Below are 119,071 nucleotides of genomic sequence, written 5' to 3' on the forward strand. Positions count from 1 at the left end.
AGATTATATATCTCTCCTGGCCAGGGACCGCCTCGGGATCCCCCAGGAGGAGCTAGAATGCGTTGCTGGGGAGAGGGACGCCTGGAATACCCGGCTTTGCCTACTGCCCCCGCGACCCGACTCCGGATAAGCGGGTGATGATGGATGGATGGTTATATGGCTATCAAGCTAAATTATTGTAGGTACACTGTGGTTGTTGCCACACATTGGGGTGACATTAGCTCACAAGGTAAGAGTGGTCATCTGGAGGAGCCACGGTGGCGCAACTGGCTAAGATGCAGCGGACTTGCGGCTACAGTTTGCTGCAGTTGCACACCGGGGACCAAGTTTGGCCAGCTCACGTGAAGCGGAATAATTGGCTCGCTGCTCCAGAGGGAGGGACTTGGCAGGGTTAGTCGATCGTCGCACAATAAAGCACCTCGGGCGCCTCGGAATCACGGTCACAAGCATGAGACGAGACGGCTTGAAGAAGGCATGTCAGGGAACGGGGTGTGGGCGGTGTATCTAACACTAACTCTAATTGGATTACATGGGGTACAATTGGCTACCAAATTGTGAGCAAAATGGAAAAATCAGAAAATAAAAAAAAGAGTGGTCATCTGGCAGTTGGAGGGTTGCCTGTTCAATCCCGGCCTGGGTGTGTCGAAGTGTCCCTGAGCAAGACATCTGATGAGCTGGTTGGTGCCTTGCCAGCCGTGCCATGGCAGCCAAATGCCATTGGTGTGTGTGAATGGCTGAATGAGAAGCATCAATTGTACAGCGTTTAGAATAAAGACGCTTTATGAATGCAGACCATTTACCATTTTATAAAAATCTGTGCTGTTTTGACAAAGAAACTTTAATAAAAATGTGCTAATATCACAGTGTCCCTTCAGTTATTCTACTGTTTTCCCCTCCTTTTAAACAATAGGCCAATAAGCAAAATAAGATTAAATTATTTAACACTTTAAAGTTTCCTGCTTTAATTCTCCTCTTAGACCCCAAATTCTGTTTCACAATGGTCGGATACCAAAGAGAAGAGGCTAACATGTATATGCATGGATTATGCAACAGGGCAGGGCCAAGACAGGTTCCACAATTCAAATAGGAAAACAGGTGGACTGGACCCAGTCGTGGAAACTGTTTTACATTCCCAACATACCAATAACTGAATAAAAAGAGACACAAACAAAAAAATAATAAATAAATAAATAATAAAACACCCTTGTAACACCACATTCAAACTTTCCATCACTTTGCAATACGTTCACTCCACCATTACTCTGTCCCTGAATATTGAATATTGAACATTTTGGTTATTCCTTTCACCAATCATCTTTTTTTTTTCGAGTTGCATGAACTGACATTTTTGCTTGCCCGAAAATGAAATGAATGAGCTGGAACTTTGCTGAAACTAAATGTGGCAAAAACTTTTCCCACATCTTTTACACACCTTTCAACCCCAAATGAGTCCCCAAATTTCTGTTTTGCTTTTATTACAGTTCTAAAAAGCACCTTCTCTTGAGCCCCCTCCAGGGCCGCTGTATCCAACTTCTGTTAATCTATGAAAGGACCTGAAAGTAATGGCCCTGGGAGAAACCAGTAGCCCAGGGAATGGATCACTTATGACCACTTGGGGCGGCCTGTAGCGTAGTGGTTTAGGTAAATGACTGGGACACGCAAGGTCGGTGGTTCTAATCCTGGTGTAGCCACCATAACAACTGCAAAGCTGTTGGGCCCTTGAGCAAGGCCCTTAACCCTGCATTGCTCCAGGGGAGGATTGTCTCCTGCTTAGTCTAATCAACTGTACATCGCTCTGGATAAGAGCGCCTGCCAAATGCCAATAATGTAATGTAATGTTATGACGTCAAAGCTAGAGTCTTTTAGAAGATGTTTTTCCTTCTCAGACAATGGAAGAGAGAATGACCTATAAGATTAGGCGGTGGGTGTCAGAACTGTTCACCGAGGCAAGCATGTGGCAAAGGGCAGAGTTTTCCATTCCTCAAGTTAAAAGCAAAAATAAATAGTCAAGAAATTATTAGTCAAAATTTGTGGGTTTTTTTTTTTTTTACATTTATCACTTGTGTCTGTTCATTCTTCTTTTTGGAAGTTCATTATTCAAGAGGTTAGACCTGTCTACTGTCTACACCACTAATCTGTCTGCACATTTGGTGCTCATAAACACATTGGTTAATGACTATAACATCCACTTCTGCAGTCCATGTCCAAACATGTTCCATCCCAGATAGCAAGCAATTCTGGCCCAAAGTCAGCCAGATCCTGCACAGATCCGGCCCAGAGTCATTTGCTATCTGGGATAGTAATATTTGATATTGTGTACAGGATTGATTCTCCTGATCAGGGACTGTTTTGCTTTAAAATCCAGCCAGGTAATCTGATGCAAACTGAGTCTTTTGAGAACGAGAACCTCAATAATCCTCCTATTTGTCACAGTGGATTTCCACATATGCTTAGGTGTGTTGCCATCTTGTGGTTGCACACAACAGTCAGTCTCACTCCACATTGAAATCCTATGTGCAAGCATAATGAGAACCATGTCTCCCTGCTGTGTAGCCAGTATAATACACTGTCCACAAATACTACACTTGCAAGGTAACCCCAACAACTTGTGGAGACCTGTCATGGCCTTTTTATTCCACCTCGGTTTTTTGGTATTGAAGCTTTTTTACCCATTTCAGAATGGGTTAATAATTCCAGTAATTAAGTCATAAAAAGTTAGAAATATGCACAGAGATCTGCCAAAAAACTGTACCACATGGTTCTCTAGGCCCGAAGACCGACACAATGTGTGCTTTCCGTTCTTGCAATGAATGAGACTCAAACCTGAAACTGGAGAAAGCTCATTGTCACAAGTATGACCTACTCACAGACTGTTCTGGTGGCTTCACTTCCTATAACAAGCATTGCTTCACCATTTCCAAGTGAGAAACTCCCTTGAATGACTCATATCACATGATAACCCACATGCAGTGCTGTTGACACCATTCACAGGCCTAGTGTCATATTCACTTCTTAGTTCATTCTATGCTTCCCTTCAACAACTGAAAATGAGCTACAGATGAACTGAATATACTGTATGTGAACCTTAGACTTAAGTAAAGGAATGAAAATATGTACATGTACATCTTATTGATGAATAAATATAAAAAGGTGAATTAACCCCATAAGTCTCACCAGCCCTGGGCTGGGCAAATGTTGTTTTTTTTGCATGAATTCCTTTTTTCAGTGTGCAATTTTCAATCACTATGGTAACAGGATATGCCGTTTGAAAGTGTTAAAACTCAAGGTTCTAGCTATATAACCTATATTAAGATGCCATTGCTTTAGCAACAACAGTTCCTTATTTTGTAACATGTGGGAGGCAAAATAAGTATGGGGGGACCTCGCCTTCTCTGCATTTTGGAAATCCATATACTACACGAAGTAAGGTAATGTCAGTGTCCTTTTCATGGCAAGGGTCCAGCAAACCAAATGCATAATAATGCTATTCTACAAACATGCTAACTCAGAGAAACATTGATAGAACGACCATTTTTTACCATTATTTCTCCAGAGAAATTATAATCATTGTCCGTTTCGCCATTGTATACTTCTACAAAAGTACTTGTACATAGGAATGCTTGTATCCAGTGTTTTGTGGAACCCATCATGTTTCTAAGCACACCAGGCAACGCCACAATCCACTCAAAATATTTTCAGTGAGAAGGGTTACCTTTCAGAAGACACCAGGGTTAGGCCTATAGTCAAAAGTAACCATTTTATTTTGGGTATGTCATTTCCAAGCTTGTGTTAAGAAAAGGGGGACACTTAAGGGGTTAAAAAATTGTAATTCTGGACTCATATTTTCAAAATAGGCGGCACGGATGGTGCAGTGGGTAGCACTGCCGCCTCACAGCAAGGAGGTCCTGGGTTCGAATCCCCGTTGGCCGGGGCCTCTCTGTGCGGAGTTTGCATGTTCTCTCCGTGTCTGCGTGGGTTTCCTCCGGGTACTCCGGTTTCCTCCCACAGTCCAAAGACATGCACGTTAGGCTGATTGGAGAGTCTAAATTGCCCATAGGTATGAGTGTGTGAGTGAATGGTGTGTGTGCCCTGCGATGGACTGGCGACCTGTCCAGGGTGTATTCCTGCCTTTCGCCCAATGAATGCTGGGATAGGCTCCAGCCCCCCTGTGACCCTGTTCAGGATAAGCGGGTTCAGATAATGGATGGATGGATGGATATTTTCAAAATATTTATTTTATTACCACCCAATAACTAGTAAATATTCTGGATGAGATCTCAAAAAGTATGTAGTGCCAAGAAATAAAACATGTATTACTATTTATATTGTGCTTGCTGAATAGAGTGCGGGTCAATGTGTCCAAGTCTCTTACACAAAAATGCTGAGAAGTGATCCAATCAGGAAAATGTCCGAAAATGCTTTCTAGTACATAACACTACAACTCAATCAATTTAAATTATACATTTTAACTACAAAGAATTTGTGTTATCCAGCCTGACTGAAATTGTTACCCAGCACGACAGTCTGTATTAATAATGAGATGCTGATTTGTGTCACAACAATAGACCTCTATTGTATGATAAAATAGAGTATGATAAAAGAAGGTTTTCTTCTTTTCTTTAGCTGATGTTACATAATTCTTGCGGGCCCTGAACCTGGATATTCTCTCTTTGCAAGACTGGGCATCTAGAACAGAATTTCCCATAAAATGTGAAAACGGTACTCATAAAACATGTATTAATTGCTAATGGTAATAATATAATAACTATATTTACAAAAATCTATGAATGTGTTGGATACAATTTGATTTAAAAACATTTCAAAAACATATAATATGTTAATTACATTGTAATGCACAATGACAGTGAACATTATATACCTAAAAGCAATAAAATCATTAATATGTAATTCCGGATATCAAATGACACTAATGATCGTTATCCCATATGACATCATTGTTATCTGTAATGACAAAAAAAGAAACCTATAGAAATCTATGCCCTTGACCTGATCTTCACCAATTATAAAATAAACACATGTGTATGAAAATAACATTATAAATGCTTTTTATGCATTAATCAGTGTAGTAGTGTACCAGTGAGTAAAAACGGTAAATAAAAAACATTTTAACAGACTTAGTAAACTTTTACTACAGCTTAGGGGTCCTTCAGAAGCTTCTGTATGATGGCATTTCCTGTTTAATGACTTATAATTATAAAATGTTTTATAAATGTGCTCCAGGTGGTCTGTTATACAGGATGACATTGGTTGAAATTCCAGTGCTAGGACAAAGGGCTCTGAAGCCTAAAAATCTATTGAACTTGATAATCTTTGTAATGTACAAATTGATATGTTGATAGAAGACCCATATAATTACGCCCAAGGGAAAGTTTTTATTTTTAGATTTGCACTATTTTGTAGAATTTTTGCATTCAGAATGTTCTCCCATATGACATTTTTCCAAATCCACGTGCAATCATTTAAAAAAAAATGCTTTTTTTTGGCATTTGGCAGACACTCTTATCCAGAGCGACAGTTCAGTTCATTAGATGAAGCTGGAGACAACCCTCACCTGGAGCAATGCAGGTTAAGGGCCTTAATCAAGGGCCCAGCGGCTGTGTGGATCTTATTGTGGCTACACGAGGGATCGAACCACCAACCATGCAAGTCATGTACCTTAACCACTACTACATATGTTGTAGCCTACATGGTTTGCAGAATAATTTCCCATACCTCTCAAAGATGCCGAGATATAGCTTTTCTATCGTTCTATTTCTATCCCCAGCTTTTCTATCGTTCAGTTATCTATTTGGGTATTGTCTGCGCCAGTATCACAACTATGGCGTGGGTCATTTTGTGATGTTGGTGGTTCATCATTTGACTTTTTTATTCTACAGTCAATTTTGTTGGTCTTGCCATTGCAACTCAACAGCCTAGTTGCGCAACTATATACCATGAGCCATGGTCACATTTGGTATAACGCATTTCATAAAAAGGTGTTATGTCTGAAGGTGTGATGTATGATGTACGACATTTGCTTATGTATGGTTTGTGAAGCCGCGTGACAAATATAGTATTTGAGGAAGTCTACACTAGTCGTTCTATATCTATTTTCAACACGGCCACACAGATGTGTAGTGTGAACGGCTGTGATCCATGAACAACAGCAAGTTGCACTTTCTGAGAAACAGCTAAATCATTTGTTTACTTCCCCATCCCTTGGTACAGTGCCTCATTTATGTTTCAACTGGTTTTCAGGTGAACATTGGCTGTTAACACATCAGAAAATGATGAGAGCATCAGTAAGTTTGATATTTTGTCACAGCAATACTAAGCTGATTCTGGTATAGTTTACAGTCCCCTTTATACTGTGCTGTATCAGAAGATACCCGGTACCCATTAAAAATATTATCAAATGTAGCAGACATTACCCAGTCATACTGTATGGAATCTGAAATGGGAAGTGATGCTTCACACATTGCAACTTCTGTGCATCACTACAGGCCGAAGCCTGTGGTTAAAGTGGTGATGGTTCAGGTTCTGCTTCCCCTATAGATTTTTTTTACAAAGGAAGCAGCAGTGGTGCAATTAAGCACTGAAACTTTGTTTCACAATCAAGATAACCAGACTACAGTATTTCAAGTTGGACTTTAATGTCTAAACAATGTCACAACACTATCCTCCCAGAATATTCCTTATTAAATTATGAAATTACAACTCCAAAGGTCATTGTTGTATCTGTTGGTCAAACAATGAACAAAAAAACAGTAACAAGTGTACTTAGGGCAGAAACATAGCCCCACAACATGTACCATGACAGTTTCAAAACAACAGGTACAACAGGTCAAGTACTTCCACAGTACATAAAGCATGAAATGACTATACCAGCTAAACATTACTGCCAATATTAAAAGGTGAATGATATAGCACATTGCTTCAAGCATATTTACATAGAAGCACATTTGACACCAAGTCATAAGACATTTTCCCTCCATCCTATCTCCAAATGAAGCCATGTGACTACATTTATCTACTGTAAAAACAAAACAAAAAATCACTGATGGAAAGGTTTTCTATTGCCTCTAAAAAATCAGCAGGGTTTTCCCCATAAGCTCTTCTCCACCTACTCTCCCTCCCCCTGTCCCCTCTCTGCAGATGACTTCCTGGCTCACTATGAAGGGAGGGCGGCTGGTACCTGGAACTCCTTCACTCATCCGGTGATGCCACTTACTCTCCAAAGCCCACCCACTGCTGCACTGACCTGGGAGTGGCCTTTCGCATCACTGTTATGCTGATGATACTAAACCTTTCCTCTCTTTCTCTCCCTCTGCCACATAGGTCAATGAGAAAATATCTGCCTGCCTTGATAATATAACACTACAGTCCTTCAGGTTCCTTCTATACAACATCAGGAGGATTCAATCACAGTTGACCACATACTCCACACAGCTTCTCGTCCAGGCTATGGTAATCTCCCAACTAGATTACTGCAACTCACTGCTTGCAAGTCTGCCAGCCTACGCCATCCAGCTGCTACAGCTCATCCAGAACGCTGCGGCCCAACTCACCTTCCAAAATTCTCACACGTCATACCCCTGCTATAGTCACTCCATTGGCTCCCACATGCTGTAGGATCAGATTTAAAGTTCTGACTCTGGCCTATACTACAGTCAACAAGACAGCCCCTCCCTACCTACAGGACATAATTCAGCCATACACACCAGCTCGACCACTCTGCTCTGCTGCCTCAGGTTGGCTTGCTCATCCTGCCAGCCGTGTGAATGGCTCTCTCTTGTCCTGACTGCGGAGCTTCTCCACTCTAGCTCCTCAGTGGTGTAATGACCTCCCCATCCCCTAAGAACTGCTCACTCGCTGCCGATTTTCCACCACTGTTTGAAGACTCCTCTCTTCACACTGTACCTTGACTCCTCTGCAGGAGTCCCCTGACCTATTGTGACTTGTTTTTCCACCTGAATAACTTTACCCCGATATCGCTTGTATTTTTAACCTTAACCTAGGACTTCTGAATTTGTATTTCTAGGTCCTATAATTTCTGTGTTCATAGTCTAACAACCAGTCTTATATGAATTGTACTTTATCTGGTGTGTTTGGTTGTTTGTTGTATGGCCTTGATAAGCACAGTTTTATACGTTGCTTTGGATAAAAGCATCTGCTAAATAAAGTATGTCCTGCAACAGGTGGCCAAAACAATGAACCTTTTGAAATCATTATATATAACATTTTAGATGCACAGTAAAGGAGCATGACTAAAAATGAAAAGTATGTCTGATAATGCTTTTTGCTACTTGCAGCAGGGGAAACAGCAGCAGAACATCTTTTTACAGGGATTATTCTTCTTGTATTTTACAGCCTGCTTAATCTGCGATGTGGCCTCCATCACATAGTCTTGGGTGGAGCAGACGTTGGCCTCGATGTTCTCCAGCATGGAGCCCTGCTCCTCCACCAGTAGGGCCAGCTGCAGGAACAGGTCGTGGATGTCCCTGATTCGGCTCTCCAGCTCCAGGATCTCTTTGTGGCGGTTCTCGATCTCGGTAAGTGCGGAGCGTGCCGTCCTCCCATCAGTGAGCAGGTTCTCTGAGAAGACGTTCCACTTGCCCGTCTCAATCATTTCTTCAATTTGCTCACCTGTTACCTCTCGGCCCATGATGCCCACTTGTCTCTGGATGCGGTTCTTGCAGTTCTCACGCTGGACCTCCTCGGCCCGGTTGTAGTCACTCATCGTGTCGTGGAAGGCACAGGTAAGTGACACGAACTGGGAACGGACCATGCGTACCAGGGCTGTGCTGGGGCCGTTGTCTTCTTCCAATTCCTTCCTCAGGGCCCCCAACTTCTGTAGCCTCTTGTGGATGCCCTCCCCCCTGGTCTTGATGTCGCGGGCAATGGAATTGAAGTTACGCTTTATGCTGCTGATGCGGCGTACAGAGGTGATGAAGCGTGTGTTCTGCTTGCCCAGCCGTTTAATATCTATCTTTAGTAGGGCGATCTCTTTCCGTATAGCTTGCGCCTCCCGGAACACGTCGTCCATGATTCCCTCGCCCTGGAAAACCACGGCCTCCTGCTCAAGTTTGCCATCTTCCTCCCCATGGCCTGCAGAGTCTGCATTCTCTCCAGTGGAGGCCTGGGCCACGGCCCGCAGATCACTCAGCCTGTCTCGCATTCTGTCTGCAATGCAGGGGAAAAACAGCTGCAACTTTATCTGCAACCCTGAGGGAATGAAGGAAAGTAGTACTAACCACAGTGTATTTTTACATCCTCTTTGCCTTCTTCCAGGAATCCTGCATTTTTAAAACCAGTTCTAATAATTAAGCATAAACACTAAATAATAACTGAGTTAAACAACTAATACTAGCATTACCAGCATCTTCAAATATTTTTGATTACATTTGCTTCATTCAGATTTCATGACACATTCTATGACATCTGAATCTGACACGTGGTTAAAATTCATCAATGAGCTATGTGCTGGCTATAATACATAAACACACTGAGACGGGTGCGTGGGGGTTGGACCCAAAATGCACGACTCAGAAACAATAGTTATATAAAGACCCCTCAGGGCTTTATTCGAGACGAATCCCAGGAGCGTAGTCAAAACAAGCAAAGTCCATACACGTAGATCCAGCCAAACAAATAGTAAACAAACAAGAAGCACGGTGCCGAGGGAAGAGGCAAGCTCGTAGTCGGTAGACGTGCAGGGAGGTCTGGTAGCAGGAGAGCTGTCAGCGGGGCAGATGAACAGGCGGACGGCAGGCAGAGGCGTAGTCGTGGGCGAAGCGGGAGTCGAAACCATGAAACAATCAGCGAAGCAGAAGTACAAAAACGGTAGGCGAGGACGTGGTCAAAAACAAACGATGGTCACAAAACAGAAATCAATAATCAATGGTCGGTAACAGGCTTGGATCGTAACGTGTAATCAAACAGTAAATAATGCTCAAGAGTTGCGTAGTAAACTAGAAGCAGACAATTTCGCAGTGAACAGTAGCGCGACTGGGCTATAAATGCGGGTGTAGACAGGTGTAGACAGTAAATGTGTAGTAGTAAATTAGTAAATGACATGCACGAGAAACATAAGGTAACATGAACACATGATTAGTTTGTTAGTTTCTACCCAATCCTGATCTAGCGTTAGTAGTTTTAGTAAATAGACAAATGGAAACAATTAGGGAGTGAATGACAGAAAGAGAGAGAGAGAAAAGGCGGAACGCAAGGTTTGCGGAAAGACACGTAAAACTGTATGCATAGACAACGACCAGTTAACGTAACAATACACATAAATCAAAACATAACACAAAGCGAAACTAAGACGATAACCACTAAACATAACAAGGTAATATAATCGTAACAAAACATAACTAGACATGACGAGAAAATAAATCGTAACCAGAAATAAACTAAACAACATGACGAACCTAGACTAACATAATACATGATAAGACACTACGTGACTAAGACAACATGAATAAACATAAAACATGGCAAGACAGACCTGAAACGTGACACACACAACTGTACCAAGTCCACATTTGCCACAAAAACAGAACAGTGCCATCATCCTTTCATTTCTTTCACCAGGAATTGTGGACCATGGTACTTGCGACAGGTTCCTTCTATACAACATCAGGAGGATTCAATCACAGTTGACCACATACTCCACACAGCTTCTCGTCCAGGCTATGGTAATCTCCCGACTAGATTACTGCAACTCACTGCTTGCAAGTCTGCCAGCCTACGCCATCCAGCTACTACAGCTCATCCAGAACGCTGCGGCCCAACTCACCTTCCAAAATTCTCACACGTCATACCCCTGCTATAGTCACTCCATTGGCTCCCACATGCTATAGGATCAGATTTAAAGTTCTGACTCTGGCCTATACTACAGTCAACAAGACAGCCCCTCCCTACCTACAGGACATAATTCAGCCATACACACCAGCTCGACCACTCTGCTCTGCTGCCTCAGGTTGGCTTGCTCATCCTGCCAGCCGTGTGAATGGCTCTCTCTTGTCCTGACTGCGGAGCTTCTCCACTCTAGCTCCTCAGTGGTGTAATGACCTCCCCATCCCCTAAGAACTGCTCACTCGCTGCCGATTTTCCACCACTGTTTGAAGACTCCTCTCTTCACACTGTACCTTGACTCCTCTGCAGGAGTCCCCTGACCTATTGTGACTTGTTTTTCCACCTGAATAACTTTACCCCGATATTGCTTGTATTTTTAACCTTAACCTAGGACTTCTGAATTTGTATTTCTAGGTCCTATAATGTCTGTGCTCATAGTCTAACAACCAGTCTTATATGAATTGTACTTTATCTGGTGTGTTTGGTTGTTTGTTGTATGGCCTTGATAAGCACAGTTTTGTACGTTGCTTTGGATAAAAGCATCTGCTAAATAAAATATGTCCTGCAACAGGTGGCCAAAACAGTGAACCTTTTGAAATCATTATATATAACATTTTAGATGCACAGTAAAGGAGCATGACTAAAAATGAAAGTATGTCTGATAATGCTTTTTGCTACTTGCAGCAGGGGAAACAGCAGCAGAACATCTTTTTACAGGGATTATTCTTCTTGTACTTTACAGGAAGTGCCATCATCCTTTCATTTCTTTACCCAGGAATTGTGGACCTTGGTACTTGGGAATAACATTCACTAACAGGCCAAATGAGCCAACACCCATTTATCTAAATAAATATAGAAACCGCTATCAAATGTAGAAAAAATTTAGAAAACCTACCACCACCTCCAAGTCCATAGCTTTTTCCAAACATTATCATGTCCAATGCCAAAGCTGTCCATTTATATCTGTACCAGCGTTCCTTTATGTAAAGCAGGTTGTGATCTTATAAAGATACCACACTTGAAACTGTTGCACTGTGCAAACAGAGCAATGGTTTTTGCATAATTTTACCATGCAGTCTTCCTATTTTAAGCTGTTACCATGTGAGTGGAATGAATAGCATTAGTTTGACATGATGTTTCTTCACTCACTGTAACGCAATTCATTATGTTACACTCTGTATAGAGTCAGTGACATGGCTGGCTATTTAAGGCTGGAAAGATTAAATAAAGTTGGAAGTAGAAACACCTCTTCATCAGATGGGTGTTTATATAGCAGAGGATTTATGTCAAAATATGAGAGAACAATCCATATTTTTGGGGTTAAAAACAATATACAACTAAGTATCCTGGTCACTTTCATTACATACGTCAGCCACAACATTAAAACCACCTGTTTAATGATTAAAAATGCTTTAAACTGTCTACACTTGGTCTATAGGCACTTAATATTTAATTATATGATATGTGTACTTATATAAGCAGACAAAGTGAATTGCATTCAAAAGTTTAATTTTTAAATGAAAATTCAAATCTTGTAAGCTCATTGGGCTTTGTTATTGTTAAATAACAAAACAAATAACATTGTTTTGTTATTAAAATACAGTACCTTGTTATGTACTGGTGTTGATCACATCTATCTTAACAGGTGCTCCAGGACCTGTAGCATTCTTCATATTCAAGGCCACCCGCCATATTTTGAAAATGCATGGGATCTATTCCTACATAAGTTTCACCACATGGATTACCATGTCATTACAGGGAAGAAGGGTGAAACTGATATATAAGAAAGCTCTCAGCCCCCAGTCTTTCCTCTTGTCTTTCGATCACTTTTAGAAACTATTATTGATGTTTCTCAACACAAGGACCAATGTTGTGCCAATGACAGTCAAAGGATCCATCATTAAACTGTTAGAGACATTGGCCAAACCTTAGGTTTACCAAAACCAACTGTTTGGAACATAATTAAGAAGAAAAAGAGCACTGCTGCGCTTACTAATCACGAGGGACTGGCAAGCCAAGGCTTTTGACAGGAGAATTTTCTACATAATAAAGAAAAATCCCCAAACAGCTGTCCAACAGATCAGGAACACTGTTCAGGAAACACTGTGACGGTGTCATTATCTTCAGTGAATATTACCAAGATATATTGTGAAACCGGTAACCATCCCATTCCTACTGGGGACTGTATTTCATCATATTTTCACAGATATACAGTTATCAGGTATCATACAGTTGGTATGGTTGTGAAACTTTGTATTGTGTAGGTATAATTCCTGTAGCTACTATGCTGCCTTTAATATAAAAACTATGATGCAATTTAACACCATCGACTACAAGACTCTCAATGAAATCATGTCACATCTTAAACCATCTACTTGCGCCCTTGATGTTCTACCTACAAGTTTTTTTCAAAAGGTTTTTAGCTGCTTGGCGAGTGAATGAATGCAAATAATCAACAATTCTCTTGTATCAGGAAATTTCCTTTGAAAACTGCAGTTATTAAGCTAACGAACGTAAGGTCGACAAGAAATATGCAGTATTTCTTCATTATAATATGGCCCTTGTGTACTACTAGCTAAATCAGCTAAATCTATAAAGGCAAATTGCTAACTTATCTAGTTAGTTAGCTAACGTAATGTTGAAACAGATGGTTTGAAAGAATGTGCATTTACATAATAATATTGTACCCACTGTGTAGGTGCTGGACATACATATTCGTATTAGTATTTAGTTAGACACATTGATTGATGCAAGACAATTAATTAATTCATACAGTTTCCAAAAGCTCTTTAAAATGTTACATGTAAACATTCTTCTCATGTCACATTGTGACATCCCTGTGTCTGACTCGTCTATTGTTAAAGTCTATTAAAAGATTTAATTTAAATAAAGATAATTTGTCTTATGTCGTTATTTTGAGTGTATTTCGTTATGTCGAGTTTGTGTTCTCTGTATTAATTCAGAAGAAGACTAACATGAAATGACTGGATAAGTAACATGCATCTGAGCTGGTGAGAATGCAATTAATTTAATTAATCATTTGAATCATATTAAGCGAATTTGTTAGACATCCATGACCGCAAATTCTTGAATAGGCTTAGTTATAGGTCAGAGTCTTGTTTATTGTAATAAATCTCAGGTACATCGTGATGATAATACACATTCTTTGTCCAAAATCACATTCTCACCAGCTCTGATGCACATGTTACTTAACCAGTCACTTCATGTTATTCTTCTTCTCAGATTGAAACAAGCCTGTAAATATTGGTATTATGTGCCATGGCAGGGATTGCTCCATACCTTGTAGTTTGTTCTGCAGAACACAGTCCATGACTGTGCCCTTAAATATGGCCAAACAATTTGTGTTTCTTCTTGGTCCATAAACATCTAATTGTTTTATGATGACAATATATGATGTATATATCATATATACAGTACTGTGCAGAAGTCTTAGGCACCCTACACTTTATTATATATATGTTAATTTTTTTGTGTGTGTTAGTATAAAATAACACATTTGAGATTTCCAAATATTCATTTTCCAAAAGACATTTTTGTATTTAACTAAAAAAAGTAACATATTACTGTAAGTAACTGACTACTTTTTACATAAAACTTGATCAAGGATGTCTGGGATCAGAAGCAAGGAGTCAATCAAAGTCTGCAGAAGAACTGTGGCAGAAAGTTTTTTGATCCTATTAATTTGCAATCTTTGGATAAAACGATGGACTGGCGACCTGTCCAGGGTGTATTCCTGCCTTTCGCCCAATGTATGCTGGGATAGGCTCCAGCCACCCTGCGACCCTGTTCAGGATAAGCGGGTTCAGATAATGGATGGATGGGATGGATGGATAAAACAATCATTTGTCATTGGATAAATCAATTTTTAAAGATTTTTATTTTGTCCCGCATGTCCCTACATCACCTTTGGATCTATTGTGTATCCACCCTTCTAGTGGGATCAAGTATCAGAAGTATCCTCATCCTCCAGGGATTTGAAACTCACATTCTCAAAGGTGGAGATTCGTTTATTTAAAAATGCATGACGGGCCTATTCTGCATCTTTGTTTTTGTTTTATTTACAATTTAGACAACTGAAACTGTATTGAGGTGTAAAGCTGTATCAGTGTTATGAAGAAACGATAGTAGGCTGCACCGCCAAACATGTTCGTCAGGAACTGACGGGAACTCATTAAAAATCACATCTGTCAATGTTTCATTTGTTTCATTCTCTGTGTTGGCGTCATGCTCACTTTTCTCGTTTATAAAGGTTTACAAATATCTATCCAATATAATTTCCCCAAAATATGTATAGGATAACATACAAAGCAGTAGCACTGTTAACGGGCTCGGATACTGCAACTGTAGCCTACTAATTGGTCGGAAGTACATTTCAAACGTTTCTTTAAAAATAGTTAGTGCAATTTTGTATGCCAGAACATAGAGGTACATATATTAAACACTTTTACAAAAATGCTGGATTATTGTAAACGTTAAAAGTTCATATCCACAATTCTTTGAGGAACAAGCTTCTGGACAATTGTCTAAGATCCAAACACGCAGGGTTATTTTCATATTAAAATACAATAATAATAACAATAATTATGTGAATCAACTGTATTCAGTATTGGACAGTGATATCTTAAGGCATGAACGTAAAATAACATGTTTCCATTGCGTGGAGCCACTATCCACAACTGAAATAAGTAGATAGCCCACGAATAATTTGAAAGCTACTCAAATGGCTACGCGACGAGACGATGATTAACCTTGATGAAACTGACACACTTACAAATATGTAGCCTACAATAAATAATCTAGGACTGTTTGCGCACACTTTCATTTAGATTACATTTTGACTACAGAAAGTTACTATACCTTAATTAATGCACCGTAGCCACTTCAACGACGCAAATGTAGGGTAATACCACGGAGATAAACAATCATAATCAAACTTAAAATGCGCTTTCGCTCCCCAATGTCATGTTTCTACTGAGTCATGGGTGGAGTTCCCCAATGGTGCAGATAAAGTTCTTCCTGCCTGCCCGTAACACTACATGTGCGTCCACACATAATGCGGAAGAGGACATGTCAACTTTTTATTCAGAGACACAGGTGGCACAGAACAATGTTGCCGAAAAACACCTGCTTTGTGCATGCTATTCGCGTACATGTTGGCGTTAGGAAACAATTTTCTTGTAATCGTTAGCTTGTCAAGACAACGTTACGGTCTGTGCTATTACTGGCAAACCAGGAAAACTCTCTTCGACAAACGCTGGCCTGGCAACCATGAACAGGTCGAAGCCAGTGGATCAATGTTCTTCAAAATATTTGTTTAGATGCATATGACGGTGACAATTACTGATATCATGGTCATTTCTGTAAGTAAATGGTACAATTTCTGTCACTTCGATCACATTTCTTCACCATTCCGATTCGTTTGAAAAACAGCTGAACCTCTTGCCCAGGTCTGCATGATTTTATGCATTTAGTTGCTGCCACATGATTGGCTGATTAAATATTTGCATTAAACAACTTAATGCATAAGACCACGCAGTTATGGTCTATAGGTTCAGCTGTTTTTCAGACCAAATGTCAGAATGGGGGAGAAATATGATCTAAGTGACTTTGACCGTGGAATGAATGTTGTAAATGGTAAATGGTTGGCATTTATATAGCGCCTTTATCCAAAGCGCTGTACAATTGATGCTTCTCATTCACCCATTCATACACACACTCACACACCACCGGCGATTGACTGCCATGTGCCAGCTCGTCAGGAGCACTTGGGGGTTAGGTGTCTTGCTCAGGGACACTGTGACACAGCCAGGGCAGGGGGATCGAACCGGCAACCCTCCGACTGCCAGACGACTGCTCTTACTGCCTGAGCCATGTCGCCGAGACAGGGAGGTTTGAGTATCTAAGAACCTGCTGATCTCCTGGGATTTTCACACACAAGTCTTTATAGTTTGCAGAGAATGGTGTGAAAAAACCCCCATCCAGAAACAGAAACGCATTGTTAATGAGAGGTCAGAGGAGATAATAAATAAATAATAAATAAGTCTAATTAATACCTATTAATGTGCTCACTGAGTGTATATAGAATTCAAACCAGAATTTAATCTAGCACTAGGCTTAATCGGTGTCTGCAAAACTGCCCCTATATCTTATTACTTCTTTGGCTGTTAGAGAATTTTAAAAAAGGAAAGGATTTCCTGCCAGCCAGTTTTAAAGATTTGTAGACGCACTGTGTAGTTAGCTCATTTGGTTACATGTGTACCCACACTCGTTCTCACAATGAGTGTTTTCACAATGAGTGTGGACAGCACATTCTCTTTTTGCACTAATTTGTGAAGCAAACAGATAGCATTTGTGTTTCTGTAGGCTTGTTCTTGAATTTCTTGATGGTGTCCAGCTTGACTCCTGATCTGGGGATATCGTACTGAGAACCTGATTCAGTTTGGATTGTTCCAAGAGTTTTCTGAGGTCCCAGATGCACACCTCTGTGCCAGCTTTCAGTCCAGATAAGCATGAAAAGAGCGTCAAAGGCCCCTTTCAAAACATTTTTGAACATCCAGTCGGTCTCAGTTTTCTTATCTCTCTATCCACAACCTCAATCTTCTCCAGGAACAAAATCTTGCCGTCCACCTCATAGGCCATTTCATTGTAGTTGGTATTGTATCGTAGCAGTTCATAGTCACATCTAAGCTGGGCCTCATGCTTCATCCATCAAATAAAAGTCAGGTTTCTGAGCCTCTAAACACCACACCCTAGTAATGGTTGTTCAGAGGCCACCTCCTCCAATGACAGGTTCTCTGGTGGCGTGGGCTGCAGTGCTGGGGACAGTAGACAGTAGACTCCACCCACTTCCTCCTGCAGGATGCAGTCAGGCCTTTTTCGTCTGAAACAGAAAGATTGCAGATGGCTACAGTAAAAAAGGTGTGCATGGTAATAATAACATATGACTACACATGCATTTTTTTATTACACTTTCCCTGCATACCTTTAGACGTTAGACACAACACGACATCTTCAGTACATGGGAACAACTAATATTTCTGTTTGGCTGATTTATCTTTTTCAATGAAGAATCTCTCTTTTAAAGTGTAATATTAGCATATCATTTTATGCCCTGAAGTCACTTTCAGCCACAAAATGATGATATATCCACATGTTACATCCTACAGGCAGGCATAAATTAATTTGTAAATGGTTAATGATATTTTATGCATAATTATACGTTATACAGTAATCTGTAGGAATATTAATTTATCACTGGTAATGTATCCATTACAATTATTTCTAATCACTGCATGAAAGGTGGAAAGGCTTTAAAACCAAAACTATAAAAAAAGGACTTTGGCATTAAAACGTCCCCAATGTAAAACTTCTGAAGAAATCTGAGGAAACATCTAATATCTACAGTACATTCAAACCGGAAAGATAAATCTAATTGGTATTCTTTTAAATTACAGGCTTTTCATTGCATACCTCCTTAAGGTTTTTGTGCCTGCCATACCTGTTTACAAGGAAATAAAGCACTGCAAGCTTTTCTATGTGATCTGGCTGAAGGCTGAGAAATCAGGAACAGGGTAAGCCTGTTCTGGTTCAGTGAAACAGTAAGTGATGAAACTCACCAAACCAGTTTTTTTTTTAAACTGTGGTTAGCCCTCATGAGAAAACTAAAGGTTATATATGTCAATATAATGTGTAGCAGAATGTGATTTACAAGGATTGCAAGTATACATCACATTTTACTCTAAAACAACTTGTGTTGTTTCTCATGCACTTCTCTGTGTATATATATCTAAGGTGTCATGTACTATTACAAATGTTTTCAAAAGCACACATGAAAGAGGAAATGACTAATGCAGTTTTACATAGTACATTTTTGTGCCAATATTAAAACATAAAGCACATTTATTTAGTATTAAACTGCAATATTACATAAGATGATTATGTTATTGATAGTATCTATATTCCTTTACTCCATGCATTATAAAATGTAGAAAATTACATTAAAATCCACTTACTCACTTACATTCTTTGTCATGTTAAAATAACCATGCTGTGATATTTATTCATCTGTCTTCTAAATTATTTAAAACTTTTATTTTTGTATTCTTATGTCCACGTTGGGAACTTACCATAGCATTGCATTCCAAAATCTTGGGGCACCAAAAAAAAAAAAAAGAAAACTGGAAAAAAATATATTACTTATGGTATATTCTATGAACAGAAACTTTTACCAGCAGTAGTCAGATACCAGGAACAAATCAATAATTCACACCTGATTACACTTCATATGAGATGTGCTCCATTCTCACTGCCTCAGCTCCCTGATACAGGAGAAGCATCTCTCTGTCTATGCAGATAGCATGAAAGTTACTTCCTATTGTCCTTTGTGGGTGTGGAAGACCAGATTGGACCATTCAGAGGAGGAAACAGTCCTTGGTTTTCTTGTTTGGTTAGTAAAGAAATGTAAAACATTTCACTGTCACCCTGGGCATAGAACTCTGGAATGCACGTTGATTTGCATTCTGCCACAAGGGAACATCTGATACAGTATAAACTTTAAAATGTCCCTAATATGTGTGTATATTTTTTAGTAACTCATTAGCAAACTGAATGACAGATGATGGGAAATCAAAGAGAGAGCTGCATGTTTTAGGACTGCAGACCAACTAAAAATCCCAAAGAATATTTTGGCATTTGCAGTTCATTCTCCAGTTCACGTTCAAGTTTTACAATAAATTTGGCTTTTGCTCAGAGAACTTATCAAATCTTCAAATATATTTGTAGGTATATTTGTGTGTGGATCTATAAAACACATTTGTGATATGTCTCTTATTTGTAGATCATGTTACATACATTTTTTTATAATATTGAGACTAATCTCTCTCCCACCCATACAATTAGATTTTTAACAGTAGGCTACTCGGTCAGTAAAATGATAAAAAGGAAAGCATTCGATTATGGTCAATGGTAAAAATCCTTCAATTCTCGCTTTTGGAATTCTTCCCAATTCTTCCTGGCAGAACACTCAGAAATCAGAAAGCTCAGAAATATTCTTTGGCCTGCATGTATGGCATGTTTGAAATCTCTCCATAGACTTTCAATAAGAGGTATGCTTTGGATCATTGTCTTGCTAAAATATTCAACCTCTCTTCAACTTCAATGTCTGGACTGATTTTTGAATATTAGCCTCAAGAATGAGATATTTGGTGGAATCCATTCTTCCTTCCACTCGCACAATATTTCCTGTGCCCCCAGCTACCACACAACTCCAAAGCATAATGGAGATCCATGCTTAACAGTTGGCAAGGTGTTCTTCTCTACAAAGGCTTCACCCTTTTTTCCAAACATACCTTGGTGGTGGCCAAAAAGTTTTTGGTTTCGTCAGTCTAAAGCACATTGTTCCAAAAGGCTTCAGGCCTCTCTATGTTTTCTTTTGCATACTTAAGATGCTTAATTTTGTGTTGAGGTTTTTCTTTCTGGAAACTCTGCCATGTAGGTCTTTGTTGTTTAATGTACTTTGTATTGTTATCCTGTGAAAAGCGAGGCCTGTGTCTGCTAATCTTTTTTGCAGCTCTTTTGCAGTGATGTGTCGATTCTTCTAAGCATTTCTCACCAGATCTCTGGCCATTCTGTCTGAAATCATTCTTGGTCTTCCAGACCTTGCCTTGACTTCCGACAGTTCCATTTATCTTCCATTTTCTGACAGTGGAAATAGATAGTTTGAAACATTAAGAGAGTTTTTGTTGCCTTTATCTTTATACTGAAATCCTTGGATAACGGTTTAGAGGAACCTATGGTTGTTAACACGAGACAGAAGATCCAATGCAGTTGGATACTTTAGAAGGCATGGAGTTACTTCAGAATAAAAAGTTCAGCCCTTGAATTATCCTCACCTGACTCATTGAAGCCCTAACGATTAAATCACCTGGGTCTGGGCCTTAATAATCATCTTTTTAAAAAGCAACAAAGAACAATCCAAAGGGGTTCCCAAACTTTATCACAGGGCCTTTTCCCTTTTGTAGATTTATAAACTGTAAAAAATAAAAATAAAAAGCAATCTTACTTTAAAATGTGCAGAAAAGTCTCATGTTTAACTCTGTTCCATTTAGTTGATGTTTGTTTTCGATCACGTACAGACTAATTGTATTTGCATTTGTATTAAACAGAATTTCAAAACAAAACTTTCATTTCATAGTATTCATAAAATATTCAGTTAATATAGTTCCCAATGATTTGGACCAATATTCATCCTGATAATTTCACACATCAGGAATTTGTCATTATTAACTCCCCCTGTCCAGATAAGCTGTGAATCTCGATCATGTTTCACACATCAGGAATTGGTCATCATTCACTTTCCGGGTCCAGATAAACTGTTTATCTCATATCCCATTTATTTATGAGATAGTACCAATATATGGCCACTAGATGGTACTGTTACTGCTATTTCATGAAAAAAGAGTGACATAAAAAAGGCCTCAGTATCATGTGGTCCAAATGAGATGTAGGGAACTAAATTTACAGATATACTATATTTAAATCATAAGAAAGTGTTAAATTTGGGAGCTACTAATTAGCCTAATTTCTTAGAGAATAAAATTTTTTTGGACAAAATTATGTAGGAGGAGTGCTTATAATACAGGCTTCTATAAGTATAGAACTGATTTCTGAATAATTGGAGACGGGAGTGGGTGTCAAAATCCATTTTTCTGTGTTTATTTCACCTGGAATGACTCTAGAGTGACTAAGGTGTGAACAGTTGCACTAGGCTAATAATAATAATAATAATAATAGTAATAATAATAATAATAATAATAATTAGGCCATGAATTTAATCTTTTAAAAATTATTTAACCTAAGACATACACAAAATGCTGGCGCACTCTCAGAAATACAGTGATAATATACATTTTTTTCTTCAAAGATCACACTTCCCAAATGTACCCTGAAAGTACAGTAATGTTCTCTTTGGGTACACATGAGTACGTTTTCCAAGCTAAAACCTTAAAATGTATTATACACTCAGTGAACACTTTATTAGGTATGTATTAGACTTTTTGACTTATTGGTCTTCTGCTGCAGTAGCCTATCCACTTAGAGGTTTGATGCATTCTATGTTCAGAGATGTTCTTCTGCATATCTTTTGTAAAGTGTGTTTATTTCCATTACTGTCACCTTCCTGTCAGTTTTGACCAGTCTAGCCCTCTCTTCTGACCTGTCATTAACAACACGTTTTTGCCTGCAGAACTGCTGCTCACTGGATTCAGGAGATCAGCCATTTCTGAGATACTCAAAACACCCTGTCTGACACCAACAATCATTCCAGGGTCAAAGTCACTTAGACCACATTTTTTCCCCATTCTGACATTTGGTCTGAAAAACAGCTGAACTTCTTGCTGCCACATGATTGGTTGATATTTGCACGAACAAGCTTGTGTGCAGGTCTACCTAATAAAGTCCACACTGAGTACATATTGCAGGCTAGGGATACAATGCCATGTATTATTTCTGTTGGTGTAGGGTTTCTGAAGTTTGTTTGGTCTGATGTCCTCTGACAATTGCCAGGATATCATCAAATTGATGTTGACTCAAATGAAAGTATGAATAAAATTTGTCTCTTTTAACGGGTATGAGTCTGAAGTATTTTGTGTACCCATATCCTTCTCTGTGCAGCATTACAGTAGCAGTAACAGGTGATCGATATTCATTCTGCTCGACCAGCTGTCGACAAAGCTGGAGTAGAGGAGGGGAGTCGAATCCAAAAGAGTCAAAGTCTGCAATTATTCCATTTAAACAAAAAATTTGTTCAAAACATGAACTAGCCCGAATTAAGCAAGGGTTTAGGATTGTCTGTAAAGGCTCGGGATTGTACTGACAAATTGAATGTCAAAACCCAATGTGTAACCATACAAGTTCATCCAGACAGTGGAGCTGGCATTGTCACGTGCCACCTCAGTCCCCTGTGTTCCTTTCACCATGGCTTGCATCGCCACGGTGTGTTCCATTCCACTGAGCCCTATTTATTGATACGACTGCCCTATTTAATTTAAGTAGGCTAGCCTGATGCGTAAGTCACTGAGCATAAATGTAAGACTTTTCTAAAATCCTATTGTAATATCTGAGTATTCAGGGTCACACATAAACTACACTTGCATTCCGGAAATGGGATAGTTGAGTGGAAAGCAGCATAGACCATTTCTGAAAACGGGGGTATTTCACAAGGATTGAGTTTACTCAGAGCAGTTATCCCAACTCTGCTTTGTGAAACAGGGCCCAGAAGCTTCAGGCCTCAGCCACAAGAGGGCCCTATATAATTTTATAATTACGTAGACCACCATACTGGCAATATACGACTGCAAAGGGATCAAATTAATACGTTTACATTATCGGTGTGTAATTATATATTATAGGACCCAGCTTCCCTCAGTGAAATCAAAGTCAGGACAATGCTCTGTTGCGATGTAGCTGGATAGCCAGCTGTGGTTTGCTTTCACTACATTGCATTACATTACATGTCATTTGGCAGATGCTTTTATCCAAAGCGACATACAGTTGATTAGACTAAATAGGAGACAATCCTCCCCTGGAGCAATGCAGGGTTAAAGGCCTTGCTCAAGGGCCCAACGGCTGTGCGGATCTTATTGTGGCTATACCACAACCACCGACTTTGTGGGAATTTGCTTGCATTGTTTCACCCAGTACTGGCTGATGTGTTGACTCAATTCCAAAGTCTAGAGTCTTCCGTATGTTGATGATTTTCTTATCTCATCTCCTCACGAGGAAACCCACATGCGGGACCGTGAGATATTTTTGCAGCGCTTGGCAGACACTGAGGAAGTGTGACACTGACAAAACACAAATTGCTCAAAAATAGGTTACATACTAGGGATATGTAATTTTAAAAAGAAGGGGGTAAAACCCCTAGAGAAATGAAAGAAGGGAGTTTTGTATTTGTGGTGTTGTAATGCTAACATGGCAGAGCGCAAAACAGGCTCTTCATTTCCTGAGATAATGAGACCCAAAATAAATTCATTTCAATTTGTGCTTTGTCACCCCAGTGGCGGCCAATAAAAATACTCAACATATGGTCTGAAGGTGGTTTAATACCTTCACTTCTCAGGGTCATAATATAACTTGGTTGACAAAAATGAGAGAAATACTCATCTGACAAACTTTATGGGATGCGCTTTTCTCATAAACCATTCGGAAGTTACCACTTTTGATGAGTCTTGGCCATTTCTGGTGCGCAAAGTGGAGTCAATTATTCAAGCCAATGGGCTGACACTATCTTATAGTACTGTCTACAGTGGGCTCCCTTAATAACAATGGATCCTGCATATAATAAACAACATGGATAATGATCAATATGTTATGTTCAAACAATACATAGTATAACTACGTACATATTTATATTTCAATACATTTATTCTCATGTTTCAATATTTTTTATTTAGTAATCAATTTCTTTCTGAAAACCAGAAGTGCCAAAATCATTGGCACCCCTAACAATTATTTTAAATAAAATCAAAGTTAAATTGGAAATACTACAATCTACAATCTGAAGGAACTATATTTTGTCATTCCATCACTTCCTGTTTCACTAGAGTATAAAAAGAATTTTAAGAATTGAAAAGATTGGTTGCATCTTGGTGTCACCCAGTCTGAAAATGAACCATTTATGGAAGGGTGGCAATTTTGCTTTCATATCTGTTTTGCAAGCCTGTGAATCCCAACAAATGTGTAAATTTATCACAAATTATAGGAAAAGACTCATGGCTGTCAAAAAAAAACAAACAAATAAACATTGTTAATTCCATTGAATAATTTATAAAGCGCACTAATTCATGTATGTTGGAAAATAAAGCTTATGTCAATAGCTGTATTATTTTTTAGTTTACAGCATTTTTGTGCACTGTATAACTTAGAACACTCATATTGGAGGAAATCAATCTCACAACCCAAGTATTCTCATAAAAGAGTAAGCAAAACACTGGTGATCGAGGGAAAAATCAATAGATTAACTTCATTTTTATTTTTTTTATTTCATATAAAAATAAAAAAGAAACACAAAGAGTATCAGGAAATAGTAAAAATACAAGCCATACACTGATGAACAGAGTAGTATAATAATTCATTTCAACTTAAATTATTTCAATTCAAACCTCATTAGAGCCCCTGTCGTTAAACCTCTGTACTGTATGGTAATAATGACTCCGTGCACACAATCCACATTGGAGATTTGACGGATTAAAACAAATAATTCTACTGAAACTGAGATACAAAACAGTACATCAGTATATGAAGTAATGTGATCCCATTTGGAGAAGAGAGCAAGCAAGAGAGTGTGTGTGTGTGTGTGTGTGTGTGTGTGTGTGTGTGTGTGTGTATGTGTGTGCCCACGCAAAGTGAAGTCCGCAAGTATTTGGACAATGATACATTCTCTGTTCTTTTGGCCGTGTACTCCAGCACTTTTTGAAATGAAAAAATGAAAATAAAATGCAGATGGTCACAATTTGAGAGTATTTACATCCATATTGAGTGATCCATGTAGGAATGACATCCCTTTTTACATATAGTCCCTCCATTTTAGGGGACCAAAAGTAATTGGACAGTTGTTTCTTTTAAGTCAGATGTATTCAATAAGTTCTTGTATTCTTTCAGTATCTCGTCTTGATTCAAAGCTATATGGGTTTTGATTGCATTTGGAGACTGTTACTGGCATTTGTCAACAAGATTAAAACCACTAGATAGCTGTAAAAACAGGACGACTGGGTTACAGTTTGCTAAGTAGTACCTTAAAGAGCCTGCAGAGTTCTGGAAAACCAAAGCCCCCCCACCATCTGTGAAACATGGTGGGGGTGTTATAGATAGGGCATGTATGGCTGCCACAGATGTTGGCTCAATTGCCTTCATTGATAATGTAACTGCTAATAGGAGCAGCAAAATTAATTCTGATTTCCTTAATTCTCACTGGAACAACTCATGTTGACAAACGCCAATAGCAGACTCCAAGGCAAACAAGAGCCAAGAATCAAGACTAGATACTGAAAGCTTTTTATACCTACAGTAAGGAAATGATTGATTGAATAGACCTGACTAATCAGAAACAGCTGAAAAGCCAACTGTCTGATTACATTTGGTTCCCTGGGCTATGTATAAAAAGGGATGCAATTCCTACATAGATCACCCAATATGGATGTGACTAACCTCAAATTAAAGGTGATAGTCTTGACGTCAACTTCATAGTCATTGTTTCATTGTTGGAGTACAGAGCCAAAACAAAAAATGTGTCATTGTCAAAATACTTGTAGATTGCACGGTATATGTCCACAGATGTGATTGTATGCATGTGTGTACGTGTACACAGATGCATTTGTGTGTGTGTGTGTGTGTGTGTGTGTGTGTGTGTGTGTGTGCATTGTGTTAAGACTCCATCAGGCTCAGGAGGCCACCTCTGAGAGGTGGTGGATATTGGACAGAGTCAGCTGGGCTTCGTGTGTGGGGTAGGACCTCCGTGTGCGCAGCAATACCCTCCCAAACACCCCTGTGACCAGCAGCAGGACCAGCAGCAGGACCAGCAGCAGTCCACCCAAGACAACAGTCTCCACAGGAGGCAGACCACCTGAATCTAAGGCAGGAGGAGGACAAGACCCAGAAACAGTTAAGACATGTTACTTCATTACAATTTCTCAATACCTGACTAAGAGAGACTAGGTATAGCTAAAGTCTCAAATATTTATGAAAAATGTAAATATACAAGAGAAGAAGGGAACAAATGAAGAGGGCTGTGAAAATGAATGTGTAAATGCATGCTAGTAAGGATTGCAAAGGATTTTTTGTTTGTTTTAAATCACATTTGTCATGTTTCCCTTGCTCATATGCAGTAGGTTTTGAGGCTGCAACCAATGCTTCAGCCGTTCGAATGCTGTCAGCCTCTTCTGAAATTTCGGCAACTGAGTTCAGTCAGAGTTTTATTAAATGATCTCACCAAGTTAACTACCCAGCTATCACGCTAACGCAATTGCAAAGACAATTACACTTTTTAATCAGTTTTACATGTCTGAGAACCGCTAGCCAGCTAGCTCATAGTAACACCACTGCGAAGATAATTCTGCTTTGGATGTCTGTGAACCACCTATTTATTGGTAGAAATGCTTTGATCATGGCTATTTCGTTTTGAAGCCAAGCACAAAATCCAATAGCAAGCAAGCTAGCTAGTTAACTGACTCTAGCTATCTTGATTTCATTCAATTCAGTAACACTAGAGCATCAAACAGTGCACATAAATAATAGCTCCTCCAACCAGGCTGGTTATAGTAGTATACACGGCCTCAATGAGCAAAGTCAATATTGGACTAATTACCTGCCTGTGAGGTAGCACTCAACTATTACATTACATAAATTTATGTGGGCTGAATGCTGGAACAGAAACATGAGACTGTTTTTGTTCAGAACAAGCATTTGTTCCTTATCCCGAAAGTTAAATATAGGGAAACTTACTCAGGTCTGGTTTTCCACTGGTGGCCATCAACCTTCTAATGGGTCCATAGGACACAGTGTGAGACTGTGTAATGTCCCTCTTTGTTCGGACCACACCGTCTTCTCCAGAGCAGTTCTGGAGCATGAAGGGTTATGTCCAGGGTTAAAGAAGACATTATATATTTTTGGGTAGCACAAAAATTTGAAATGAGACAACAAAGAACAGAGTCAACTATACTCAGAAGTTTTTTTGAATGACCAAACATTGGCCTGGGTTCAATTAACATTTGTACTGTGACTTCAAATGCAAGATTTCTTTTCTATACATGCACAATTTGGATAGTACAGTGATCACTAAATGACCTGACCAAACTGCGGTTTTGAAGAAAAACTGTTAAACTTGCATTTGCTTTTTATTCAAAGCTGAGAATGAAGGTTGCCATATTTCTAGGTAGTGAGCTAGTGAGAGTAAGCAAGCAGGCTGTGGAAAGAGGCCACTCACAGGCTGGCAGACCCCCGCTGTGCTGTGGCAGATCTGGACATTGCAGTGTAGAAAGACATCTTTATAGGTATTACCCACAAACTTGAACATTTGTATCTGGAACATGGCCTCCGGACCCTGACCATTACTGAGCACGAACAGTGTTTGCTCACTCATTGCGACTGGACAGCTGGGGAGAAGAGAACACAATCAAGCATTTACATCAATCAGCCCTGCCCTGTCTCTTTTCTTCTCTCAATCTTTCTTTCCAATACTGACATTCACTTAGCTCTATCAATTACATTTAAGTCATTAAAAATATATATATATTTGTGTGTACACTAAGCCCAATCACATTTTCAAAACATAACTGAACTAATTTGTTAAGCATGAAAAAACAAAAGGAGATGTATAAAAATGTAGCAAAAATCTAAGGAAAATACAACAATGCTCCTACTGCCTGAGCCATGTCGCCCCCACAAAACCCTCTCGACTGATACACATAAAATTTCACAAATCCCTTTAGTTTTCCGTAGGAAATTTTTAAATGACAAAAGTAAGAACAAACGTATATTACAAAAGTAAGAAGAGTTTAAAAAGGGTTTCGTGAAAGAGGCCGTTGTTTTCTGTTAGAAAATATTTCAAAGAAACAAATAATAATTATGCTGCTTGCATAGGTAATCAAGCCGTTGCTCTATTGAAGACACCATTGCCTTACCATTGGTCTCTACCTGTGAACCATAAAAGTGACCAAGATTTTCATAGGGATGGTACCTTCAACTGTGCATAGACTCAGTGCAACCCGTACAATAACCGAAACTATGACAGGAATGAAAACACTACGTTTTGAATAAAGTGACACAAAGAAACACCATGCTATAATAAAAACGAAGGTAAAGCTTTGAAAACAGCATGCCACGGAACAACAACACACTTGCCCCAAGCCACAGGAAGTCTGAGCCTATCATCTTATTTGGGCCTCAGAACCTCACCCATCCACCTTAAACTAAACTACCGCTCCTTACTTAACAAAGGTAGCAGTTAACAAGGCAAAAATAAACTAGGTGGACACACGGTATCAGAGAGCAAGCGTGCAGCACAGGGTGACAAACTCCCACCCTAACAGAAGGAGGATTCTGACGGGGTCTCTATTCCTCAAAAGGAATCCCATTGTCCAACTGTTACGTGCCTGCCATTTGTGCATGCAAATTAAAAAAACGGGAGTGTGCAGATGCTTCAGACTGTACACATTCCTCTAAGAAGATCACGCCCTGCTGGGTATTCAGCTCCCTTGACCGTGAACTCCATGGGTAAATGATCCTTGTCTGTCCACACCTCACAAACAAACAAATTTAAAAGTCTAAACCTGCTGAAGAAGTGATGAAGAATGATCAAGTATAAATAGAAAGGCACACAGCTGACCTTGATCAGCAATCAGACCACATGCACCAGAAAATTGGAATTAGTAGTCAGCACGAGGGTGTTGATTACCTGATAGCCAAACTGAACTAATCATCACATTGGCAAAAGTACAAAAAGTACAAAACGCCCTCTAGCGGTACAAAAAAGGTAGTGCCTAGAAAGAATATTCAAGTTTTAATGATTATCTGCTGGCAAATAACAAAATATGTACAATTAGATTATTAACCATTAATCTTTTAGTAATAATATCCTGCTTACCCTGCCTCCAACAACATAAAGTTTACTAAAACAATTTTTTATTTCTCCGATTTAGACAGTCCTTGCCTGATCCCCCTTCCACACCTCCACCCTTACACACCACAGCCGATCAAATTAGTTTTTAGCTATTTTGGGGGAAAAAGGTGTGGCTTGGTATCTTCTTTCTGCATATAGCCATCTAATGCATTCGGCAATTTCGCCTGATGAGCAGTACAGTGCAAAAACAATTTCCCAGCCTGGCGTGTATAAGAAAACAGGGAATATTGTATTGTAAAGTTACATGTGCAATACCCCAAGGCTGTTTTAAAACTTGAGAGCTAACTATAATTTAGGAACAGATACCGATAAAAAGCTGCATCATCACCAAAGAAATGTTCAGTAGCTCACCATCGGTGAAAGGAAATCTAAAGTTAAGCTATTAACTAATGTTAGATCACAAAATAATGGCAAGCAGTTTATAGAAATTTGACATTAATGCCATCAACTGAATGGAGTAGACTATGGCTGGACCATTTTGAACAGAAGTAGAGAGAACCTCAGTATCTCATTGAGCTTTGCAGCACTGTAGCTGTCAAAGTCAGCTGGCATGTCTTGTTCTTGCAGCCAGTCCTGCAATATGGCAATGGCCCATGTAGTCATTTTCTATTTGGTCGACCTGTTCCTCGTTCAGGTGTTCCTGCTGCGGCCCACGCATTACAATTGCCATTGTAACCCTCATTAGTTTCACCTACTTAAAGTGAATAGTCCCTCACTTTAGCACTAGTATTAGTAGTTGGGTAGTTGTAGACATTCCCTAAGACCCTCCTCGTGAGGAGAAACGATCTTCTTTTTCCTTTTCCCAGACTGACACCATCCACCCAGATACAGAGATTAGACAGAGACATTTGATAAGATTTATGACAAATAGCTTATAATCACTTAGGTTAATACAACACAGAACTCATAGAGTAAAGTAGAAGTTGACTGACATCTTGAAGATTTATAAGAAGAGCTGTTTTGGTTTATTTTGAACTTATCCTGGTGAGTTGAAAGTTTAAATGTGGACACTTAGCTAATTTGTTCACGACAGATTACATGTTGAACAAAATGAATTGCAATGTAAACCAGTCAACATAGGCTGACTACTAGAAGCGTGATGTGTCACTGTCGTGTCATGGAAATTGCAAACCTCATGTAATACGGTGTTATGCGCTCATGTAAGCTAGCTGTGTTAGCCACATGGCTATGGTGCTATCGCAGAATAAGCTAGGATACGTATTTGAATGAAGAAAAGCAATACCTGTGTCTTTTGGTATACACGTTTGCTGTATGTTCATGTTAAGATGTAATGATGTGGGGAATTAATTATTTGTACAAAACGTCGCTGAACCGCGTAGTTCTAAAATGTAGTTTTGCTAATCGTTGTACGGTGTGTGTGCGTGTTTTCGATGGACTGAGAGGTTTCCCTCGAGAGTAGGACGTCATCCCATGGACTGATTTTTTTTTTCCCCACAAGAGTGTGGTAGGACGGGACATGTTCTAATCGGGACTGTATGATCAGAACTTTCGTATTGAAACACGCAAAACTTTCCCCCTTACTACTCATCTCAGCTCGAGCTATATATATATATATTTTTCTCCATTTTTCTTAAATGAGATCTCATATCATATCATATATTTTTTGGGGTTGTTGGATCCAACATAGGGTGATTTATATGATCTGAATTGATATTTCATGTTGCTCATTATATGTGTGCTACAAGATAAGGTTGAACTTTATGATCTGTATTGCTATTTCACATTATACACCACACGTTCTACTAATGGTATTCTGAGATTCACATTGATATTTCATATACAACATACATTCATATTCATATTCAACATTTTTTTTCTAATACACTGATTTGATGTGTCAATACTGTTAATACAATCTTATCTTTGACACATGAGCTGATTGGTCTGCTGTTGCTATTGTGGGTTTGGGTGAAATTCTTAATATTATTAAGCACTACTGCAATCCTCCTGTATCTGAATCTTAGATAAGATACCGCTTGAGTGAATCCAGTGAGAGATATTATAAACTTTACTTGATACTAATGCCTGCCAAGAGTATGTCTGGTAAACACAGAGTTACACCATCAAAAATATTGAAACAATATTGAAACAATATTGAAAAATATTCACTTCACACTATATGTAGTTTACAGGGAATATCAGTGTACTGAATAGGTATCAGCTGTTCTGTGCTTGCTGTTGTTTTCTGGAGTGAACACAGCCAGTATCCTCAAAGTAGGCTATGATAACCGGACAACTTGCATGCATTAGAAATGCTTTGCATAGTAGTATATGTTGTGCGCATTGATATTTGTATTTCAGCCATGAAGAAAATTCTACAGATCTTTTCTTGTTAGCAAGGTTATACAAAATTAATGCACACCCACATGACATGTCTCGGCCAATCAGAATAACGTATTTGCCCTAGGTGGTAGGTTATTTTTCAGTGCCGTGGTATAATGCAATGTAAAGAAAGAACACACAAACTGATAGAGCCCGATCCATTCTTCACTCATTGGGCGCGTGCCAATCAAACCAAATACATTTTACACGTTGGTAAAATGAAGGGTTTTAATTGTTGACGCAGTTTTGGTATTTGGTGTTATATTCAGAGTGCCGGACCTTAAACAAGGTGTCATTTAAATATATTTAAATATATTAAATATATTTTACTTAAGCTTCACTTCCTCAACAGAATTTACAATGCTGTTTAGAAAATTAGCTTTCTTGGTGTGTATTGCAAGGCACTGTAGATATTTCCACATTTCTCCCTCAATTTAAAAAAAATAAAACATACATTTTATTGCCATTTGGCAATCTATCATACATAGGCAACATACATTTTTCTTGCCAACACATAAACATATTAAAGAAAAGTTCCCTGTCCCTCCCTTACTGTCATGGAATGTAACAAAGCTATGGCTGCTGGTCTGCTACTTCAGTGGTAATTAATGGTAAACCCTTGTAAATGCGCCGCAGTTAGCTAATAAGTTCATTTTCATCTGGGCAGGTTATTACAAATCACAATACAATACAATACATAAATACATTACAAAAGTAACAGATATACTGTATATAAAAAATATGAGAGTACATAGAGGCAGATCTATGCTGAGTATTACATCCTTGGGAACTATTCAGCTGGGATGTCATACCCCTCCCTGCTCAAGAAGAGAGATGTGCACTGCTTCAATGGATCACTGCCAAGAGGAGTTCACATTTAGTACAACCGTGACATCACCAGACGACCTCATAGTGCTTTGTTTGACACTGACAGAGTTGGACGCCCTACTTCACAAGTTCACACACTGGCCAGAGCAGTCACATCAGTCTCCCTGTTGGCAGTACAAAAACATTTTGCATGTTGGTGCAATTCCAGCACTGAGCAGGCTTTAAGAGCACATATCATTGCACTTTTAGGAGTCAGTGACAGACTACATGCCTGGAGGATATCCAGGTGCAGTATAGATTGAAATAGTGTGGGGAACATTGGCATTTACCAGCCGAAAACCAAGCAAGATTTTTCAAATGTATTTACCTCAAACACATAATGACCAGGGAACAGTGTGGAGAAGTTTGAGACAAGTATGGCTACTGCTGTTAAGATGAATGGTTTAAAGTAACTTTACAGTGGCTGGAAAATTTGGTAAAAACCAAATAAATTATCACAGAGGGATGTATCCACTACATCTCCACCAAATATCCATCCAAGTAATATACATAATTATAATAATACAAATTTCAATCACAGATCAATTCTGATGGGACCGTGTTATACATCGGCACAACCATGCTGCCACATAGCTCATGCTAGGGGTGTGAACATTTAAACAGTCGTAAATGCTTACAAAAAATTGCGAATGGATAAACCATAATTTTTTTCTGAAGCTGAAATGGTAATCTCAGTTTAAAATAAATGCACGTTCACCACCAGGCGTATTATTGCGGTTTACATTCTAAACTAGCAATTGACAAGCTACAGTAGTTCTAGCAACTCGAGCGGGTTTAAAAAACAAACACCACAGGGAATTGAATGCTACAGTATTATAGTTATCAAAGTATGGCTAATTGTAATGTTATGTCATTTCTTAAGATTCACAGAGGATTTGTGTTTATTTGTTGGCACGCAAATTCAAACTAGCTGCCGGCAAACTGAATGTAGCTTTTCACAATGCCATATATCACAATACGCTGTTTACATTCTAAACTAGCTATCAATCTGTGGCCATTTCTGGGGGTTAAGAATGGAAAAACCACAGGAAGTTGAATGCTACAGTACTATTGTTATCAAAGATTTTCTGGGTGTTTTAAATCCAGCTGTTGGTTCACTTATGGCCTATTGTATGGCATTTTTCCATCCGTGTTTATTTATTGACACTCAAATTCAAACCACTGGCAAACTGAACATAGCTTTCCACTATGCGCTATCCACAAAAATATATAGAGCAATACATTATCATTAGGCTATTTATCCATCAGATATTGAAAGCGAAAACTTTAGGTACAATTGGTAAGATTTTTGTGTTAAAACATTGTTACAAGACCATTGTAAATCCCTTCCTATCATTGAAATAGGCTCACAGACATGTTGCCTGTGTTTATTGTCCTTAAATTCGGGTTTCAGAATATGCAGTTGACAGGCCGGCACCCCCACCCCCCTCATCACTCACATCTGATGACTTTGTCTCCTTTGAAAAGAAGGTTGACGCCATTCGCAATTCCTTCTCCCAAAACATTGTATAGCTGTATAATAATTCAAGCTCATTGTTGAAAATTGGTTCTAATTGCCACAGCCCCTGGCGTTTCAATGTCAATAAGTAAAAAAAAGAAGAAAAAAAAAAGAAAGAAAAAAAAATGGCGACCTCTAGCGATCATAAGCAGTATCGGTTACACAGCTTACACTGTAAATAATTTTCAAAATGGAATGTTATCCGTTTACAAAAAAAACTGATGATTTGTCACATCCCGAGTAGTTATTAAGTAAGTGATAGACCTAACAACAGCTATTCTACCAATATTAGCTAAGTTAGCTAAATGTATGGTGTTTAACTTAACTCTAACATGAAATGCTCTATACAGACTTTGTCAGTTTACATGCAAACACCCTATTCTACCACATTCTGTTGTATGCTCATGATCAAACTTAGCTTAACGTGAGACTTTTCTAGCTCGAGCCAAATGCATGTAATATAGGGAGCACAGTTAAATCATGTGTCGTTATACAAACTAGCTATGAAAATAAAACCTTTGGTTGAGAACATAGACTGCAGAAGTTTCAGAACCAAGAATTTATCATCACTGAACAGCAAAATACCACTTTTTGCCAGCTTATAAGAAATGGGGAGAATGGGGTTTTCTTTACTTAAGTTAGCCAGTGGGAATATATTATTTAATATATTATTTAATGTTAATATTTTTTAATGCATATTTACAATGACCTATCAGCTATTAATTGAACCTCCCAGAGTAAAAACTAAAGAAACTACGTTTTAAGTGAAATGTCTGCTGAAAGCCTTAAAAGAGGAAATTAAATTGATGCACATCAGCCTGCTCTCCACCAAGGTTTCAGCACAGATCATTGACAACATGCTAGAGCCCTGTAGCAGTTGTGCAGAACAAGACTCTCATTCATGCACAATTATATGCATAGAATTAACATGGCAACATTTATTATTTTGATAAATTTAACAGATAGAAAATAAATTGTATATATTACAAACAGCCTTATAACGTATTCCTACAGTGAGGGCCAAAGTGGTTTGTGGGTGAGACATTGAGTGACAGGGATTGCACATGACTTTGTTTAATTGGTCAAGTACTTTTGGACAAATATGAATAATTATGTATATGCCCATATATGTACATACTCTAGACTATACATTCTGCTTTATCCTGAATGACATACAGTAGGCATATATGAATCAGATCATAGCAATATACGCTTTAATGCAGGCTATATTACTTTACATTACATTTTAGTCATTTGGCAGACGCTTTTAAAGTGCATAGGTTCTTCCACAAGTCAAAGCATCACATCCATAACTAGGAAAATACACATGAAATGCTGTTCTAAACATATAGTCATCATAACTGCTTTTATTTTTTTTTGGGGGGGGTTAGACAAGGAGGATAGGGATATCTGAAAGGGGGGGCGGGGGAAATCAGGAGGGAGAGCTAAGGTAGAGTTTGAAAAGGTGTGTTTTTAGTCTGCGTCGAAATAGGGGGAGGGATTCTGCTGTCCTGACAGTGGTAGGCAAGTCATTCCACCACTGAGGAACCAGAATGGAAAACAGGCGTGAACGTGCAGCTCGACCGCCAGGTGCACGAAGAGAGGGAACCATAAGGCGACCAGAGCTGGCAGATCGGAGTGGTCTAGCTGGGGAGTAGGGAGTGATCAAGGATTGTATGTAAGGTGGGGCAGTCCCATTAGCAGCCTGAAATGCCAACACTAGGGCCTTGAATCGGATGCGTGCGGCAATAGGAAGCCAGTGGAGGCCAATGAGAAGTGGGGTGACATGAGCCGACCTGGGCTGACTGGTGATCAGGCGGGCTGCAGCATTCTGGACCAGCTGGAGGGGCTTGAGTGCACACGCTGGGAGACCGGCTAGGAGGGAGTTGCAGTAATCCAGGTGTGAAATGACGAGCGCCTGGACTAGGAACTGGGTGGCTTTCTCCGTCAGGAGATGACGGATACGGCGTATATTGCACAGAAAGAACCTGTAGGTTCTGGCAGTGGAGGATACTTGTGGAGCCAGGGTGAGGCAGTTATCAAGAGTCACCCCAAGATTCTTTGCCGTATAGAAGGGGGAAACTACAAAGTCCTCAACCGTCAGTGAGAGGTCGATTGATGGAGAGGACTCAGAAGGGAGCAGCTCAGTTTTGCCCAGGTTAAGCTTCAGGTGGTGGGAAGTCATCCACGCAGAGATATCAGCCAAGCAGGCAGAGATCTGTGTGTTGACTTGGGTGTCGGGGGGGAAGGAAATAAAGAGTTGGGTGTCATCGGCGTAAGAGTGATAAGAAAAGCCATGGGAAGAGATAACAGAACCAAGAAACATGGTGTACAGCGAGAAGAGGAGAGGACCAAGAACTGAGCCCTGCGGGACTCCAGTTTGTAGTGGGTGAGGGTCAGAGACTGAGCCCCTCCAAGTCACCTGGTAGGAGCGACCAGAGAGGTAGGAGGAAAACCAAACAAGTGCAGACCCTGTAACACCCATCCCAGACAGCGATGAGAGCAGAATCTCATGCTTGACTGTATCGAAGGCGGCCGACAAGTCGAGGAGGATGAGGACAGAGGAGAGGGATTTGGCTTTAGAAGAGTGGAGTGCCTCAGTGACCGCGAGCAGGGTGGTCTCAGTGGAGTGGCCACTCTTGAAGCCAGACTGGTTGGGGTCATGGATATTGTTGTGAAGAAGATAAGTGGACAGTTGGGAGCAGACTGCCTGTTCCAGTGTTTTGGCGAGAAAGGGAAGAAGAGAGACAGGCCGGTAGTTGCTTAGAGCAGAGGGGTCAAGAGTAGGTTTTTTGAGTAGGGGAGTAATTCTGGCCCTCTTCAGGGAAGAGGGCATGGTGCCGGAAGAGAGGGAGGTGTTGATTAGAGAGGAGAGAAAAGGGAGAATGTCATTAGATATAGATTGTAGAAGGGGAGAGGGGATGGGGTCAAGAGGACAGGTGGTCGGGCGGTGGGATGTAAGGAGTTTCAATGTGTCTGAGTCAGAGAGGGGAGAAAAGGAGGGTAGGGAGTTTGGGAAGGTAGGAGGGTCAGCGGGGGGAGAGGGTTGGGAGAAGGAATTGCGAATGGCATCAACCTTCTTTTCATAGAAGGAGACAAAGTCATCAAGTGTGAGTGATGAGGGGGGTGAGGGCAAGAAAGTCAAGGTTGAGGTGGGAGGCATAGGCTGATATGAAGTCTGCTTTCTGGACGGCGGACTGGCAGTTCCAGAGGCCACCAGCCACACAGAGATCAATACCAGCGGATCTGGGAGGGAAGATGAGGTTTGAGATATTCTGCCCATGTTGGCGGGAAGCGGACCTGCTACCTGACTGGGATCTGGGGAGAGGAGAGAGGACAGGGATGGGAAGGAAACACATGGAGGGAACTAGGGAGGACAAGAGGAATACTACACAGTGGAATGAGGGCAGGCAGCAAAAACAAAATCAAACATCAGGCTCTCAGACAGCCTCGATGGACACCTGTAGATAGACACCCTCGACTTTGTACACCTGCGACTTTGTACGCCGAGGCAAGTAGCCGAGGCTGCCGCACCCAGCTGCCGCTGGTGCGCTACACAACTGCTTAAATAACTAGCTGACGCTGAATACAGAAAATGCCACTGCAGAACACTAATGCACACTGAAGTGAGTTCAGGTGTGCCAGTAATTATACACTAAGCAGGGTGCAAACTATTGGCTCCTCCTACAAAAAAAGCTGTGGCCTGCCAGCCAGTAAAAACAATAGCCTAACTCAATAGCCTAGCTCACCTGAGAGAAATAAACACCTAACCCAGTTTCACTGTAATCTAAATAAACACCAATTGTATTAACTAACAAACAAATAAACAGCAGAACACTATAATGACAACTAAACTTATTTAGAAACAGCAAACAAACAAATGATACTTAACTAATACAGGAGAAAATGCTACCAACCCACTGCAGAACACTAATGCACACTGGATGCACAAGTTTAAAAATTGTATGCTACTAACACCGTTTGTGGGCGAGCTATGTTGAAAGAGTGATACAAGATTTGTGGTCTTAAATAGGACACATCTACATGTTGGAAATAAAGCAGGCTTTAGAAAAGTGCAAAGTAGCTACTGTATGCTTGGATTGTTTCTTACGATAGATAACTTATTTGTGACAATGGATAGCCAATACACATAGCTGACGTTAGCTAACAATGTGCTTGGTACTCAGAGATGACTTTCCAGTTAGATGCAAGCTAAATGTAATTACCCCTATCTTTATGGTAAGTTACTCCTATCTTTACCAGAAAACATAATGTAGCTAGGCAAGCTAGCGATCTCATGACAAGCAAATAGATCAGTTGAGCATCAACCACACTTGGAATAATTAGTCTGTCACGTGTTTTCTGTGCATATCAATTCATATTACCGCAGCAGTTGTTCATACTATCACCACCCAACGTTATCACTGGAAGCTCTTTCTCCTTACCCCAGAAGCGTGGAACGGCAGCCATTAGTGAAAAAAACATTTTTTTTACATGATACACGGAGCTCACATGACCCAATAATAGGATAATGATTGGATGATTCATGAAAGTTGCCCATTCCAAGTTGCTGCCGATCTTGTCACATTGTAGATTAGTTACTGAGCAACCGTGTACAAATGGATGATCGTTTCATTGACATTTCAAAGATATTTCAAAGATAATTTTGCTGACATTTCAAAGATTTAAAAGAAGGGTTGTATAGGCCTAGGCAAATTTCTAAACAAAAACAAAACAGCACATACTGTAGCCTACAAAGCAATAGGTCTACCACAGTCCATCACACCGGCGAGGATGCAAGTGCACATTGTCCCCACGGATGGCGATGAAGACACAGAAATGGTTGAGAAAATAACATCCATGTTCCAATGGCCATCTCAGTCTCCAGACTAAATCCCATCAAAAACCTGAGGTCTGAACTGAAGAGGGGGGCCCATGATCACAAACCCAAGGATATCAAAGATTCTGAAATGGTCAGGGGTGTTTGCACAAAGTATTAAAACACAGGCGCCAATAATTGTGAAACCTTGTTCTTGGGGAAATAATATTTTTTATTTGAAAAATGTAACACTATGGTTGATTCCATTTAATAATGAATAAAGCACAAAATGTAACAAATATTGGAAATAAAATATGTCAATAAGTTGTATTTTCTTTTTATTACAGTATTTTTTGTGCATATTTATCAGGGGTGCCAATAATTCTGAAGCCCACTGTATAGCCTAATGAAGTATTTTAAAGACTAATACAAAAGTTATAATAAGACATTTCTTACTCTGAAGAAGACCTATAAAATCTGAGGCTTTATGTCACAGTACCGATTTTAGATTGATTTCTCATGATTTTAAAGTGCACAACAATTATTTTCTTCATAAATGTGAAACACAAAAGTTGTATGTTTTATTTTCCTGTTGAAAGTATTTTCTCATTTTATAAAATAATACTTTTTATTGTGGCCATTTGGGTTTTCGCAGCAATATTTTCCTGTTTTCTTTCAAAGTATTTGTATTATGAATAAATGAACAATATATGTTCCTGAGGAACAATATATCAAACAGTCACGGATGAAGAAAACTCAGCCTGCTTCCCAGCTCTTTTGGACTCGGAGACACTGTAAACAGAAATCCTGGTATTCATAGTAACACTGTTGCTACCAGAATGAAATACTCTGCTGGTTGTCAAGGGCATTTGCAGCTGTGGGGTTGAAATGTGTACTACTGCTGCTTTTGGGTCAAGGGGCAGGAGTCACATGGTCACTGGGTCACTGACTATGATTCCAGGAAGAAATTGCATTTAACACCATGTTTCTGTGTCAACATGTATATACTCATGCAAATATATATGCCCAGATTAAATCCATATTGCGACATAGGCACAGGGTTCTGGCCCCTTTCAGCACAACCTGCAAAAAAAGGTTTGGCCATCTCACAAAACCTGTGCTGCATGATTGTTAAAATTATGCAGCACTACAAAATCTCACATTCCAGATCTTTGCCATGAGGATGAATGTGGAGAACAAAGGATATCTTTATAAAGATTTTTATAAAGAATAACGGAATTGAGGACAGCAGGCTACATCTGATGGTATTCTGTGATTAACCCTGGAGTTGTTCAACAAGAAAAATGATTGAAAACAATAATCAGTTTAAGGGGAATCTGCTGTATTGAAGGCAAATAAAGTAATAGTGTAGTGTGAACCACTAAACAAAGGAATGAGGCAAAGAAGATCACCTACCATAACATAATGTATTACTAAATAACTAGGAGTAGTTATGTAAGCCTACTTAAACTAAACTAAACTAATAAACGTAAACTAATACCTAAATTCTCACCACCTGGTGCATGGATCATTTGGTATTACAGATTGGCATTTGTTTTCATGCAATTCATCTATGAGCAATGTAATACATCCCACAGTGCATCGCATGCAAGCACACACACGTACACGCACACGCACACACACGCACATGCATGTCTGAACAGTGCCCAAAGGGCATCAGCCCACAGCAGGAGCAATTAGACGCACTTCACAGACCTGTCTCTGATGAAATTGTACTGGACACTGCTATAGGGGTCATTGTTGGGAGTGGCCCAGCACCGTTCCAGGCGCAGTACAAGATGAGCTGGTATCTAGGGAAACAATGGAACACATGCAACAACCATTAATTGACACAGAGTAGTGGTCTTTTAGAATATGGCCCGGTCAACAGATGTACAGACACTGTGGAATGAAACAATAAGACACTGTAGGTGCTGTGAGAACAATAACCAAGTGATTTATTTGATCAAGAAAGCATTTTTTTCCATTTCCATAGCTCGTTATAAATGTTTTGAAAACCTCCCATAGTTAGATTCATTTTACATATACGTACATATGGAAAAAATGAATGCTATTTACTGAGCTGTCCTTTTGGTAAATAAATCATGTATCTCAATGGGACATCCTGGTGAAAGCTGGATAATCAAAATAGATATTAATAGGCGACTTCATTATTATGTTTTATTTTCAAATCAATGCTGCATAAACTACCTTACATCTGCTGAAGCCTTTACTATAATAATTTCTGTTATCAGCTATGTTCCAATAATTACATTAATTAATGTAATGTTTTAATGTAATGTATGTATTTACAGTCATTTGGAAACCTAAATTAACTTATTTTACACTGCGTACTTGGAATAACTCACAAAAAGGTTGTTTGGAGGCACTAGTAGCCTTGGGTAATTTAACATGTCTTAGTAATCATAGTACTGTGATTGAAGAATGTAATTGTAATGTACTGTAATTGGAATTACAGGAAATTGTGTTCTATAGATTTACATCAATTGACTTATAGGTGGTGTCTGTGTCTTATTTTGTGTTGTACTGACATTAGAGTTATATTGTTTTTTATCATCACTACTGTATTTTGACCAGGTCTCCCTTGAAAAATAGATCTGTGTTATTTCAAGAGTTCTTTTGATTAAAAAAAGGTTTAAAAAAAATCTAATTCAGGTCCTAATTTCCTATGGTTACACTTTTCTCTAACATGTGCTGTTCCCTCTCAGATAATGCAGTTTAATTTTCACAAAAAAGCATGGTCTCATTTACAAGAGCATTCTGCACCAAAAGGCCCTCACCACTTTTCAGTTGTTTTGGACAGTCTACTGTTAGTTACCTAACAGGGCTCACCATGAAGACCTTCACATAGATGTTGTCGTCCAACAGCAAAAAAGGAGTGGTCGTCCACTTGTCCTCAAAATCTTCATCTTTGTACAACATCATGGCCACTGAGAAGTTCCCGTCTTCTGTGTTAAGGGTAATTGTCCTGAAATGCAGAGGCCTCTTACTGAGCGTATTTAATTATTTATTTAATTTAACCTTTATTTATACAGGGTAGGCAGACTGAGCACACATGCTCATTTACAGCAACACCCCGTTAATGCCAAACCTGCATTTCACTAGAATGTGAAGATAACAGATGCTCACCGGATGTCCACTCTGATCATGTTTTCACCATTGGGTTGCTGAACCATATAGTTGATAGGGTACCGGCAGACAAAGGTAATGTTGACGTAGCTTCTTGTGATAACATCCGAATCATTATTCCGTATGGTGTTGATGAACATGATGTGGCTATCATCCAAGGTCTGAAATGAAGAATGTTCCACATTAACAGATATGCAATTGTTACACATAGACTGACTTTTAATTAGGCCAAAGTTTTTTTTGACTTTTGCTTTTTTATGCTGCCATAAAACATGTACACATTACAGCCACATGCTTATAAACCAGGCAGTGATGTGGTTGAGATGTAAAAACATTTTGAACAAAGAGAGAAGCCCTGTCCTGTCGCATTACATCCGGCCCCCACAGGGACTGAAAGGGCAACCGAGCAGAATAAATTCCTCCTGAAAGGCTGACAAGACATTCTAGTAAATTTTGATAAATGCACAAGCCACCTCCCCATTCCGGCAATCATAAATGGCTCTCATGCATGAAAAAGTTAGTATCCATACGATAGGAAGGATGAGGTACTGTTGTTGCTTGGCAGTCACACCAGTGAAAGTTATGACAAAGGTAAGATAGTCTGTGTCAAGTAAAAGAAAACAAATACACCAGATTAATTTGATATTTAAAAGGGTAAAAAAGGAACCGAAAATGAAAATGATAACTTTTACTCATGGACTGACTCTTTAAAGGGATAGTTCTCTTCTGTGGGTATTTTGATATTATTTCAGTTTTGTTTTAGTGCATACCCACAAGCCCCCAATTTCCCTAGACCTACAAAGCCAGAAGGTCATCAAAAAAGCTCAAAATATGGAAAATATTCTTCATCACACATAAAACCTGTTGGGCCCAACTGAAAACATACACTAAAACAGAAATAATATCCAAAAAACATTCCCAGAGCAAACAATCCTTTAAAGAGACTGATTATGAGAAAATACATAATAAATACTTTTAAAAGGCATTTATTTATTTACATTCTGTAATGTAAGTTATAGTGCTTTTGCCCCAAATATGATGGGTGAAATTCAATCAATCAATCAGATTGTATTTTAGTGCATTTTTACAAATATATTCAGAATAGAGAGTTTGTTTTCACTTTAACAATCACAAAGCAAACCAGAGGAATTTGTGGCAAAGTAAAACTGCCAGGATGGCATGTAGGAATTGTTTTAGGTCAGACAAAAATTGGGTGGTCTGATACAAAAGGTGATATGTTCTAAGTTGTGTAAGAAATCTAGGGTCAATAAGTTTCAGTTCTGTGGTTAGCTCAGATGGGGAGATTGGAGATAAGGAGAAAGAGAAAGTACATGGAGGGCATGCATGGAGTACATGGAAATTAGGGAAGTAAAACTAAACTGAGGTTTGGGGGCATCAGGACAGCGGTGTCAAATTTTACTGCCATTGACAAGTGTTAATTAAATAAATTAACAATGTGTTTTTTGCTGAAGGTGATTTCATTGTCATAAATTAGGGAGATGTGCAAAATGAGCTTTATTCTACATGTGTTTTACTGCATTCCATGTGTATACTGTATTTCTTAGAATTAGTAGCAGGAAGTTAATCTGAGAGTTCACTTACTCTCAGATCCGGATTTTCTAGCCTTTCCACAGGCTCAGTTCCTGTTCTTTTGGTTTGAAGATCAGGATTGTACCAATGACTACTACATTGTTTCAGTCTTGATTGGAAAGCTCAGGAGTGTACCAATGTGATTGTCCATTCAAAAGGGGTGGAAAGATATGAAAAATTGAAACTTACATACACTTCAAGATATGTTTTATGACATATGGAAAACCCTGAAGTAGCCCTACATTCAGAAATATTTTGTATGATATTTTAAAATGATTCCATTTATGTTGGATTTTACCATATTTGCAAATTTGTGAAGGCTTGCTCATACAATGAACTCCCCATTTTAAAATTATTGTCAAATATTTGACATTTAAAGTTACATTCTTTCGGAAATTAGACAAATACAAAATCTTTTTTTTTTTCAAAAGTAAAATAACATATTTTCTCCCAAAAAGAAATGCTCTCATTTGTTTCCAAAATAGAAATATTGAATGGACAGTATGATAGTATACTCCCTATTCAGTTCCAGACCCAGTACCAATAAATGCATTGAATCTCATTACAATTATGGATGCAAGTAAACGTACAACACTGTGTTACTGTTATACTGGGGCCTTTATTCTATAATTCCTCGGTTCAGGCATCAACCGGCAATGAAAGATGTTTATAGCGTTACGAGAAAATGTTTGGTAACTATGGCCCTTTCTATTTCTTTTCCCAAAAATGTTTAATCCAAAGACGTCCCTGTTCCTTGACTGGTATGCAAAGGACTTGTAAAACTGCAGGAAGAGGAGAGATTCAATCCCCCACAATGTCGCGTTAACCTTTTGCTCACTTTACAAGATATGCCCTGTGCATTCTAAGTGAGCTTTTGAATGATACTTGTGGTTTTCGAGTACTGATTTATATCTTGCCAAAGAGAAAATTGCCCTCCCTGTAGCATGGCTGCTGCATGAGAGGAGCTGGGGGGGGGGGGGGGGGGACGACAATACTACAAAGTCGGACAGTGAAATATTGTCCCCTATTCAAGAGCCTTGAAAACACAGCCATAATTTCCATATAAATCCAGATAATTTAGTGCCATGAATGCTTTGCCCCCCTTCAACACTTTGAAAAGGAACACTTAGCAGTTGAATGTAGCGGCTGGGGGGGGGGAGGCGAGGCAGTGCTGTTCTCAGCAACTGATGAAACACAGCCTCCTCACGAATAAGCAGGTGATCAGGTCGCATTATTTCCAATTTGAATCTTAAAAATCAAATCAGTTATCTAAATTGAACTCATTTACAGATAGATTTAACAGTTATCGCACAAGTTGTCATGGCTTGACACATGATCAAGCCCCCCCCTTACCCAACAGTCCTCGTTTTCCAGCATGGCCTAGTGCTAGCTGTAAAGCATTTGAATTTATGGAGACTGCGTGTCACAGATAAAAGAGATCAGTACTGTAGTTTGTCTCCATTATAGTAGCGCTAATGTCCCTTTCAGTGAGGCTCTGGTTATAGATTGCTTCTGTAACCAGAACATGACCTTTCACCCCCCCACAGAATTCTACATGAAATATGTCAGGGTCTGGCTCAGTGCCCTTCTTATGTATATCAACTTGGTATCCTTAGCTAAGGTGCTGACTTAAACATGTATGCACAGCAATTTCCTATCAGCAGGAGGTGCGCATCTCGATGAAAAGTGACAACAAGCTCCACTGTAGTACCGTGATGGTCCCACAGTCGGACAGGTTTGTCTTGATGCTGAAAACATAGTCATCATCGATCTCCACCCCACGGCATTCTGGGTCATTGAGGTGTAAATCCCAGACCTGCAGCATAACAAAGACGAAGGGGTAAGACCACAGAAACAGTCTGGAACAACTTCCGTATGGAAACAGTCACAGATAACATGCTGCATGTTTGAAGTAAATGGCATCGGTGGGTGGGGACACCACAAGCCAACAATGCACAGGGAAACTTTGTAGGTCGGAAAGGTTAGATCAATGGTTTCCAAACTGTGGGGTGGTGGAGAGGTTAAGATGTGCTGCTAGGTACACATGGACAAATAACAATCTACATAAAATACTTTCTACATAAAAGACAAATTAAACAGCAGCAAAATTAAATGTTTCTCTCATTACATACACCATTTTACACAATCTGTTTGCATCATATTCATTCATTCTTGGGTCATGGGCTGAACATTTGGGATCCACTGTGCTTGTACACATTCAGTTTAAGATAATTGGCCTTGCTAATTATAAGGCTCTGAGAGCTTGCATGTTGGAGAAAAGTAGCTACTTACATAAACTGGGGGGACTTTGCTGAGAAAAAAGGCACTTGGGATGAACACTTCCATCCGGTCATTGGAGCAAATTACAATTTCATTGAGCTCTGAGATAGAACAGAGTGAAGGAAAATACATTTTCAACATTTTCAACTGTCTTCTTTTCATTCTAGACTACAGAACCTTGTGTAGAAAGGCCATTTGTGTATCTTTAGCAATATGATTTAACAGTGATACATTTCCAATGAGTATTTTTTCAAAGATTAAGGTTACAGTGTCTGTTTATAAGGTCCTGTTTTCACATTCCAGCCAAAGCTCTTTCTAAATTACAGTTAAGAAATATTCAATCAAATTTAAACCAAATGTTGAGGTCAATCAACAACGAATGCAAAGTGTTTCAGTTTTATCTGGTTAAAAGCTACAACTAAAATGCTTTGAATCCATTACGAGATCCATGTCATTTAGTTTCCTTTCTCCCACTACCTTCTGCAATACTCCTTTGCCCTGTTTTTAATGCCGATTCCAAATGGTCTCCTTGGAAACAACATGGTGCATCTAATTTATTTTGCTTATATGCACACTGACAAACGAACAGAAAAGACTATTCCTTTGAATTTCAAAATATATGCACAATGCTGCACCAGTATTGAAGTAATGAAAAATATCCAGGAGTTATTCAATCACTCAAAGAAGGAAAATTTCCATGACATTGTGAAATCCAGTTTGCAGAGCACAACTAATGCACCTTGAGAATACAGAATACATCATGAATCTTCCTGATTTCAAGACCCTCTCATTCTATGGTGAAATTCGTCATTAAAAACCTTTTCTCTGGAGAGGGTTTATGGAAAAAATGTCTAACTTACACATATAGTTGATAGCTCAGTTGATAGCTGAGAAAGACTCACCTTTCATGTTGTCTTGATAGGCTGGAGTGACAGTCATCCTCAGAGCAAACATGCTCCAAGCGAATGCTAAACTGGCGGGTGTCATCTTCAGAATGATCGCAGCAGCAGTGACTTTCAGCAAGACACTTTCGACCTCCGGTCCTTGGCTTCTTCCTGAACCTGTGAATCTTCTTTGCTATTCACAACTGGCTTGCCAGCACCCGACGTTGTGCCCCCTAACTCAAGCCTAAAAAAAGGCAGCTCTAATGGACTGAGAGCCTCCCAGTAGCACTTAAACACCAGCTTGAATGATGTCCAAACCAACAATGAGATTCCTCAGTTGAATAGGGACAGCCAAGAGGAGTCCAAGGTAACACAAACGTACTCTTAAGGAAGGGGAGGGGGGTGTAAAACAGCTGCTGGTGATAAGGGCTGCCCACTTTTTAAATGCCTAGAACCGCTGTCACCAAGAAAAGTACTTGTTACGTGCAGACTTTTTAGCATGTAAAGAGAATCCAAGGGAGCAAGAGTGTCCTGGCTGAGCCTTTTGTTCCATTTCTACTGCACTTTTGTTTTGTCATTACTTTGTTTTGTCATTACAGGAATCCTTGTTACTTACGGGATGAACCAAATAAGACATCCAGTACAGGGTAAAGCATCAGCAGTGACTCACTTCTGACTGGCAGTGCAATTCCTTCTTTACAACATTTTTGCCACCTTTCCTCCATTTATTTTTGTTTTTTGCCCAACATTTGGACCATGAATCAATGGTGCATAATTTGAACAATTTTTCAGTAATTGCTTTGCCAAGTGAGGGCATTTTACTTGGTGGATTGTCTTTGTCTTATAGTGCACCAATGATGCCTCTAGCTTAGCCACCTGCATGCTTGCCTAGCTCAGCTGTCCTTGATGTGCAATTCTTCAACAGAATGCCTGAGCAGCTCAAATGCTGGTACGAGGGAACCTGGGTGATATGATTAAGAGACTTGCATTAAGATCAGTGGCATAATGAATTGCACCAGTTCATTTTAGCTCAAAACTTGGTTGCCTCTGTTAAAACTCCGAGACTTGGCCATACGTGGACCTTCCTCCAAAACAATGACCAAATTTACCTCAGCACCAATCAACACAGAAACGGGTCTATGAAAAACAAAATCAATGTTTAACTTAATATTGAAATATAAAAAATCTTGAAATGTTCTGCATGGAAGAATGATTCAAGATCCTTCCAAACCTGTTCTCTGACCTTAGCAGACATTATAGACTTGCTTAATTAATTGCGAAAACTGTTTTTAAAACTTTTGTCAGTTACCTTGAAGCATTAATGACAGGATTTTCAACATGCAAGTAAATGGCAATATATTTGAGGAATTGTACCACTCTGGTATTTTGTGTATCATTATCAAGGTCCCAACAATTCTGGACTGGACTGCAAGTGGTGGATCACAACTTAATATTTGAAATGTAATTTATGCACAGCATAATTACACATTCCCAGTCCTAGTGGAACTACATGGGGGCCTGATAGGTAAAGCATCATAATTAAAATGAAAGAAATATTGAATGCAGTTTCAGTTTGTTATTAAATGGTAGTGAAATATGCAAATGATAGATTGATTAGTATATCAGTATATCAGTCATATCAGTATATCAGTCAGTATATCAGTCTCCCCCTATTTCGACGCAGACTCAAAACCCACCTTTTCAAACTCTACCTTAGTCCTCCCTCCTGATTTCCCCTGCCCCTCCTTTCTGATATCCCTATCCTTGTCTAACCCCCCCCCCCCCCCCCCAAAAAAAATAAATAAAAAATAAAAAATGCACTTCTGATGACTACTATGTTTAGAACAGTATTTCCTGTGTATTTCCAGTTTCTGGATGTGATGCTCTGACTTATGGTAGAACCTATGCACTTGTAAGTCGCTTTGGATTAAAAGCGTCTGCCAAATGACTAAAATGTAAATGTAAATGTATTGGTTATGAGTGCTGATGATTATGCCATAATTTGTATTTTATGTATTAAAGTGAAAGTGTGATTTTACAAGGGTACACTTATTGGAACAGGAGGAATATAAAATTAAAAGGATGACATAAAATAAGGTCTGCTCTATTTCTCATAGGAGTAGAACTTCCTTTGTGTTTGCTCCAGCCAAAATCACAAATTTGGAAACACTATACTAAAGGATACATGCAATTTACGTGTTGCTCGACTGGTGTCTGTCAATGGAGATCAAAGTGGTGTATGAAGATACAAAAATAACTCAAAGCTGACCCTTCAATTTTTCCATTTATTTCCCAAGTTCCTTCATTACATAAAAACTTCACAGCATCTTCATTGCTGAATATAAATTTGTAGGAGAGCTTAAAATTATTGCAGGACTGACAAGCACATCATATAACATCACACAGTGGCGGAGGCGTGTTATGATGGGCCCCAGTGCAAGATTTATTTTGTCCCCACAATTTGCTGCACAATTTTGGCCTATTTTACTTCAGTAAAAGCATTAGATGGCTTTTGCCTAGATAATAGAATCCTTTCGATTGCACCAGTTTTGCATTTGAAGTTCTGTGAAACTGGAAGAGGCGATGCACTGTATCTGTTTACTTCCGCTCTATGAACATTCCTTGTGAAGTCGGCCCATACTTCGAAGGTTCCTAAGGGCCTACTAGAACTATTTTGAATCCTATTAAGGGCGTGTCAAGATCATATTTGTGCCCCCCCCCATTCTCTGCACCGGCTGCTCCACCTATACCTCGGCCACTGACATTCACATATTAAAATTAATCAAGATATAACATTTATAATGCTACAAGCTTTGTCAAAGCATGCAAACAACTGCCCTCTCTTCTTAGTGCGGATTATTCACAGCAGATAATGACAGTAACATGACTCAAAAGGGCCAGACATTTATTGCCAGCTTTGGATGCAGAAGAAGAAAGGAGGTCTGTAACCTGTGCAGCGCTTCCTGGGTCCCCTTCCAGGAGTACAATGATCGACAGTGAGTTCATAAATTTGAATTGTTAAAATAAATGAATAGCTGAATTAATGCTTCATTTAACATTCAAGGTTCAATTAACCTGTTTACCAAGTTGAAAACTGAATTTATTTAGTTTATTGGTACATGATTACCATAAAAGTGAAATACAATCTAATTTGGTCTCTTTAAGATCACAGTTCAAAAAAGGAATTATTGCATTGCAATTTAAAAATGCCACAAATTTTAACAAATTTCAAAACATTTTTTCTAATACATTTTCAGGTTGGTCAGATCTCTATCACCAAACATTGTCAGCCTCCAATCACCTCCCTGTTCAGGGGAAAAATAATGTTTGTTTTTACTTTCCACCTTTCCTGCAATTTACAAGTAGACTTTATAGGAAAGGTTTTATGGACACTGAATCACAGAGTGTATTGTGTTGCAAACAAGACCAAGCTCCAGAATGTTAGATCTGATTGTCATTCCCCCAGACGACACACTCAAAGGAGACACTGAATGGAAGGTGATTACACAAAGCTTAGAGTTGTAAGTTAAGTTGTAAAGGGCCAACGGCTTCCTTCCCCAACATTTTTACAACCCAGACTGCAGACTGCCCCTCCCCTCCTGTCACAAAATGCCAACTTCCATCCATCCATCCATTATCTGAACCCGCTTACCCTGATCAGGGTCGCAGGGGGGCTGGAGCCTATCCCAGCATACATTGGGCGAAAGGCAGGAAGACACCCTGGACAGGTCGCCAGTCTATCTCAGGGCACACACACCATTCACTCACACACTCATACCTCTCCAATCAGCCTAACGTGCATGTCTTTGGACTGTGGGAGGAAACCGGAGTACCCGGAGGAAACCCACGCAGACACGGGGAGAACATGCAAACTCCACACAGAGAGGCCCCGGCCGACGGGGATTCGAACCCAGGACCTCCTTGCTGTGAGGCGGCAGTGCTACCCACTGCACCATCCGTGCCGCCCAAAACGCCAACTTGAAAAGCAAAATTATTATTTTATCTTCTGAAAGATAAATGTACACCTATGATAGGAAGTGATATTGAACATTTTATTTTGAAGTCACAGCAACTTCAATGTGTCTTTTTATTCTTTTTTATTTGTTTAATCAGACCACTACAAACACATTTCTGCAGATTTTAAAAGGAATGTTTGCTTATCATGATTTGGACATGAGGACATCATTAACATAGGTGTTCATCTTCAAACCCAATATCAGAGTAGCAATTATCACAGACCTTGAAATAAAATGATTCCACAAAATGTTCTCCACGGAATTATCTGTTACACTGATGTTTATATCTTCTTCTGTGGGCTACACTTGACAAGCACTGTCTGGAGGTAATTTAAACTTTTTAGCACTGCACCAGTTTTTATGGTTAATTAATTTACAGGTAGGTGATCAAGCTATCTACTATTTCACCATTCCTACATACTTCAGAAATCGAAGACCAGGGTTGCCTCGTTTCTGCACTTACATAAAGCTCTGTACAACTTTAAGTGAAGCGTCAAAATACAAATTGAATTAAAGCACAATAAAGGAGTCCTGGGAAGGTAAGGGAGTGAGACTGAGTGCAAATAGGTTCTTCCAATGTGTAGGCAACAATGCATGATTAGAGACAAACACAAGCAAACACTGTATTCCAATCAAATGGACATTTATGTAAATGCACAAGGGCAATTATTTTCAAAACTGGAATGTTCATTAGATCTTAAAGCAGGCACTGAACATTACGTGCTGCTGGATATTAAAAACATCTCAAATGTCCTCTTCTTTCTCTTCAGTGCATACCTGATATTTTTTCTTCACCTCAACAAGCCAGAGGTTATTATCTCTTGGCCTGGAGATCCGTGGCCCTGAGGGTTTATAGAAGCGCCTTTTAGCTGGAATGGCAGGTGATTCATGTTCCAAGCCAATCAAAGGTACAATTATTGTCTGATGATTCAAATAGAATTGGTGTAGGTACAGTATGTAGACGGGTGACATCTGTGGATTTCCAGTAACCAGCACTGCTATACCCTCTGTCCTCCCGCATGCTTTGGCCCAATGATGTGGTGCTACTTGTGGGCGCACCTCAGCCTCGGTGACCCTGGTCACTCGAGTGCCTCTGTGTCTTCCGTGAAGAGATCCGCTAGGTCAGCCACCGTCAGCTCCGAGGCTTCAGAATGTTTCATTGCAGTGGTGCCATGACTGCAAAAGAAGAGTGTTAGAGTGTCAGAGAGTCTCATTACATTATGTTACATTATTGGCATTTGGCAGACGCTCTTATCCAGACAGTTGATTAGACTAAGCAGGAGACAATTCTCCCCTGGAGCAATGCAGGGTTAAGGGCCTTGCTCAAGGACCCAAAGGCTGTGCAGATCTTATTGTGGCTACACCAGGATTACAACCACCGACCTTGCATGTCCCAGTCATTTACCTTAACCACTATGCTACAGGCTGCCCCACTCACTCACTCGACCTCAATGTCTCACTCGACCTCAATGCCATTCTACCTGACCATGCTAACTGCTTGTGGCAGCTGGGCTCGATTTGCGGGAAGGAAACAGGGCAATCTGAAGACCATGCCTACTGGTTCAGTAGGCATACACCTGGATTGCATTATGAATCAAAATGTGTGCTACTTTCTATAGTAGTTAACCAGTCATTCCCAAGAGAGAGCAGTTTTGTGCAAGCAGATGAGCCACCTGAAAAGCCATCCTGCTTGGATTTATTTTGCCTTTATTATTTTAGTTTGTAATTTTTTTACCTGGATCCTGTGAGGGTGAAGATAGACTTTTTTTGTTTAATTGTGCTCTCTCTCTGTCTCTCTTGTGTTCAATTTTTAAAATGTCTTTTTTTTTAAAATAAAGTTGTCTTTGATATACAATATATAAACAAAGCGATGCAGAGCCATCAGATACGCAGTGGAAATGTGAAGCACAACCGTCAGCTTACTATGCTGATCTAAGACAGAGGGACCATACACATTCATTTAACAAGTTATCCAGAAACATCAGTCTAAGTCCAAGTTGGACACATTTCAGGTAACGGCTGTCCTCATTGTGCCACTGGACCTGGGAGAATTAACCAAATGAAACAGAAAATGTCCCAAAGTTAGTAATTGAATGGGGATGCAGCAGCTCTTTGGCAAAGTGCCTGGGTGAACTCACCTTTTTTCTGCTGTTTTCAGCATGGCCTGCATTCGCTCCTCTATTGTGGATTTAATGAGGAACCTATGAACAAAAGTGGGCCTAGAGAGGGTACACGGACAAAACAGGCTTGTGGTGAAAAATGGAGGAGCTCTAAAAGTAGTTTTACAAACACGCCTCGCGGGCAGGTCATTACAGAAAAAAAGAATGTTATATCAGTGACCTACTTGCTAAAATAAAGGCAAATGAATACTGGGCTTTACCAACCTGAAAGACCGTACCATGTTTTCATGGATGTGCTAATTTAATTCCATCTCAAGCTTCAAGGTACAAAGCATTTCAGCTCAATGCCACTGATTATAGTCGTGTGTTCAAGTAAGGATGTGTTACTGTGCACAACGGCGTCATTTAAGACTACAGCATTTTCCCAGACCGCTGTTGGATGCTACGAGAGGGCAGTGGTTTCGTACACAAACACACCCTAAATATGTGTTCATGAAACACATACACTTGTAAAAATAAAAACACCATATCAATATGCCAATTACAATCAGAATCTAACTAGGAATGATACTCTTCTAATTACTATTTACAAAGCTGGCCTTAAACACAAACGGGTTAAATAATATTAGAATATTAGACTCAAGCAAAGCAAGTAAGATACTGTCCACTCACCGAGCACTTTATTAGGAACATTTTTACTATATTACACCTACTTATTCATGCGATTACCTAATCAGCCAATTGTATGGCAGCAGTGCAATGCATACTTCGCAGACTTTGACCGTAGAATGATTGTTGGTGGCAGACAGGATGGTTTGAGTATCTCAGAAACTGCTGATCTCCTGGGATTTTCACACACACTAGTCTCTAGAGTTCTCAAAGAATGGTGCAAAAAACAAGAACAGAAATGCCTTGTTAATGAGAGACATCAGAGGAGAATGGCCAGACAGGTCAAAGCTGACAGGAAGGTGAAAGTAATGCAAATAATCACACATTACAACAGTGGTATGCAGAAGAGTGTCTCTGAACACACAACACATCATAACTCTAAGTGGATAGGCTACAGCAGTAGAAGTCTAAAGAATAAGTCTAATAAATACCTAATAAAGTGCTTGGTGAGTGTATATTCTAATGACAGATATAGAGTCCACATTTACCGTCGAGAAGACCAGTGACTTGGCACCTGGATCGGTCATCTGGATCTCCTTCAGTGCTCTCACCACTGCCTTAGTTAAGTGAAAAGGGAACAGTACGTCCTGCAGCAGTGCTGACAGGTGCTTACCTGGTCTGGCCGATTCGGTGGACCCTGCCAATGGCCTGCAGCTCATGGGCGGGGTTAAGAATGGGCTCCACCAGCAGGACGTGCGTAGCCTCGATGATGTTGAGACCATTTGACCCCGTATGTAATGGGAGCAGTAGGATGTTGATATTTTCCTGGTACTTAAAGGAAGAGAGGTTCTCCTGCAGGACAACGACATAAAAATGTATTTTTGAATTATTAATATCACCGATTCTGTCATTGTTATGTACCATCAGCATCATCAAAGACTCACTTAGGCCAATAAATATGGCCGCTTAGGCCGTAAATGGCCATGTAGGTCATGAATAACCTGCATTCCATCCCTCGTAATTATAAGGGACAAGGTGTGAGGCAACACATAATACCAATATTAAAAGACCAGTCCATGTTGAAACAGAGGTAACATTGTTAAGGAAGGAATGTAATGCTTAACTTGCTTAGGCTGCTGAACTAATTGTCATAATGCATTAAACAAGAGGATACTTCCTCTTTCATGTTTCAAACTGTAGTCTGTGACTGTTGCTAATTAATTGAGCTCACAAGTCCTTTAATTTTGCACATAAAAATCAAGTATTCAGTACAACATTTTTCTATGTGGTTTTTTTTCCATGATTTTGTATGGCCGAGTTAAGCATTGCACTACCAGACTCAAATAAGCAAACACAAAATGCATACAGACCTGGAACTTGTGAATACCATTGATTTGAGAAAACTCCATGTTGTTGTCAAACAGCGCTTGAGCAATGATGTCCAGAACACCTTGCCACTGCAGAAAAACAACAAAAAAAGACAATTAATTGAAAATGGACATCGGACCAATTGAAACGTCATGCTACAATGGATAGGGGCACTCTGTACAGGATAAGCAGAAAGTCTAGCTTGGACATTTTCTTGAATATTGCAAGGATGTAATTGTAAGGCACAGAAAACTCTTGCCAAATCGAGGCATAAATGATTGAATAAAAACACCATATCAATATGCCGATTAGAATCAGAATCTAGGAATGACGCTCTTCTAATTACTATGTGCAAATGCCAGGCTTAAACATCGGGTTCAATAATATTAGAACATTAGACTCCAGCACAAAAAGTGAGATACTGTATCTTCTAATGACTGATATAGAGACCATAGTTACCGTTGAGAAGACCAGTGACTTGGCACCTGGGTCTGTAATCTGGATCTTCTTAAGAGCTCTCACCACTGCCTCTACCTTAGTTGAATGGCTTCCCTGACAGAGAGATGCATGAGATCAGGCACAAATAACGAAACCAGCTTTCAAAAATGTGTTACTGTACTGCTTACTCTACATGGGACAAGCAAGAGTTAACAACATATAGATTGTGGATATCTGAAAACGTGGATGATATCATTTACTTTGATTCGCCGTCTTTTGCGCATATATAGAGTAAACTACGCAAGTAGTCTTCTCACAGCTAACAATAACTAACACACCCAGAACTCTAGCTTACCCAAGCTAGCTACTCCCACTTTTACCTTTCCTTTGTTCAGGGACACGCGGGCTTGCGCGCGCCACACACGCGCCACACACACATACCCAACTAAATTTCCTTACTAACTTCCCGTTAGTTTATCTGTTCTGTGTTTTACGTTTGTTTAATAAATATATTTTATTAAACCCCGGTGTCCGTTTTGGAATCACATAGACATGAGAGCCGAGTTAAAGCAGTCTTTCGAAGAACTTCCAACCTTCAGGTTATCGGTATGTTTAATCATTAATATTGGTTATTTTAATAATTAATTAAAATACTAAATTTGTGGTTAGATATTTCTGATAATAGTAATTTTATGAGACTGATTACTTTTTGCAGTTATACTGCTACACAACGTTTAACTGGCGCCCCGGTTTCATAGAGAGTAAAATCCCTGCGTTATTTGGCGGCCCGTGCGAGGACCCTACATAATTTGGAGTCCAGTGCGAGGACCCCTACATATTTTGGTGCCCCGTGTGAGGAAGACTAGCTTTGGCTCAAATTTCATGTCTTGTGACTTCATAACGAATTCCCCTTCCTAATTTGGAGCTCTGCGTGAGAAAGACAAGCTTTGGCTCATATCATGTCACGTGACTCCAGAACGAATTCTCGGCATTCTTTGGCTTTTCTCAGCTAAATAACCACAAGTGCAATTTTCTGAAAAGACCACTAGATGTCACCCTTGTACCATTTTTGAAAGCCTGCATGAGCCGCTTTCTCAATACACTGCCCCCTGGTGTAACATTGTGGCATTACATTCTTACACGGTAGTTTGTTGATTGGCATTTACCTTCCGGTTTAATACGTATTATCAATAATAGTATTATTAGCCGCACTGTATTATTAATTAATGACTTTGTTAAACTAATATTTAATAATAATTAATTTAATTTTACTTTAAAATTCAAATTTGACTGTAATTTCAACGGTCTGAATATCCGCCATATGTTCGGTCATTTTGCTGTTGTTGCATTGCAGTACCGCTAGTGCAACGCGAGTCCCTGTGTGATGCTATAGCTACCTTGTACTATAGTTAGAGAATAATCAAAGAGCGTTTTAAATTCTTTATCCTTCATCACAACTTGTATGTTGGATTGTGATATTGGGAAACAATTCATTGCCAACTGTTAGGAGCTCAAGGCCCTTGTCAAATTGTTAACTTCAAGAGTACCCTCTTAAGTTACTGATTTTAGCTTTTAGCTTTATTTGGCTTGAGATATGGAACCCATATCTATTGATGAGTACCTTTCCTTTTTAGCCCAAGGTTTAGCACCTGGCTACATAGCTTTCCTGAATCAGATGAACCTCACTGATTGTAGGAAAGAAATGTTCTCCTTAATCAACGAGAAAGGTCACTCCCCCACCCAGTCAAAAGACCCAATTCTAAGTTGTCTGGTCTTGAATTTTGCCAGACAGATTAGTCTTGCTCTTCAGAGCAACAAAAACTTAGAATCAGAGATGGCATACCTCAAAGGACAACACACCAGTGTTTTACTTGAGCTTCAAACTGTTGGCAAGAAAGCAGTACAATACTTGCGTGATCTGCATTCAGCCGAATCAGATCTTTGTTCCTACAGAGAGGAATTATTTCAGTTGAAGAGTGGATGCCACAAGCTACCACATCCACTCTCTTCTGTAAGCCTGCTTTCTCAGGCTTGCCCAACTCCAGCTTCTCCTGCTTCCTCCTTACACCACAAGGCGGGGGAAGGGGGGTCACAAATTGATTCGGGTTTGTCAGATCCCGGTTCCACAGCTTGCTCTGATGGAGACTTGTCAGTCTCCTCAGATTGCAGTGCTGTTGACCACCCATGCAATGGTTTGCCCACCTCTTCCCTGGAGAGGGAAAGGGGGGACTGCATCCCAACGGTGGTCCATCTCCGCAAGGGAGAAACAGTCAGGCAAGTACAGGACTGCACCTTCCATGCCCACCCCTCTCGTGAGGAGGTCAGGGAACCCTCCCGTGGACACGGTAGAGGAGATCTAGCGTTATTAATTGGGCACACAAAAAGCAACGCTAATCCCGCTAGCTTTCCCTTTATAACTGAGAGGATAGGTGACAGCTCTGTACAGTACACTGACAGCGACAATTCATCTTCTGCCAACCATTGTGAGAATAATGACTGTTTTTCAGCTCCGCCCCCTAAATCTAACCGAGGACGTCGAGCTCCGCATGAAACGTGTTCACATTCAAATGTGATTTCAGTCTCTCCTTCACTAAACAGGCAGACTAGTGCAACTTCACATGGTCTTTGCTTTGAGGAGCTAGAGGCCATGGCGAAGTATGTCCACACATTTGACCCCAAGGACTCTGAATTTAACATTCAGAGTTACTTGAGAGAAGTTGACTACTGTCTCTCGGATCTGCCCAGGGCAACCGATCGAGAAAAGGTACGACTTGTATGGAAAACCTCTACCAGAGAGATCCATACATTTATGGAACAACTTCCACCACAGGTTCATTCCAGCTATCCCAAGGTTTGTGAAGCGTTGGCAGCTGAGTACCTGCCACGGTTTGATCAGGCCACAGCCATGATCAAATCTGTGGAGGTTAAACATAGCCATACAGAACGACCAAAAGACTTTTACCAACGACTTAAACATGCATTTTTCCAGGGCAGAAACGGACCAGGCTTAGATGAAGATCAAGCTTTCAAATCCCTTTTTGTGCACAACCTGCACCCCTGCGTCCAAACTCATGTTTCACTGTTCTCAAGGGGCCAACACTCAGCCCTTGAATTAAGCAATGAAGCCCAAATGGTCTGGGACACTTTAAGGATTGTGCCCAGGAACGAGGTATTGGAAACAGCTAAGCACGTTGTTCCAACCAAGCCCGCCGGCACTTCCCAAGTTGCCCCATTAAAGTCTAATGGCTCAAAACAACGGCATGTGAGTAAGTTCCCGGTTAAGAGCCACCGTGGTCGCTTCACACACTATGATTCCAGCCGGAATTGGAGAGAAGACCGACCCGGTAGGCCCAAGCCTCAGAGTCACCAGCATGACTCTGATAGGGAAGATACCTTGTCTGAAGAGAGCTTCTTCAGTTCCTCTGAGGACAACTAAAGCCTCTAACCTTTGTTCAGTAGTGTGTATGCCTTGAGTAACCACTCCAAAGAGCTATCTGGTCTTGTTCAACCTCCATCAAAAGACTGAATAAGACTGATCTATAGCTGTCGTCTCCTCACAGGCAGACTCCCAGCTGAAGCTTTGACCACTTTCTTTTGCACACCTTTCCTACCAAAGGGGGGAGGCAAAATAAACTGGTAGTTTATAGCAGCCACTTAGATTTGCATGTAGCAGCAGCAAACGCAGATCGTAAGTAGGTACTGTAGAGTTAAATCCGACACCTGTTATAACTCATAAACGTTCATTGCTTCTTTCTACACCTACTGAACCAATCGTAAAGTATTGCATAAGCTTGGATACAGGAAGCTGCCCTAATTTGAAAATGTCCCCACATATTTCAGATGACAACCCTCGTCAGCAACCTGACTGTAGGGACTAGAAAAGGCTACAGCCTCTCCATCCTAGACCCCTACATCATCTGAACATTTTCATGGCTGGGTCATTCCTGTTGGTGCTCCACCTTCTGGACACCATCCAATAACTAACAAAACACCTGAACTAACAAAACGACTAACCCTTTCACCAAGGCTTCTTATGTTTTGTGACAATGTATTCACTGTTCGAACTTAGTGTTTCACATTGTTTGTATCATGTGTTTTAGACCAGTTTAGTTAATTGTTGATAAATGCCTGGATGTTTGTCAGTCAATTGTGAACTGTGTTACCGACCCAATGTACTTGACCTGTGGACTGTGAACTGACTTTTGTGCTCTCAAGGAACACTGGCTTCAGCCGCATCCTGAGACCACAGGGGGGATGTAGGGACTACAACTTCCACATTCCCACAGGAAAATTCTGTGACGTCCACCACGAATGACATCTAACTTGGTTCAGCCAATCCCGTAATGGCGGGAGCAATAAACGGTCCCATATAAGAGCAAGACACGTTCTTGGGATCTTTCTTCTGTCTCTTCTGTTTCTTCTGCTTCTTCTCTTCGACGCACCCTTTTTGGCCATTCGCTTCAGCTCATTCACAACACCATCCCGGCTCCTACAAGGACAGCACGTCTTTTGGATCCAATGCGTATGGACTCAGTAAGAGAACAAACATTCAGGCATAGCCAGTGTTTAGTTTAGTCTTAACTGTTTTTGTGAATCTGTGTTTCCATATTTGCCGTCTTATCATTGGAATGTATTTTGTTAGCTATATATGTACGTGAATTGATTCGCCGTCTTTTGCGCATATATAGAGTAAACTATGCAAGTAGTCTTCTCACAGCTAACAATAACTAACACACCCAGAACTCTAGCTTACCCAAGCTAGCTACTCCCACTTTTACCTTTCCTTTGTTCAAGCGACACGCGCGCTTGCACGCGCCACGCACACGCACACACACATACCCAACTAAATTTCCTTACTAACTTCCCGTTAGTTTATCTGTTCTGTGTTTTACGTTTGTTTAATAAATATATTTTATTAAACCCCGGTGTCCGTTTTGGAATCACATAGACATGAGAGCCGAGTTAAAGCAGTCTTTCGAAGAACTTCCAACCTTCAGGTTATCGGTATGTTTAATCATTAATATTGGTTATTTTAATAATTAATTAAAATACTAAATTTGTGGTTAGATATTTCTGATAATAGTAATTTTATGAGACTGATTACTTTTTGCAGTTATACTGCTACACAACGTTTAACTGGCGCCCCGGTTTCATAGAGAGTAAAATCCCTGCGTTATTTGGCGGCCCGTGCGAGGACCCTACATAATTTGGAGTCCCGTGCGAGGACCCCTACAGTCCCCTGCCATTAATTTTGAAATGCAACCCATTGCTTTTCGCATCTTTGTTATTCCTACCACAACATAATAACGAACGGAATGATACCTTTGTTTCAACATATATACACTCACTGAGCACTTTATTAGGAACACCTGTACACATACGTATTCATATGAACATCTAATCAGCCAATAGTGTGGCAGCAGTGCACTGCATAAAATCATGCAGATATGGGGCAGGGGCTTGTAACTGTTGATCTCCTGGGACACAACAGTCTCCAGGGTTTACTCAGAATGGTGTGAAAAACAAAAAACATCCAGTGAGCGGTAGTTATGTGGACGGAAACGCTTTGTTGATGAGAGAGGTCAACGGAGAATGGCCAGAATGAGCTGACAGAAAGGCTACGGCAACTCAAGATAACCACTCTGTACAATTGTGGAGAGCAGAAAAGCATCTCTGAATGCACAACACATTGGATGGGCTATAACAGCAGAAGACCATGTCAGGTTCCACTTCTGACAGCCAAGAACAGAAAGCTGAGGCTCTGGTGGAAACAGGCTCACCAAAACTGGACAGTTGAAGACTGGAAGAACTCAGCCTGGTCTGTTGAATCTCGATTTCTTGTGAGGGCATACAGATGGTTGGGTCAGAATTTAGCGCCAGCAGCATGAATCAATGGACCCAAACTGCCTTGTGTCAACAGTCCAGACTGGTGGCGGAGGTGTGATGGTGTAGGGAATGTTTTCTTGGCATTTGAGTATCATTGCTGATACTCCACCATGTGCATCCCTTCAAGGCCACAATGTATCCATCTTCTGATGGCTACTTCCAGCATGATAATGCTCCATGTCACAAAGCAAAAGTCACCTCAAACTGGTTTCATGAACATGACAATGAGTTCAATGTACTTCAGTGGTGATCCCAGTCACCGGATGTGAATCCAAAAGAACACCTTTGGGATGTGGTAGAACAGGAGATTCACAGCATGAATGTTCAGCTGACAAATCTGCAGAAATCAAACATCAACATGGAAGAGAATCTCAAAGGAATGTTTTGTGGAAGCCACAAAGAAAGGGAGATCATACCCAGTATTAGAACAGCGTTCCTAATAAAGTGCTCAGTGAGTATAGATTGCCTCATAAAATGTACTCCCATTATGGCCCACATGAACAAAGTATTTGCATGCATTCTCAAGCATTCTCAAACCTCAATGAACTGTGAACAGATGGTACAGGTAACAGGGGGGGTTATACATGTATTCAGGGACATTTGAGATTAAATATCTGTTTGGTAAGAGAGATCAGATCATAAAACCACAACAAAGAATCAGATGTCTACAGACAGCCCGTTTTGACAAGGCTGCCATGATGGACAGCTGGTATACGCTGTCCCTGGCTGACCTTGACTGGGATGTCCTGCCCCTGGCTGGCCATGTGGGTGGTGAAGACATAGGAGATCTCGGCGTGGGAGGTGGTCTGCCTACAGATGGCGCACTTGATGGCACGGCGGCGGGTGCCCACACTGTACTGCTCCACAATGATAGCGATGCACTGGTTGCAGAAGCAGTGCCCGCACGTCAAGACTGCCCACTGTCCATAACCAAAGCAAGAGAACACATGGTGAACACTCTTAGATTTATACACATGGGTGGGTTTGCATATTCAAAGGTTGACTGTTTAATATCTGTTTTTGTTTCTATTGTTGGGAGGTTGGGACCAATAACAAGGCTGTACAATTAAGTGCCCATCAGGGACAATGCAGATTTACAGATTCATGCAAAATCAACTAACATTACTAATACATTCCTCCCCTTAAAGAGGAAGAGAAATATAGCATAACATCTGGCAAATATAGAAATATAGCATAACAAGCTGTAAATAAAGGGGGACTACACCCATAAATCAGTTTTTGATGGTAAATTGATCCCAGCATTTAAAACATAATTAGATATCTACTGATATCTAGACCGATATATCTACTGATATCTAGATATAATTTTCTGGATATCACTCTCCCATCCAGGAAAGATTTGCCCAAATGGCATTTTACATCAATTCTCAAAAAAGCAGTTCTGGGCAGCGCTGGGCAGGTGGGGACATCATTTTTTCTTTTTTTGAGACAGTCACCAGGCTACGGTCAACAGTAACACTGAAGCAAACAAAACACTGAACTTGACTAGACAGAACATGCTACCCATCACCGAAAATTAAACTTGGTTAGCACAAGCAGTTAGATGACTTTCAGAAAGAATAGGCTGTTCTGTATGATTTCATTGAGGATATTAGTCCCTGTCATTTTGAGCACAAAGACACTACAGGGGAACTGTAAGAGTGTGAAAGGCAGTAAGATGCAGCTGCTTCAGCATGCATTGACTTAAGACCACTTGTCCAACTGCTGAACAAATGTGTTTACTATGTAAAGTGTCTTTGTGACAGTCTACTTCGAAAAGTGCTATACAAACAAAATTGAATTGAATAAAAAATCCCTTACATAAAGACAGAGTTTAATAAGTCTGGATTTATGTTTTATGCTCCATTTTAATGAAATGACCTGCAACAGTCTCTGAAATTGGGTACACTCATTTAATTCAATTATTTTAAATCTATAATTTCTGACTTTTAGTGATCTTGTGATCTTGTCTCACAATATTCGGCCGAGCCACAAAGGTTTTCTTCAAATAAAAGAAGCACAAATTATGTCTTCTCATCCTATTTGCACCAGTCACTGAAGTCAAATCTACTGCCAACTACATTTGAAAGAGAGTAACAAACTGTGAGCAATGTAGTGGCAATGCACTCAGACGTGTGTTTCAGACACTGAAATAATGCAACGCATTAATAAAACAACCGCAACCGCAACATGCCCTCTTTCTCAGCTTTCTAAGCTCTTTGGTGCAACATTCCCAGACTGGCACAAGTAAATAAGTGGGGAGTAATCATTTTTAATTTAGGAACTGATATGTTAATTTATAATTGGGTAAATATTACTACATCTTGCTTTTAAAAACAAGTGTGTTTGGTAGCTATCTAATGAATACTGGAAGTAAGATTGTTAGACAACTATAGTTAGCTAACTTACTGCATAAACATAATGCATTAGTAGCCAGTGATGCAGCAAAACACTGCAAGCAAAACATCTAGCCCACGTCTCTTCCGGACTAGCCTGTAGCTCAGACATTTCATAATGGCTACACTAAATTAAAAATATTTAAACATTAAATAAATAAATTACACATGCTAGATGTGTAACGGAGATGCAAGTATGGGAAAAAAATGGTTCATGATAATGTTAAACCGAGACTGAGCTATAATGCTATAATGGGACACATAATACTACAGTGTGACAAACAAAATAACTGATAGAGACCGATCCATATTCCTCCTGGATTCATTGGGTGGGGGACAACAATAAAGAAAACAGGCAAACCTATGAGGAGGCTTCCCGACAGTCACAGCTCACCTGTTGTCCAAGTGGGCGTGCACAGATGGGGCATGGCTCCGGGTTCAAGCCCCCAGTGGATTTGTCTTGAGACTAGGACGAAAAGCATTCAACATTTTAGGTGGATATCCTTTGCATAATTACCAAATGCATATGCAAATATTACTAAATATGAACTGCTCAAATACTGTTTATTTCATAAGTGAATCATTTACTAGCCTTTCGCTGCACGGAAATAGTTAATTGTGGAAATTAGTCGGTGAGAAATTTTCAGCCGAACAAAACTTGGTTTATTTTGGGATGGTGATTAGTATGTTTATATATCATTAGTTATTGAAGTGCTAATTCGTAGGGGGTGGGCTTTTGGTTTGTAATAGCCTATTCTTTGATAGCTTCCAAGCTGATAGTGATACAGTCCTATTCAGTCCAAATTTAAAGGTGCAGTGGCAGCCTCTTGCATGAATACTTCAGACAATGACAGTCGAACAATGTGCTATCTCCCAATTCCCATTTGTGCCTCATCACCCTCACAGATCACTGAGCTTTGAACTTGTGTTGGCATTGTCAGTCACTCTGGACGTTTGGCAAATAAAGTAAACGTAAAGTCATGTGAGCAAGATGACCAGGATTACCTTCTCAAGGTTTGTGAGGTATAGAAACTGCCCTAATTTCTTCTGTAGCTGCGATTTTGCCAGGGCTCTGTCATTCAACAACTTCACACGATTCTGCTCCACCTAGGAAAAAGTGATGCCACAATGAGTGATGATTGTTACAGTACAGAGGTCCAATGATGACCAAACGATGACCAAACAACCACCTCAACCACCACCAATGTGCAGCACCCACCTAGGTGATGCAAAAGCAGCCATTTTGGGCCAGAATTACCACCACACATCAGCAAACATTTTTTTTTATCCAATTACAACAGGGGATGATGGGGAGGTTGGGTGAAATATAGCCAAGACGCTGTGGAACCCCACAGTCTTTGTAAAGAGTATCTTTTAATGTCAGCGCCTCGGTTTAAGTTCTATGCAAGCCCAGACCTGCTTAGCTTCAGCCATTTAGCAGGAGCAGGGTACATGGTGGTATGGCTGCTGGTGATGGCCCCACACTGTCACACACTGCCTTCAGCGCACGGAACTACAGATATTTGAGACATCCTATTTTTTTCTAAGCAATGGGAAGTACTGTCCGTGTATACATGAAACATTGCAATCATATTACCTGCACAAAATACACAATAACATACAAATATAATAACAATTAACATTTTTGCAGCAATGCAGACTTAAAAGTGAAAAGCTACAGATGAACTCAAATTAAATAAAAATACAACTCTTTGATTACATTTGAGAGTGTTTATTTGCTAATACAGTGAAACTTACCTTGTTGTTTGCTTTCAAGGCGGTTATCTGCAAAACAGCCAATTTTTGGTACTCCCTTTCACTTTTTCCGATATAATTATAGTAAGTGCGATATGTTTGCATTGATTGGCACTTCCATTCAAAATAGCAAATTTTGAACCTCAATATCTCACCCGATTCAAAACCAATCTCAATGCCATTTCACAGGTCTACTACAATGGCAACAGGCTCACCAAATACTGGCTTTCAGCAAATGCAAACATTTAACTTAAAAAAAAGTTTTTTGTGATGAATTGCACCAGCACAATGCAGCAAGGGAATGTTTCATTTTCATGAAAATGAACTGATTTCCATTGCAGAACAGTCTCCCAGTGCTGCCTACTACTAAACCACATTATTTTTGTGGAGTTTGAGGGGTGATCCAATCCTTTACCTCATGCGGCTCGATGATGTGCAAAACTTTAGGCTTGGGCTCATCCGCGTGGCGAACACGCAGTCGCTCCGTGGCCATACCCAGCTCATCGATCGCTGACACGTGGTCCCTCAGCACCATCCAGTACTCGTGCAGCAGCTGTCCATGAAAAGGAAGACCAATCACCATCACTGTCACACACAGATGGGAAAACCCATCAGTCACTGTTAATGTGCCACATTTTATGTTAATACAAAATGGCAACAGGAAAAATAAAACCCAGTGAAGGAACCAAAAGGAAGAAAAACATTAACATTACATATTTAAAACTAAAGAGATCTAAAGTGTCTGTTATTTTGTATTTAAAAAACATATTTCAGACCTACTCACAATGGCAACAAAATGACTGACATTTCATATTGTAATATGATTACAATAATATGATTACAATATTTGTGGCAATATCGATTCATTTGATGTGTTTGCGTTCATACATTTCTTGTTTCCTGTTTTAAACAAGTGTCTGGTGCAACATTCCCACTACATGTGATGATGTGTTTGATAATGACGAGTTTGAGAGCTTGAGATTTGCTTTTATATGTTGCTCAATATATTTGATATGTTGCTCAGATGATATTGTTGGTTGTCTTGAGGCAGTTTTCATTCTCCAAACACACTGGATGGCAAAATTAAGCGGTCTAAAGTGTCGCCGTATTTTACCCAAAAGGACTCAGACAATGGGACACGTCTTTGCAATAAACAGACGTTCTTTTATCTCATTATTTAATTAAGTTTTCTTAACTGGCATTTCTTAACTGTCACTTATACAACGGATAGGTCCAATAAACGTCTAAAAAAGACAAATTACTTGGGTGTCAGTGTCGTCAGGTGTAACGTAAACTAGCAACTAGCTAGCAGTGGGGATACATTATTGCAATAGCGTTGCTTAGCTAACGTTAGTGCAATGGGGATACATTATTGCTAGTACCTAAGGTGAGTACTATTGCTAAGCTAGTGGAGTGTGGAACTAACGTCAGCAATACCATTGCTTAGCAACCAGTAAACTAGCCTACTGTTCAGCGGAAGAATACATTTACCATAAAACATAGTTCCATTAAAAATACATTCATTTAAAATTTGTCCACTCTTTGTTTTGTGAAATTTTGAAAGATAAATGTGGTAACCATTGTATAAAAGCGTTATGGAACTTGAACCTGAGGTATATCGTGGATATTGTGTAACGCACCACACTAGCTGTGCCAATATACACAATATACCACAGGCTCTCCTTCCATAACGCTTAAATCTGTAACATTCAAAAAGATTAGAAAAAAGGACCCAATTATAGATCACATATCACCTCAGTGAAAGTTAGGTTTGCAACTACATTTTTAATACAATACAAATGAAATAAGAAAAATAAAATTGTTTCCCATGATGTCGCTGTGCATACCTTGTACTCTTTCTTCCAGGTCTCAAAAAGCTCCATGAAGGTGTTGCCCTCTTCCACCAGGGCATGGTCCATGCGCCGTGCCTTGCCGAAAGACAGGACGGCCTTGAGTGCCCGCTCCATCTCACTGGCCGCCCATAGGCCACGGCTTGTTGTGGGCAACCTGTCATCCACCAGGCCCTCCTCGTCCTCGATCATCTCTTCGAAGATGGCAGTCTGACCCTTCACACTGAATCAGTGAGGGCAGGGATGATTATGATGGTATATCAGAGAGGGGTCAATTCATTTTCACTGAAAAATTGTATACCATATCCCATTCCTCAATTAATTTTGTTTCCTTAATTGACGCCTCTGTCAGGGGGATAACCCATAACATACTACATTTTGTATGTATGCTTGGTGTTAACGTCAAAAATTAGTCGTATTTCTTTTTACATGGTGGAAGGATATAGTGCATTCTAGACTTTATTACTTCACAATAGTCTAGAGATAATATCAACACCAAATTGGTTACTGTATGTGAAGTAGTTGAACTTAACATGCAACATATTTTTTGATCTATGGTTATATGCGTATACATGGTTATATACTCTATACACTTTATCAGGTACACCAGCTTCTTAATGCAAATATCTAAGCCAATCATGTGGCAGCAACTCAATGCATAAAAGCTTGCAGACATGGTCAAGGGCTTTAGTTGTTGTTCAGTAGTGATCTAAGCTACTTGGACCGTGGAATGATTGTTGTAGTATCTGCTGACCTCCTGGGATTTTCACACACAACCTCTTGAGTATACAGAGAATGGAAAAACATGACAGGAAGGCCACAGAAACTAAAATAACCATGTGTTACAACAGCGGTATGCAGAAGACCATCAACAACACATTGAACCTTGAAGTGGATGGGTTACAGCAGCAAAAGACCACAGTTCACTCCACAGGAAATATTTTTGGACATATCATGAAAAGGTTGTCTCTCATTAATAAGCCGTTTCTGTCTGCAGAACTGCTGCTCACTGGATTTTTTTCTTGTTTTTTGCACCATTCCTTGCAAACTCTAGACTAATGTGTGTGAAAATCCCAAGAGATCAGCAGTTTCTGAGATACTCAAACCACCCTGTCCGCTGCCAACAATCATTCCACGGTCAAAGTCACTAAGATCACATTTTTTCCCCATTCTGATGGTTGTCATCCTGACCCGTATCTACATGATTGTATGCACTGCAGTGCTAATTCCACCCTAAGTAATGTTCACCAACAGGGAAACAAGAACAATATGATAACCTGGAAATTAACGCAAATTAACTCTTCCGTAAGGGAGTAAATCTGCAAATAATATGACCCTGTCTCTATTTCTTAAGTCTTAGGACTACTTACGTGTGGGAAAACAGCTTGGATTCGTAGTCAGTGAAGAGCTCGTCAGCTTTGCAGAACACACAGCTGGAAAAGAAAGGGAAACAAAGCTCAGTGAAATGAGTAGTATAACTTTAACCTGCTACAAACGTAGCAGCCATTTACATAGTCATGGACATCTGCACTACCATACTATACAGTCCCTCCAGGAATTCCCCATCTTGCAATCACAAGAATTAACGTATGCAACTTCAACCAATTCCCGCATTATTTGTGATAGCTTGAAATCTTGTCCAATCCTCACAATCATTTTGCCAATCAAACTTTCACTCATAAAAATGCAGAGCCCAGATCAAGTCAAATCACACCTCAAACTCAACAAACCAACACTGACCCCTTTCAGTGTCTGTAAACATTGAAGCTGTGCATGCAAACTGGTGGAGGAAAGCACAATGAACGCCAATAGCAGAAACAGCAGTTTTAAGCGCTAGCTAGGAAAACCAAAACGATTAATATTGATGGCTCATCAGAAAAGTTGCTCCAACAACTATAAACTTTTATCTTCAAGAGAGACCGAGATAGCTACAATAAAAAACATGCTCTTATGTTCTATTCTTTATTTCAAGAAAATAGTTTGGTTGGATATTTGGTTTCATAATCTTTAAGAAATGATGTTGCTGTGCATGTGGAAATCAGTGCTGTAATGCTGAACATGCTGCTGCTGGCTGTCTGGCTTGGAGGTCCTAGGTAGTAAAATACCTCTTTTTTCCTTTTTTTTATGCCTCACAGTACATACCACTATAGTGTTAAACCAACCCACCTAAACTGCCTGCAGTAAAATTCTGGTTTTTAACAGGCCACACTTGAAGCATTTGACGTCTAGAAGAGGTGCCAGAAAAAATTAAACGACACTCTAACATTGGATTATTATAGTTTTGGCTTCAGCCAAGTGTTAATGGACCATTTTCCATGCAATTCATGATTAATGAAAAATGATCATGTGTTCACAGCTGATTGGTTTGCTTACTTGTTGAGTGGCAGGCGAACAGGCCTCAAGTGACAGATGGTGGCCTCCTCAATCACCTCCTTTGAGGGTGGGCCCTCCAGCTTTTTCACGGCATCCTGCACAGTTTTCTGGGACTTCATCAAGTCATCCATCAGCGAGCTAAGCAAGAACTGCAGACCCCTTCCATCCCGGAACCTAGACAGCACCATCATTACAGGCAAAAAATGCCAATACCATCTGCCACATGTATGTATATGTAGATGCTCCCTCCCAAAAACATAATCGCTCTTTCTTCATACGCACATCACATGCACACACAATAGCTCAGTAATAAACACGCTTTTTTTATAATCATCACTCAAAAAAACTACAGAAGCTACTTCTTACACACACGAATGCACACATACTCACAAGAACTGTCGATCACAAATAGACATAATCTCGTTCACTTATACACATGCACACGTGGACAGAAGATCACAGGCATACCTGCAGATGCACACAAGAGCACAATCACACACTGGTATCTCACTTGTCTGCCATGGAGATCTTCTTGGCTTCCTGCTTGTAACTGCATGTCAGCTCATTCTGTATGCGAAGGACTAGGTCATCATCAATGGAACACTGGATTGCCCGCTGAATGACATCCAACCACCAGGGGGAGCGCTGATCCACCTTCAGTTCAGTTTATAAGATGTTAAAAGTAGAATCGAAGTAGAGACATGAATACACTGGGAAACAAATGCTTTCTCAACAGTGAATTCCAAGAAAACATGCCATTATGAGCCAGGACGCTTGTTAGCTTCGCTGGGAACGCTAACAGTGTTCCTATAGGCTACTAACAGTGACATATTCCCCTAATACAAACTAGCATTATTAGTAAGCCATTAGTTAGTATGACTTTATACTTCATCTTCTTCTAACTCACTCCCGAAATCCATGTCAGCATGGCCTGAATTTGCTTTTACCATGCGAATGCTTCGACAGCATAGTAGTAAAGTCTTCTAAAGCAGTAAAATGTTATTTTATTTTTTTAAACTTAAACTTATTGGCACTTTTGGAATTTACAAATCAACATGCACAGGAAAATAAACTTGAATACAAACAAAACTAGTGTAAATATTTAATCAGCCAATCTTGTGGCAGCAACTAAATGCATAAAAGCATGCAGACATCAAGAGGTTCAGCTGTTTTTCAGACCAAATGGGGAAGAAATGTGATCAAAGTGACTTTGACCGTGGAATGATTGTTTGTGCCTGACAGGGTGGTTTGAGTATCTCAGAAACTGTTGATCTCCTGGGATTTTCATGCACAACAGTTTGCAGAGAATGGTGCGAAAAACAAAAAAGCAGCAGTTCTGTGGGCAGAAATGCCTTGTTAATGAGAGAGGTCTGTTCCAGTCAAAGCTGACAGGATGGTAACAGTAATGCAAATAACCACACATTACAACAGTGGTATGCAGAGGAGCATCTCTGAACACACAACGCATCAACCCTCTAAGTGGATAGGCTACAGCAGCAGAATAATTAATACGTCTAAAAAATCGGATAATAAATACCTAATAAATTGCTCACTGAGTGTGTGTATATATAATGTTTGTAGCCATGTCTCAAGTCAGCACAGCACAAGTCATCAGTGTTCGAGGGCGAGACTCAAAGCTTGAGACTCCAAGTGTCATATTAGCCATAAAATCGAAAGATTTATCAGCAATTACAAAGAAATATCCCACATAGAATTGCTTTAGTTTTATTTTAAATAAAACCGAGTTTTTCCAAATACAGAAACACATTTAGAACCTCTCATGTGTAAGAGGTTCTCTCTAAGTGTTTGTATTCGTATTATCATGACAACCTTGGTTTGAGTACCCCCCCCTATGCACTGTCAATCTCGTTGACAGCCTCAGACCCATTGTCCTGCCCCCAGCCACCTGATGGGCCAGTTCTTACACTTCGGTCACTTCAAAGTTTCATGAGCGATTGTCACAGATTCCCACAGCAAATTTCTTAAAACCACTTCTGTCAGACACAAATATTTTAACAAGACCAATCTCCAAAACGGATCGGTCAATCCCAACAACATCCCCCATTTTGTAGCTCGGAATTCAACATCAAATTACAGAAAAAAGAAGCATGATGATACCCCCTTTACCACGCTGAGTCACAGATGCTGGGTGTCCACAGTGGTGGGACATGATCGGCTTTACAGTGCAGAGTAGACACACAGCCCATTGGGCCCATGGGCTAAAAAACCTGTCACTGACCTTGCGTTTGAGCTCTTTGATGCTCAGCAGCACAGGCTGTAGGGCTTCCCTTGCTTCTGACACTTCAGAGTTGGACTTGGTCATGTAGTGTTGCCGCAGCTGCTCGGCCTGTGTGATCAGAAAGCAACACACGCATGCAAACACACGCACGCACGCATGCACATACATACGTACGCACACACATGGAAGCATAAATGAGCACACAACCGCACATAGCACACATATACAGAGCCATGAAAAAGTATTCCCCTTCCTAATTAAATAAATTAAATAGTTATTCTGATTCTCTTCAATAATAGTTGTCTTAGCACCTCTTGGCACAGAGGAAGCAAACTAACCTCCTCTTTCAAGCGATCATCTCTTAGAGTTGGAGGTATCCCAGGGTGCTTTGCATTCAGTAGCTCCATTAAATTGTGTGTGGCGTGCAGCCTCTGTTACAGCAGAACATATAAAATCCAACCAGATGCTCAGTAAACCATTACATTTCAAAAAGAACATGGCAACAGAATATGCTGGGCAGAGCTCCTGGGAGGCCTCTAGGAGCCCAGTGAACTTTCACTGACCTGGAGTGAGTCGGTTTTCAGTCTGTCTTTGTGTTCCTCAGAAGAGCGCAGCACATCTCTGTAGAACTCCACTGCTGTCAGAAATTCACCTGCACAAGACAGGAGCAGCTTATGAGAACAGATGAGATCATTACTGCCAAATAATGTAAAACCATCAAAGCCGGTTCAGTCTTTGTGCCGCCTTAGGCAAGACTATGGTATGCAATTGCAGACTGGGGGGTTGGGGTAAATGTGATGGCAATCACGGAAGCAACACATCTCCCCCCCTCCTTGCTTTGGCATCCCTCCAGGTGGTTGGCACCCCTCTAGACAGATGGCGCCCTTGGTGACCGTTTATATTGCCTATGTCTAGAACCAGCACTGCATCAAAATGTAATAACTTTCAGTGATAAATGTAGCTAACGTACAAGCACATTTAAGGGGTACTCACAAGCTTTAAATTACCTAATATGCATGATCCCATTTTGCAACCATGATTCTTGGTGGTGTGAGTAATTCTTTCTAAAAGTCATTTAAGTAAATTAAATTAAAAATGATTTACCCTTTCGTTGAAGTTGTTCTGAGCTGCGTTCACAGTCCGAACATGTGTATAAGAAGTACCAGTGCAAATGAATCACTGTAGAAATGGTAGCGACACCTTCCCTCCCCTTCCCCCAAGGTTGCTCCTTTACGTTGACAGACGGCAATCACATTTACTTTACAAATGCAGAAGGAACAATGAAGCAGTCTATTGATTCATTCAAAAACTTCAGTACCCAGTACCTCAAATGATGCACAGACAGAGATCTGCCGATGTGTATTGTACAAAAACAATTTCCAACTGGATTAATAAAATGAATTAATTAATTAATCAGTGTGCAAGTTTTTGAACAGAGCAACAATCTTTGTTTGACAGCCTATTAACGTATATCATAAAAATTTAATCGCAATATATTTACCTGCCTGGAATTATTTAATAACCATATTATAAGTTCCATCCAGAATCAAAAGAGTCTACACAAAGTCAAAGAAACAATGATGCAAAAAAATAAATAGGCCAAAATGTAACAAAACTACTATGAGAAAACAACAGAGAAGTTGCAAGAAAATAATTGAAGAGGGAATTAACACACTGTGTTTTTTTTTTAACGATGCAATATCAATTTCTATTTAACAATGTTAAATAGAAATTATTTGTTATGAAGAGTTGTGATTTGTGCTTTGTTGTGAATAGTTAAATCAATGCACTGTCTATTGTGCAGTTTATTTTGAAATATAAGAATTGAATATGCAACTGGGACTGCGTGAATGGTTTTCTGGAGCCAGACTCTCGTGCTCTCTAAATAAGATTTTACCAAGCGGCCAAAACCTGGCTTATTTTTGAAGAACATTTCCATGCTAAGAGATGGTGCTCACCAGAACCACTGCAGTTGGCTCCAGTATAGGTAATTCAGACCCGTTTTCAATGTAAAGTACAATTGCGGTCAAAGTCAATAATGGAATGCCTCCACATGTGCTGATCATTTTTGTGTTATTATGACAATACAGCAATGCTTTGTGGACAAATCAGGGACAGATTACATCACTCACTCTCACACGCTCTGTGGAGGAGCTGCATCGGCTTCCCTACTACACAGTCTCTGGCTCCAAATTGTACAAGATAACGGCACTGGCAAACTTGATTTCCCAGGCTTCAAAACACTTGTCACAAGCCCGTGGAGAGTCAGTGGGTGGCGGCCACTTGATCCATATTTTTCTACAGTCTATGGCATTATCGCAGGGGTGCACAACTGCGGTCCTGGAGGGCCGTTCCGCGAGCTGGTTTCTGTTCTAACCAATTACCTTAATTTATGTTTCTGAGAGCTCTAGAAATGATGCTGGTCCACTCCTGTACTTCAGCAGAGTAAAATCTTTAGGATTAATTTGCAGTCTGTAGCAGTAGCTTGTGCACATACAAATGTCTGATCAAGACATTATGTAGCTAATTAAATAATTAAGCAGAAGCAGAAGCAGAAGTCACAAAATACTAAAGCGGATCAGCTTTGGCTGTGCACCCCTGCATTAACGGCAAAATCTTCTTATGAATTAAATTTATCTGCAAACACATGCCAGGTTTCCCATTTAATTTTGGCCACTCTGGCCGTTTGTGAGTAAAAAACATAATAAGTTACGTTATACAATGGATAGGTCCGGGCTACTGTCTCTAGAGGTCAGTTTGTGTTCCAGCCATGCCAATATCCATGATATATGCACGGCTAAATGGAATGTTCAAACATCTTTTAATATTATTCCGTGTTTGTAGATCAGCGTTATGTACTGTAACCAAAATTAACATAACGTTAGTTAACATAACATTAGTAGCCTACCAAAGCAAAACAAAATGAGTGATTTTAAAGTGCCCTTTGACCTTCTCGGGGATTTGGAAAGGAGTTGGAACAAAAAAACAAAAAAACAACTTGGGCAACATCTTCGGATCAAAATATCTGCAAAATCACCAAACCCCAACGCTATGAGTTATTTCTATAACTATAACTCCAGATAAATGTCTACAACAAAGACAAATGACTTATGTCTCAGTCTCGTCAGGTGTAAATTAGAAACCTAGCTGGCTAACGTGAGTGCAGTGGGGATATATTATTGCTATTAGCTAACGTTAGTACCGTGGGGATATATTATTGCTACTAGCCAACGTTAGTACCGTTGCTTAGCGGAGCGGGGATACATTATTGCTAGCTAACTTTGCTTAGCAACCAATACACTACTGTTCAGTGGAAGAATACATTTACCATAAAACATAGTGCCACTAAAAATACATTAATTTAAAGTTTGTCTTGTCTTATATTTTGTGAAATTTTGAAAGATAAATGTGGTAACCGTTGTATAAAAGCATTATGGAACTCAAACCTGTGATATATCTCAGTTTTGTTTTGTGCCTAACCACCCCGCTAGCTGTGCCAATATCCACGATATATACCACAGGTTTTAGTTCCATAACGCTTAATTATGAGAGTTGAAAGAAATATTGCTTTGTACAATCATTCAAAATTGCACACAAGATTTGCACAATTATCCACGCTTTGTATAAAGGGAGGCACACTGTCCCATACTTTGAAAACCCTACCCGGACCAAGATAATTTTTTTAATGAGGGAGTGGCCTTTTTATTTGACGTGAGATGTGTTCATAGCGTGAGACAAAAGTGTGAGAGTTGACAACCCGGCTGACTATTTAATTCAGGAACCAGTCAATTCACTCATGAACTTGCTGCAGACAAACACTACCACAAACTATCCCAGTGAGCAAAATCCAGAATCACATAGATGGGTGGAAATCCAGGTTGAGAAACGTTTCATGGTTTTCACCTGAACAACAGTGTTTTACTGACTTTTCACCGCAAAAACATTCACTGGGATATGAAAACACATTTCTGCTGAATTTTAACTAGATTACGGACATAACATTTAAATGTTTATGAGGGCCTGTGTCACATTCTCACAACCGATGAGCTATAATAACCTGCTGTGTATCTACAATAAATGCACTAGCTTAAGTTAATCTCTTAGATAGTGGTGGAACAAATAGTTGTGGAGCAAATTCAGAAACGGAGTGGCCACTGATTCATTCTTGGGGGTGAACCCTGAACTGTGATTTGACATTTAATTTCAGTCTTAATGTTGAATCAAGCATGCACTGAAGCTGACAGATATTCTAGCAGCTCTGTACCTCTGATGATGTGGATTCCTGCCAGGCCGTTGAGAGCACACACCAACTGTCTGTGTGCCTCTTCACACTCAACTCTGCACTTCTTCTGCAGGGACTTCAGAAGCTCCTCCATTGTCATGGTGCTACAGGGATCACAGACCAGTACATACAATGACATGCTGCGCAGACCAACATACCATGCCTTTCGGAGTTAACCATTATAACATCAGTCTATACAGACAATTGCTTCGAGGTTTTCACTATTGTATAGGAACAATTCACCTCTAGCTCAGAAATATTCTTCAGCCTCATTGCATATTAAATCAGATCCTATGAAATTACTCACTACTTGAGTAGTTTTTTCAGTAGATATTTTCTTACACTTACTCAAGTAGTTGTTTGGACAAGTACTTTTACTTTTACTTGAGTCATTATTATTTTAAAGTAACAATATTTTTACTTGAGTACAGTATTTGGCTACTCTGCCCACCTCTGTTGTGTACTGTGGAAATGCTGTCCATCATCTTAAAACGACAGTGCATTACGATACAATTAAAATTTACAGCAATGACAGTATGGTCATGTTTATGAAAGTATATGCACCATTACAAAGTGATGGCAGATAATTATCGAACTATGATGAACCAATGGCAACATACTGTATCATCAAGGATTATGCCAGTGGCTTTGTGCCAAGCACAGCAGGACAGTGAGAGCGCTCAGTGGGGCTCACCTCTTCTGGAAGGGTAGGAACTCGCCCCTCACTGCCTGTGGGTGGCAGCAGGCCTGCCGCAGCCGCAACAGTGGGTACAGGATGGTGTTGACTGTGCGGCGGTCCAGACTGCCTAGCTTCAGGGTCCAGTCGGAGATCTTCCTGAGCTTCACCAGGGCATCCTGGGAGCAGACTTCGTGCTGCCGATGGTAGAAGTGGCCCTCGACCGGTGAGAAGTTCAGCCAGTGGACCTCTTCTGTCTGTGGAGGGATCTGAATCTGGAGCAGACCAGGGGAAACCCACAATTTATTAATAATGGAACTCGGGATATCAAAAATATTACATATAGCATTCAGTTTACCGAAACCAGTCTGCAAGGACCAGTGTGATATTTTGTTAATCTGTCAAGGCCAATTGAATTTCAACCACTGTTTCTAAAGTCACTAATGTCTGATTTACCTTGTGTTCTGTTCCTAGAAAGACAGGACAAGAATCTGTCATGAAAAATAAATACACATATGTTGCAACTATTTATAGAGTTTAATCATCATACCTGATCAATGACATCTTTTTTAGCAGACCGCCATAGGAGCTGGCCAATGAGGTGGTAGAGAGGCTCAGTGTTCCCCCGGCGATACGGTCGGTACAGCAGCTGGTCCCACCAGTACTTCACCCAGTATGGGTCCACACCCAGGAACAAAACCAGTCCGTATAGATCTGGGTAGCACAAAGGCAGGGGGAAAACAAAACACAATGAAATTAACAGTAAATATTCCGAAAGGCATTTAAAGCCCCAGGTGAGGAAGAGTTACGGACTGGCAATGGGGCTGCCTGACTAGGGCCTGCCTGGGCCGCTCAGAATTGATAATTACATTGATCTAAAAAGAGAAATAAAATAAAAAGGGGCGGCCTGTAGCGTAGTGGTTAAGGTAAATGACTGGGACACGCAAGGTCGGTGCCTCTAATCCCGGTGTAGCCACAATAAGATCCGATCCATTGTTTCTCCATTCTGATGGTTGATATTAACATTAACATCTGCATGATTTTATGCGTTGCACTGCTGCCACATGATTGGCTGATTAGATAATCACATGAATAAGTAGGTTTTCCTAGTAAAGTGCTCAGTGAGTGTATATGTAAACAATAGAGCTGATGAACATACTGTACATGTGAGACCCATTTTTCTCCAGTATTAATGTAGACTTTATCCCATATCTCCCAGATTAACCATCTGAGACAAGTTTAATTTGTCCCTTTCTTAAGGCCAAATCAGCATGCTTAGCCTCAAGGGGCGACATAGGCTCAGGCGGCAAGAGCAGTCGTCTGGCAGTCGGAGGGTTGCCAGTTCGATCCCCCACCCGGGCTGTGTAGAAGTGTCCCTGAGCAAGACACCTAACCCCTTGCATGGCAGCCAATCGCCATTGGTGTGTGAGTGTATGTGCAAATGGCTGAATGAGAAGCATCAATTGTACAGCGCTTTGGATGAAGGCGCCATTTACCATTTACCATTAGAATCTGTGACAACGCGGTCCAAAAGTGTCCATAATCCAATCTTGAGATCAATAGTTTGTGCAATAGTTTGAGTTTCTAAAAGATAAAAGTGTAGTCATATATAAAAGGGTTTTTTTCGAGAGGTGGGCTTTCTATAAATATTTCAGCCAATCAATCAGTCCAACTTCATTAAGCGCGAGAGAGGCAGCTCCCCTGCAACTCACCTTCCAGGCCTCTCTGCACTGGAGTACCACTAACACACCAACGGTTGATGGAGGTGAGGCGCAATGCCATTTCTGCAGCCTAAGGGGAGACAAATAAAAATATTGACAGGCTTAATGTGAAACAAGAGACAGAAAACCAAAATTTTGACGAGTGCCAAATAGCTTTTTTTGTGGGTGGATACTGAAAGGGCGGAGTCTGACCTTGGCGGTGGTGCACTCCACCATCTGGGCCTCATCCAGACAAACACGCCACCACTCCACAGCTACCAGAGGGCTGGGCACGGCCATGTATCGCTTCTGGTTACGGAATCGGCGTCCGTCCTCGCTGTTGCTGTGGGGAATGTCTACGTAGTTCAGCTCAGAGCGGAGCACATCGTAGGTGGTGATGACTACGTCCTGCTCGGCCAGGACATGGGGCTGGATGAACCCGTGCTTCTTCACACCTTGGTACACCTGGTGCCACAACAGAAAACTCTCAGCATTCACACACTTACCAAATCAAATAAATTCAGGGCAAAATTCCAAGTGATTTCAAGGTATCCGTAACCCAAATTCAAGGACCCATAAAAATGATGCTCTCAATAAAGCAAAAAAATAAATAAACAAATGGCCTCCGTATCTCTGAAAATGATTGCTCTTTCAGGATCAGGTCTTTCTCCTCTAATCCAAAGTCCTTACTTTAGCATGTGACATTAACATCTGCAATACCACAATAACTTAAAACAATTAATAAGTCTAATTACAAATGATCTTTCAAGCTTAAAAACTAGATTTCAATGAATCTTCAGATTCCACAATAACAACTGAAAGATGCAAGAATAGTACAATTGACATAGACTGCAAATACATTTCAGTTACAGAATGAGGAACAATTATTTGCAAATGAAAGAACAATATGAAATACAATATAGAGCAAACCTGCTGAACTTCCAGCTTTTGTAATATGGATTTGAATTCACTTTACAAAAGCACAGCTAAATACACAAACGTTTGGCAGCAAAAAAACACAAGAATGGTGCAGGTCAATAGGATTAGGAAACATTTCATTTTTATATCCTCACCAATGCAATTTAGCCAATTTTTAAGCAATTCGTGAAGACCTTCAATTTTCTGGAAACACACGCCAGATATAACTACTAATCAGTTAATATTCAAATCAGTGTCGCTTGCTTTGAAAGGACTCAATTAGCTATAATGATATGTCAATCAAGGTTGACAATTTTCATGACTACTGATGCAGAACTGAAGTAATACTGCACATTATGTTTTCTTGTTGTGTAAGGTCACTTGCTGCTCATAGCATGGGTTCATGATGATATAATAACCATCCGGGGAATGAATGTCATAGTATCAAAGTAATATAAATTACAGCACATAATTAATCAACATTACCATATAAATAGTCTCATCTTCATTTAAAAGGATAACACAATATGTATATACATAAAAAAAGATAATGATAATAACAAAGTTAAAATAGAATTCATCAAAAGGCTAATAAAGTGTTTTTCAAAGAGACTTAAAACTGTTAACTGTCTCTGCCTTTCAAATGTTAACAGGGAGTGAATTCCAGACCTTTAGCCTGGAGTAAGGAGATCTCTCTGAATGAACGAAAGGCCAGTACAAGCTCAGAAACATAGGAAGGGGGCCAAGCCGTGCATAGCTTTAATATAATTATAACTTATTGCCACAATGTGCCACAATCAAGCTCATTAAACTGTGTGTATACCCTCACTGTAAAAATCACGAAAAAGAAGCATCAGCATCATTTTCAGTGTGTCTCAACCGAAGCCTCACCAGGACTCGCAGGGAGGAACAGCGAACATGGCGGTTGATCTCCTCCACCCACTGGTGGCAGATGGAGCTTGGAGAGATGATTAGGGTGGCGCCAGAAGGCACGGGCATCATAGCCACCAGGCAGTGGGGGCAGTAGAAGGGGGTGGTGCCCACGCTCTCCTTCTTGTAGTTGACGCACTCGGCATGCTGCCAAAGCAGGCAGTTCAGGCACTGCACACGTGCCTTATAGTCCACCAGGCCCAGCTCCCCGCAGATACATTCGAAGCGGTAGCCTAGGGTGTTGAAGGGGAGGCCCACTGAGGGCCATATAGAAGGTGCACTCTCACTGAGGCACGAAGGCCTCCCCAAAATACCCTCTGGGGTGGGTTTTACCTCTGGTTCACTTTCCCTCACAGAGGTGGAACTCGGGCCATTGTTGGCTCCGATGGGGGGGGGCTGTGCCCCAACTGCTAGAACACTGGTGAGCTGGGAGTCCTGAGCTTGGATGTGTGGTTCACCCTCACCCTGCTCTTCCTCCAAGCACCTGTCTTTCGAGCAGTCACCATGAGCTCCTACAGAGGAGCTAAGTGGGGCAGAGCTGTCGACGGTATCTGCTTGAGTAGAGCGCTCCCCTGTGGTCTCAGAGTCCACCATTGACTCTTTCCCCAGCCCTGAGCACCTGCGGGTCATCCTTTTACGCCCGCCATCTAGGTTGGAAGGCTTCTAGTGAAAAGTGATATAGAGAAAGAGGTTAATATTTATTTGAAGAAGAGGAATACTGACTGAAATCTGTTATGCATTTTTGTCATAATGGATAAGGTTGGAAGGGCTCTCTTTAAAGTGGTTAAGGTACATGACTGGGACCCACAAGGTTGGTGGTTCGATCCCCAGTGTAGCCGCAATAAGATTCACACAGCCGTTGGGCCCTTGAGCGAGGCCCTTCACCCTGCATTGCTCCAGGGGAGGATTGTCTCCTGCTTAGTCTAATCAACTGTATGTCGCTCTGAATAAGGGTGGCTGCCAAATTCCATTAATGTAATGTAATGAAATCCGAATCCTACATCAGTTCTCTTCCGAGATTCTCCATTCTCCACCCCTGGACTCCACAGAAATTCAAAAACAGACCACCAACAATCATTCCAAATTATCTATCCTCCACCCCTCTCTAATGCAGACACAAAAATCAGGAAAATAAAAATACATACAGGTTTCACAGCGCCACTCCTTTTTTTCGTATCTTTGTATTTCTTTCCGAGCTTGAATGACCCTGCCAGCCCACGGCCTTTGACCTGGTCCACCATTTCCTCCTTGATGAGCTTGGCCAAAGTCTTCTTGATGTGGTTACGATTCTTCAGAAGGTCGTAGCCGTATGTGGCACGGATGTAGGCAAAAATGGCATTCACAGAGGCACCTTTCCCAACCCTCATCTCCTTTATAGCAGTGAGAAGCATCACACGTACAGCTATGTGTAAAAAGAAAATAATTTTACTCCAAGACACTGTGGTTGGGCATACCAAAATGTATTAAAAGGAACCAAGCCAGTATAAGGTCTAATGAAATTATATGGGTCTGGTACATATACACTCAGTGAGCAATTTATAAGGACCTGTAAATCAGCTTATTAATGCAAATATTTAAATCAGCCAATCATGGGGCAGCAACTAAATGCATAAAAGTATGCAGACATGGTCAAGAAGTTCAGCTGTTGTTCAGATAAAATGTCAGAATGGGGAAGAAATTGAATGGTTGTTGTTGCCAGACAGGGTGGCTAGTGTATCTCAGAAACTGCTGATCTCCTGTGAGCAGCAGTTCTGTGGGCATACACGCGTTGTTAATGAGAGAGGTCAGAGGAGAATGGCCTGACTGTGTATATAAATACTGTGCCTACAGCTTATTTTAAAAAACGTTAGGACACATCCCTGAGAGACTTAAGAATATTAAGCAATAATTAGTCATACAAGTGTGATGATATTAAATAAAAGCTTTTTAGATTGGTGCTAGAGAACAAGAAACATATTAATGAATTGCCATTTGCGGCCTTAATATTTACACATTTAGGCTTGTAAGTATTTGGACAGTGGTATAATTTTTGTTCTGCACTCCAGCACATTGAATTTATAATGAAACAATGAATATAAGGTTGAAGACTGCCACCTTTGAGGGTATGTACATCCATGTGGTGTGATCAGTGTCGGAATTACATCCTTTTTTAGACATTTTAAGGGACCAAAGTAATTGGACAGTTGTCTTCTCAGTTTTTTATGATTAGTCAGGTGTATTCAATTGCTACAAATAAAGCAAAATGAAAGAAAAAATAAAGAAAATGGGTTTCATTGAAAGGAACTCTCCCCAAAGTAACATTACTTTTGGAGTCATGGATTTGTGTTTTACGGTAGGCTGTAAACAACATTATCTAACCATCCGGATAACAACACCCCTGGTTCATTACTGCAGTTTTAACTACTAAACTAGCTAGCTCATTTTTTTAATCCTAGAAACAGCTGGTTAACCTTAATATCAGTTAACAGGATCAACATTACCCTGCTCATAAATTAAGGTTACAGACTGATACCAGTAAGAAGCACATCCGTCACTCCAGCTAGTGGTCTCATTTTGGTAACGTGAAAACCCAAAGGTGATTTTTATGGTATCAAAAATAAACTATTCATTAATCATGCTAATTGCGGTAAAAACAAACTAACGTGCATGATTAGGTAAGTGTATGATCAGCCCCCCCCCCCCCCCCCCAAAAAACTGAAAAAAGCAGTAATTTAAAAAAAAAAGCATTTTTAACTTTAACTTGCATCTCGTAGGGGAGACCAGAGATGGTTGTCACACTTCTTACACACTTGATTTCAGCTTGTCATATAAGCATAATTTCAACACTAGTGCAAGCCTTCGGTAATAGTATGTATACCATTTATCCTCTTGCAATACTATAAGAAAAAGTTAGAAACTCACAAAGACAACCTGTCACACAATATGGGGCTGGTTTTCACAAAAAGAGTTTAGTAAAAATACTTTTTTTAAAAATATTTTTAAACATTCATAAATATTGTGGTCACCCAATACAGTCCCCTCCAAAAGTATTGGAACAACAAGGTAAATTCCTTAGTTTTTGCTATACACTGAAGACAATTGAGTTCGAGGTGAAAAGATGTACATGAGATTTTATTTCCTGGTATTTTTATCTAGATTTGTTGAACAACTTAGAACATATCACCCAATTTTAAGGTGGCCAGAAGTATTGGAACATGTGACCGGCACATGTGTCATGTTGCCCAGATGTGTCCTGTTAAAATTGATTGCTTCAACCAGAAATAGTTCTGAAAGTCCACTTTTGGTTTTAGTCTGTGAAGACTGCATTTGTGTTAGAAGAGATAAACCGACATGAAGACCAGAGGGCTGTCCCCATCCCCGGTCTCCTCTACTTTGACCAAGAATGACATAGTTAGTACACGAAATGTGTGCAGGTTGGCAGGTATGGAAATTTTACCACTGTCCAAATACTTATGAACTGCACTGTAAATGCCCTCACATTAAATGTGACAATCAGCACATTAGCCTCATATGGATTCATTTCAAATCAAATGTTGTGGAGTACAGAGCCTAAAGAACAGTCCAAATACTTACAGACTGCACTGTACTTGAATAAAAATAAGTAAAACATTGTTCACACAATTTTTCACACAAAAAAGCTATAACCTCGAATCTGCAGCACTTACGAGGATAGTACACCTTTTCTTTCGGTCTTATCTCCCGCTTGAAATAATCTTTTCTCTCTCTTTCTTTTGGTGGAGTGGGGACAAAATAGTTGACTGACTGTCCCTGTGAACACAAAAGCAAAGGCGAGGACTGAAGGATGAAAATCAACAACATAGTATGCGTTAAGGGTTTTAGAGTGACAGTTAGGATTCATTCAAATGATATACACAACCTGGTGTAAGTAGCCGACAAAGAAAAGATTAAAGCGTTGACCATATCTAATGACCTGTGGTGTTTTCTCTGTCCAGGATATTTAGATGATGTGCTTGAGATTATCTGGAACATCTTTTAATCAAGTTAAATTTCTAAGACATTGTTATACTGATTCATTCTTTCACTTTATGAAAGATAAATCCGTATAACAATTGAAAATGTGATAGTTTAACTTGCTGATAATACACTTAAGCAGGGAATACACCAAGCCGTCACACGATAGTCAGCCAACAAACAGATGGTCTTGTCTGTCTCAAGAAGTGTTCACATTGCCACAACGGTCACCTCCTTATTTGCATCTACTTATCTGTATTCTTTGCCTCAGCAAATGCAAGTGAACATTGCCTATTGGCCTGAATTATTTCTGGTTATTCAGCCTTATTGTTTATTGTTTGTCTTTTTTTGGTGACTAAAAAAATGCAAGAGCCTGAGAACCACTGTTGAAAAATTCTGGGGAGAATGGTAATATACATACATTTCCTTCCATCTAAGACATCAAAATGATATGGGCCTATGTATTACGAATAACTTCAAACTTCTGACTAAAATAAGGTTAAACAAAACTTTTAGAGTCCTATCTTGGACTTGGTGCAACATGGCAGTAAACCCAAACCCCCTGAAAAAGTGTCATCACTAGTTTCAGAGAGACACAATGACCTTATTCCCTCCAGTGCCTTGACTGTTAAAATAGCAAATGACCATGCACCTATTTGGACATGTTGGTCTTAGGTGTGGTCATGGTAATTCTTTGCGTATTGGTATTTTGATGCAGCCGAATGCGTTTGCATTTTGACCAAGAAAAACCAGAACAAGTCATGTTGCAGTTTCCACCACTATTTTAACAGCGTAATATGACGTTAGTAATGTGCCTATATGCTTCTGCACAACTGTACACCTCCATGCCTGTTAGACATGCAGGGATACAAATAAACATGAATAAAAACATGAAGACTACAATGTGACAAAGTATTATTGTGTATTTCTATCAATAATATTTTAAAAACAACATAACCTAATTAGAAAATCGCAGTAACGACGAATAAAACTAGCTAATCGTCAATTTTGGGGTAATGGCTCACTGTTAAATACGTGTCTGATGACAGGAATATAGTGTGTGAATTATGTAATACTCATGAAAACACACACTGTAGCCAAATGGGAAAAAGTTTTGTAATATGCTAATTTGCTTAAGATGTTTGTATAAGTCAGGTGGAACATTGTAATACATTATAATAGAGTTATATGCCAATAATGTAATGTAATATAATTAAATTTCCACATAAGCATTGGTCAAGTGTTGAAATGAAGAGTGTTAATTTCCCATTTCCAAAATGATTACACCTGCACATTAAACAAGAAGGTGAAATTGTATGTTAATCTTCCTGTGTAATTTCGGAGCACTTTGTGATTGTAATATAAACCATCACAATCAAAGAACACAGCAGTGTGCACATGCCATTTCCCCTTCTTACTGATAAAGCCTGCACATTACACCAAAGCAGTCTTTCTGCACATATCAGGATAAATAGCCTTGAACAGTCCCCAAGTTAATGTTGGGAGAGGGAGGGGCTTCCTCACTTCAGGAAGAGTGAGGCCACCTTGGTCCAGGCCCTGGCGCATGTTGAACAGAATCACAGCCAGAACCTCCACCGTCTTGCCCAGGCCCATCTCATCTGCCAAGATCCCACCTGGCCAGTTCACCCCTGCCAGGGGGAACTCTCTGATCAGACTGCATATGGGAGGTAGAAGGGGATAACATATCACTCTGGTTGGCCATATACACCATAACACCTTACATGCTGACATACAGCGTTATGAGATCATAAGGTCATAAGCTGTGAAAAGCTGGCATGATTATGTTCATTGGGTTAGTATTGGTACTACATCATTCCTATGACAGCATATTGTGTTACATAGTCTTAACAATGGGGGCATTCAGTCAATAATCAATCACTTTCTGACCTCACTCTTTTGAATTTGAACACATATTTCAAGTTAGAATGTGGGTTAACCCATATTGGACCCCCCACCCCATCTAAAGACATAGGGCTCTTTCAAATGCTTATTTTTACCTCCATGCTTCCTTTCTTAGAGCCATTTTCTACCTGCCACAGTGATTTGCTACAGTATTATCAGCACACTTGTGGCATGGGTTTACTGCCTACCTGTCTGTGTTTCTTAGTATTTCATTGCAAAATACATTTTTACTTTTGTAGCACTTTATATGTAAATTATGAAAATGAACTCAATTAAAATTGGTATTATATATATTATATATGGTAAAAGTGTCTTGCTTCATTTAAGTCTCTGAGATGCTCATCTCTCGAGTTATGAAGCCCAAAGTAAAACACTGCAAAATGGGTGAGGGTTGCCGGATCGGCTGCAAAGTAGTTAAAGGGTATTTTTATACATTTATACATAACCTTCCCATTTCAGGGGACAATAATGTTTGGGAGACAAATGGCTTCACAGCTGTTTGTAATTGCTCAGGTGTGTTTAATTGCCTCCTTAATGCAGGTATTAAGACAGCTCTCAGCACCTTGTCTGTCCTATATATGAAAACTATGCTGTTTATGAACATGGACACAAGGACCAAAGTTCTGCCAATGAATGTCACAGAAGCCATTATGAGACTGGGAAACAAAAATAAAATGGTTAGCGACATCAGTCAAAGTTAATTGTTTGCAACATAATTAAGAAGTAAGAGAGCACTGGCAAGCGTACTAATGGGACTGGCACGCCAAGGAAGACCTCCACAGCTGATGACAGAATTCACCAAGAAAAATCACCAAACACTTCTTGGACAGATCAATAACACAGATCAATTCAGGAGTCAGGGGTGGATTTGTCAATGACCACTCTCCGTAGAAGACTTCATGAACAGAAATACAGAGTCAACACTGCAAGATGCAAACCACTGGTTAGCCAGAAAAACAGGATGGTCAGGTTACAGTACTTAAAGAGCAACCACAGTTCTGGAAAAAGGTCTTGTGGACAGATGAGACAAAGATGAACTTATATCTGAGTGATGGCAAGAGCAAAATATGGAGGAGAGAAGGAACTGCCCAAAATCCAAAGCCTACCACCTCATCTGTTAAACAAGGTGGTGGGGGTGCATGACTGCCAAAGGTACTGGCTCACTTATATTCATTGATGATATAACTGCTGATGGTAGTAGCAAAATCCTATCTGCTAAAGTACAAGCAAATGCATCAAAACTCATTCTACAGCAAGACAATGATCGCGAACGTACTGCTAAAGCAACAAAGGAGTTTTTCAAAGCTAATAAATTGAAAATGGCCAAGTCAATCACCTGATCTGAACCCAACTGAGCATGCCATTCATATGCTAAAAGAGAAAACATAAGGGGACTAAGCCCCCGAAACAAGCACAAGCTACAAAATATGCAACAAAATACTGAACATGACTATTATCTGTTTGAAATGGAAAAAAATACATCTTTATTTGAGTAGACGTGAAAACTTTCATTAACCAATAAAGATTTTAGTTGAGTGAACTATATATCTGACATAGGATGTGGTTCCATATTTTTGTTGCACATTAGTGTGTGATTCCAAATTCTTCATCATGCAGCAGGACAATGATCAAAAACACACATCCCAAGAAACAAAGTTTTTTTGGCCAAAAAGAAAAATGCCAAGTCAATCACCTGAGCTTAATCCAATTGAGCATGCATTTCACTTGCTTAAGACCAGACTGAAGGCAAATAGAACCCTGAAACAAGCAGAAGCTGAAGAGGGCAGCAGTACAGGCCTGGCAGAGCATCACCAGGGATGATACCCAGCATCGGGTGATCTCTATGGGTCATTGATTGCAAAAAATATGCAACGAATTATTGAATATGATGACTTTATTTCAGTTGATTATTTTTGCTCCCTTAAAATTGGGGGACTACGTTAAAATGGGCTGTAATTTAAATGCTGATGCAACTGCAAGTCATTATGATTGTATTGTTTACAAAAGCACAACATTCTTCACAGATCTAGCCTCTTAATTACGCTCTCAAAGTGGACCAGATTGATGTAATTAATTCTCTGGTAGAGCATGCTCTCCTAACCAGCTCAGGGTCCACCTATGCCACTTTCCCAAAATCCTGTGGGAAACATGTTGCATAGCTTTGTTACTGTAAACCTGTAACTGGTCTAATTAATTTGTCTGAACAATTACACTGACTGAAACATACAGTAGACTGTGGACAGCTTTATAGAGACAGCAGTGGTTTATTATTTAACGTTCATATTTACTAATTCGTATTGTTATATTAAGTACACAGAAATCAGTTGGCTAACATGAACTATCTAGCTATGACAACATGAGAGATTTGAGCCCTGTCATTCACTTTAACATTCAACAAAATTTACAATATAACCAAGGCTATCTCGCGCATTGCAGGAATTGTTGGTGCCGGTCAGATCGGTCTTACTGTAGTTGAAATTATAACAACTGTTTTCATAACCTCAGCAGTTGCTGTCAAGAAGAGAGATTTGAGGCAAAGTCAAAGCTGAGCTTGCTGGTAAACCCGGACATCCCACACTTGCAAAAAAATTATTTCCAGGTGAGAAATCATTGCATATTACCTAAATCTGCAAATTATGTGACCAAGGAGGTTCCCCAGCACATTACGGGCCCAGGGAATTCACTCACACTTTGTCAATTACCACTGGTTTATCAATTAGCTAGAGGATCATGCTATTTTCCACATTTCTGCAAACCCAGCATTACTTTGTCAATTTGGCCCATTTTGGATTTAAACCCAATGAAGTATGGAAAACCACTCGATTAAAATGAACCATTCTGCCAAATTTACAACAAAACAATCCAGCACAACACATTTAAGAAATCACCTCAGAACCACCAAAGAGTCTATTCTCAACTTGGAGATACATCAGCAGCAGAACAGGCAACATTCACCTACTTACTGTGAATTAAACAGTAAATTAAAATCTAAAGCAACCATGCTTAGTCGTTCCTAATGCACACGCACAACTGGTGTCTGTGTTCACTTCTGCCCAATACCTTGCTTGTCTACCTGCATTTGTTATTCTAAAAAGTGTTTGAGACATTTCTGGACATGCATTGCCATTCTTTTGACTGCTTGACTGGTATGAACGCAGCTATTACTGTATTTCTGAAAGAGATGTTATTCCAGTAGTCCAAGTACAATATTTATATTAAATGATTTATTTGGTGATATCTATGAATCTAAATAATTTCCACAACAAGCAACTTTTTCTGCTGCACAAGTCTTGCAAAGATCCATTTCAAAAATATGGTGCACCAAATGCAGTAAAGTGACTAAAAAGCACTTTACTGCTCTTGTTCATGGGCAGAAGCTTTGTTACCCCTGTCTGAACGTATTGTTTTCTTGCCCTCAGAGAACAGCCTAAATCTGTGGATAAGACACCAATCCATAAAAAAACAGATACAGTCCCCTCGAAAGGATTGGAACAGCAAGGCCAATTCCTTTGTTTTTGCAATACACTATATATTTGGGGTTGAGATAAAAATATGATCATAAGAACAAGAGTTCAGAATTTCATCTTTTACACAATTAGGTGTAAATACCAGGAACATACTGAGAACATAGCACCGTTGATAATAGACCACCCAATTTTTAGGTGAGCAAAAGTATTGGAACAGGGAGTATTTAAGTAAATGAAAGTAAATAACACTTAATATTTGGTAGTATATCCCTTGCTTGCAATAACTGCATCAAGCCAGCGACCCACTGACATCACCAAACAGTAGCATTCTTCTTCTGTGATGCTTTTCCAGGCTTTCACTGCAGCCTCTTTCAGTTGTTGTTGTTTTTTCCCTTCAATCTCCTCATCAGGAGGTGAAATACAAGCTCAATTGGGTTAAGGTCTGGTGATTGAATTGTCTAGTCTAAAACCTTCTACTTTTTCTCCCTAATGAAGTCCTTTGTTGTGTTGGGAGTGGGTTGTGGGTCATTGTCTTGCTGCATGATGAAGTTCCTGCCAATTAGTTTGGACGCATTTGTAAGGTGGCAGACAGAAGGTTTATGTAGACTTCTGAATTAATCTTGCTGCTACCATCATGAGTTACATCATAAATTAGTAAGCCCACTCCAGAAGCAGCCATGCAAGCCCAAGCCATGACACTTCCTCCACTGCTCTTCACAGATGAGCTTGTATATTTTGGATCATGAGCAAATCCATTCTTTCTCCACACTTTGGCCTTGCTATCACTTTGGTAGAGGTTAATCTTGGTCTCATTAGTCCATAAAACTTTGTTCCAGAACTTCTGTGGCTCATCTCTGTACAGGTATACCTCGATTTACGAACATTCTATTTTTAACGAATGGAATGATCACTTTAACAAAATTTTACATGGAGAAAAACATTTTTGCTAGGAAAAGTCAGCAGACATGGCAACAGACCCAACTCAATATTGCCCTCTAGTGCTTGAAACGTTTTTTACTGGAATTAAACTTTTTCACTTTACCATCTACAGTAGCCTAATTTGTATTAGCACATTTACCAGTTTGAAGTGAAATGGAGGGCGAAGCTCTGGGATTTACTCAATCTAACAGTTACTCCAACCAAAAAGCGAAATGCTCGTGTATTGATCAACTAGATCGCGAGGCAGAAATTTCTACTTTTCAGCCGTTGTGATTGCACTGATCATTTAATTTCTATACAGCGACGGGTGGATGAGAGGAACGTCCAAGCACATTGCTGGCCAGAGGCACAACGTTGCCATTGCAGTTTCAGTTATTACTTTAATTTAATAACTACGTTCCGATGGTTTACCAATGAATGAAAATAGGCCTAAAGATTTTTTCTTCATTGTTATCAACTGCCCAGAACATATCTCTATTAAATCAATGATAAATGCTGTTCGGTTCATGAAATTTCGGTTTACGAACAGTTTCTCAGGAACGTAACCCCTTCGTATATCTGTACTTCTGTGAATTGTAATCTCGCCTTCCGATTCTTAGTACTGATGAGTGGTTTGTAGTACTTGTGGTATAGCCTCTATATTGCTGCTCTCTAGGTCTTCTTCAAAGAGTTGATTGAGATACCTTCACCATTGCCCTGTGGAGAGTGTTTGTGATGTCACTGACTTCTTCACATCTCTCACAATGTTTCTGTGATCAACTGTTGTTGTTTTCCTTGGCCGACCTGCTCGATGTCTGTTGCTCAGTACGCCAGCGGTTTCTTTCTTTTTCAGGACATTACAATGTTGTTGCACAAACTACCCCCAATGCTTCTGCAATGTCTCCCAGCGAGTTAAGCTTCAAAATGCATTGTTTTTCTCCCAAAGACAGCTTCATCTTTTCAAACAAAAATGCAGTTTTCACAGCCAAAACCCAAGGCTATAACCAGACATTCAGAACTATTTATTGTTTAACCAAGCAATCTAACAGGACACATCTGGGCAACAAGAAACACCTGTCGGTCACATGTTCCAATACTTTTGCTCATCTAAAAAATTGGGTGGTCTGATACAAAAGGTGATATGTTCTAAGTTGTTTAACAAGTCTATATAGAAATAACAGCTGAAATTCGTACCAGTCATCTCATGCACATCTTTTGACTTCAAACTCAATTGTCTTCAGTGTATAGCAAAATCAAAGGAATTGACCTTGCTGTTCCAATACGTTTGGAGGGGACTCTATGCTACAGTCTGACAGCGATCATGAAAAAGTATGTCATATAGATTTGTTCTAATCTAAAATGTTGAGGTAAGAAAGTGATTGATATCAGACAGAATGCCCCCAATGTACAGTCGAAGTGCAGTATATCATTATATTTCAAAAGGTGTTGGTCCAATTGAGACATGGTTTCTCTAGATTGTTGGACCTGAATCTGGAGAAATGCCCAACACTCCCTGCTCCCATAATTGTTTGTTTTCCCTTAACATGAAGATAATTTTGTTTCATTATGAAAAGCAGGTTTTTGAAGACTATTAAAAATATACAGCTTTCTATTGAAGTCATAAAAGCTTTAAATCTATTTAGATTCATGAAATTTCTGTTCCATATACAAATTGATTTCTGTGTATTTGGCTTTTTGTAGACCACCAAGAGTTAAGACTCCACACAAAAAACGGCTGCACAAAATCTCTTACCAGCCTGTATACGGGTTGTAGTACAGCTTCTTTTCACACAGTGTGACCACCTCCCTCCAAAGGAAATGCAGTGATTTCTCTGAAATGATCAAGGTACTTGTGGTAAGGTAAAGGCAATGCTAAATTCTATGATTCACCGTTATGTCCATTTTCCAGTGTGGCCATGTTTGGGCTCACAATGTAGAGTCCACAATTCCAGAAAATCTTTAAAATTTCCTCCCAACAGTGCCATTCACCCTGTACCTTATCATGTACAGTATATTAATATATAAGGCATATGAATATAATTCATATTATTAAACTTAGTATGCCAATAATTCGATTTTATAAGAAGAAAAAAAAATATATTTTGACAAATGCCACATATAACCTTATAATTACATTACACAGCAGAACCCATTACCCTAGGCAACTTAAGAAATGCTGTCATTTACATTAGCTGTTCATTTAGTCTAGTAGATCAATAGAAGCAACCATTTTTTAAAAGGCATGTGACCCACAGGGGCACAATCACCTGACTAATCCCAGAACTAGTGTGGTTAATTCTGACCCTCATTGAAGGAATTTGTTTTCCTAATGCATGAAGAAAATCCAAAGAACCTGGTAGCTAGTTACATTTACGTAATGTTCTTGACAAGTTAACACCTCAAGTTCTCTTAGATAGACAGGCCATACTGTCCTCTTCGTGACACCCAGGAACGGGCCCACAATTCTTTTCTTTTTCTTTTCGGAACATAAGGCCGCCTGCCAGCATCATACATAGCGCTTCTGTAGCCATGATTGAAAATGTATTGACCCTCCTCCCCGACGTCCTATGAACTCGCTTAAGATCGCGATGACGGATGATGACCTGATGGCGGCAGCATACAATGATTGGTCGGGGTCATACTTGGGAGTGTTGCCACTCTCCCAGCCAAGACACGGCAAGAATCTTTGGCACCGTGTTTGCCTAATCTGACATGGTGACCATCGTGAAAGACCAAAAATATTGTGTAGTCTGATACTGGCATAAGCCGACTAGGCATAGGTGTTTGCTCTGCCACCTTGCTTCTGTAAACATTCTCACCCATGGGCGTTTCAACAAGGTATGTCAGTCACTTCATAATACACACATAATTCTATCCCGGTCCCTATGGTCCAGCAAAAATAATGAAATAAATATGCAGAAGAGCACTCGTTCTACAGATACAGTATGTATCTTATTGTATTAAAATATTGGACAAAGAATTACACTTTCAAGCAGCTTATAAAATATCCAGCAGTAAGACACATTAGACTGCTCAATTATGTAGGTAATAGCTAATAGCCAACATACAGGAAGGTGTAATGATTACTACTTGCACACAAATGCATGCTAATTATTTAGTTTCTTTTACGTTGATATTACATTTATTAAATATATTATGCCAAAAAGATACATTTTTGCAGAATATTGCATTAATCACTATAATTTGTGCCAATTTGAGATACACCAAACCTTTGGCAACCTTTGGAGCAGATCACCTTAAGTATGTGACCGGTCACTTTTTGTTGGAATAGAGACACATTTGTGGAATGCTCCTCTGCAAAAGTACTGATTAAATCCCTACTACAGTCACAGCCAGGAAAGGCATGCACTGATTTCTTTGTGAATGCCGGTCGCAGAGAGCAGGCCAAGAACCGGCAGATGGTCATTGAGGTCCTTCCTCTGCAGTCCACTGCAGGCATGGAACACGCTTTTAGTTCCATGAAGAGAATATTGGTGAAGTAGCTTGTCGACGGATACGCTTAATAAATTAATGTACATATGCTTAGAGGGACCATTCACCAGTTTGATACCACAAAAGCTGTGGGAGAGTGACTGAATACAGGGCAGAGGGCAAAAAGGATGTAAACCTTTCAAAATCATCCATCATGTAAGTGCTGCATGCACGCACACACAAAATGCAAGTTGTTAGAATGTGTGTAATGCAAATTTAAATCACCAGATCTCAATCCGATAGGGACGCGGTGGACCAGGAGATTTGCAGCATGAATGTGCCACCAACAAATCTGCAACTGCATGAATCTAACACGTCAACATGGACCATAATCTCTATGTTTCTATGTTTTCAACTTTGGTGAATCCATGCCACAAATAATTCAAGCTGTTATTGGTGCAAAGACAGATGCCAAGTACTAGAAAGGTATACCTACAGTACACAGTGGGATGCAAAAATTTGAGCACCCCTGGTTTAAATGTCTGTTACAATTAATCTGTATGTGATCGAAAGCAAACTCTAAATGGTACAGTTAACCATGAGACCTTTCTGCAAATTTTAAAGCAAGAGAGCTTTTTATTTTCATTTTTTACTGTTTTTAAATTTTTTCTTTTGAAAGGAAAAGGGCCCTGTGCAAAAGTTTGGAAACCCTTTTGGACTATTCCAAAAAAAGATGATTAATAAGGTCCAGATCCAGGTGATTTACTGATTAGGGCTTCAATGAGTCAATGAGTACAATTCCAGGGCTGAACTTTTTATTCTAAAACTCCACACCTTCTAATGTATCCGACAGCAGTCGCTGTTCTGTCTGGTGTTAACAACCATGGATTCCTCTAAACAGCTGTCCAAGGATGTCAGAATGAAAATGGAGAAGAATGGCCAACACTAAAATAAAAATAATTTCCCCCGTACAATTACTCAGAAAGTATCATTTCACAGCTGTTCTTTTAAAATATATATATTCTGGGGGGCATGCCCCAGGACCCCCCCCCCCCTTAGAGGGATGCAGTGCTTGGGGAGTATTTCTCCCCAATATTCTAATTAACTTATGCCTTTACTCTCAACTCAGTTAGGTTGAGTTATGTGCATGGATGTTTATTTCTATGATGAAGACGCATTATGCATTATATTTGCATAAATCTTATGTGTTTTGTATCGTTTTGATTTAATTAATCTTTTTTTCTCTTTTGTTCGACTAATCTCATGCATTATGGTTGAAACGCAGGTGAGAAAACAGCTTGTATATGACATGTGAGGTCGATATGCCAAGTGGGACATTGATGTTGCATCCTAGGGTAAGCTACTTAACTTGAAATGCTTAAGTCAATATTTAGGTCTAAAAATGGACATTAAAAAAGTTGCTCAGGGTAAGGGTATGTGCTAAGAAAATAGCCAAGTCATGCAACACTGTATCCTTGGCTAAGGAAAATGTAAGCACTGAACCGGCACATCAAACTTCAAACAATGCAATCTTCATAGGATTTGAAGGGACAGTTTAAAAATAAACAGATAGATAAAGAAATAAAATAAAAAAATTTAAAGGGAAGGTGAACAATACCTACCTTGAGGGACAACACCTTTGTACCTCTCCCTCTTCAGCATCCAGTTTACAGCCTGGCATTGGTAGGGCCTGAGGACAGGTATGAGGGCCTCATGCTGGACATCACAGACCAAATCCTGGCCCTCTTCCTGGTGGAGGCGACTGACATAGTCATACAGCTCCTCCGCATTCTGACGCTCAAGATCCGTGTCACACTCCTCTTCCTCATTCTCAACTACCTCTGTGGGGGAAGACAGTGGTTATTGGACAAACAGGCTAACTGAGCTTCTCAGTTACTTGCTATCAAGACATCGCTTCAAATTGGGCTATTCATAAGGCCCTGCCGAAATCAGTGCACGCCATTCAACAGGTTCATTTGATAGCAACATCTTCCATGATTTTCAAATTCATCAGGGGCCTTTTTGGTTTTAACCTTAAACACAAGCTGAAATCAAGTCACTTTTTCCCCAATTAAGTCAATTCTTAATAACCATACAAACACACCATAAAATATACAGTGAAGTCCATAAGTATTTGGACAGTAGTCCAATTTCTGTTCTGATTTTAAATGAAATCATGAATATGAGGTTCAAGTACAGACAGTCACCTTTAATTTACAACCATATTGGGTGATCCCTTTTGATACATAGTCCCCCCCACTTTAGTGGACCAAAAGTAATTGGACAGCTGTTTGTTTGAGGGTGTGTATGTGTATGCATGCATGAGGCTGAGAATGTAAAATGCATAGCAATAGGACTTTTGAACCTTGATTACTGCAAGCCACTATTAAGTTGCTTTTCAAAACCACTGCTTTCTACTTTACTTCACATACTATGGCCTCTCTGTCAAGTAAAGGCCATTACCAGGGATGATGAAGTCATAAAAAAGCTCCATCAGTTTCTGCAGAAGTTGATTGGCTTTCCTGATCCGTCCATTTCCCTCACTCAGGAACTCGGGCCGTCCCAAGCAAGCCTCCAGAACGTAAATCCCCACCTGGCGTTCCAAAAGGTGCAAGCAAAAACAAGCAAATAATCTTCAAGGAGAATGCTCTTCCACACTCACACAGAGTAAACATGTACCTTACAGATTTATTACATTATTGGCTCTTGGCAGACGCTCATATCCAGAGCAACGTACATTTGATTAGACTAAGCAGGAGACAATCCTCCCCTGGAGCAATGCAGGGTTAAGGGCCTTGCTCAACATCTTATTGTGGCTACACCGGGATTAGAACCACCGACCTTGCGTGTCCCAGTCATTTACCTTAAGCACTACGCTACAGGTCGCTACAGATAGTTTGATTTGAGTAAATAGGAAAAAGGAAATCAATATACAGTGGGCTCCAGAATTACTGGCACCCCTGACTGGCTATGCACAAAATGTAGAATGTAGAAAAATAAAGAAAAAATAAAGAGTATGATTACTGAGATACTCTAAATGCTGTGAAACATACAGGACTTTATTAATGTCTCAATAGAACCAACCAAAATCAAACAAATACATAAAAAATAGATTCCATAAATATTGGCACCCCTGGTCTAGTACTTGGTGCATCCAGCATGGGGTCTTTTTTAGTAATGCTCGACAAGGTTAAGGAACACATTTGGAGGGATTTTTGACCATTTTTGGACCATGCAGATCCTTGCAAGACCCTTCACATTCTCGGGTTTGCACATATCCACTACCCTCTTCAGGTCACCATTTCACCATGGGTATGATGCACACTCTATGCATCTCTGTTTCAATTCAAAACATGCTGATGCCGTATCTCACCAAAATGTTACATTTGGTCTCATCTGACCACAGCATCTTCATTCAATCATAATTTAAATTGATATGATAAGTCTTCCATTTCACAATTATTGAGGCCACTGTGCTCCTGGGAACACTCAATGCAGTGTGAATGGTGGGACCTTCTCTACACAGGTTTGTGCATTTCTAAACTAAGTGCAATCAATTCAACTTGCCAATCACAAGGATAATTAAAGCAAACAGGATGCACCTGACTGCAATTTGAGTGCTACAACAAAGGGTCTGATGTTGTAAATGAGAGATTTGAGTTTTTGATTTTTAATAAATTTGCGAACATTTCTAAAAACATGTTTTCACTTTGTGTTTTTCAAATTTTGGTTATTGAGTGTAGATTGATGGGAACATTTTTTAATTTTATCCATTCAAAATAGATTGAAGTGGTCTGAATACTCTCTGAAGCCACAGTATCAGTAGGCAAAAACATTGGAGGAATATTTGACCCATCAATCTCTGTCAGCTGCCAATATAAAGAAGTCTGTAAGAACCTCATTGGATTGACTGCAAAAACATGGATTCTTTCTTTTAAAGATATTTTTTAGGCCTTTTTCAGCTTTATTGGACAGTATATAGTATAGAGAGACAGGAAGAATGGGAGCGAGAGAGAGGGGAAGACATGCAACAAATGTCAGACGGTCGGATTCGAACCGCCGACATCGCGGCTCGCAACGAGCATGCGGTCAGTGCTCTACAGGCTGCGCCACCGAGACACCGATTCCTTCTTTCTTGAACTTATTCAATTCAACTATATTTAAAGAGCTTTTTTACGGAGACACTATCATGTGGGGTGTCTCATAATCGAGCTGTGATTGTCTGAAAAATGTCCAAAAATTAACACAAGTGATTTCACACATGCCAGGAAATGCATAAATGTACATAGTTATTGTTGAATGCACAAAAAAATAAAATAAAAGGTATCATTCAATTTGTCTGTTTGCGAGAGATTCATTTGAGTACAAAAGCATATTTGTGAAACAATTATTTTGTATGCAAGATCTCATTTCATTTGTGTAAGGGTCAATAATATTTAATAATTTCTGAAACAATAATAGCCCCATACTGTCACAAAGATGCTTTATAGGAGTAAACACAAAGAAAAGAAAGGTCAAATTCTGTCAAGATCTGATCCATTCAATTAAAATACACTTACCCTCTTATTCTAAGAGACAGTTACGACAGCATTTTTCTAGTTACCGACGTGCTATTACATACCTTAATGTGTACATCTCCTTGATTGTGACACAGCTGAATTACTCTCCTCCTCTGAAGCCACTCCAGGTCGTCCAGTACTGCCCCACTCAGAGAACACTCAACAAGGAAAGAGTGCTCATTGACAGGCCCAATTTCCTCTGGGCTCCTTGCCTTGCTCTCACCCAGGAAGTTTATGCAGAGCTGATCGCCACTCCTCTGAAGGGTGAACCTCCTACTCCCCACATCCAAGGGGAACTGTCTGGGATGGAGGCTGAACTCTCCAATCAGAGCCTTCCAGACCAGGTCTAGGTCTGAAGCAGGAAGAACAGTGCGTGAGAGGGTCGTAACAGCATCCGGGGGCATGCACAGGGCGTCCTCGGCCAATTGCGTAGATGGGGCTGAAGTGGAACAACCGGCTTCCACAGCTTCCTCCCAGGCTGTAGTCGGGGGTGCCGGTGGGTGATCCGGAAGCCAAGACCGCTTGTTGTCATCATCCAAGTTAATTGCACCTTCATTCCTCCGATCTTCGTGCATGTTCCAGTCCAGCCTCTTCTTCGCCTCCTCATCTACCCTCACGGGAGGAGCGCGCTTCCTCCTGCTGCTCATTGTGAGTGTCTGAAGCAGTTCCTTTGAAAAGAATGTAATGTAAAGACATGCGCTGTAGTGGCAAGTATAAACATTCTAACATACTCTACTCTAATATAGCATACTTTTTCTCAAGAATGGCAACATAATTTTTTTTTTTTTTTTTAAGTCTGTTACATTTTGCACAAATATGCATCAACCACATACAAAAGTAGAAAGAAGCATGACAAAAAATAAAGAGTGGGAGTTCACTTTTTAGTACTGCTGTAAACGTCTCTATATACATATGTACATAGTGATAGCTAGATGGTAAATTAACAAAGTCAACTTATAATTCAGTGGAATCTGAGGTTCTACACAACCCTTCAAAATTGTATTCTTGACAAGTCAATCCTGCAAATTGTCTGCCAAGAGTAAAATTGTAGCTAATCCTCAACACCCAAAAATCAAGGGCACCCTTTAATCAGTGCATCGAAAGGATCTGAGTGTCAACAAAACATGCTTTCAAAAGGTTACGGGAGGGGACAGCAGGTTTGCAGGTATAGCCTACTCACTGCTCCTGAGAAACATTTCATAAAAATTTTGCCCCTGTATTTATTTTTTACCTGCGTTATGGAATATGGTAGAAATACAGCATTTTCTCATGTAGAGCGTTATCTCTGAAAATACCAGTAACTTTGATCTAATATAATAATTCATGTTAAATATAATCATTATTTTAATCTGAAAAACTTGCATTGGCCAGTGTTTTTCATTTTATTTTTTATTTAATGTAACAAATAGCCTACAGAGCAAATCGCAGATTATGTTGACAAATCAAATCAAAGATAATTGTGTCCAATTAGGAATTGGAAATGGCTGAACTTATTATATACACTCACCAGTTCAGAGTGCAAAAGTGTATACACTCACCGAGCACTTCACTTGGAACATACTTTATTACACCTACTTATTCATGCAATTATCTAATCAGCCAATTGTGGGCAGCAATACAGTGCATAGTCATGTAGATACGGGTCAGGAGAATCAGTTAATGTTCAAGTCAACCGTCAAAATGGGGAAAAAATGTGATCTAAGTTACTTTGACTGTAGAATGATTGTTGGTGGCAGACAGGGTGGTTTGAGTATTTCACAAACTGCTGATCTCCTGGGATTTTCTACGCACACTAGTCTCTGAAAAGAATGGAGCAAAAAATCCAGTGAGCAGCTGTTCTGCAGACAGAAACATCTTGATAGTGAGAGACGACAGAGGAGAATGGCCAGACTGGTCAAAGCTGTCAGAAAGGTGTCGGTAACGCAAATAACCACACATTACAACAGTGGTATGGAGAAGAGCATCACTGAACACACAATGCATCATAACTCTAAGCGGATAGGCTACAGCATTATATGTCCAAAAAATAAGTCTAATAAATACCTAATAAAGTGCTCACTAAAAAATAGAACTTCGTTCTATAATTACATCCTTACTTTTCGCTGACGTTTCTGCAGGTTAATTTTCCAGAGAAGACGCCAGTTCGCAGCTCTGCAGACGGGCGACTAGTCCATCTTTGCGAATAAACTCTTGATTATTTCCTTCCTTCCTAGTGTAAAACTGGCCTTGATATTACAAATAAATCAGACGAAGTTAAATAACTGACGTTTAGTGAACTAAGAGAGAGAGAGAGAATGTAACGTAAATGCTAAATCAACTGTGTCCATGCATTCATGATGTCAATAATACGTAGCAAACAATCCAACCGTTATTTTATATTTGCATTAATTTTGCGAACGTTCCGACCATGTTTGCTGGAGCTTTCTTTTAGTGCTGAAATAGCAATCTGCTGAACAAAGAATAGCACAGCTAGTCCTCATAGCTAGCTAACTTAGCTGCCATTACATAGACTGACTGCTAGCTAACGTTAGCTTCTTTTTAGTTTCAAAATACTATTTAATGAAGCTAAACGATAGCGAAGAGCTTGCTGGCCGACGCTGTTCTGCGACTATCTGACGAATCTTGTCTTTAAACGGATCATTAATATAACCCGACTAAATATCTATCGACAGATTAAGTTCTAAAGCTAAACAGTGGATCACACAAGAGTTCCGCGAACCTGATACTTGTTACACAAGTATCAAAATAAAAGTTCGGTAAATAAAATTGTTTATGAACAGTAATTTTGTCGTTTTTCTTTTTTTCATTAATACAGTTGGATATAATTGTGATGTAATTGCAGCTAATATAAGATTATACAGTAATTTATATAAAACCTGTTTTCCAGCGCTTCCAGCTGCATTTCACATGGCCCAAGACTGTCCGTTCACGACCAGTTTAGTATCATACATGATCACTGCAATAATTAAAAATGATTGCCAAAAGAAAGTGGTATACATTTAATCTACAGGCCCATAACTTTAACACAATTTGTCTTCTCTACAGCCCTTTCTGTGAAATTATGTTCCCAGCAATTGTTGCAGTGTGGGGTGGCCATACATAGCTATAGACTGTCAGTTGCCAACCAGCTCATTTGCATAGCTGATTACTCAAAAACTATTAATTGTTACCAAATGAAAGGGGGTATACATTTAATCTATAGACCTACTGCCTTAATATTGTACAGTCTTTTCTGTGAAATCATAGTTATAAGCTATGCCAAAGGGCCAGTAGTGAACAGACAGTCCATAGAAATGCATGCCTGGACCACAATGGAAATACCGCAAATATTTCACAGAAAATACTGTACAATATTAAATATATAGGTCTATAGTCGCAGAAAACGTGGTAACTATTTAACGTTCCTCCGCAGGTTTTATTTTGACGAAAAGTCACAGGACGTTTACACCGGAAGTTCTGTACAAAAAGTCAAAGGGTGCGTTAGTAAATACGTTCTGAGAGCGGCAGAGCGTACCCGGGGTTCGAAAATAAGAGGACTGTGCTCTGGGAGGATTCAGAGCACACACTGGGTGCTCTGACTGAAAATACGGTTTATCCGAGAATGTCTGAACATTCCAATCGATATGGAAATTGGCAACGTTAGTATCTACAGTCAATATCACTAACGTGATATAACAGAAAGTTAGCTAACTTCAACGTCAAATGTGCAATGGGTAATTTCGGATTTCCAACTGTCAAGAGAGGAATTGCCGCAACAACACACTAAAACATGTATCCTCCTGAAACCCAGGGAAAAAAAGTGCTGTCATTTTCATTTTTTGGGGATAAATCAAGTGTTTAAGAACACATTTCAAAGATTTTTTTTTTTTTTTTTACTTAACTTTATTAAAATGTTGCAACATGTACACTGTAGTGCACAACCGGACTTCCTTGATGTCGAACATTAACAAAATAAAGCTATGAAAAGCTCCACTGGAATCTTTTGGAATTTAAATTATGAAAATAAATAGCTCCACTGGAATCTTCCAGTAAAATACAAATACAATATCCGGTAACATACAAATACCTTCCAGTAAAATACAAATGCAATTTCAAAAATGTATTAACAAATTTGCACAAAACGGTATCTAACGCCCAAACGGCTTCATTTAACACCCCAAAACGTTGAAGCAATGTTGGGTGAGGGTGCTCTCAAGTTTCTTCACTTATGGTATTGAATGAAGCATTGTGATTTCTTTGTGACACAAAGGAACATTTGGCACTTCATGCATCTCACAAAGGTTTTACCCTTGCACCCAGGCATTCTGCAGCTGGAAGGACTTGGCTTGTTGACCATTTCGGGCAAATGGACTGCACCATATTTTCTTATGGTCTCATCCGGCTGGGGCTTCCTTTTCTTGATTTCCGCAGAGAATTCTTCATCACTTGTGTCTGACTCTGACCTCTGATCTCGTTGACCTGTCTGTCCCTGTGTTATCAGTTCCTCAGCCAAGAGGAATTTAATGCTTTGCAGGTGCACGCATTGGCCTATCTGTCTTCTCTGTATTGAAGCCATGAGTTGGTGATGGCCAAATCACTGAAGTGTAGCATGGTATGAACAGTCCACTTCTTGGTGCAGCTGGACATTATGTAGAAGCTGAGCATGTGATCGCACATGTCAACCCCTCCCATGTGTAAGTGCATTGGCTTAAGCATGGCATATTGAATTAATATCTAAATCTATTTTAATTGATCATGAAGTAGACATCTTTCTTAAGGGGGGTGTTTCACCTCAAACTTCCCTCCCTACATTAAATGTTATAAGGACGTCTCCACAAGTATTAACCAAGTAAAATAAGACAAATCCATGCTTGACAAACGGGAGTATTTACTCGGAGAGACAATTAATTATTTTCCACCACGTAAGTAATTAAGTTCATGTTGACACACATCCTCTCTTGAGTGTCTAGCAGCTATTATATACTAACTATCCAGATTTTAAGTAACTGAAGACACTTTATTTATATATTCAATAAACCGTTGAATATATGAACGACTCATTGACATCGGTTTAGAAATGTAAATATTATAGTGCTTTTTATCCTGAAAGACCGCAACTTCCCCGTTTACTTGTATGTGTTTACAGGACAGTCTTGCCCGGACCAATATTGCGGATGGTTCTTGCATCGCAGCAGCGGGTGGACTTGGTCGATGCGGCGTCTATGTATATAGTGGGATCGCATCCCCTTCTTCCACATTTTCTTTCTTCCCCTTCTTTGATGGAGCAGGCCTCTTCATAGGCCTCTTGTTGGCTGCCTTCTTTGCTTTGGCCATTTTTTCTTTTTGGGAGAGGCAGTCAGGACAGTGGCAGACTCCTTTTACGATGTCTTGCCTCCTGGAGCCTTGGTCTCGGGGACAACTCCAGCAGGATTGTGGAGGCTGATTCAGGATCAGGACCATTGTCACCAGGGCACTGTGACGGCTTCAGGATCCCTGTGGCAGAGGTAGATAGTTGTGGAGTGTCTACATTGAAAAGAAACAACAACAACAACAACAACCACAAATTAATGTTATTACAATAAACACAATCACAATATTACAGTAAACACTACAGTAGACTACTGTATGCTACTTTAATCTGCTGCTTTAAAAAACGTCTTTCCCTGAAATGATATGAGAACATTGTATTTTCTTACCAACATCTGTATTCTGCTCAGTTGTAGGAGCAGGCTCCTAGGTCACCTCTGCTGCCACAAAGTCCTTCTCCTGGAACACTTCCTTGTTAAAAGGCGATAACCCACTGGCCCTGAAGCCCACCACCCCTTTCTCCACATTGGCTGCCTTGTTATAGGCCTGTTAAAATAGGCCAGCCATTTGATACACGATCAATCCTCTTCCCGGGGTGTGTCATCATCCAACTGTCGGCCGGTCTGTTGTATCTGCTTTGAGACTCTTGAAGAGTGTATGATCAAGAGGTTGCATCCGGTGGCTGGAGGAGACTCATCTGTAAAGCCAAAAGTAAAATGTTAGGAACTCCGAAGAGCAAGTTCAATTGGTAACAATTTAGGTACATTGGCCATTTTAAATGGTCTTGGCCGGGTCTCTCTTGAAAAACCCTAAACCTAACCCTAACCTTAACCATACTGTGGGCTGTATGAATAAACTATCTCTTATGAATATGGTTTTAAGGCTTTATATTTACATACATCTATTTAAAAAATATATTAAAAAATAAAACTTTTTTTTTTTTTACCTCACACTTTCTGCTTACAAAATTGCTTGCTAACATAAACAGATGCTAACCAGCTAGAAACCTAGCTAGCCAAGTCTCCTACCAGTATTTCTTTATTTATATACTCAGTTATGACTTGCAACAACTACAAACTATAGCTAACTAACAATTTTTTTAAAACTAGAATTAAAGGTTTTATGTGTATGAACTTTGCTTGTTTTTCGACTACGCTCACTGGACATTCCATGAAGAAAGCCCTGACGGGACTGTATTATATCTCTGTTGTCTGAGTCGTGCATTTTGGGTCCAGCCCCCCACCCCCCCCCCCCCACGCACCCATCTCATGTCAATCCCAAACAGTGTTTCCTCAATGTGCTCGCTGAGAAAAAACATCCTCTAAACCAATCTTAGCCCAGACAAACTGATTGATATGGGATACTGCTGACTGCCGAATAAACCGCTCAGCTGATCTGACCACCTTCACTGTACCTTCAGAAGGAATCATCAGTCCTCCGTTGTTTTTTAGTGTAAGCAAATGGTAGCCCTGATCAAATGATGCAGTTACAGCATCTGTCACTGTTATATTCCTGTGTTCTGTGTGTTATGTGGTGGCCCGACCTGCGATCGGTACACCACTGGGGTCGAACAGCCAGTGCGCCGGCGCCAAGTGCTTGGGAAAATAATGAACTGTGAATATTTTCCCCTGACATGTCTAAGAGCGGCACCTTGAAGAGAGGCCGGGAGGAGTAACAGCACCAAGGACAGCGGCCCCGAGGCGAGACGCGTGCGGAATGGGACGGGAAACTAATAACTTCCTCTAATTAAACAGGCACAGCTGCGCCGAGTTCGCGGAAGGGAGCGGCAGCATTTAAAAGGAGAGCACAAACGCCAAGCGGGGCTCATGATGGAGGAGGGTTACCCGGAGCCTGAGTGAGTGAACTCTAAGATTGAACACCGAGCTAAACCAGCCGCCAGAGAAACGCCAAGAGCCTGGACGTACCAGAAGAAAGCCCAGGTGCACGAAACGAACGTCCGCGAACGAAACCTCCAACAAGTGGGGACGCACGTGAGGAAATCACCACCCCCTAACCCCGCTAATCTCTCCCTCTCTGCACCCAGAACCAAGCCTCCCAGGCAGACGACTAGGTGACCGGAACGCCGCAGGAATCGCCCTAATCCCACAGACCGAGGAAGGACGAACCGAATTCCTGCGTCCCTAATTTTTTGGCCGATGATGTTTTTTTCCGTTTTTTTTTTCTTTTTGAGTTTTTGGATTTTCCCTGCTTGAGTTTGATTTTTTGGACAAGAAAAGCCCTAGCTGAACTGAATAGCTGCACAGTGCCCTGAAGGCACGTGTAAAGCCAATAAAATCATTGTTTTGCACCAATTTTACTCTCTCTCTCTCTCTCTCTCAACCAGCGGCTCGCCACACATGGTGGAGAATGCGGGCAAGGTGAACCGAGCTACCACGAGAGAGAACCAGGCCGAAAGTAAGGTCAGACCCAGTGACCATGGAGGAAGCGATGAACGCCCTACTGCGCTCCCAAGGCGCCCTGCAGAAGGCCGTGGCAGAACTGTGCCAGAAGGCTGGTTCAGTCACCTCAACCCGAGCTCCCAAGGATGTGCTACTGAAGCAGACGCCGGATGATGAGGTCGAGGCGTACCTGGAGACCTTTGAACGGAAGGCACACCTGGAAAAATGGCCCCGCGACACCTGGGGCTCTATCCTGGCTCCGTTTCTCAGCGGGGAGGCCCAGAAAGCCTACCGAGGCCTTCCCCCTCCCGAGGCTCATGACTACCCCACCCTGAAGGCTACCATTTTAGCCCAATACGGCTACAGCCTACCAGCCCAGAGATTCCATCAGTGGGGATATCACTCTGCCCTCCCGGTGCGGGCCCAGGTGATGGACCTGGGGCGGCTGACGAAGAGCTGGCTGGTAGAGGGCGACGGACCACCCCTCCTCGACCGGGTGGTGCTGGACCGCTGTGTCCGGGCCCTGCCCCCAGAGGTTAAAAAGTATGTGGCCCAGCAGGGGCCCCGGACCATTGACAGCCTGATCCGGCTCCTTGAGAACCACCAGGTGGTGCAGGAGATGGTCTGGATGACGAAAACAGACAGCCCAAGAAGACCGCCAGCGGCGGTCCGACCTGAACCTCGGACCAGACCCCAGTGGAAAGAGGACGACCGGGGGGAGGCTGCCCGAAGGAGGGAGATGAGGCGGTGCTTCGCCTGCGGCCGGGAGGGCCATCTGAGCCGGGACTGCCCCGGCAGGGAAGAATCCATAGCCACCGCCCCAGAGAGTGGCCGACCCTGCCATTACCTCACCACGTGCTGGGCCCACCAGGGCACGGCTGCACCGAGACTACCCATCCGCATCGGGGGCCAAGACGCAGAGGCCCTGTAGGACTTGGGGAGCGCCAACACATTGGTGAGGCCCGCCCTAGCGGGAGAGAGGCGAGGTGAAACAATCGCCGTCACCTGTGTCCATGGTGATGTGCGACACTACCCCACCACCGAGGTGACCATAACCACCCCTAGGGGGCAATTCACGGGGAAGGTGGGGGTGGTAGAAAATTTGCCAGTGGGGGTGTTGTTGGGGAGAGACTGCCCGTTGTTCCGTACCTACTGGGATGAGAGGCCGACATCGGAGAGACCAACCACCACCACCCAAACCCGCCGTAGGGGCCACCGGGAGCCACACTCGGTCTGGGTCGCCCCGTCCGGGTAGAGTGATGCGGAGGAGACCCCAACCCCAGTGATGAGAAGACCGACATCACGACCCCCCACGGGAACCACAGACACCGCCCCGGAGGGCCCGACCCCACCTGGCCGAGCCCAGCAGCACGGGGGAATTTTACGAATTCCGTCCAGAGGCAGAAAGGGCCCCAACGGATTTCAGTGCTGCCCAGCTGCAAGACCCCAACCTTGCACAGGCCTGGAAAACTGCCACCTATGTCGAGGGTGTCCCACAAGAGGGGGTGAGTAGACCGGCGTTACCCTATTTCCAAGTCCATAATGGGTTCCTATATCGGGTTTGTAGGGTGAACGAAGAGAAGGTGGAGCAACTACTGGTGCCCCAGACCCACACCGCCAAGGTCCTGTATCTTGCCCACACTCACCTGCTGGGGGCGCACCTGGGGCGCGAGAAGACCCAGGAGAGGATCCTGTCCCGGTTCGACTGGCCGGGGGTCAAGAGGGCTGTGGAGGACTATTGCGACGTGCCAACTGCACAGCCCGAGGGTGACGTATAGAAACCCCCTAATACCCATCCCCATCATCGATGTGCCGTTTCGCTGGATAGCCATGGACATCGTGGGACCCCTACCCAAGTCCAGCCGGGGCCACCGCTACATCCTGGTGATCCTGGACTACGCCACCCGCTACCCTGAGGCCGTACCATTGCGGGCCGCGACAGGGAGAAGTGTCGCGAAGGAACTTTTCCTGTTGTTCAGCCGGGTGGGGATAGCGGAGGAGGTTCTAACTCACCAGGGGTCATGCTTTATGTCTGGCGTGATGAAGGAGATGTGTCGACTGCTCCAGATTAAACAGCTACGGACCTCGGTCTACCACCCTCAGACAGGAGGCGACCCCGGGGCCTGTTGGACCTAGCGAAGGAGGCTTGGGCACAGCAGCCATCCAGACAGCGCTCCCTGGTGGAGCATGTGGTCAAAATGGAGCACCGGATGGCGAGAATCTGGCCGATGGTCCGGGAGCACATGACCCAGGCCCAGGCGGAGCAGGCCAGGCTGTACAATAGGAATGCCCAGGTGCGTGAGTTCCGGCCTGGAGACAAAGTAATGGTCCTGATCCCCACCAATGAGTGTAAGTTCCTGGCCAAATGGCATGGGCCGTATGAGGTGGTGGCCAAGGTAGGGCCAGTCAACTACACCATAAGACAGGTAGGGAGGAGACACCCCCTCCAAAAATACCATGTAAATTTGTTGAAAAGATGGCATGAGCCTGTGCACAATACTGCTCCATCCTGTGATAGTAGGGGGTGCCAGCAGAACTCCGGAGGTGACCATGGGAGACCTACTAACCAACCAACAGCGACAAGACCTCCGGGAGTTGGTGAGTCAACACACGGACGTGTTTTCCCCCCTCCCGGGCCGGACAACCCTGGTCCACCACGACATCGTCACCGAGGCCTGGAAGAAGGTACGGCTGCGACCCTACCGAATCCCGGAGGCTAGAAGGCAGGCCATCCGGAGGGAGGTGGCAAGGATGCTGGACTTGGGGGTGATAGAAGAGTCCCAAAGTGCCTGGTCCAGCCCGGTCGTGCTAGTGCCAAAACCAGATGGCAGCTGGCGGTTTTGTAATGACTTTAGGCAACTGAACAAAATCTCCCGGTATGATGCCTACCCCATGCCCCGGGTAGATGAACTGATAGAATGGCTGGGACCAGCCCGATATATCAGCACTTTAGACCTTACCCGAGGGTACTGGCAGGTACCCCTCACCCTGCAGGCGAGGGAGAAGACGGCCTTCGCCACCCCAGATGGTCTATTCCAATACCGAGTGCTGCCGTTTGGAGTCCATGGAGCCCCCGCCACCTTCCAACGCCTGATGGACAAGATCCTACAACCACACAGGGAGTATGCCGCCACCTATCTGGATGACATTGTGATCCACAGCGCTGACTGGGAGAGCCATCTGAGGAGGCTGGAGGCCGTGCTGAGGGCCCTCCAGGAGGCCGGGCTAACTGCTAACCCTGCTAAATGCCGCCTGGGTCTGGAGGAGGCCGACTACTTAGGCCACACGGTGGGACGAGGATGTGTTCGACCCCAGAGCCGGAAGGTGGACGGAATCACTCACTGGCCACGACCCACCACCAAGAGGCAAGTCCGGGCGTTCCTGGGGTTAGAGGGCTATTACAGGCAGTTCATCCGGGACTTCGCCACAAGAGCAGCCCCACTGCACGAACTGACTAAAAAAGACCGAGGCCATACCGTGAAGTGGTCTGAGGAGGCGGACCAAGCCTTCCTGGACCTGAGAGCGGCCCTGGGCCAGGAACCCGTTTTAACCACCCCTAACTTTGCACAGAAATTTGTTTTACAGACAGACGCCTCGGAGACAGGACTGGGAGCCGTCCTACCACAGATACCCGCTTGAGACCGATTCCCGCGTCCCTTATTTTTTGGCCGATGATTTTTTTTTCCGTTTTTTTTTTCTTTTTGAGTTTTTGGATTTTCCCTGCTTGAGTTTGATTTTTTTGGACAAGAAAAGCCCTAGCTGAACTGAATAGCTGGACAGTGCCCTGAAGGCACGTGTAAAGCCAATAAAATCATTGTTTTGCACCAATTTTACTCTCTCTCTCTCTCTCTCAACCAGCGGCTCGCCACAGTTAGTTTATCATTGTTTATTATCATCATTCTTGTAATTTATTATTTTTCATATTCATGTCTGGTGTTCTGTTTATATTTGTTAGTCTTTGCACTCGTCTTCCCCTGTGATGTCTGAGTCTGAATGTTTTCTAGCCCAGTTACTCCCTTGTCTGCGTGCCCCACTATTCGGGTGTTTACGGTAGTTCCGGGGTTCAGTCTTCCTTCCAATCTTACATTCCTTACTTCCTGCTTTCTCTCCATTTCATGTTTGTACATAGCACTAATATACTAATCCCAACTAACATAGAATTTTTACAGTACTAATTATACTAACACACTAATATGTTTGTCAAACTAACAAACTAACATTCACTAGTTTTGGGTATTTGTAATTCACTTAACTAACTTACTAATGCATCTCCAGTTTCAATTCTGTTCTGTAACTCCACCTCCCTATTCTATCACTGATTACTTGCTTAGTTTCAGCGAAGTATTCGCCCCTGTCTCTCTGTATCTCTGCATCTCCTGATTCTCTGCAAATTGTCTACTCCCTAGTCCGGAGCCGTTTGTATTACATGTGTGTCTTTGTGATTTCAGTCCGCGTTTTTGTTTCCCCCTCGTTATTGTCCCATTACCCTTTCATGTGTTTCATCTGATGTTTATTTGTTAGACCGCCCTCACTCCCATGCCCCGCCAAGTTTGTCTCATTCGCCTGTGTATTCAAACCTGTCCTTTTCAGTTGCACGCTGCTAGTTCGTCTTGTCCTGTTTCTGTTCCCGAGCCCTTGATTCCGTCCCCCAGTTCTAGCCTCCTTGTTGCCTTGCCCTTGCCCTTGTTCCTGAGTCCCTAGTTTATTTGGTTTTCTGGTTTTGACCCCTGCCTGCTTCCCTGGACTCTTCTTTGCTTTTTGGATTTTTGTACCTCTGCCTTTTTGGCCGGACCCCCTGGTTTTGACCCTGGCATGTTTTTTGACTCTGCTCTGTCTACCCCTTTTGATATTAAATCGCCATTTTTCTGCACCCCCGTCTGCTTCTGGTTCCTCTGTTCCCCCCGGCATAACAGTCACCAAGCTAGTACGGCACACATCACAAGACAGCTTTCTCAAAATCTGCCAAACAACAAACCCTGATATGTAAACAAGGGCATTGTCCACAAGGCCACCAAAGTGGGTTGGTAGGTAGCTATGATCACAGACAACTGCAGAGAGGTTAATGAAAGGGCTCTTCAGTTTCTTCTGCTGTTAGAGCAGAGGACACCTCAACAGCAGATAGGCACACGGTTTCATCCTGTGCTGCCACGTTGCCTGAAGTGCTTGGAGAGACACTACACCAGACCATGAGTCAATGGAAAATGCCCTGGAACTGGCCTGCAGAAGGATTGTTATTCCAGCCCCCTAAAAAACAAACACGCATACACACACACACACACACACACACCACTTAATACAGATATTTGCTTTGAAAAGACAATTTATAAACTTCTGAAATCCCTCCCTGATGCCCTGATTGAATTGAAGAGCTACAAGTGATCCTGGCTAAAGCGATAAGTGCAGATGTATCGCTGAAACTGTAGCTGTCCAGGAATCATCAACATCAGTGTGTCAATATTGATGATGAACCCCATGACATACAGGTACCTTCAAAAGAAAATGTTTTGTCAATATGATCATGGCAAGTAATTCTGTTCACTGAAAGTTGTAAATTGACTTTACCGCAAATATCCATGAGATGGACACAACACAGGGTGACAGGCTAGGGCGGTAACGAATAGATGGCTCCAGTAATAGAACTTTTGCTCCATTGACTTGCAGTTTAGTCAATGAGGGCAAATGACACAAAGTTGTAACTATTTTTAAAACCAAAAATGCTTGGGGCTTTTTGGAAAACACTCGGGGCTGGAGCCCAAGAAGCCACCCCCACCCTGCAACATCCCTGGTTGGTAAAGATTTTTTTTCCCTAGTGCACCTAAGATAGTATATTCTGCAAATTACTGGGTCGATATTGTGACGATAGGATGACTATTGGTGTTTTCACTAAATATTTACACAGAGATTTTTGATAAATAATCATCAGTAATGCCTATAAAATAACTCAATGGGTAAAGATAAATGATAGAACAGCTAGACCAGTTAGGTAAGTTGAGAAAATGACATTACTTTACTGTAACGATAGACGATATCTAGTCTCATGTCACGATATCGATATAATATTGATATATTGCCCAACCCTAGTTAAAGCAACGAGGAGCAACATTAGAACAGAACTGGGAAAGCTTGAAAATATGAACACAGTTCCATACATACCATTGTGACACCTGTATGAACTGAAAAATTGCAACAAAGAATTGCAACAGAAACCAAGCAGTAGACAGCAAAAAGATTGGAACAAGAGAACAAAGCATCATATGAACTAATGATGCCATGAACTCATCATGTGAACAGAAGCTTCACTATTTTAAAAGACCTCTTTGATCAGTGAAGGGGTATGCCATCTTTCATCAGCAAACTCATCAAGTAGTCCGTGCCTCTCAACAAGAACTCTACTCTCTCAGTCCAATTCAAAGAACCCAGGGGAGCTTTGAATCATTTGGCACTGGGATTGTGGCTGTTCATGATGTCAAAAAGCCTGTCATGTAATGTCGGGGACTGGCCGAGGACCAGGAGCGAATAAGGGTAATACCTTATAAGCGAACACGCTAACGCTAAAGTGTTTGCCACAAAATCCCGGGCAATAGGGGAACAGGGAGAAAACAAATACGGAGGGGACTTCTCCCGGAACAGGGGGAGGAACAGAAAATAACTCGGAGACAACTCCGACCAAAATAAAAGGAACAGCCCAAAAAACTACTGGAAAATAAAGCAACCCTTAAAAACCAGGGCGAACAACCCAACCAAAATGAGTGCTAAAACCGAGCACTGCAAACCCCAGACGGGGACCAAAATAAAAATACAACCTAGTATAAAACACTAGGCAAGAAAACAAAGAGACGCAGCTCAGGAAAAACACAAACCAAAATACAAATACCGGGGACAATGTCCCTCACCCACAAGCTCACACGAGCTATAAATTAAGACCCTTTCGGAAGGCGTCAGTGGTGCACACAACACCAACAAGCTGAGCGTCTTCCTTACCTTTTCTTTGAAATGCGAAAGAAACCCAAACCAGCACGATACCTGACTCATTAAGCCACCGAGTCTACCGCATGCATACCAGCTTGGTGCAAGAGCGAACAGTTGACAACAAAGCGCCGACCGACTTCCAGCAATGGCTTTAAATACCCACAGGAGGTAGGCTCCCCTGGCACTAATGAGGGCCAGGTGAAAATAATTAGCCCCTGCCCTCTGGTGGCCACAACCGTTCACTACCCTCCACCCATGACATGTCAACTATCTAAGAGCAAATGGTTGCATGAACTGAAAGCATCGGAATCATCACCATAAACAATATTCTTTTTCATGTTTCTATGAATCTAGGGTTGCAACTAAAGATTATTTTCATTATCGATTAATCTATCGATTATTTTCCCGATTAATCAGTTAGTTGTTTGGTTTATAAAATGTCAGAAAATGGTGCAAAATGTCAAAGTCCAGTGTTTCCCAAAACCCAAGATGAAGTCCTCAGATGTCTTGTTTTTTCCACAACCCAAAGACATTCAGTTTACTGTCATAGCGGAGTAAATAAACCAGAAAATATTAACATTTAAGAAGCTGGAATCAATTTTGACCCGATTAATAGATTATCAAAATAGTTACTTTTCATGTTTGTCACGTCATGTTTCATGTTTATTCATTGTCTTAGTTACGTTATTGTCATGTCAAGTATTATGTTAGTCTAGTCTCGCCATTTTTTTATGTTTTATTTCTTATAATTTTCATGTCATGTTACGTTTCATGTTTAGTTGTTACGACTTAATTGTTAGTCTTGTCATGTCACGTTATATAGTTTATTGTCATAGTTTTTTCAAACTTGTTATGTCACAAATTATGTTTGTTTCATGTTATGTTCTGTTCTGATTACCATACACTTGTCTTGTCATGTCATGTCTTTCTGCAAACCTTGCATTAATGCTTTTTCTCTCTCTCCCTTTCTGTCGCTCACGCTTCCCTAATTGTTTCAATTTCCCTTGTCTTCTTACTGATCTACTAACACTAGATCAGCATTGGGTAATACTAACATTCTAAGCATGTTTACCTTATGTTTCTTATGCATGTCATCTACTAATTTACTAACGCTAGGGCAGGATAGGTTTATTACTAACTATTACTAATTATCTTGTTAACTTGTCAATCCTCCACACCTGATTTCCATTCTCATGCTGCTCTCAAGCTAATTGTCTACACCTGTCTACACCTGCATATAAGCTCAGTTTCATGTCATGTCTTTGCGATTGTTGCCTCCTGTTCGTCAGTGCACGCTTTAGCGGTTTTGTCAAGCCGTTGTCTACCTGTTACGATCAAGCCTGTTTGTTGACCAAAGATTATTGACTTCTGTTTTGTTGACCATTGCCTGCCTGTACCACGACTTTGCCTGCTGTCTTTGTGCTTTTGACCCACAGAGCGGACTTCAGTCTTGACTCTTGCGCCGTCATTGACCCCAAGCCTGCCTACCATCCATCTGTAGTACAGCTACAGCTGTGACAGCTTTCCTGTCCTTTTCCTATTTTTGAAATATTATTGCAACCTAGTCTGACAATTCTACAAAACATTTTTTTCAGATTTAGTTGTGCCAGCTTCCAAGAATTTCTGCATTGCACAATCAATCCATTTGACCACTTCATCTAAATGATCCTTATATTCAGCTATTCATATACAGCTGGAAGAGAATTCACTTCTAATCAAATTTTCTTTGAGAACAATTTTTATTTCATTTCTTCTCTCTTCGCTGACCATGTCCTTTGTGGGTTCAAAGACAGTTGCATTAACCTGTGTGTCATGTCAGATTCTGTAGGCACTTGTCAGTGAGATGGGGTGAACCGCCTGTTGAGATTACTAATGCCAGTATAGGTGAATTCATAGTTCATTGTAACCCTGAAATGAATCCAAGAATAGTATGTGACCTACTTTGCTCCAGTCTGTGAAATGCATTAATCATCTGATTAACTTGTGTCTGGAAGACATATAGCCAATTCAATCATTGAAATACTGTTATGTATCCTTATATTGATAGCCCTAGTCATATAAGTCATGAGAAAGAGCATGCAATATGGAAACATACTTTTCCGCATAGCAGACCCCACAAAAAGCATGTACAGTACTATGTCCAGTGTGAATTCAACTCAGAGTACATATGAGTCCAATAAAGACAATTTTTACTTTGTAAGAGTGGATTTAACACTGAAGGGCAGATTTACGAAGGAAGCAGTTGCAGCAAAACATTTTGTATTGCAGCTCAATTGCGATCATAGATACTAACACATTAATGACCGATTTGCGAAGACTGTTTCCTCTTACGCAGTGAAAGGAATTCGACACCCTCATTCACAATTCTACAGAAGGAAACACCCATAAAACGCATCAGAAACAATATGGCATGCTTACACATCTACAATAGCTTACAAGGTGCTAAAAAATTTGTATGGAGCTACCTAGCACGATGTAAGGGTAATTTTCTTAATTGATTCTTAATTGACAATGTGTGTTAACATAAAGACAATCACATGATTAAAAATAACCTTTATGAGTCTTTCTCTGTCTCTCTCCCAGCAGACAGACAGCCTTTGACCTTAATGTCTCTGCTTCTCCTAGAAGGGAGTAGCTAGCACATTCCTGTCTTACAGCAAGGTCAAGAAGGGGTAATCAGAAGACAAAATACTAATGTATGTTAGTGGCCAGCTTCATGTCTTTTTATTTTGGTAAAGCCCCCCCTTCTGGTCAGAGTACTGAAAACTGTATATAAGTCTCATTATATCTGATTCAAATCAGGCAGCCAGTAAGCTCTCTCACTCTCTATTATTTCTTTACAAATAAATACGAAAGTTAAACTCAATGTCACGTTTCAGGTCTGTCTCACCATGTTTTATGTTGATTTATGTTTATTCATGTTGTCTTAGTCACGTAGTGTCCTATCATGTATTATGTTAGTCTAGGTTTGTCATGTTGTTTAGTTTATTTCTTGTTACGATTTATTTTCTCGTCATGTCTAGTTATGTCTTGTTACGATTTATGTTCTTGTCATGTCTAGTTATGTTTTCGTACGATTATATTACCTGGTTATGTTGAGTGATTATCGTCTTAGTTCCGCTTTGTGTTATGTTTCGATGTATGTTTATTGTTACGTTAACTGGTCGTGGTTATGCATACACTTTTACATGTTTTTCCGCAAACCTTGCGTTCCGCCTTTTCTCTCTCTCTCTCTCTCTCGTTCTGTCCTTCACTCCCCTAATGTTCTATTTTTCTATTTACTAAAACTACTAACGCTAGATCAGGATTGGGTAGAAACTAACAAGACTAATCATGTGTTCATGTTACCTTATGTTTCTCGTGCATGTCATTTACTAATTTACTAATGCTAGGGCAGGATAGGTTTATTACTAACGATTACTAATCTCCTTGTTAAACTTGTCATCCATCGCACCTGTTTTCCATTTCCTTGCTACGCTCTTACTAAATGTCTACACCTGTCTACACCTGCATTTATAGCCCAGTCGCGCAACTGTTCACTGCGAAATTGTCTGCCTCTGTTTTTTCACGCAACTCTTGAGCATTATTTACTGTTTGATTACACGTTACGATCCACGCCTGTTACTGACCATTGTTTATTGATTTCTGTTTTGTGACCATCGTTTGTTTTTTGACTACGTCCTCGCCTACCGTTTTTGTACTTTTGCTTCGCTGATTGTTTCATGGTTTCGACTCCCGCTTCGCCCACGACTACGCCTCTGCCTGCCGCCCGTCTGTTCATCTGCCCCGCTGACAGCTCCCCCGCTACCGGACCTCCCTGCACGTCTACCGACTACGAGTTTGCCTCTTCCCTCGGCACCGTGCTTTTTGTTTGTTTATTTTTTGTTTGGCTGGATCTACGTGTATGGACTTTGCTTGGATTGACTACTCTCCTGGGATTCGTCCCGAATAAAGCCCTGAGGGGTCTTTATATTACTATTGTTTCTGAGTCGTGCATTTTGGGTCCAACCCCCACGCACCCGTCTCACTCAAGTACAGCTATCGTTGTTTTACTGGGATCTGTTTCATCAGAGGATGCTCACCTGTGAAATATTAAAAAGGGCATTTTAACGGAACAGTGGGAATACTAATTTATTATACCAATGGATTACAATGCCAACAGAGAGGAAATACATTTTGGAATGACATCACATACAAATTTAACTCTACTATTTTCATAGTCTCAAAGCAGTGATCCTCACTCCTGGTCCTGGAGAGCTACAGGGTGTGCTGGTTTTTGTTGTTACTCAGCATTTAATTGATCAATGAAAGCAGTTAATTACATAGTTAACTCACCTGGTTTCTTTGGTCTGAATTTGTTACTGGTATTAAGGTGAAAGCAAAAACCAGCACACCCTGCGGCTCTCCAGGACCAGGAGTGAGGACCACTGCAGCACAGAAGTCCATTTAGGGCGTGGTCAAACACACTTTTGCTATTTTTACAGCAACTAGGTCAAATGCAAAGTAATGCTGTACTTAATTAATAATAATAGGTGTGTATTGGGTGTAGCATAAACCAATCTTCTATTCCATTAACTGTATTTATAAGAGTGAGTGCATTAAAATAGTTTTAATTACATAATGTGGTAGTACACATTTCTTTTTGTTTCTGATTTTTAAAAGGTTTATTTTTCTGAACTTTTAGTTGTCTTTAAATTGTTTTGTTCAGTTATAGAGTAACAGGTGAAATCACAAGGGTTTTAATTGCTTTTTTAAATTTATCTTGTTGCACGTAAGTAGAATAGAATTAATATTTTATTTTGCTTAGTTTCTTTGGGAATGGGTCAGTACAAAATAATTTCCAATTGTACCACTTTGGTAATGCAACCATGTTCTTGAAACGGAGTAAGACGGGATTGCTAATTGCGAGCCACCTCATGACTAACCTAAATATTTAAAGGCCACAGCTACTAAAGAACCCTGGAAAATCAGTGCTGATTTGGTTCATTACTTGACATGTATGCTAGTTCGCTATCACACATTCTAAAGTCTTGTCATGACATAAGACCAGGGGAGTGTACTACAAAGCAAGTTTAACATACCTAGAGTTTATTTGCAGAACCTGGCTTCACAAAACCAAACAACCACTATCGGGCTTAACTGGTACTATGAGGCTAGTTACCAACTTGCTAACCAAGAGCTGTGCGCATTCCTGTAAAAGTGGTGGTGTATGCAAAAATTAGCCTATGGCAGTGCAGTTTGGGCTACTTGAATGGCATATTTCTCACGTGAGGAAAAAAAACTGATATGAATGAATATAAAGGACAGATACAAGTTAGAACATGAAACACTCGTAGGCAAATAGATTAATAGTGAATATTTGTTAGTTAAACTTATTTGGCAATCATATCATTATTAACAAATAAATCTACAACCTCACAAATTATCCAACAGTTTATTTCTTAATGCAGAACAAACCCAGTAGCGAGACCCAAGAGTAGTTTTCTTTCTTCTTCTTTTTTTTAAGGTCTTTATTCAGAATAAGTCAGCAGGGATAAGGCAGTTCATAGTACAGTGTCCAAGCAGAGAGTCAATACACCAGCAAACA

At 40.6% G+C, this 119,071-nt stretch overlaps 3 protein-coding genes across 7 annotated transcripts; all 3 read right to left on the reverse strand.

Moving 5' to 3' along the window:
• Positions 1-6,636: 6,636 nt before the first annotated feature.
• Positions 6,637-19,191, reverse strand: LOC133110571 (syntaxin-11-like). Of its 2 annotated transcripts, none has more exons than XM_061220782.1 (3): positions 19,005-19,191; positions 15,736-17,758; positions 6,637-9,183 (listed from the first exon to the last, which is right to left on the reverse strand). In XM_061220782.1, the coding sequence occupies exon 3, from the start codon at positions 9,176-9,178 to the stop codon at positions 8,303-8,305; it is 876 nt and encodes a 291-aa protein (XP_061076766.1). In that variant the 5' UTR covers positions 9,179-9,183; positions 15,736-17,758; positions 19,005-19,191; the 3' UTR covers positions 6,637-8,302. The 2 variants fall into 2 exon arrangements, with proteins under 2 accessions (XP_061076766.1, XP_061076776.1); XM_061220792.1 differs by having other exon boundaries at positions 6,637-9,225.
• Positions 19,192-25,024: 5,833 nt separating this feature from the next.
• si:dkeyp-110a12.4 (pancreatic secretory granule membrane major glycoprotein GP2) lies at positions 25,025-47,113 on the reverse strand. Its single transcript, XM_061220426.1, has 9 exons — positions 47,022-47,113; positions 46,132-46,220; positions 45,551-45,655; positions 42,250-42,410; positions 41,953-42,088; positions 40,816-40,910; positions 27,857-28,025; positions 27,376-27,490; positions 25,025-26,503 (listed from the first exon to the last, which is right to left on the reverse strand). The coding sequence occupies exons 1-9, from the start codon at positions 47,104-47,106 to the stop codon at positions 26,316-26,318; spliced, it is 1,143 nt and encodes a 380-aa protein (XP_061076410.1). The 5' UTR covers positions 47,107-47,113; the 3' UTR covers positions 25,025-26,315.
• Positions 47,114-49,274: 2,161 nt separating this feature from the next.
• Positions 49,275-101,536, reverse strand: shprh (SNF2 histone linker PHD RING helicase). 4 transcript variants are annotated; one of them, XR_009708605.1, is made up of 32 exons: positions 100,927-101,536; positions 100,538-100,629; positions 98,893-99,498; positions 96,735-96,864; positions 95,894-96,112; positions 92,593-92,671; positions 86,056-86,206; positions 84,225-84,327; positions 81,705-81,961; positions 80,521-81,222; positions 78,925-79,176; positions 78,724-78,802; positions 77,562-77,725; positions 77,030-77,286; positions 76,318-76,439; positions 72,617-72,705; positions 72,392-72,484; positions 72,054-72,161; positions 70,326-70,468; positions 69,815-69,988; positions 68,812-68,874; positions 67,439-67,664; positions 66,007-66,144; positions 64,842-64,943; positions 64,231-64,302; positions 62,172-62,360; positions 55,576-55,668; positions 55,119-55,205; positions 54,422-54,600; positions 53,869-54,006; positions 53,158-53,238; positions 52,180-52,195 (listed from the first exon to the last, which is right to left on the reverse strand). XR_009708605.1 is itself a non-coding variant. In XM_061239975.1 (31 exons), exons 3-31 carry the CDS (start codon positions 99,475-99,477, stop codon positions 52,099-52,101), a joined length of 5,034 nt encoding a protein of 1,677 aa, XP_061095959.1. In that variant the 5' UTR covers positions 99,478-99,498; positions 100,538-100,629; positions 100,927-101,536; the 3' UTR covers positions 49,275-52,098. The 4 variants fall into 4 exon arrangements, 3 of the variants coding, with proteins under 3 accessions (XP_061095959.1, XP_061095968.1, XP_061095980.1); XM_061239975.1 differs by lacking the exon at positions 53,869-54,006 and having other exon boundaries at positions 49,275-52,195; XM_061239984.1 differs by lacking the exons at positions 53,869-54,006; positions 100,538-100,629 and having other exon boundaries at positions 49,275-52,195.
• Between the last annotated feature and the right edge of the window lie 17,535 nt (positions 101,537-119,071).

The sequence above is a fragment of the Conger conger genome, chromosome 1 (genome assembly GCF_963514075.1).
Source record: "Conger conger chromosome 1, fConCon1.1, whole genome shotgun sequence".
NCBI classification, from domain to species: Eukaryota; Metazoa; Chordata; class Actinopteri; order Anguilliformes; family Congridae; genus Conger; species Conger conger.

Coding starts and splice junctions, on each gene's coding strand:
- si:dkeyp-110a12.4 (XM_061220426.1), bottom strand. CDS start 47,106: ATGACACCCGCCAGTTTAGCATTCGCTTGGAGCATGTTTGCTCTGAGG. Junction 42,411..45,550: donor CCGACTGTGGGACCATCACG/GTACTACAGTGG, acceptor TCTTCATTTCAG/ACCTTGGATGATAGCCACAT. Junction 26,504..27,375: donor CAGTGGAAAACCAGACCTGA/GTAAGTTTCCCT, acceptor CTCCTGCCTTAG/ATTCAGGTGGTCTGCCTCCT.
- shprh (XM_061239984.1), bottom strand. CDS start 99,477: ATGAGCAGCAGGAGGAAGCGCGCTCCTCCCGTGAGGGTAGATGAGGAG. Junction 53,239..54,421: donor CACCGAATCGGCCAGACCAG/GTAAGCACCTGT, acceptor TACCCTCTCTAG/GCCCACTTTTGTTCATAGGT. Junction 52,196..53,157: donor CTGAAAACAGCAGAAAAAAG/GTGAGTTCACCC, acceptor CTTCTTTTGCAG/TCATGGCACCACTGCAATGA.
- LOC133110571 (XM_061220782.1), bottom strand. CDS start 9,178: ATGCGAGACAGGCTGAGTGATCTGCGGGCCGTGGCCCAGGCCTCCACT.